At 36.9% G+C, this 144,179-nt stretch overlaps 2 protein-coding genes across 4 annotated transcripts in view; one reads left to right on the top strand and one right to left on the bottom strand.

Moving 5' to 3' along the window:
- The first annotated feature begins 22,504 nt into the window (after window positions 1–22,504).
- ABCD3 (ATP binding cassette subfamily D member 3) lies at window positions 22,505–112,448 on the top strand. Of its 3 annotated transcripts, none has more exons than XM_072644061.1 (23): window positions 22,505–22,757; window positions 48,669–48,705; window positions 61,279–61,377; window positions 65,445–65,533; window positions 72,764–72,833; window positions 83,572–83,669; window positions 84,063–84,186; window positions 86,614–86,670; window positions 88,161–88,303; window positions 90,397–90,466; window positions 91,705–91,774; window positions 91,877–91,974; window positions 92,059–92,150; window positions 94,916–95,007; window positions 95,090–95,162; window positions 95,298–95,361; window positions 97,232–97,309; window positions 97,403–97,468; window positions 97,565–97,654; window positions 98,187–98,306; window positions 106,490–106,594; window positions 108,977–109,033; window positions 110,993–112,448. In XM_072644061.1, the coding sequence occupies exons 1-23, from the start codon at window positions 22,621–22,623 to the stop codon at window positions 111,068–111,070; spliced, it is 2,007 nt and encodes a 668-aa protein (XP_072500162.1). In that variant the 5' UTR covers window positions 22,505–22,620; the 3' UTR covers window positions 111,071–112,448. The 3 variants fall into 3 exon arrangements, with proteins under 3 accessions (XP_072500162.1, XP_072500165.1, XP_072500164.1); XM_072644063.1 differs by lacking the exon at window positions 22,505–22,757 and adding an exon at window positions 37,381–37,424; XM_072644064.1 differs by lacking the exon at window positions 48,669–48,705 and having other exon boundaries at window positions 22,559–22,757.
- Window positions 112,449–131,840: 19,392 nt separating this feature from the next.
- The window catches only part of F3 (coagulation factor III, tissue factor), a 15,176-nt gene continuing 2,837 nt past the window's right edge, over window positions 131,841–144,179 (bottom strand). The window contains exons 3-6 of the mRNA XM_072644065.1: window positions 139,103–139,293; window positions 136,661–136,839; window positions 135,404–135,563; window positions 131,841–133,003 (exon numbers count right to left, since the gene is read on the bottom strand). Coding sequence (XP_072500166.1) covers window positions 132,870–133,003; window positions 135,404–135,563; window positions 136,661–136,839; window positions 139,103–139,293 — 664 coding nt within the window. The 3' untranslated portion in view covers window positions 131,841–132,869. The remainder of the gene's footprint in view (window positions 133,004–135,403; window positions 135,564–136,660; window positions 136,840–139,102; window positions 139,294–144,179) is intronic.

Raw genomic sequence — 144,179 nt, forward strand, 5'->3', positions numbered from 1 at the left:
TGATATAGTCTGCTCTCAATAAGATTATTCTAATTAGAGGAGATGCCACATTTAGGAAGATTTAGCTGCAGGATGGATGAAAAGGACTGGCAGGAGGGTTCGGCAGAAGGACAGAGACTAGATAAATAAAACTAAAAGCTGGTTTTGAAAAGACTAATAAAATTGATAAATCCTTAGGCAATCTGACTAAAAAGAAGAGAGCAAAAAATCAAATCAAGAAAATAGGAAATGGGCAAGGTAAAATGACAGTAAAACTCGAGGAAATAAAAAGAATGATCAGAATATATTATGCACAGTTATATGCTAACAAAACTATGTACACAAAAGAACTAGAGGAACATCTTCAAAACTATAAAATACCCAAACTACCAGAAGACCAGATGGAAATCTCAAATAACTCAATCTCCAAAAAGGAAATAGATCCATCTGTAAAGGAACTATCAGACCTGATGAATTCATAAGAGAATTCCATCAGACTTTTAAAGAACAGTTAATACCCATACTTAACAAATTATTCTCAAAAAGTGAGAAGGAAAGTACTCTATCAGAATCCTTTTATGGACAAATATAGCCCTAATACCTATCCTAGGGAAGGATAGAACATGAAAAGAAAACTATAACATTATTAATTAATGCAGGCTCAAAAATTTTAAACGAAATCCTATCAAACAGAGAGACTACAGAGATTTACTCAAGAAATCATTTTGATCAAGTGGGATTCATACCAGGGAAGCAAAGATAGTTCAACAGTAGGAAAACAATTAACATAATTAATCATATTAAAAACCAAAACATCCAAAACCAGATGATCATCTCAATAGATGCATATCAGCCTCCCAAAGCACACTAAAATTTTACATAGATTCAATTGCAAAGTGCTTCTTAAAAAAATCAAGAAAAACCTAAATAGCTAGAGGAATATTCAGTGCTTGTGGATAGGCTGTGCTAATATAATAAAATGACAATATACCAAAATTAACTTATATTTTTAATGTCAAACCAATCAAATTACCAAATTTATAGAGCTCAATAAGATAATAACAAAATTCATTTGGAAAAACAAAAGATCTAGAATTTCAAGGGAAATGATGAAAAGAAGTAAGGACAAAAGAGAAACAGCACTTCCAGACCTCACTATATTATAAAGCAGCAGTCATCAAAACTCTCTGGTATTGGTTAAGGAATAGAGAGATAGGTCAGTAGAACAGATCAGACAAGGGAGATTCAGAAAACAACAGAACTCAATAAATCAGCGTTTGATAAAGTAGAAAACTTAAGTTACCCAAGGAAAGACTCTCTGTTTGAGAAATGATCCCAACATCAATAACAAATCTGTTTATATCTATAAAAATATGATCAATTTCACTTTTTTTATGATGTCATTCAATCTCCACCGAGTATAGTGCCCAAAGATTCTTTTCTCAAAGAAAGTATTCATAATATAGAGATGTGGAGCTTCTTTGAAGACTGAGTCTTGGGCTTTCTCATTCCTTATTCCTGATCCACAGTTTTCATCATAATTCCCATCATCCTTATTGATTCCCATTTTAATGTTAATGTCACTGAGAATAAAAGTAAATGATTATTTAATATGCAGAGTCTTTATTGAATTTATTGCAGAATTTCATCATCTCTTCATTCTTTGTAACTGACGCTAGCAGATAAGCTCTAAATATCTTTATGGTGTTCTTTTTTTTTTTTTTTTTAAACAAATACTTATCAGAAGTACAGCAATATAAAATGACGAAATGTTCCATGAAATCTTGCTTCTTATCGTCTTTGAATGTATGATAAAATCCACCCCACCAGTTCCTTTCTTATCCTTTCCATGAATTAGGCTATGCTGGTTCATGCTTACGAGACATCTTTGCATTTAGCTCTGATCTCCTTTATCCTTCTGGTTTTGTTTATAGTTGGGATGTCAAGATTGATGTGTCAATTTTTCTAGTACCATATGTTCACTCTGTGATAACTGGACAAATAACTGACATTTAGAGTACTGACAGACAAGTGAAGATTTATAGGCTATTTAAACATGATACAATTCCTAGCATCCTCCACTCCATTTCCTACAACTCTGTGATTATAACTGCAGAAGCTTAAGTGGACCATATAGGATTGAAGGCCATTTTGTAGTTTTCTTTCTTTTATAAGTTGCCATGACCAAATAATTTATCAACAAATAGCCAATCTGCTGGTGATGATGAGCCTTTCCATTAGGCTTGTCCTCAACATTGTAGATCTAAGTGTGTTTCCAAGAACCAGTATAAATTCTTTCTAGTATGGCAGAGAGTAAACTAGGTAGCACAAGTGGATAGAGCACTGGACCTGGAATCAGGAAGATGTGAGTTCGAATTTGACTTCAGATACTTATTAGCTGTGTGACTCTGGGCAAGTCACTTAATCCTGTTTGCCTCAGTTTCCTCATCTGTAAAATGAGAAGGAAATGGCAAACCACTCTAGTATCTTTGCCAAGAAAACCACAAATGAGGTCATGTAGAGTTGGACATGACTAGAAGGATTCAACAACAGTATGGCAAAATCTGCCAAAGCTTATATTTCACTAATATAGCATTTGAGAAACAAGGTCACCTCTGTGCCATAATGAAAGATCAGAGTAAGACTTGGTGGTGGTTTAAAGAAAGCTTTATGAGACATCCAACTAAGCAAAATTATCCTGAGAGTATTTAAGGATGAAAATGGTAAAATAATAAGTCGAAGAAAAAATGAAAAATATCTGCAAAGACTTTTATAACAAACTGACTTCACTGCACTTGGATTCTAATATTACAGTTCAGGATGTACTTATAGAAGAGGCATACTAGAGTTGGGGGGTTAATTATAAGGGTTGGAAAGGCAATCAGGCTCACCTGCCCCTTCTCTAAAATTCAGCATCAAATATTCTCTAAGTGGCTAAGTATGTGGTAAAGGTTACCTACTAAATTGCTACCTAGTGTTTCACCACTAAAAGGTGAAAGCAAAAGCCAACGTGCCACTCATGGATACAACAGCAGGCTTTATTGGGACATGTAAACTATAACCAGCCAGATTTCATGTGAGTAGCAAGAATGAGGAATGAGAAAGCTGCCAAAGGCTCCTTCAGGTCTTTCAGATGGTGCACATGTTCTTCATATGCTGCAGGGAACTTGGTCCTCTACTAGCCTTTTTCCATAATCACATGATGGATACACATGTAGGGATCTCAGCATGAACATTTGGTAATAATGCAACCTGAGACTGGATTTCTCTTCTTTTCATATAGAATTAGCTATACTTAACATCACTTACCAGTATGATCCCTCTTTTTAAGCATTATTGAAGATATGAGAGCAGTAAGCTAAGCCTTGTAGATGACCTTTTCTGCATTAATGATTGAACACAGATTGGTAAAATTCCTCAGTAAATTTATCTTAGATATTGTCCAAATTAATTTTCTACATATCTGTAAGAGCAAGAAAAGTGGGATTTTTGTTGTTTTCTTTTTGGAGTTCAGTTTCCCAGGCTCATTGAAAATATGTGAAGGCTCAATTTCCTTCGAACCCCGGTAGTTCACAGCTGTAACTGAGTTACATGGATTGTGATGCCGTCCAACTCTAAGCCTATTAGTTGAAAACTATATATACTGGGAGGTGGGTATTTTGCTTTGGGGTTTCACTTATGAGAAAGACCTTTTGATTTCCTGATGGGATTCTGAGTAGCTGTTTGTTAAGGGCCATTGATTACTCAGAGGTTTGTACTCTTCCATCTGGTGATTTATGTAGGTGGTTGTGTGTAAGGTGAATTTTAGTGTAAGGTGGATTTTAGGGTGTGTAAAGTGAATTTTTGTTATTATTTCTCAGAGTTCAACTTCCTAGGATCCATAGCCATAATAATCTCCAGTTCCCAGGTAGATATGAATTCCCACAGTTATGGTTCAAAACATCTCCACCACACTTCCATAGAGGTACATAGTGGTAAATAATATAGATATTCACTGAGGCTGCACAGTGAAATACAGAGATGAGGTGATGTAAACTTGTAAGGCTATTACTGGCAATATGCCCTCTTTGTCTGTTGGCCTACAAAACAAGTGGTCAGTAGAGAGTGAATTGGGAACTCAGGGTTGAATGCACAAATGCTATGTGTGCCTCAACTGGTCCCCCCTGAGTTTTGAGGGGATTTAGGGGAAGCACAGGTTGTGCCTGGCTCGACAGAACCCATCGAGATATAGGCATGGTTGCCACCCCTTCTCACCAGCCCTTGAGAAAGGTGATAAGGGAATGCTGTAGGAGTCTGTGCTCTCATTATCGGCAATCTGTTCTGAGGAAACTAGACTAGAATAAAGTGAGATAATTAACCCCTTCTTAGTGTCTTTCCTGTCTGACCAAATCAAGAGTGAACCTGTGCTAGCAGCCCTCAAGTATGCTATGTTTATCTGTCTTACACTGGTTGTATTACTTTATTCAGACAGTAAGAACTCTGCTGAATCTTTGTGTTAATTTCTCTGCTTGTATTTTCTCTGTTTTTATTTTCTCCACGTTCAGGGTGTTGACCTTTCCCCTGAACTAGTGAATGACTTATATGTGTTTAATTAAAAAAGGATCATTAACCCCTTTAAAGCATGCTGTCCTTTAAGAAAGCAGATCAAAAAACCTGTGCTAGCAGGTCATCCTGGGTGTGCTAGGGTACTTGCTACTACAATATCTCCCTTCCTTTCTACTTTAAAAATATTTAGTAGCATCCCATTGCCTACTAAAGAGAGTCCTAACTCCTTAGCCTAACACTTCAAGCCTTCTATAATCAACCTCCAGACTTCTTTTCCAGACATCTTACTTTCTACTCTTCCCTCTCCACCATCTCTCCTCTTTCCCAACTATGCCTTTACAGAGAGAACTAAACTCTTCAGCTGATGAGAGCCAATTGTTAAATTTTCAGTATAAGTATTAACATCTTGGAAAAGGATTAATGCTACATACATATCAAGGCTCAATTTATTGTTCTATTGGTTTTTTAGACTTAGGAAAGTGATGGAGAAGATATCAATAACAGAATAAATTTAAAGGTGTGTTCCGCATTGCATGCCTGGTATTAAACATTTGCTGGTGATAACACACAGTACGGTACAATGGATATTAGAGAGTGTCAACTGGATGGAACCAATCTCTAACCTGCTGGTGCATTGAGCCTAACAGAACAGGCTAGAGACAGGACAATCAGGAATCAGATAGAAGTTTAATTTCAAAGTGACTGAAATGACTTAAAAGCAAAGAGGTAGATTAGACACATGTGCCTAGCCCCCAACCCCTACTGGGGGAGGGTGGGGATCCAAGACTGTGTAGGGAGATCTCAATAATTATACCAATGGAAACACAGGGAGCTGTAGCCCTGACAATGAGGGGTAACAGCAACAGTGCGAGGTTTGATTCATGGCAGGGCTTCATGACCAGAACACAGACACAGCAGGTGCTTGTGTCAGAGCTCAGAGAACACCTGGTGCTGGTCAAAGCAATACAATAATAATATGAAACCATTCTGGGATTTTGCAATGACTGAGATCATCCAGAGAGTGAGCTCAAAGAACTGTCATTATACCAAGCTTGCTTTCTAGACCTTAGCTCTAGAAAATAGAGTGTCTTCTGATATTTTTATAGAGAGTTACAAAACAAATACCACGTGAGATCTGAAGGGTAAGATCATTACCAATCAGAGGGTTGAAAGAAGGTTTCACACACACACACACACACACACACACACACACACACACACACACACAATTGCAAAGCTCCTGAACTGATCCCAAACTTCCCATGAAAGCAAAGACCTATATTTTCAATACTAACATTCTACTACTGTTGATAAATGGCAATGAGACATTCAAAGGATCTACATCTCATGGGGTAGCATTTAGCACAGTACCTGGCACACAAGAGGTGCTTAATAAATGTTTATTGATTACCTCCAGAGTGGCATTTCAGTTAGGCTTTATAAAATAGTTAGGAGTTCAACACTGGATAGGGGTTGTAGAAGGAAATAAGGCCTTCTCGATAAAGAGATCAGAGTGAACAAAGCCAGGAAAGTATAATAGTCCAATGTAGGTTGCAAGGGTGTGCTGGATCCAGGTTGAACAAAGAACTGAATGTTAAATGATCAGTATGAGCATTGATAACTCAGTTTTCAACAAATGCCACAAAATCAGAACATGACATCTTATTTTGCCAATTATCTAGACTTCAGAAAGTGATAGAGACAATGTTAACGCAGATGAAATCTAAAGGTGTGTCATGTATAGATTTTTTTTTTGAGAATGGTCATTAAACATTTACCAGCACATCACTGGTTTTGGGAGGGCAGAGAACAGTACAGTTTAGAACATTATTTGATTTTATCTTACTGACAACCCTATGAAGAAGGTATTACAGGTTTTATTATTCCCAGCTTTGAGAAGAGTAGAGTGAGATACAGAGAGTTACTTGCTCAAAATCACCTAACTACCAAATGGCAGAGCCAGGATTTGAACCCAGATTTTCTGACTCTTTCCACTGTACCACAGTATCCTCCACATCTTTGCATCTACCTGTGTAATTAGCACAGTGCTTTACATGTGTTGTTGTTCAGGTATGTCTGACTCTTTATGACCCAATTTGGGGCTTTCATGGCAGAGATACTGGAATGGTTTGCCATTTCCTTCTCCAGCTCATTTGACAGATGAAGAAACTGAGGCAAACAGGGTTAAGTGAATTGACGAGGGTCACACAACGAGTAAGTATTTGAGGTCAAATTTTAATTCAGGTCTTCCTAAGTCTCGTCCCTGTGCTCCCAAAATACAGCCATTAAGTGGTGCTTGGGCAGGGATCTATTGTGGTCCAATATATGAGCTCCAGAGTGAAATGGGTTTAAGGTTTGGTCCTTGAAAAAAGAGGAAGGAAGGAAGGAAGGAAGGAAGGAAGGAAGGAAGGAAGGAAGGAAGGAAGGAAGGAAGGAAGGAAGGAAAGAAGGAAGGAATCTAGCCAGTAAACCCCAAGTTAACTGAGTAGCTTTGGCCATCAAAATTTACCTTCCCTTGGAAAGGAGAAAGGGAGAAGACAGCTGAGTTGCCCAACTGGCTCACAGGCTGTGTTTGTTCTTTTTTTTTTGAAGAGGACTTTGACATCAGAGAAATGATGAAATGAATGTCAATAGTAACTGTTTTTCTTTTGACTAGCAATCCTGAGGGTGCTTCCCTCCCTGCTTTATTTATCTATCTATCTGTTTATCTATCTAATTATTTTTAAGTTCAAGGGGCCATCCCTTGACTCTCTTCTATTCGCTGAATGGGCATGTCCTCACCCAAAGTGAGAATCTGAAAAGGCCTTAGCATAAAAGGGTCAGAGTCTCCCATGGCATCCTGCACCAATTCCAGTCATTCTGATGAATATCAGGCCACTGGACCCAGAGGGCTCTGGAGGAAAAAATGAGGTTAGTGACCTTGCACTGCCCTCCCTCGCTCAAATGAAAGTCACCTGCAAGTCATGTCATCATTTTCCTGATGTCAAGGTCCTCCTTGAAAACGAAGGACAAACATAATAACCACCCTGCACTCCATCCACGGAGCCACCTAGCTGCCCCTACCTGCTTTACGTGCAGTAGACATTTAAATGTTTGTTGAATGTATAGTGTATGGCAAGGACCATCTCTGTTTGTCCTGACCTATGTCTTGCCACAGGACTCTGATGACTCTAGAGGAGAGAGTGAGGTTGATGACTTTGCACAGCTCTTTCTTACTTAAGTCCAAGTCACTTACAAGTCAAGACATCACCCTCCTGAAGGCCTTCTTCAAAAACAAAGGACAAAAACAACAATTTGTACTAGCATCTGATTATACATTGTTTTACATTGTTTTTTAATTACATAGCATATGTATAAGTTTTATTACCCCAACAAAACTATCAGTTCTTTAGAGGGCAGGGACTTACATTGGTTTGGCATCACCTACAGGGCCTGTTTGACCTAATTCTTGTTACATAGCTGTCTAATTGGAGTCCTATAAATGTCCTGACTGTGAAGAGCTTATAATATCAACATGGTTTTTCTTTCTTTTAAAAAATGTATTGAAACATTTTATTTTCTCTCAACAGGCCCTTTCCAACAAATCTTCAAACAATCCCACGATATATTCCCTGAGAAACTGCTGGTTGCTTATTTTTATTATTGGGAATAATAATAATTTATTGTTGATAGATATGAGGGATATGCCCTTTAGCCTTGATAATATGTAACTCATCAGACTAGACTAGAGCAGAGGTTTGTTGACTTCACATACTGACTTTATTTACGTTGCCATAACCAAGATTGTCAATTAAGTAAAAGTCATCCCAAAGGCATTAAAAGATGAAAAGGAAGGAAAAATATAAACAGAAGAGAAGATTGAAAAGATTTTCCATCACCATTTTAACAAACCTTTCTGCATCAATAACAGTGAAACCATCACACTTGGACCCTAAACATTGCAGTCCTGCATGTGTTTAGGGAGAAAACTGAAAGGGCACTAAAGAGAAGCAAGATGTGAAAGGCAGCCATATTGTACCAATTATATAGAGAATATCTGTACTAAAAGCAACACCACTGTGAAGATATTCAATATTCAATGTAGCTGAAAAAAAGGAGATAATAAAATCAAGAAAAAATCATGGAATTTGTTAATGAGAGAATATCAATAACTATTGACCAGTAAATCCACTCTCCTTTTTGTACATAATATTTGTGAGAATCATGAATTCAGGGCATCCTCATTGTAGTCATTGGTAGGGATCAAGCCAACTTCTGCAAATGATATTCAACAATGTAGCACATCTTTGCCATTTTACAATTTAACTTAAAGATGCAAAGAATAAAAGACCTTGTTTTTTTTTTTTATTGATGAATTATTGTGGTGGTAGAGTCAAGATGGTGGAGTCTGAGAAAACATTTTTGCCCAGCTCACCCAGCACTCTTTCTACAACAACCTGCAAAACACCAAAAAAAAAAAAAAATAGAATTCTCATTGGGAAATACAAGAAAAGTCACAATTGGCAATTTTTCCAGTTCTGGGTAGCTTAGGTAGAAGACAAAGAGGTACGCTCAGCGTAACAGCAAGGACCCCAGCATACACAGGAGGGCCTGCTGTACAAGTTCTTAGATCTGCTTTTCTAAAAGGAAAGCAACTTTTGAGGGGTCAACAATCTACTTTAATCAAGCACATATATCATTCATTTAGTCAGAAGAAAAAGTCAGTACCCTGACCTTCAGAGAAAATGTAGAGAAATAAAAATCAACAGACAGGGCTTCCAACTGTCTGACTATAAGCAATACATACATAGTTACCAGAGAAAGAAGCACCAACATCAGGGTTTTCAAAGCCAGGGGGGCTCCTTAGGGGCCACCCAGAGTCTCATCTGGCCAAATAAACACTTCCAGGGAGTAAGCCTCAAAACAAAACCTTACCTCAGGGTATTTACACACTTTGGAGTAGGAGAGCAGGACCCTCTGACCCAATGCCTCAATAGAAATTAACAAAAGGTGTGGGCCTCTCCCAAGCTGCCTTAATGGGGCCTGCCCATTAAGGGATGGGGAAGATCTTTAACTCTCATTAGCATTACACTCAGGGAGACAGAGAGAGCCCCCATAGGAGCTGATCAGATACACTCACAGTGGCAACTGTAGTGAGGAGCTTACCAGCACCCAGGGATGGAAAGCCTGAGACAGAGAATGAGGGCAGAAAGTACTGGGGTAAAAGTGATCCTAAGGGATCTCTCAACTAACTCTGGGTGTAGGAATGGGTGCTATTTGGCAGCTCTATCACCTATCCCAGTTCTGAGTCATAGATCTAGGGCACAGAGGAGAGGGTGAAAGCAACTATGGGTCCTAATTACATACTGAACAAGGAACAACTTCCTCAAATGCAGTTATATACCTATGAACCTAAGAGGAGAGCAGTGACTCAGTTCTAGCCTTTAGCCCACAAGTAATCCTGGAGGAAAATGACCAGGGCCTGCAGGAATCCTAGACCAAAGGGCAGTCAGCATGTCATTAGCTCTGAGCCTATAGAACCTCCCACTGGGCTAAAAGTGATGGAGTCCAACAACAGCCTAATGAAACCCAATCACACACAAGCCTATTAACAGACCCAAACCTAGGTCAAGAACTTCCAGAGCTCAGAACAAGAGGGCAATGAACTGACCTATCCCCTCATCACACCACTTTGGGAGCACTGAAAACTGGCAGGCTCCCAGACTGAGCTGTGAAAGCAGCAGAATATAATAGGACAGAAGCTCAGGCCAGCCATTCCCTACCCCCAGTAGTGAACAGACACTAGCATTATCATAAAGTCCAAAGTCAAGAAGAAGGCTGGAAGACTGAGCAAACAAAAGGAAGTGAAACATAAAGAGCCACTACGATAACAGGGAAGCTCAAGATAGAAATGCAGAAGACAATGACTTGAAAACGTGTATAAACAGACTCTTAAAGTAAAGTACAGATTAGACACAAGTCCAACAAGAATTCATAGAAAAGTTAAAGAATATTTTTCAAGAGTAAAAAAAAAAGATTTTAAAAACCAAATGAAAACAGTAAAGGAAAAATGGGAAAATAAATGAGTTATAAAAAAAGAATATTAAAAGAGAATCAATATCTTGATGAAAAGGTGTACAAAACTTCACTGAAGAAAATAACTTTGAAAATTGGAATTGGCCAAATGGAAGCTAATGAAATAGAAAAAAATGTAAAATATCTCATAAGAAAAACAACTGACTTGGAAAATAAATCAGAGAAATAATTTGACATTTATTAGACTACTTGAAAGCCATGAACAAAAAAAGAACCTAGATAACATATGTAAAGAAATCATAAAAACTGTCCATATATCTTAGAACCATAGGACAAAGTAGAAATAGAAAGTATCTACTGCTCATCTCCTGAAATGAACCCCAAAACATAGACACTATGGAATATTACAGCCAAAATTCAGAGTTCCCAGGTCCAGGAAAAAAATACTAGAAGCAGTCAAAAAGAAAGAATTCACCTACTGTGGAGCCACAGTCAGGATCACATAACTTAAAAACAGACACAAATATAAAGAAATGGAGAGCTTAGAATATGATATTCTAGAAGACAAAGGATCTCAGATTATAATCAAGAATCATCCAGCCAGGAAAACTAAAAAATCCTACAGGGAGAAAAAATAGATCTTTCATGAAATAAAGGACTTTTGAGCATTTCTGATGAAAAGACAAGAGATGAGTAGAAACATGAATGAGAAATAATAATAATGATAAGGGAATAAAAAGGGTTGCCTAAGATCACAAAGCCAGTAAGTCAATAAACATGAGGTCAGGTTTAAACTCACCAAAATGAGTCTTCCTGTGTCAAAGTTCAGTACTCTTATCCACTGTGCCATCTATCTGACTCCCCACAAGTAAACATCAAATAAGGAGAGGGCAAGGAGGAGGACAGCTGGCACTTGAACTTCAGTCTGATCTGAACTTGTCAAAAGAACACACACACAAAGTGGGGTACATAAATACAGTTCATTCAACAGGAAAACAGGAGGGAAAACGGAGAAAGAGGGAGAAGAAATTAAAAGGAGGGTAAACTAAGGAAGGGCAGTTAGTTGGCACAGTGGGATAGAACTTGGAGTCAGGAAGACCTGAGTTCAAATCTAGCCTCAGATACTTACTAGCTTTGTGACCTTGGGGAAGCCACTTAACCCTGTTTACCTCTGTTTTTTCATCTGTAAAAATGAACTGGAAAAGGAAATGGCAAATCACTTTAGTAACTCTGCCAAGAAAACCCCAAAAGGGGTCATGAAAAGTCATACATCACTGAAAATGACTAATGATGATCACAACAAAAAATAAGGAAGGAATTTGTTGTTATTCAATCATGTCTGAGTCTTTGTAGAGTTTTCTTGGCAGAGATACAGGAGTCCTTTGCCATTTCCTTCTCCAGCTCATTTTACAGAGGAACTGAAGAAAACAGTGTTAAATGACTTGCCCAAGGTCATACAGCTAATAAGTGTCTGAGGATGGATTTGAACTCATGAAGATGAGTTTTCTTGATTTCAAACTAATGCTCTATCCATTGTGCCACTAAGGAAAGAATTGGTCTTTAGAAAAGAAAACTGTAGGAATGCACAAAAAATATTTATAGCTCTTTTTGAGGTGACAAAGAATGGAAATCAGAGGAGGTATCCATCCATTGGGAAATGGAAGAACAAACTACGATATATAAATATGATGGTATACAATTTTGGTGAATTCTGATCAGTATCCAACACCCAGAGGACTAATGATGAAATATGCTACCTGTTCTCACAGAGATGGGAAGGACTCAATGTAGAATGAGATAAATTTTTTTTAGACATGGCCAGTGTGGAAATTTGCTTTGATTGTTTATATATGTGTATAATGGGTTTGTTTTTCCTGTATTCTAAAGTAGGTAAGAAGGTAAGAAGGTGGATCTTGACTGATTAAAACACACATTATATACACACACACAGGTGTGCATGTATGTACACATGCATATATGTGATCATACATATATACACATGTATTCATATCTATACATGCACTTAGATGTGTGGATGTATGTATCTACCTCACCTTTTGATTAGTAGAATTATGTCTTTATTCATCTTTGATTGTATGAATTAATGTAATCAATAATTAGTGTAACCATTAATTACAAAGAACGGTTCAAGAGAGAATGTTCAATTTGTTTGCTAAAGAAGTCTCTTAGTTACCATGTTTTACATCAAGGTGGGCACGGATGGGGTAAGGGGAGGCTTTTATTATATTCTGGACTCTTGGTTATACAGAAAGACAGACTGTACTTATTTCTATTCTCCATTTCTGTTCTATTTGGTGACTCAAAACTTAAAATTAACTTTGTAACTTTGTATCCTAGCTTACTATTGACTGTGACTTTTGTTTTTGTTTTTTGTTCTCCATAAAATATAAAAAGATAGTAGCTGTGAAAAAAATTTTAATAAGCAGGGGAAATTTCTACCCTGATTTGGATCTTTATCTAAGCAATACTACTTGGAGATAATTACTGAGTTGTCTCTGACAGACATTAGCTGAGTAAGGGAAGAGTACTGAATTTTTCTTCCATACCGTGTTGTCTCTTTGGACATCAGAGAATCACAGAATTTAGAACTCTGAAGTCACTAAGTCAAAAACCCTCATTTCATATATGAAGAAATTGAGATTTAGGGACATCAAAGGCCACAAAGGTAGTACATATTTAGGGTTAGTGCTTTCCACCCAGCAGGCACTTGATAAATTTATGTTAAATAGAATTAAACCCAGGTCTTCTGGGTTCTTTCCATCATACCTTGCTGCCTCTGGAATTTTTGGGTTACTTTTTAATCAGCAACTTTGCATAGTTGAATTTTAAACCAATCCTTCAAACCTATAATCCTCAATTAAGCTTGAAAGAAAAAAAAAACAACCTAAAGCTAAAGGACTGAGGAAAAGATGCCAATTCTGAACTAACCCTTAAGGGATCACTGATTAAGCATGAACAGAAGAAAGGATATGAAGAAACCCAATGAAAAATTCAATTTTATTTCTTGAGACTTGTTTTTTCTAAAAGTTAAGATCTTAACAAGCAAAGCAGTAATGGTTCTCGAATATTTTATGGGGGGGTGGGGAAGGGAGAAATTCTCTCTGTGTAGAGTTTCAGTAGTGGGTATTGTACATTGCTGAGAACACATTGTAGTCCCTTCCAAAAAGGAAAACTGTGAGTCTGCCAAAAATCCTTCTCTGAGCTTCAGATTTGTTTCAAGTTACAGAACCTTCTTTCATACTTTCACAGTAACAATTTCGTATATAAAATACTAAGAATAACCAGTGGAAAACAAAGTACAGTAATAAGATGCTAGGAGGAATAATGTTAGACTCAAATAATGTAAGCCTCGGGAACAATGAGGCAGGCCCAGAATGTCTCAAAATATCTTCCTCTATGGGGGTGGGGAAATGGAATAAAGTCGTTCCAGTTATACATTTAAAGAAAAATGATAGTTAACTTATTAAAATTATTTAGCTATATTATCTCTTTATACCTATCTATTTATTGTTTCCTTCATCAGAATATAAATTTCTTGAGAGTAAAGATGGTTTCATTCTTTGTATATGTACATGTATCTCCAGTGCCTGGTTCAGCACCCAGCTGAGTCACTGAATATATATTGGTTGGTTGCTGTAAATATAAATTATAAAACTGTGTTTATATTATTTTTCATATTAAGAAATAAAATTACTTTTAAAAACAAACAAACAAAAAAAGAAATAGCTGTCATGTGGTCCAGAAGTACATACCATAGTACCTGTTCCAAAGTCCTTTTTCTTTCAGGTAAAGATTGATTTCTATAAAGATTCTACAAGGAATGCAGTCATTCCTTCAGGTAAGTGACTTTCTCAGCTTGGTACTTTTTCTGAACTTAAATGTTCAGAAGTACCACATTAAATGTGGGTAGCCAGATGTGATGGAAAAGAAAACACTTGACTGGCTTGCTTTGAAGATTTGCCTGGAAACTATTTTTATACTCAGGTTTCCTTTAATCCTCAGTTCTAATGACTTTGTTTAATTCAGCTTAACCTGTCACTTCCTGTCCCAAGTGTTAGACTCATTTTGGTTCTTGATTCTGAACCAGACCTCACTTAAGATGACTATTTTATATGACTTGGACCAATCTATGATCACTACTAGTTAACAAGATCATCATATAATTTTTTCTAGTATTAACTCTCTAAACTGGCCTGGTATGGCCATCAAAACAGCTGTCTTTTACAGAGAACTTGAAAGTTTGCTAAGTACTTTATTATTGTTGTCCAGTCATGTTGGACTCTGTGATCCCATTTTGGGATTTCCTTGGCAAAGATCCTGGAGTGGTTTGCCAGTTTCTTCTCTAGCTTGTTTTACAGATGAGGAACCAAGGCAAATAGGATCAAGTGACTTGCCCAGGGTCACACAGCTGAGGACAGATTTGAACTCATGAAGTTGAGTCTTCCTGATTCCAAGCCCAGTGTGCTATTCACTTTGCCACCCAGTTGCCAAGCACTTTATACACACGTGATATAGTAGATGAGGCATTGGACTTTGAGCCAGGAAGGTCTAGGCTTGCATTATATCTCATATGCTTACTAGTGGTGTGACCCTGAGCAAATACATCACTTAATCTCTGTGAGCTTCATAGGACCTTAAGGTGAAAGGGACCTCAAAAAACCATCTCATCCAACTCCCTCATTTTACAGATGAATTATCTGAGGGTCCAGAAAGGTTATGCCCAAGGTCAAACATTGTAAGTGTAAGCTAGACTTCAACTCAGATCCTAAGTTCAGTGTCCTTTCAGCTGTAGCATAATGCCTCTTTGAACTTCCTCATCTATACTACAGGAATAATAATAGTACCTCTCTCACATAGAGTGATTTCAAAGACCAAATGAAATAACCATAAAGTGCTTTGCAAACCTTGATCTCCAGTCATCCAATTACTGTGGATTTTGTGGGAAAGAATGTAATATGGCAGGTCTCTGTGCAATTAGGGTTATATTATCTACTAATAGGAGCATTTGGAAAACCTTATTCATAGCGTGGAATCTTCCTCCATGACCTTAGCAAACATTGTAAGGTAAACTGTGTTTTATACCTTGTTTGTTGTTAATACTCACTGGCTTATTGAATCAAGTGATCTCTGTAGTTTCACTTGTCAAAGGATATTATATAATTTTAAAATAAATTTGAGTGGGAAGTACTTTGAGAAGAGTCTTCAAAGCTGCATTTTGGTAAACTGATGAAACATTAAAAATACATATATTATATATATGTTTTTAATGTATGTTTAGATATTTGATATATATTTTTAAACAGGCACCTACTGTTACAAAGAAGTTAATTGATGATACATTTGTTAAAAGCTAACTTAGATCTACCGTGCCTTAGATGTACTCCCAAATCAAATATGTCAACATTTAATGTTGCTAAAACATCACTCTGTTAGAGTCAGTGAAGTATAATGGCAAGTGTGGCAGACTTAGAATCAAGAGACTGGGTTCGATTTCCTGGTCATCTCTACAATATGCTTCCTCCATCTCTGTAATCATCCCCATCCCCATCCCACATGATTCTTGTATTCCAGCCCTGGAACCGTACTGGTCTCTGAAGAGGGAGGGGAGATTTTTGCTTCATCTTATCCAGAGGCAGGCCTCCCTACTACTTACCATATAACCCACTTGAGCTTCCTTTCATGTGCTATGTTCCCTCATTAGAAGGTAATCTCCTTGAGGTAGGGGACTATCTTGTTTCTTTTTATTTATATCGACATCCTTCATCACAGGGCCTGACATAATGAGCACTGAAATGTTCTGTCTTTGTTCATTGGTGTCTATCATCCATCCATCATCTATCTACTTATCTATCTATCTATCTATCTATCTATCTATCTATCTATCTATCTATCTATCTATCATCTGTGTCTATCTAATATATATTAGCTCTGTGTCTATAGGAAAGTCACTTAAACTCAGTTAAGTACCACAGTTTCTGCATCTTTAAAATTGGTAAAACCTGAAATCTGAAATGTTTTCCTCCCATGGCTGTTATAAGGATCAGATGAAATAATGTAAGTAAAGTGCTATAATCAGTGGCATCAAATTCAAATAGAAAGAGGGGACAATGATCCATACTTAAGGATACATGCAGTTGCATATTGATTTAGTTTTAAGATGTAATCTTATTTGATTACATTTTTATTTATTTTATTAAATATTTCCCAATTATATTTTAATATGGTTCAGGTGGCAGTATAGAGTTTTTGGAGGGGGGTGGTAATTTATACCTTGGTGCTATATAAACATCAGTGTTTTGCTCTTTTTGGTTTTGGCTAGGACCTTTGATTTCACTGGCATGAGAAATCTATTTTGGAAAGTTCTATTAGACAACAATAATTTTATTTTTTGTTCAGACCTATGATTTCATTGGTAAATGAATCTCCCACTGGGGAAACTATCTCTACCAAACATGACTACCAACTACTCTGCAATTTATAGTCTTAGAGAGCTGTCTCCTGTACTAGGGAGTTAAGTAACTAGCCTAAGGTCATACAGCTAACATATCAGAAGGATTCAAATCCAGGTATCCATGACTCAGAGGCTACCTCTGCCACATTACCATTAAAATTATTACTACTGTTGTTACGACAAGAATAATACTACATTATTTGTAATCTTATATTATCTAGGCTGATACATCACTATTCACATTTTGGGGATTTTTTTCACTTCTAAAGAGCGTGTCTGCTCTAGTCTTGTGGTAGAACATCCTTAATGCAAAGTATGGGAGCTGCCTTGAGAACAGAGACTAAGGGGGGGTGCTATTACATCAACTTTTTCCCAGTTTGAGCTTCAACTCAGAAGCCTGGGAAACTCTTTCACCTGAGAGATAAGAATTGTTTGGTAGCTCTAATTGCGGGAAAGTTTTTCTTTCTATTGTGTCAGAAAATGTGGGAGCCTAGTGGTGGGGAAGTACCATTTCTCAGCTTCTCTGCATTAGCAGGTCATGACAAGGAACACTACAGAGTGGTAGGGTAGCCAATCTCCCTGGCACTAACATTTGGAGGTCACTGAGCAAGGCATGAGAGAGCCTGGGGGATTGGGGAGGTGGTGGGTAGTGTCAGTGGCTGATGATTATACTTCTTAGAACAATCACTGGCATTGTGTATGTAGGAAGCAGGGCTGGTCCATTAGTGCTGTTGATTCTTCTGAGGCTGCTGTTGTGGTTCTGCTAACAAAAATTTGAGAAAATATGACTAGGTACTACTTAGGAACTGGGGCTTGCCCATGGGTTAATCTGTTGTGTGAATAATTGTGTGGTTCTCTATGTATTTTATCCATAAGTTGGAACTAGAAGGGAAGATTTTTTTTCTATGTGTCTATCTGAGAAACTGGAGGTGTCTGGGGAGCCCCCACATGTTTTGTCTGTCAATGGATTGAGGAAGTAGACTGAGGAGAAAGATATAGGTAGCTAGGTGATATAATGGAAAGAGCGTTGGACTTCGAGTGAGAAAGATATGAGTTCAAATATTATCTCAGGCACTTACAATTGGTGAGATCCTGGGCAAGTCAGTTAAATTCTATCAGTCTCAGTTTCCTCAAGTGTAAAATGGGAATGATAAAAATAACACCTATCTCATAGGGTTATTTGTGAGGATCAATTGAGAAAATATATGTAAAGAACTTTGCAAACTTTAAAGCAATGAATAAGCATGAATTGTTATTAAGACTGAATCAGTTGTCATCATCCCAGGAATGGTGTTAGACTGATCACAGGCTAGGTTTAGTGGTATGCACCTGAAGAAACCTATGGGTCAGGCAAAATAGCAGTGCAGCAGAGTTACATGGCATATTGGGCTGGAATTTTTCTCTCTACAATTTCCATTCATTGATCCTATTCTGCCCTTTGAATTACATAGAATAAGTCTACTTTCTCTTTGGCATATAACAGCTTCCCAGTTTTTAAAAGACAGCTGTTACATTCCCCTCAAGTTTTTCCTTCTTTATACTAAATACATACCCTTCCCTGAAAGATGCCTCATGTATTAAGTGACATCTCTGGTATAGTACAAAGAATACTATATGTTGAGTCAGAAGACTTGGGTTTGAATGGTGGTTTTTCCACTTACAGCCTGCTGCATATTGGGTAAGTCACTTGACCTCCTGAGGTCAGTGTTTTTCACTTCTAAAATGATAGCACTGGACCACATGATCTCTAAGGTCCCTTTCAGCTCTAAATCTATGAGCCAATGGCATGCTTTCAAGATCCTTTCTCATTTCTATCACAGTCCTCTGGACACTATTAATTTGTCAATGAGTTTCTTATATGATTATCAGACTAGGTACCATAGTTAAGGCATGATTTTACTAATGAAAAGTATAGTTGAATTATTACCTCCCTTGATCTGGACACTTTTTAATTAATAAGCCTCAGATTGTATTAGCTTTTTTAGCATCATGCTGACTCATACTATGCTTGTGTTAAACTAAAAGTTCTAGTTTTTCTACATGAATTACTGTCAAAAGAGATCTCTATCATACTCTATTGATGTAATTAGTTCTTTGAAACTAAATTCAGGACTTTGTATTTATTCCTTTGAAATTTCATCTTATTCAGTTCAGCCCATTAGTCTAACTTATGAAGATACAATTGTATCCTTTTCACTAATTTAACATTATCTATTTTGTATCATATACAGAATTGATTAGAAATCTTTCTAAATCTTCACCTGAGTCATTTATAAAAATAATGACTAGGTCATAGACAAAGTCCTATGGCATGATAAACATTCTTTCTGGACAGTTGTTACCAATGAATGAACTACGAATCTACCCAAATAAGTACTATTATCTAGCCCATGTTATTTAAAAAATAAATTGTTTTGCCAATCAATCAAAAAACAAGCATTTATTAACACAAAGGTGAAATTGTCCCTACCTTCAACGGGGGAGATAATACATAAAGATGAAGGCATGTAGAGAATATATACAAAGTAGTGATATTAGAGAGATGCACTCAATTGAAGACAATTTCAAATGCCGGAGAAATGTTATCCTTGGCTTCCTTCAAAACAGAGTTCAGGGATCGCCATTTCTTGGAGGCCTTGCCATATTTCCTCTCCCCCATCCCCTCAACTCTAGTTGTTTATGCTCAACATGTCCTAGAATTACTTGGTAATTTTGCATTTATTTATTTATATGTTGTATCCTACAAATAGAATGTAATCTTCTGGAGGTCGGGAACTGTTTTACTTTTTTGTCTTCATATCTCCAGGACCTAGCCCAGTGCTCTGTGTGTGTATGTGTGTGTGTGTATGTGTATGTAGGTGTACATATGTCTATATATACATATAGTGAGTATATGTTACATACATAAACAAATACATAACACACACACGTATATTTGTATATAGTGGGTTCTTAACAAGAATTTGTTAAATTGAAGAAAGCTAAGGAGTCCAAAAGGCAGAGGGGAGGATGGAAGATATTACAGGCAGGCAGGGCAGCCCCAAATGACTTGGGAGACAGTAAGTAGGTCAGTTTGACCTAAGGGCTACATCTTCCTCCTTTCAGTTCATCTCCAAAACCCCTTGATCTCATTGCTCACACACTCTTCCTTTCCTCTAGGCTCTGTTAATGGAGTAGATCTTGCCTCTCCACCTGTACCTTGGAACCCATCTCCTCTTGTCTTCCTTAGCAGACTGTGTCCTTAAAACATGCCTGCTCCCAATGTTTAAACTATCTTCTAGTTGCTTCACTAGACCCTACCATCACTTCAAAACACTGCATGCCATCTCTCCTCCCTTTCTCAGACTTCTTGTTGTTTCCATTTCCTCCTTAAGTCTTTGCAGCCTGGCTTCGGACTTCACTGCTCAGCTGAAACCTCTCTTATGAACTGCCAAAGCAAATGGCCTCTTCTCAGTCCTTAACGTTCTTTTTGCCTCATTGGATACTGTTGACCACTCGATGGTCTCTGGACACTTTTGCCTCTCTGGGTTTCTTGATATGATTCGCTCCTAATTCTTTTACCTGTCTGCTCCTTCTCAGTCTTCTTTGCTGCCTTATCAATTGAACCACACCCCTGACCTGTGGGTGTTCCCCAAAGCTCTATCCTGGGTCCTCCTTTCTTCCCTCTCCATACTTTCTCTCTTGGTGACCTCATCTGTTCCCATGGATGTAAACAATCATTTCTATGCATATGACTCCTAGGACTATATATCCAGCCCCCTCTCTCTCTCTCCTGAGTTCTTGAGACAATAGGGAGCCATTGAAACTTCTTGGGCAAAGGAGTAAGAAAGTCAGACTTATGCCCTAGGAAGTTTATTTTAGTGATTATGTGAAGAAATGGCTAGAGAGAAGCAAGAGTGGAAGAGAGACTAATTAAGAGGGTATTACATGGTTCCTCCTTACCCTTCCCATATTCCCTCCTCAGTAGTAAGACAATGAATAACAAGGGTCTTTAGTATGACAAACTTCTTTACTAGAAGCATGAAGATATATATGGACATAAACATCACAGGCAGGCAGTTACAGGCAGGGGCAACTGACAATGCAGTCCAATTATGGTGAGCAGCTTACTGTAGATATATATCTCTACCTTGTCACCTGAAATCACTCCATTCTATAGCTCTACCAAGAAGTCTGAGCTCTTCTTAGTTTCACGCTGTAGCAAAAATTCCCTGACAATCAAGGGAAGCAGTATCCAGAAGAGACAGTTTTGGTGCCAGGAAGAACCGAATTCAAGTCCTACCTGTTGTATACATCTTGCCTGTGCAACCCTGAGCAAGTCACTTAAGTCTCAGTGCTTCAGACAACTCTTTAAGATTGTAAGTTTCTGCTCTTCATTGGTAACAGTTACCTTTATCAACATAACCACAAGCTCTGTCCAAAAAGACATTAGCTAGGTACCACTGAAGGACCAGGTCTCCGTGGCTCTTCCACATCTCTATCCCTTAGTGCTCCATAGCTCTGGTTCTTGCTTGGGTCAGCTCTTTTGCCATTCGGACTCACTCACCCACTCTCAATCCCCTGAAACTCTGGCGGTATATCTGTTTAGAACTGCTTTATCCTTTGCCTCGATGACCACTCCTCCAGGTCTGCCTACTCTAACCCTTCTCGTTCCATCTTGCTTCTGGCTGCTAGGGATCAGGGCCAAGCATATCACCCATCCTGCATTTAGCAAGACTGGAGAGGTGGGATAAAGCAAGGGTGACCTTTGTTCTACATTCTTGGGCATCCAAGCTGTCATGCTCCCTGAGTGTGCAGTCCTTTCTTAACTGGATGAGGTGTTCTTAAGCTTGCGGTCCACTATCTTCCTTTTCCCCACCCCGTTCCCCTAGGTTAAAAACTACAGCCTCCCTCGGAAACTGCTGGGACAAAGAAGGCACTATTCCATCTGCGAAGCCTTGGTCGCTTCTTGGAGGAGGGCAAGGAAAACAACAAGGTGCTGGGGCTACCTTTGCCCCATCTCCTCCGCACGCAAATCTGTAGTGGGGTTCACAGGAGACCACAAGGCAGACCCGTGTCCTCTTAGCCTCTTTCTCGCGGTGTGTGGGGTGGTACCTGGGCTGGTACAGGTGTGGAGAGGTCAGAGTGAATAGGTAAGGCACACTCAGCCTGTGCGTGCTCTTCCAGTTCTTAATGACGCCTGGGGAGTAGGAAGGGAATGTCGGGATGGTGGGGAGACAGAGTGGGAGGACGTTCGGGGAGGAGAGGTTCAAGTTCAGCCCGCTATAGCAGGCAAACAAGCGAGAGAGGTGGGCGCAAGGAGGGCGAGGCGAGGGCTTCCCAGGAAGCGAGCGCAGAGGAGGCGTGGCCAATGCGGCCGCGGGGCGGGGCACCAAGTGAGGCTAGGGCTTCCCAGCAGCTACGAGCCGGACGGGGGCGTGGCTAAGACTGGCGCGAGGCCGCGCGCGAGGCAAGGCGAGGGGCGGGCTCGCGTGGGCCCACCCCTCCGCCCTCCTCCCCCTTTCCCTCAGGTCTACCCAGGCTTCCCAGCCTTCCCCGCGCTTCCTCGGCTCGGGCAGTCGCAGCAGCGGGCGCGCGTCCCCGTCCCTGTCCCCGGCTCGTTCCGTGCTATGGCGGCCTACAGCAAGTACCTGACGGCGCGGAACTCCTCGCTGGCCGGGGCCGCCTTCCTAGTGCTCTGTCTGCTCCATAAGCGGCGCCGCGCCGCGGCCGCCGCCGCCTTCCGTGCTGGAGGCCCGCAGCACGGGTAAGCGGGACCCGCCGCCCCCTCCTCCTCGGGAGTCTGCCTCGCGCCCCCCCGCGCCTCCAGTCCCGGCTTTGGGGTCCTGCCAGGGCCAGCCTGCACTCGCTCGACGGGTCCCGCTCCCCGCGGGCCTCTGGGATTTGGGGGGTGGGTAGGGCTGCCCTCCCTTGACGTCCCCTCTCCCGTGCTCCTCCCCCTCCGCGCTCGCGGCCCTTTCCTCGCCCCAACTTTCCAGGGCGTCTTCGGCCTCCTCTCCCTGTACCCCGTGTGTGGGTGCAGGACCTGGCGCGGTTGGGGGCCCCGCCTGGGAGCCCCGCAGCCTGTGTCCGGGGCTGCCCCCGAGCTCAGGACAGTCAGGGGTCCGCCCCAAACCGTCCAGGAGGAGGGCGAGTCTGAGAACTCCCTTTGGAGCCCCTTGGCAGAGTCTGGTGGGAGAGCGATTGGTGCCCTTGGTCCGTGACTCGTTGTCGAGAGCGGCCGAATCTCGGGCCAGAGCCCGCGACGGAGCGGGCCGGGCCCTCCGCGGGTGCTTTCCGACTTCCCTGGCCTCAGCCGGTGAAGGGCGTGCAATCTCTTCCGCCGGCCAGGTGCAGGATCCAGGTCTCCTGCGCTCGGCTTCCCAGGCTTTCCTCCGGCAGATTTCACTTCTATTTTTAGGGTTCGGGAAACTGGAGGAGAGGGGTTCGGGAGTCGGCTTTGGTCCTCCAGAAGACGTTAGGCTTCTGTATATTCTTAGATAACCGGGTTTTTGGTGAAGTTACAGCCCAAAAGGCCCTGTGCCTTCCTCGGCATGTTGTGGGTTGGTTTGGTTTTTTAGTTACCATTTTATTTCATGAGAGCTGCCACCACTAAAATCTGGAGTATGAAGAAATTAAGTTTTATTCAATTGGAAGAAGTACAGCTAAAACTAGAGACCATGATAACAGCTGTTCAGTTCTATGCTATTAACGGTAGTTTCCCATAGGAAATAATTCAGAATTGCCCAAAAGACTTAGTGTGGTGAGAATTTTCACATTAAAAGGAGCATATTTGCGAGGGCAAAAACCTGACAACTGTTTTGTTAGGCACCGTAAGTAAAGCATACGTAAAGCAATTCACCGTTTTAAACTTAGTTGATTCTATTCCTCACCTAGAAATTTACCAATTAAAAAAAATTCTCAAATAAAAATATAATGTGACTTTGTATTAATATTCTCTCAGAGAGTAGTGCTTAAATAATAAGAATAAATGCGTTAATGTTTAGAGAGTAGATAACAGAATGAGATAGACCTTGATGAAAATTTTAGATATTTGATTGGAAGAACACTGGCATGTCATCATTTTTGTTAAAATCACACAAAATGACAATCCTTTCATTAGAAATTATGCAAAGCGTTTTGAAATTAAATTGGATTCTGGTGAATATATTTGAATAAGAAATCATTGCTTCATCATCTGTTGAATGGAAATAAAGAAGAGATTTGTAGGTCATTGATAAAATTGGGATTTAAAATAAAGAGAAACATGAAGCAAATGACTTTTAATCCTCAAAATATTTATAAGCTTGATAAAGATTTTAAAATGTTATTTTGGTGGAGGAGGTGAAATGGTCAAAACAGTTTTATAGGAATGGGACAGATCCTATGATTTCATTTGTAGAAATAACATTTGAATGAGGAAACTCCCTCTACCAAAGAAGGTCTTCACCTTCTCTGCAATTTAGAATCTTAGAGGGTTTCCTAGAGCACTGAGAGGTTAGAATCAGAAGGAGGACCTTAACTGGTGTTGTCTTGGTCTGCTCTCTCTGCCATGCCAGGATGCCTTTGTAAAGCTTTATAGGTCTACTGTGTTCCAAATTGTCTTAATTATCTTTCTGTAACCTGCTAAGACAAATGAACCTTTTGTATTACAGCCTGTGAAAATTGCCTGTTTAATAGGTGGAGTACTTATATTTAACTGTCCTTATGAATCTCTTTGATAATGGTTAATTAGATATATGTAAAGGTTAATCAAAACAGAAGTCCAATGGTCAAGCCTTTCCTTATTCTAGGCACTCAAACATGTTGGACACCAGAAGCCTCTGAAGTTGAGTTCTTGCAAAGTAAAGTGAAAACAGTTCTTTTGTTTAAGTTTAATCTTCCAGTCAGACCATTAGAAAATGAGCTGACTGGAAGTTGGCACCCACATAGAGCCTTTTCTATTGACCTGTAAGCCCTTCAAGGTACCTTGTCTTATCTAAAATTGTGTTTCCTTTAGTACCCACTTAGCACAATACTCCTATACACTAAGTGCTTAAGTACTTTATTGTTTTAGTTACTGTGGAGCATTTAACCCATAACTAGTTGATAAGAGAGCTACAGAAAATATGTAAATTATATGGTATCTCCTGCCTTTTGGACATTTTCACCTGGGTGATCTATGTAGTGCAGGGAACATACCTAAAACTGAACTCATTATCTCTTCCCTCCAGGCCCTTCCCTCTCTTCTAACTATTACTCTTCAAGATTACACCATCCTCTCAGTCACTGAGTCTCCCACACTAGGCATCATCCTTAACTCCTTACTCTCTTACATCCCCCTTCCCCAATATATAATCTCTTGCCAAGGTCTTTCAATTTTATCTTCATAACATCTCTTGTATGTGCACCCTTCTTTTTTTCTGAAACAGCCATCCCGCTACCCTTGCTAAAGTATAAGCTATCCTCATGTCTTAGCACATAACATTTAATTATGTCAATAAAACAAACATACAAAAAGTTTACAAATGTAAAGTAACTTATGATTAGGTAACAGTAAACAGTATAGATAATAAATGGTATAGAATTCAAGAGAGATCCATATAAGTGGTCAAGGAAGGCTTCATTAAGGAGGTGAGACTTGATTGGTGCCTTGAAGAAGGGGCAAGATTTTAGATATGTTTTTATATGGAAGAAATAAAATATTAAGGGTCATTCATTTGAGTTCATATTATGTTTATGAATTTTGATGAGAGGAAGAAGCTTTCTGTTCTATTCCTTAGACACTTGGAAAGATTATACAAAACCTATCAAGGTGATAGGCAGATTCATGTACCTCATTTAGGTTCTTTGAACCTAATTTGTAGGGAAAAACATTGATAAAGTATGAACAAGTAATCTGTCAGCTGTGAATGGTCATTATTAATTATATGGCAAAATTTTAATAGGATGGATTTATTAGATGCAGGAATATGAAATCCTAAAATACTTGGGTTTCTCCTCTATCTACCCTTATTCCTTCTCCAGCACCTCCATCCCCCAAATCCTTAATAAAAATGGTAAAATGTTTTAGAACATCTCAGAATAGCTAAACAGAAGTCAAGCCATGTGACCTGCCTTCCATGTTACCTTTTTCTTTTGGTTCTTGTACCTTTCTTACTACATACTTCTGTCTTCAGCCTGTGTAGATTACCCAAAGCTCAGTACTTGGCACTCTTTGTATTTTCCATCTTAGAACTCATTTGTAGAGCTTTAATGTTTTAGAGCTAGAAACTACTATAGAAATAATTTAGTCCTGTCTCCTTGTTTTACATATCAGGAAATGAAATCTAAGACTTTCCTGGCTTCAACTGCATCTTGTGAAGAACCTCTAGTCCTTTCATCTCCTACTCATTAGAATGCCCTCATTTGAGTAAGCTGTCAAGATCATCTTAAATTCATGACAACATGGCATAATGGAAAGAGCACAGACTCAGGAATCACAAGACCCAAGCTTTGCTCAGGCTTTGTCAAGTTGGAGAGTGAACCATAGGCAAATCATTTCACTTCTCTGGACTGCAGTTTCACTGTCTTTTAAAACGAAAGGATTGAACAAAGCAGTTCAGTTCTAAGTCTTGAGTGTAACTCTACAAGCATGTCATCTTTTCCTTGGAAATCAATGTACAGATTCCCTACAGCAGTTGAACTACTTTTTTCTCAGTAATCTTTGACTTTGCTCACTTTTCCCAAGTCTAACGTGTACATTTTGTCAGCTCTTACATTTTGATATTTCTCATTCATCTTTTCTTCACTGTCTTCACTATCATCACCCTCTTCTAAAGCCTGGGTAATTCATTGCTGGATTACTTTAGTAGTTTTCTAACTTGTCTTCCTACTGCCAGACTTTTTTTCCTCCTGTCTTCAGGCACATGTTTTTTCAGGGCTTACTATTTGCCAGGTATTGTGGTAAATGTCCTGGGGCAATTATCTGCCTTCGGGGGCTTATGGTAGAGTTGGAGATTTCACTTCATACCCAGCAAATTAGCAAAGATAGGATTGGTCAGTGATGGAAGAGGCAGGACTAAAGAAAGACAGGTATACTTCTACACTATTGGTAGAGTTGTGAATTAGTCTAACCAATTCTGGAAAGCAGTTTGAAATACATTCTAAAAGGTGACTGAAATACTTGACCCAAAGATCCCCCTACTAGACATATGTCCCAAAGACTGGTCAAAGATGAAGAGAAAGATCCCATATTAACCAAAATAAATGATTTTTGTTTTAGCAAATAATGAGAAATAAAGTAAATGCTCCTCAGAGTGGCTGAATAAATTGTAGTACATCAACATAGTGGAATGTCACGGTGCTGTAAAATGATAAATCGCAGAAATGCAGAATCAGAGTTGGAAGGGATCTCAGAGGCATATAGTTCAACCCATATATGAAAGGAATCCCCACTGTTACATAACTGACAATTGGTCATCCAATCTCTGCCAAAACACCTCTGAAGAGGGGAGAATGTAAATATGAAGAATTCAGAGAAGTAGATGATGGTGTAAATGAACTGATCTAGCCTGCAGTGAGCTGAACCAAGGAAAACAATATATGCAGTGACTACAACAATGTAAATGGAAAGAACAAAATAATTGAGACTGAATCTAATTTTAATGTAATTATGCTTTGTAATTAAAATTTTTTTTATAACCTAAATATGTTATAATGATGAAGCATGGTTCCAGAGAATAGGTGAGAAAATATACTTCCCTCCCTTCTTTGCAGAGTTGAAGGACTGTGGGTATGGAGCATCTCGTCTGCTTTCATATTCACTTCATGTGTTGGTTAGTTTTGCCAAACTTTTTTTTTTTTGTCTTTTTTATTCTTTTGTTACAAAGGATAGCTTGCTGGGGAGGGGACATTCAAAAATGAAGTTGATACAATAAAAGTAAGATCAATAAATATTAAGTAGTTTAAAAATATAGTTGGGGAGACAAGACAGACATGAAAAAGTGAAATGAAGTAAAGAGAGATTAATGCTATATGGAGAGTGCTCCATATATGTGTATCTTAAATCCTCATTGCATTCTTGTGAAGTAAGTGACCTCAGCAGTTTATAGAGATCCACAGTACTTAGAACTGGAAAGGATTTTAAGTTGTTTAAAGTATTAAAATTTTTTCCTGTCTTAACAAGCATCATAAACAACAACAACAACCCCAAAACAAAAAAGGACATTTCCGTTTAACAAAGTAGAATAGAAAAGGAGGTTCACACATGAGATGTAAAGTCTGTACTGTATACAACTTATTTCTCCTTTGGAAAGGACTTTAGAGAATATCTAATCCAACAATGAGAAAACTGAGGCCTAGGGATTACCTAGGGCTACACTGTAAATGACTAATGTTAAAGACAGAATATGAATCCAGATCCCTTCTTATTCCAGATCCATCCACTGCCTTTTCCATTATAGGCCATTGCCTTTAATAAGTCCTTTCTTCATAACCATATTATGAAGATTAATAAACTCATTTGACAGGTGAGGAGCCTGAAGCTAAGAGATGCTAAATAATTTCAGTCATTATTCCCAACTCTTAGGAATACAAAAGGAAAAATGAAATATTCTGTGCCCTGTAGGAGTTGGGAGGGGTAGGCATTGTGTCACCTATACAAGGTATTTAATCTTGGAAAAGAAGGTTGGAGCCAGGTCTCAAGGGGTTTTAAATTGGGATACAAAAGAAGTTACATATTTGACCCTGGAGGCAAAAGGGAGTCAGTGAAGTTTATGGAGCAGGGGAGCAATATAGTCTGTTTTATGCTTTAGGGTATCAAATTTTGATCATTGCATCTGATATTTTTGACTGCTTCATAGGCTTAGAGTTGGGAAGGACCTTAAAGGCTATCTAATTATTAGATGAATTATTATCTAATTATTAACCCAATTTTCATTTTTGTCACAAGGCAGGTTTTAGTCTGAATGGGGAATGGAGGTATTTAAAGTTATTGTGGTATAAAGACAAAAATCATTAATAAAATATTTTTTGAAATACCATTGATTAGTTTTTACATCACTTTCATTTCTAGATATAGTAGAAAGAACCCTGGCTCGGAAGGAAAGATGTGGGTTCAGGTTCTACCTCTGACATTACTTCTATTGTTTTATGGAGGAGGCAGCTAGGTAACTCTGTAGATAGAGCAGCGGCAGCATGGTTGAATGGACAAGTTACTAAATCTCTTTGGACCTCAGTTTCCTTACATTCCTTAAGTGAAAAGATTGGACCTAGATAGTCTCTTAGGTCCCTTTCAGCTCTAGAGTGGTGAACCAGTGACATAGCTGAATCTTGACACACTGATAGTTCATCCTTTTTTCCATCAGGTGCTTTGTTTGCTTTCTGTCCCAGGAACATCATGCCCTTTGCAAGATAAGCTGATTATTGGAAATCTCAGATTGATCTAACTTTGGTACTCAACACCTCTCTAGCACCCTCAGTTGTTTCTCCTCTCTGATTGGCGGGCAGGAGAACAGAGCAGTAAACTCCCAAACTCTTTTTTATAGAGAGCTCAGAACTTTGGTTTTGATTCCATGAACATCATGTATTTCTCTGTCCTGGGTACTTTCCACTTCCTTACTACCTGTGCCCTTCAACATTCCTTGCATTCTGGATTGTCAAAAAGAGAAGATGTAGAGAGGCAGATTTTTGGATAAATGCAAAAATAAATTTTCTAACAACTATAACTGTTAGCTTTGGTTGTTAATCTTAAAAGTGTTAAATCTTAAAGTTAATCTTAAAGGATATGGTAGGCTCCCTTTTACTTGAGGTCTTAAAGTGATGACTTCTTGTTTTTGTAGAATGAATGGAAAGATGCTTATTCAGGTAGGAATTGAACTAGTTAGCTTCTGAGATCCCTTCCAGCTCAATCTGAGTAATTGAGAGTTTAAAAGTATTTCAGTAATTTAAGGACCTATAATTGTGTAACTGAGGCATTTGCCTCTAGTAAATACCTGAGCTGAGTTTTTTATAACAAGTCCTTGGACTCACTTTATGAACTTTCTACTATATGTTGTTGAATAAATGAAGAGACTGAAGCTGAAAGGCCCATTGCTAGAAAGTAGTAGAGTTGGGAGGAGAGCTCAGGACTTTTGACTCCCAGAATTCTCTTCCCATGACCTCACATTAAGACCCCAAACTTGGTCAGAGATTATATTTCTAGTGTTAGAAATAATCTAGGCAGCATAGCAATGAACAAAGATAACATTAGATGTGTCAAAAATATGAAATATACATCTAAGAACCTTGGAGAAAAGAGAAAGGAATAGAATGACTTGACTTAATATTAGGGGTTTAGGGAATGAGATTCCTTTATATGTAGAGAAAGGAAAGGAGCAGAGTGAAAGTATTGAAGTCTTGCCAGGCATGTGTTTGCTGAGACACAGCCCATTCTAGGTCCTAGAAGAAGTAAATAGGGAACAAACAGGCTCTTCTGCCTCCAGCATTTCTAAGAGATAGGTTTCTGGTAGCTACTTGTCATCAGGTGAGAATCCAATGTATCCATGTTTCTGACAGGAAATACAACCCCCATTTTGCAGATAATAAATGACTGCAGTATTGATACTCACTGCTTTCAGTTAACTTATGTGCTATATGACATGCCCTTAATAATACTTACAGCACTAATCACAGTTTTGCTTTCTTTTAGTAAAATCAATTTTGGGTAATGAATTTGATAAATTCATTTTGATAAACCCAAATCAAGTTGTTTCTACCTATGATTTTTATAATATTCTAGGGTATGCATAGGGACAGGAACTGGATCTGAGAGGTTAAATTACTTGTTATACAGTTAGCTCAGTAGAGATTTAATAGTATTAATTTACTCTTTTCACAAATATTTGAGTAACTCATATATGTGTGCTGAATGTTTTGGTGTTACAACCCTCAGCTTTTTTCACTCTAGAGCTTACAGCTAGAACATCCATGGCAGTACATTTGTATTACACTTTATTTGGGAGACATGAGATACATAAATGTATTATTAAATTTTAGAAATTTTCTTCACAACAACCCTGTGAGATGAGAATTACAAATATTTTATAGATGAGAAAACAGGTACAGAAAGGTTAAATTACTTGTCTGTAGTCACATAGCTTGAAAGTGTCTAAATTGGGCCTTCTGGCTTCAGGCATACCATTTTCTCTCTTCCACTGCTGCTCAGATGTATTCCTAAATTGCAAATCTAGAAGAGGGAGATAAGATATGTATGCAGATAACTATGATACTTTGATAAGCTTAATAAGAGAGATACAAGTAAAGTGCTGTTTTAGTTAAAAATGAAGAGATCCCTTCTGACTTAAGGAAATATTTCGTGGAGCAAGTGACATTTGAACTGAATTTTGAAAGAGGATTAATGGATTGAACTAGAGTAGATTATTATGTAGACAGGAGAGAAGCTCTCTGTAAGAAAGCTGGAATTTATCTCTCCCTCAGATTTCTTCTACCACTTTGAACCTCTTTTTCATACTTAGCACATTTTTATTTGTAATTAATTCAACAAGTTTAAATTTTGTTTCAGGTAAAAGGTTGGAGGTTATAATTTTCCAGTCTAAACTCTTTCTCTTCTTCAATTCTGGGCCCAATTCATTGTCCATCTGCAGTGTCTAAGATGTATGCATTAATTGAACAGTTCTGTAATCTGAAAAATAGGCATTTTTTATCTAATTGGTTTTTCCAGTGAGGTTAGTTTTAAGCCATAATCTTTTCAGTGACTTTTTAAAAAGTATTTCAGGGCTTGATGAAATCAGCGCAATGTCATCTTCTCTGTTTTTCATTCAAAACCCAGCATAACCTTGCCCCCACCTACCCTTCCATTCTTCTTACTCCTCAGCAAGCACTCTTTGATCCAGTGACTCTGGCCCTTGGCTATTCCATGAACAAGACATTCCATCTCTCAGCTGTGGGCATTTTTTCTGTCTGTATCCCAGGCCTGGAATGCTTCCCTCCTCCTCTCCAACTTTTGACCTCCCTCGTTTACTTTAAGTACCAGCCAAAATCCCATCTTCTACTGGAAGCCTTCCTTAATCCCTCTTAATTCCAGTGCTTTCTCTCTTTTAATTATTTACTATTTATTTTACATATAGCTTGCTTTGTATATATTTCTTTTCATGTTATCTTCCTCCATTAGATTGTAAGTTCCTTGAGGGCAGGGACTATCTTTTGCCTTTTATCTTATTTGCCCCAGTGCTTAGCATAGTGCCTGGCACATACTAGATACTTAACAAATGTTTCTTGATTGATGGTCAAATGGGGTGTAGGTGGAGGATTAAGGTCAGGGAACAATTAAGGGAAACAAACAAGGTTGAAAACCTGGGTGACTAAAAGGCTGGAGGTGCCTTTATCAGAAATAGGGAAGGCTGGATGAGAAATGGGTTTAAGATGAAGAAAACAAGATTGTTTTTGGTCATGTTGAAATTTACATGTCCATGGAACAGGTGGATATGTACAGAAATCACTTAGTGATTTAGGATTTGAGTTCAAAAGAGTGATTCTTACTGGGTTTGGGAGTCATCAGTAGAGAACAGTAATAGTTGAACTCATGGGAACTGATGAATTCACCAAAAAGGAGAGAGTGTGGAGAGAAAAAGACACTTTGGGGAAGAATGATTTGTGTGACGATCCAGTAAAGGCATTTGAAAAGGAGCAGTTATTCAGGTTGGAGGGGCAATACCAGAATCACAGAAGCTAAGAGAGCAGAGAATATCCAGGAGAATAGTTATTAGAGTCAAAAAGGGGCAGAGAGGTCAAGTAGAATGAGAACTAAGAGAAGGCCAATGGACTTAGCAGTTGAAGAGATCATTGGTAACCTTACACTATTTCATTTGTGTGATTTGGTCAGAAGCCAGATTGTGTAGCTTAGGAGAGTGACTAGGAGGTTAGGAAATTGAAGTTTGGTTATAAAAAGTAGAGAGAGAATGATAACTTTGAAGAAATGTCTCTTTCCTATTTTTTTCTTTAACAGATCCAACATCAGAGATCTATATGACAAGAAAAGGTGGATATCTTGTGGTGAGAGTGAAGTATAACTGATATACTTCATTGGTATTCATACATGGTTAAGAAAAATAGAGGAAGGACTCAGGTACATTGATTTGAGCATCTCTGGAGGATTTATGAAAAGGCAGGGACAAGTCACACAAGATGAGAAGTCACAGATGAATGATGATCTGCCTCATTGTAGGGAGTACTAGCATCAGTGAGATCATTATTCACTGAAGTGCCATGTTATTTGACTAGGTTAGTTTGGAGCTGTAATTACATGAAATGCCTTCCCTTCTACTTCATTGGTGAATTTTCACCATTGCTTTAATTTGGCAGCTTTACTACACATAGATTGCTATACTCTAAAATCAGTCACTATTCATTTTCTATTGCTAACCCAGACAGATTCATTTTTTTTGGATGTTCAGTGCTTGCCATATCTATCCCTTTCCAACTCTCTTCTTACTAAAGAAAGTATAAGGCTCCTTGTTGTATGTTGTTATATACCTTCGAACTATTTCCTTAATCCTGAATCATATTTCCCAACATATTTCTGGCTATCCTCCCTGGGACCTCATTTTATATTTAAGAACCTAAGTACCAAGGGGCATGCGTACAAACTGTATTAAAAACATTTTTAGCACAGTGACTGACACATAGTGTGTGCTTAATAAATGTTTATTGAATTGTTAGTGACCTCTGTTTTTTCCTTTGTTCTATTGACAGCCTGTATTAAAATTTTTATAGTGATCATTTATGAATGGGGCCACAAGAATAACTATTTAGCATTTGTACTGCCGTATATTTTGGTCATGAATGAATAAATAAAGCATTTACTGTGTGTAAAGCATTAAGGTAAGTGTTGGGGATTCACACAGAAAAGTAAGATAGTCCCTCTTAAAGAGCTACATTCTAATGAGAAAGACAGCACACATCAAAGTTTTCAATAGCAAGTCAGTTGAAAAAGATCCATGGTCCTTGGGCTTCAGTGTCAAAACAGATGTGAATGTCTCTTCTTTAATGTCATTATTGTCATTATCTAAATATTGTTCTTAAATTAAATATTATTAATATGAATATTACTAATATTATTCCTGAGCCTCTTGGGTTCAGTATCATAGGTTGTTTCAATAAGGGTCTGAGAGGAGTTGGTGGTTGAGGTGGTAGTGGTGGTTTGACTTGTCTGGCACATTCTTCCTTTTTTCTCTCTTTTAGGGTACCTTGCTGCTTCATCTAACCAGGGGTGGGAAGTCACATGTGGCCTTTTGACTGAGTCCAAGTTTTACAGAACAAATCCTTTTATTAAGGGGATTTGTTTTGTGAAGTTTGAATTTAGTCAAAGGGCAGCACTTGAGGACTTAGAGGGTCACATGTGGTCTCCAGGCCATAGCTTCCCCTCCTCTGAGTAAGGCTGACTTATTTGTGGCAGTTGATTGCCATCTATGTGTGTGTGTGTGTGTGTGTGTGTGTGTGTGTGTGTGTGTGTGTGTGTGTGTGTGTGTGTGTGTGTGTGTGTGTGTGTGTGTGTGTGTGTCTGTGAAGGATTCAATTCTAATTTTATTTTTCATTTTTAACAGTTCATATCACATAGAACAATTCCAGCTGATACTTCTTTTTAGAGCATTTATCATATAGACCACAGAAGAATTTTTTTTTTTAAACATTAACCAACTGAGACACTAATAATATTTATGTATGCTAATTTCACAAGCTCTTGACCTAATTGTCTCCACAGTATTACTAAGAATTAAAGGACGCTAACTTATTGTTGTTGGTCTAAAGTCCTAAGCCTAATAGCTTAATTTTAGACTTAACCTCAGATGTTCCCCTACCAACAATCTATAATTTAATAGATCTGGTATTAAGCTTACAAACCTTTTGACTATAGAAAATTGCCACTAAGAGTAGGGACATTCCAGGGAACCAATATCTCCCCAACTTCATGTCAGTTCCAGGTATGAGTAGATTGTCAACTTGCATTCAGTGAGGCTTAAAGTCTGCCAGGTGTCAGTGGGGAAATTGAGTCCAGAGAATCCTACCTCAGCCCAGGCTGAACAGCCACTCTCCCACCCTTCCCATGGGATCACCTTTTGCAATTCATACCAGCATCTCACAGGCTTACTGGCATCATGGATTGGAGGCTCAGACCACCTTTCTTGCTATCCATACCTGGAGTTAGACTCAGAGGAACAGTCACTTAATAGTTCCATAGCATCTTAAAATAGCAAGTTCCAATAACCAGGTTTCAAATATGACTATAATGTCACTTTAGCTAAAGAACATCTTTTGAGGCAAGTCTTAAGTGACTTACATGCCTTTCTATACATGTTCTCTAGTCCTGATTAAATAGCAATCAAAATCAAATTTACCATTAAAACCTTAACTTTTTCATCAATGCCAAATTTTACCCAAGGTTACCTTCCTCTAGGAAACTTAGACTAAAATTCTTTCCCCAAAACTAAAGATGTCTCAGTAATTAACTCAGTCAATTGTTTTAATACTAATTGCTTTTACATCACTTGGTAACACGTCCAATTTTTCTCCCCATCACTCCCCTCCCCCTGCTTCCTAATACCTTGCATTCTGATTACTCCTTCTATGTACCCTCCCTTCTATCACACCCTACCCTTCCCTTACCCCCATCTCTCTTTTCTTGTAGGGCAAGATAAATTTCTATACCCCATTCCCTGTATTTCTTATTTCCCGGTTATATGCAATAAAAATTCTCAACATTTGTTACTAATACTTTGAATTCCAACTTTTCTCCCTCCCTCCCTCCCTACCCATCAAGAGAAGGCAAGCAATTCAATACAGACTAAATATGTGTTGTTTTACAAAAGACTTCCATAATAATCATGTTGCATAATACTAACTATATTGTCCTCTATCCTACTCTATCCCCCCTTATTTTTTTTATTCTGTCATTTGATCTTATCCCTTCCCAAAAGTGTTTATTTCTAGTTACTCCCTTCTCCCATTTGCCCTCCCTTCTATCATTCCCCTCACCCCACTTGTTGCCTCCTCCCTTACTTTCCTGTGGTATAAGATAGATTTTCCTATCAAATTTAGTGAGCATGTTATTTCCTCCTTCAGCCATATGTGGAGAGAGTAGCTTCACTTTTCCCCTCTCCCCTTCTCCCTTTTCTCCTCCATTGAACAAGATTTTTCTTATCTCTTATGAGTTATAGTCTGCCCCCTTCCATTTCTCCCTTTCTCCTCCCAGTATTTTCCTCCCTCACCCCTTAATTTTTATTTTATTGTGTTTTATTTTTTGTGTGGATATCTCTTCTGATTCAACACAACCTGTACTCTCTGTCTATATATGTGTATGTGTGTGTGTGTATATGTACAATCCCTCCACTGGGATATACTGAGGAAAGATTCAATAGTTATAAATATTTTCTCTCCATGTAGGAATGTAAACAATTCAGCTTTAGAAAGTTTTTTATGATTTCTCTTTCCTATTCACCTTTTCATGCTTCTCTTGATTCTTGTCAAGTTTTGTGTACAGTTCTTGTCTTTTTCTCAATATGAATGCTTCATAGTCCTCTATGTCATTGAATGACCATTTATTTCCCTGAAGTAGTATACTCAGTTTTGCTGGGTAGGTGATTCTTGGTTTTAATCCCAGTTCCTTTGACTTCTGGAATATCCTATTCCAAGCCCTTCAGTCCCTTAATGTAGAAGCTGCTAGACCTTGTATTATCTTGATTGTATTTCCACAGTATTCAAATTGTTTCTTTCTAGCTGCTTGCAGTATTTTCTCCTTGACCTGGGAACTCTGAAATTTGGCCACAATATTCCTAGGAGTTTCTCTCTTCAGGTCTCTTTCAGGAAGTGATTAGTTGATTCTTTCAATATTTATTTTGCCCTCTGGTTCTAGAATATCAGGACAGTTTTCCTTGATAATTTCATGTGAGATAATGTTTAGGCTCTGTTTTTGATGTTGGCTTTCAGGTAGTCCCATAATTTTTAAATTGTTTCTCCTGGATCTATTTTCCAGGTCAGTTGTTTTTCCAATGAGATGTTTCACATTATCTTCTATTTTTTCAAACTTTTGGTTTTGTTTTTTAACTTCTTGGTTTATCTCATAATCATTCATTTCCCTGAACTCAATTCTGTCTTTCAGCGAATTACTTTTTTCAGTGAACTTTTGAAACTTCTCCTCCATTTGGCTAATTCTGCTTTTTAAAACTTCCTTCTCTTCATTTGCTTTTTGGACCTCTTTTTCCAATTGAGTTAGCCTCTTTTTAAAGGTGTTATTTTCCTCAGCATTTTTTTGGTTCTCCTTTAGTAAGCGGCTAACTTGTTTTTCAGGCTCTTCTGTTGCCTGAGCCCAGCTTAAGATCCCTTTGGAGGCCCTGGAGGCAGGGGCCTTGACTTCCTCTGACAGTATGCTTTGTTCTTCTTTATCTGGAAGGATGGGAGGAGACACCTGTTCCCCAAGAAGGTAACCTTCTATGGTCTTATTCTTTTTCCCTTTTTGTGAGCATTTTCCCAGCCGGTTACTTTACTTCTAAGTTTCCTCTCCACAACCATCTCACCTCCAGTGTCACCAGGCCAGCACTGGGGGCTGAGATTCAGAAGAGCTGTTCCAATCCCCCAGGGGCTTTAGGCAGGGGCAGGGCCTCTATTCGGTGTGAGATTAAGATCAGCTGCTCAGATAGAGGCAGGGCTGCCATACAGGGCTCAGTTCGGTCAGGGGCTTTATAGTGAGGCCTTCAACTATGGATGTGGGCTGCTGCCTGCTGCCTGCCTTGGGAGCAGGTGTGCTTCTGCCTCCACTGCTACCATCTGAGGAGACCTGAGTTATGGGGACACCCTGTTATCTTCTCGGCCAACCAAAATAGCCCTCTCACTTACCTTTAGCGCTTGTGGGTTGAGGGATCTGCGCTGCTGCTGGAGATTCTGTCCCTGAAGCCTGCTCAGTCCTGTTCCTCCCAGTGCTGCTCAGCCAAGGCTGGGCTGGGCTATGCAACAGACCTTTCCCCATCGGTCTTTGAGGTCTGGGCTAGAAATCTCCTCCACTCCGTTGTTCTATGGCTTCTGCTGCTCCAGAATTTGTTGAGAGTCCTTCTTTACAGGTATTTTATGGGCTACCTGTGCCTCTATCCCTTAGCCACATCTGTCCACATCCCAGTTGCCACTTTAATTCATCTTTATGACTCCCAGTTTCCAGATACCAGTTTGGAACTTAAGAGAAGTTAATAAAATGCCTATTTGTTATAAGTTGCATCATTCTGAGTCTTTAATATTGCTCTGAAAATTATTTACATCTTTATATATTTTCATCTTCTTCTGCTTAATTTTCTAACTCATTGTTTAGCCTCATAAATAACTTGAATGTGTATGACCTAGTAACTAAAAATGTTATAGCTCTGAAAGTTTATATTATCAGAAAGTTTCGTATACTTGAAATATTTTTGGTTGGAATTTGCTATGATATTCTGTCAATTTTGCCTTTTTCCTTTGGTCATTCTACCAATCTTGAGGAGAAAATCATGATACTTCTCTTTCCTTTTGAAACAGTAACTGCTCTTGGCAGAATAAACTTTTGTCCATGCCAAGGCAGACAAAGGATTAAATTAAAGGATCAGGTGGTTGCTTACCACTGACTACAGGAAAGTCATGCCTTTTACTTCTCTCAGTTGTTACTAGAGTTTTATGTTTGGTAAATATTCAGCATAAATACTTGTTGATTGAATGAAGAGCTTATCAGGGCTTCTTCACTTGTGACCAACTAACTTCTAATTGACTACAAACTGAGTTATCCTTAGTTAAAGCACGAGTTAACATAGAATGTTGTACTAAATTAAATTCAGAGAGGATTGCAGTATTATAGATTAGAGCAGCAAGGTTCTTAGACTTCATTTACTCTAACCTCTCCTCATTTTACAGATGACAAAACTGAGTCTCAGAGAAAGGCTGCCCCCTTTTCTGGGTTTCACTAGTAGTGGCAGATCTGGGATTTGAACCCAGGTACTCTGATTGTATATCCATACATCTTTCTGTTGCATCTTGTTAAAAGAAACTTATGTGGATGGGATAATGTCAGGAATGAGTTTTTTATTAGCACAAAAAATTTAAGGTTAGGTTGGAGTTCCTAATACACAAAGTATTTTCCATCTCAAAGTATTAGAAAGATATTGAAAGGTAAGAAATTTATTTCGTTTAAATAGTTAACTGTGAAAAGGATGAATAGTTTGAGAGAGAAAAGTTTTGAACAAATTATGAATACAAGTTAGGTTTCTTTGAAGATTATCATGCAGTTTGAGTTTTAAATTGCAAAGAGTCTATAGGGAAGCCAGACAAAAGTATGTATGTCTAAGGAATTGTGGCATCTGATGGAGATGATATTGTTGATAAAAACAAAGCATTACAATTCTGATGGTTCATCGTATTCTATGAATATTGGTCAAGATGTAAATAGTAATAGCTTGAAGGGTCGTGGGAAGACAGTCCTATAATGTGCTGTTGATAGAAGTGCAGTGGTCTCAGCATTTCTGATTTCATTTTGGAATTATGCAAGAAGAGTGACTAAGCTGTTCATACTTTTTGACTTCGCAATCAGTCAGTAACAATTTATTAAACTTCTGTTATTCAGACTCAACTATCCCATTAGTAGGCATATAAACCTAAGGGAGTAAAAACATGGAATCAAAATTCTCATAATACTAATAGCTAACATTTACGTAGCGATTTAAGTTTTGCAGATTGCTTTACATATCTCATTTAATCCTCTTGACAACTCATTGATGTAGGTCTGTCACCCTTTTAGTTCAGGTTTCACTTAGATCAGATAAGACACTTGTAAGTCAATGAATAGTTAAATAGTTTACTTTGCCCTAACACAGCAAGGATATGCAACAAAGATAAAGTGGCACTTAATATCTATAGACAAAGACTCCCAGAAGGGCAAGGTATTTAGTGGTCTTCAGGCTTTTTTATTGCCCTTAAATGACCAGAAGGAGGGAGTCAAGGGGATAATCAGGTCCCAGGGATAGCTTTACTTTTAGTCCAGAAAAACAAGGAACCCTAGTTCTATCGCAAGGTGCTATTCTCATTTTGTACCTAAGGAGAGAGAATGGTTAAGTGGCTTGCCCAGGGTCTATGTGCGTAGCACTAATAACTGGGTTGTTAATGTCCACAACAGCATTCAAACTCATTTTTTCTTGCTGCCTTCAACATATATCAAAATAATTGTAGTAGCTCTGTGATAGGAAAGGACTGTTGACTAAGTAGGGTGCCTATCAGTTGAGGAATTGCTGAAAAAACTGGGATATGAATGAATATATTACTGAGAGAATTTAGGGAAATGTGGAAAGATTTTTATGAGCTGTTGCAGAGGAAAATAAGCAGAACTGATAAGGTATGTACAAGGATTATAACAGTGTAAAGACATCACCAAAAAGAGATTGAATTTCTGAGTAATGGGAAAGGAAAAGAAAAGAAAACAGTGAAGCTCTGGAGAAGAAGAGATAATAAAATATATCTCCTTTCTCACAGTAAAGATGTAGGACTCTGTAAGATAGAGTGATACATTGTCAGACAAAATTTCTGTTTCATATATAGTGTCCTTAGTTTCTTCTGTTTATCCCAAAGGAGAGTTTTTAGTGTTGGGGATAGGTTGGAGTGGTGGTGGTGATGGTGGTGGTGGTGGTCCAAGGTTACTATGAAACAAAGGTAAGGGTATCAATAAAATGTATTTTTAAAAAACTACCAAGTATTAAAGTGTGCAGTGGGAAACAGCATCTTTGAAACCTAGAACAGTGGCGTAGTACAGTAGAAAGAGCACTGGAATGGACACCAATAACTATGTCTCTTTAGAAGCATGTTGGTGTAAGTTCTGGCTCTAGAACTTATTAATTGGGTGATTTTCTTCTTTGAGCCAGTTTCCTTATCCCATAAATTGTGTATAATGCTCCTGGGTTATTTTCAGGAAAGTGCTTTGTAAACTGTAAAAGGCGCTGTGTAAATATGAGTTGTTATGACCAAAAATCACATGTGATTGGAGTGTTACTTTTTTTCTTTGACATGGAAATCATTCAAAGCGGCAGTTGTGTTAATTATGTGTCAATTCTGAGGTATTTGAAAAAGTCTAATTTAAAAGCCACAAATTATGGTTCAGTGATTGCTTTCTTCATTATTTATATTGCTGTGGGTCACACATCTCCGTTTCGTGAAAACTTTTTTAGACTAGAAAACATATCGCTGAGTTAATTACCCATCTTATTCATTAAATTTGACTCTAAATTACTTTTGACCTTTTCCTAAAACCAAATTCACCTCCACAGGATGACAATTTGTAAAGTACTTGACTACCATAAGTGGTGTAACTGACTATTAAGTTATTTTTGAATATATAATTTAAGGATTCACAGTCTGTCCTGAACACAAATTCTTGAATGGTAGATACTTTAGTGTCTTAGACTAGATTGTGGCACTTAATGGTTTATAAACTCTCAATTCAGCAAGCATTTATTATGTGCCTACTATGTGCCAGGCATTGTAGTAAGTGCTTGGAGTACACAAACAGAGTCCCTGCTTGACCTCAAGAATGCTTTCCTGGGAGGTAGAGATCAACAAGTTGTACCCAGACAAATATATACAAATAGACATTTTCTTGAGTCTCACAGCACTAACAATTGAAGAGAGCTGTGGAATTAGGGAAACTTTTGTAGGAGGCCTCGAAACTTTGAAATGAACCTTGAAAGAAGCTAGGGGTTCCATGGAAAGTGAAGGAGAGCATTCCAGGAATTAGGGATTTACACAAAGTTTTAAGTTTAGTTTATGCAAAGGCTCAGAAGTGGGATTACAGTACCCTAGTTTTATTCATAATTAAAACAATGAGGTGGGGTTTTTTTTGTTTTTAACTTTTCAACGGTGTTTAAAACCTGGAAAATGTGCCCTTATACAAGCCATCCTTGTAATAGAAAAAATAATACACTAATAATACACCACAAATCTGTTGTAATGTGGCCCCATTGAGACTGCTATATTGCAAGGCATTATAGGTGACGTTTATTGTAATCAGATTTATTTTGAAAGAATTTAATGAAAATTTTGGAGGTCAGGATAGAGTCCCATTGTATAAACTGATTCTGATGGGGCAGATGATATAGGTTTTCCATTATCCCACTCTTTTACTTAGTAACCTCATTTCCAAAGTCTACATTCACTGGGAAGAAATAGGGACTTGTACTTGTAGATCCCGACATGTTGATTTTTGCTACTCGACATGCCTGCTGCCTTTGTGGAAAATTACCTTGATTTAACTGAGGGTTGGTATGCAGGGTTAGTGAATATTTTTGCTTTTATGTTAAGTTATTTAAAGGTGCTATTGTAGGAAGCTACAATAGATTTGGTCTAAGGAAATCTATTATCCTAAGTTTTCAGGGTTATTTTCTCAGGGTCCCATGACTTCTGATATAGGCATGTAGGAGAGAGTAGTGAAAACTATACAGAATAGTCATTGTTGCCCAGTCTATTGTTTTCTGTGCCTAAGGTCTTGGGTTGTTAAACAGTCCAGTATACAATTCAGTTTACTTAAAATCTAGAATTTGTTTTTAGATTAGGCTGTTTTTTACTTAGTTTCTGTTATTAAAATTATAACAAAATAATCCCATTTAATGCTGCACTGAATTAATTATCCTTAAATAACATTTAGTGACTTTAGCAGATGATTTTTCTTCTACCACTGCCATAATTCTTCGTGTTACGATTATCATTTAGGACAGTGCCTGGTACATAGTAAGTGCTTAATAAATGTTTGTTGATTGATTGTTGGCAGAAGCAGGAATTTTTATATTTTATCCTAGGGACACCTGAAGCTTCTTCAGGGGAATGATATGATCAGATCTGTGCTTAAAGAACATCTATTTTGGCAGCTGTGTGAAGGATGGGTTAAAGAGGTGGAAAACGTTCACAGTGGAGTGACCCCTGAAGAGATCATTGTGGGGGTCTAGGAGTGAGAAAATAAGAGTCTAATCTAGGTAGTTATGATATGAATAGATAGAAAAGGATGAATATGAAAGATGTTTTGGAGGTAGAATCAACAAGGCATGGCAACTTACTGGATGTGTGGTTGGAGTTTTGATTGTGCTCAGTTTATGAACCTGAGTGACTGAAAGAATGCAAGTGCCCTTGACAGAAAAAAGGAAGTTAGGATAAGGTTGTTCTTGTTTAGACATTTCAGTTGTGTCCCATTCTCTGTGACCCCTTTAGGAGTTTGCTTGGCAGAGATACTGGAGTGATTTCTCTAGCTCATTTTACAGATGAGGAAACAGAGTCAAACAAGGTTAATGACTTGCCCAAGGTCATGCAACTAGTAAGTGTCTGAAGCCAGATTTTAACTCAGGAAGATGAGTTCCTGACCCCAGGTCTGTCACTTTTTCCAGTGTGCCACCCCCCCACCCCCGGAAAAGGAGGGCTAAGTTTTGGTAGAAAGGCAGTGAGTTCTGTTTTGGACATACTGAGTTTAACATGCCTGTGAGACATATAGATGACATTGCCCAACAAACAATTGGAGATGTGGAACTGGAACTAAGGAGAAAAATGAGGGCTGGAAATACAGATTCAGTGACTCTGCATTGGGTACTACATAAAGCTCTGGTAGGAAAGGGGGAAAAAGAGAAGTGTAAGACATCTCTGTTCTCAAAGCTTATTTTTAAAAATTCTTTCATCAGTTTGGCAGAGCATTAATTTACCTTTTATCTCAATTAGAAACTGTTCACCCTACATTGGCAAAAAAGTGGGTGCAGTTGTCATTGTGACCTCAAGCCCACTAAATGTTTGAATTTGTTTGGCCTATGGTTATAATGCCAGATGTTAGCTTTCATCTCCCTAATCTTTGTAAATCAATGAACCTGAGTAACACTAGGAGTGAACAAATGACTCATAATTTTATGATAGAGCCCAATGTTCAATTCCTATCTTAAACTGTGTTATGAAACTATGGTCATTTGAAGATGCACAACTGGAAGCCAGAGTTAAGGAGAAGTTGAGAATGAAACAGATTCATGGAAGACAGACAGGGATCAGGGGAGGTGTGGAATGCAGTGGCTAAAGAAATGGGCAAAAGGTTATAGCTAAAATGAACGTTGGGGCCGCTAGTCAGGAAGCCAAGATGGAGTAGTAGGTCAGTTAGGCAGTTAGAAACCAACACTCTGAAAAAGAAATGTTTGACAGGGTAGTGGACAGACTATATGAAAAGCTCCTTGATCTTGGAGTGGCTTCTATTGAATTCAGTTCCTGTCTCTGACTAGATAGGCCTGCTGAGCACCACTTTCCTTAATTACTAAATGAAGATAATAGTAATGATGTCCTAACCCTGAAAGGGTTGTTGTGATGCCAGTGCTTAGGTTAGTAAAGGCACTGAGGCATAGTGTAACTAGATTTATTTGTAGTCAGCAGTTTGGGTGCCTTTGACACTTGACTGTATGACCACCTGCAAATGACTTAAGCTTTCTAATGCAGTTTTCTTCATAAATTGTGATTTACACACACACACACACACACACACACACACACACACACACTCTCTCTCTCAAACTAGAATTGTCTTCCTCATAGAGTGCTTCAGTCCATCAAATGAGATAAAGTTTTAAAAAAAAGTGCTTTGTAAACCTTTAGGTGTTTCATGGAAGTTACTTTTGTAATCCTTAAACTATTAGTGTAATGTAGTGCCTTTGCAGTTTGGGGGAGTGTGGGATAAGGATATTTTGATAGTTCTTTATACCCTTCCATCCTTTATCTTTGCAATTAATGTAATAGAATTTCAGGCTTCACATTAAAGGGAGGGAGTGGTAATGTTTTACCTTGAGATGGAAAGTGATTAGATTCCCTAAATGAAGATTGAGGAAATATGTCCCATCTCTATTAGCCTAAATTCTCTGACATTTTAGACCAGCCAGTAATGAGGAGCTCCTGGTGAGCCCATTGAGCTTCGGGAGAAGAGATCTTTAGTGTAGAACAGTGGTTTTCAAACTTTTTTTTTTTTTAACTTTACAGCAAATGTTGGGCCCTCCTGATAAACCTTTTCATAAAGCATTCTACACAAATAATTTTCTTAGGTCACATTTTATTCAAATAGGGTTAAGAATTTATTATATAATGATGTAATTTATTACATCATTGTATAATATTACATATTACACAAGCAGCTCTTAAATATCAACATGTTAAGTTACTTACAAAGTATAATTTTTATGTTCATAAAAATATTAAATATTAATGTAATGGGTTAACTTGCTTTTTTGGGGCACAGTTTCCTGAAATATCATTAATATTGTTAACAGTAATTCTTTTTCAGTCAGAAGTTATAAAGATAATATAATGTATCAGCAGAAAAAACTTATTTTGCACAAAGTAGATATTACAAATAGTAAAAAATTTGTATAGTTTTGTCTAATAAACAAGATAAATCTTTGTCCACTTATAGCCAAAATATAATGAGATTTGAGGGCTGCATATTATCTATCACAGGACAAGTCTATTAACCATTCCTATTCACATGAAGTAAGACCAAATGAATCATATTTGTCTATGGCAACTGGGTTGTGTATGCATTCATATTAGATATTTCTAGATCTTTAAAATGAAATGAGAATTATTTTTGTATCTTATCAAGTGATTAATAAGACCTCTACTTCCATTTTGCCTGTCAGGTACAAATTGTTAAAATCAGAAAAATAAATTACCATATTGTAAATTTGTTCTCTATAGCTCAATTTTTTTTTCATTTCAGGATCACAGTATGAATTTTGAGGACCTTGCATTGATTTATTTATAATATCTGGTATTTTAAAAATATTTATCAAACACATTTTAGGAGGATTTTTTTTTAACAAAATGAGTTTGCTTCATCTTTATATCTTTATTGTTAAGAAAAATAGCAATTTCTTCTTTTACTTCAATGCTCTCTGAAGTATTTTGACCTGAGAAAGTCATTGTATTTCACAATAAGATAGAAGTGCCCTGTATTTGCTCCCATATTGTCATGCAGTTTTCCAAAAAACTTTCCTTTATGTGGACTCTTCATTAATAAAGTTGATTGTACTTGTGACAACTGGAAAAATTGTATCTCTTCACTTTTATTTCTAAGTATAAGTGATTGTGAAACATGTCATATGTTCAGATTTTATTTTAACTAGTGTTTATTGATCTGTTTCATACTGATTTTGTTTGAGTTCTTAGTGCAAAGTCCAGTCCAGTTCTGCCACATCAGTTAAAAAAAAAACACCCTATCACTTTTTTTTAAAGATTTCTTTTGCTACGTCATTGTCAGCAATAAATTTGCATGGTAACATACTGTCATTCATTTAGCCATTATATGTATGGAAGCAAAGGATCAGTTTTATATCTCTTGTGTCATCACACCTTTTTAGTACAAAATATGAAGATTTTAGTTTCTCATTTAATTTGTAGCACGTCTTCAGACTTTATGGGTAATAACTGCTTCCCACCATGATATCAGCTACCAGGTATTGTTTCTACCTCATCACTTACTAGCTGCAGGTAGCTTCAATATTTCCCCTATTCTACTAAAAGAGTTTATTTAGCAATTCTGTAAGTAACTTTAAACAAAGTAGGCAGTTCCTTTGATATCACAAGCATGATTTTTAAAGTTTATTTTTGCTTATTTAAAAGTATCTTACTTTCTCTGGAAGAAAAATCTCTTGGCCTACCAGTAGCACATAACACTTTCAAGAAGTCATTTCAACTAATTAGGTTTTATGATTCACAAATAAAACATGTAGTGGTTTTTCTCTTTAAGTGCATAAATCTTCCTCTTCTACAAAATACTAGGGACAAAAAATTGGAGACAATAGGTATTATGGTACTTTTAATTTATAGACAGTTTTGAAATTTGGAGTTTATATACTTCGTGTTCAAATGCAGCAGGCAATATGAAGATACAGTTCATTTTTGTTATGAACCTGCTACACCAACTAATGGTGATGGTTGCCTGATCATACCCCAGTTGAGATTTCACACCAACTGAAGCAGATTTGAACTTGCTTATGTATGACATATTATTGGCACAGAACCACATTAATCTTGCTTTTGCTGGCGATGATTTACTATTTACATTGTAAAAAGTGGATATGGTTAAAGAGAAATTTCATGAAAAAAGGTAATATTAGAACCTTATCTCCTCCTATCCTTATTTTGTCAGCATAATCAGAAGTAATCTTTGCTACAAAACCATTGTGTTTTTTAGTAATCAAGGAGTATGGTAGCTTCTGCTTTCTGGTTCATCCATCAGCCAATGTTGTGACCAAATTGTGTGAAGAGAGCCTTGAAAACTCAGATTTATCTTTTTAGTCAAAATATACTCCACTCAACTTAGGTATCTGTATAAGGCAGAGAAATATCAACTTCACTTACAATGTGTTCTGGCTTTCTCAGTCCTTCATTTCTGCAGTTGCTGTTGGTATTTGCTATCATGGCTATTGTGAAAAGACAGAGATAAGGATACCATCTACTTGATGGGAGCATCGGTTTAGAGCCCTTTCCTGGGAACTGGAAATATAAATTTAGATAAGACAGTTCTTGGTGTCAAAGAATTAACGGTTTAATAGGAAGATGAGACAGCATCATAACTATAACGTTGTAAGCGTATTTTTTTGTGAAGTCTGAAAGGAAACACCAACCAGGAAGATAGGGGAAGGCTTCTTAGACAAGCTGGATTTTGAATTGGGCGTTAAAGTAAGGGTAGTCACTCCCTGAGTGAATTGGGGTAGGGAGGGCATCATTCTAGGCAAAGGAAACCTGTAGGTAGTGGCAGGGAAGCAAAAGAATACAGTATATGTTCATGTGTTCAAACTGAAAATTTGTGGGGAAAGAGGGGAAACTCATATTCAGCATATTAGTTTATTATTTGATATCTTTGGAGATAAGTAAAATAACATTTAAGATTTATAAAAATTCAGGTAAATATTAATGATGAACAAAATTTACAACAAGAAAATGAAATAAGTATGCATAGTCATGCAAAACAAATACATATATGTCTCATTTTCTGCTCTAAATCATGTCTGTAATGGATATATGTATATGTGTGTGCACATATGTGTGCATGTGTACATATATATTTTAATTGGGATTGGAGGACAGAAAACTATTTCTGTTCGTTTACAAAATTAGAGGTGGGAAGGGCACTACAGATGCAAAAATGGTGCATACACTTTCAGATGAAGTCACTATTATTATTTTTATTTGACAATTTCATATTGTTAAAAGAGACTGCTTATGAATTGGATTCATCTGTAAATGTTTGTAATGTGAAAATATTCCTTGTCATAAAACACAAAAGGGAAAATGTTTCAAAGACATACACATTTGTAGTGAAATATGCAGAATCAGAAGAGTAATTTTTGCTATATAACATTAATATTATAAAAGCAAAACATTTTGAAGGCTTTTCTAAATTGCTGGTTAGGTGGGAGTGGGAGGGTAAGAGCACAGATTTCCATTAAAAAAATAAAAATAGAGATGATTGAGTACTTCAGATATGGAATGTTGCATGCACTTTCAGAGGAGGTCACTGTAATTAGTTTTGCTTAATTGTTTTACTTTGTTATAAGAGACTTTGGGAGTAAAAGTAATCTTTAAATGTTTTAAAAACAAAGCACATCAATAAACTTTTAAAAAACCTAATAAAGTAAATGATTCTCTTTTTTTTTCTCTGCAGTAAGAAAAGTGGAAAACCACCATTACAGAGCAATGAGGTAATTCTTTAATATTTTCTTTGAGGTAACACTTATTAAGAAATTTTGAAATCCAAGCATAAATTGATAGAACTGTAGAGTTGAACCTAGTGTTCACCCAATGCAGTTTCCCTTCTAGCATAGGATTCTTGCAGAGAGCATCCCTGACAAATGACCATCTAGCCTTTGCTTAATTGTTTCTTGGAGTTGTGAGACAGACGCATATTACATTCTTGGATACCTCAAATCATTAGCTTATCCCTAGGTTGAGTTTAAGTCTGCCTCTCTGAATTGTACTTCCTAGTATCAGTTCTGCCCTCTAGTACACAGCTGAATTGTACTCCTTTTCCAGATGGCAGTCATTTAAATACTTGACAACTGAATTCAAAACTTCTTGTCATTTGCAAATTTGAGAAGTATGGCATCTGTGTTTAACAGAACAATAGCAAGGACTCTGCTGGAGATTTCCCTCCAGATTGATTTCAGTCCATTTAATTACCAGTCTTTCAATTGAGCTGTTCTGAATTCCCTAACTCAGTTTGTAATCCAGTTACTATCTTTCCATGGAATCTTTGTCAAATGACTTGTTCTTGAAGAACCTACACTAATTCTTAATACTCACTGATTCCATTTCCAGATGCTCACTAACCATCTTTTTAACGTTACCTCTTGTGCCTTTTACCAGAAATTGACATTGCTCTCATTGGCATGTAGTTTGAACGATTTATTTTATTACCAATTTTGGATATAGTGTCATTTTTAAATCTTTAACACCTCTTACATCTCATTCTGTTTGGAAGCTCACTGATACCACCCAATTCTATCACATTTGTAATTCTTCAGTTTTCTCACATGTAGTTTTTCAAAATCCAGTGACTTGAGCTCATTGAGGGCAGGCAAGTCCTCTCTTACTGTCTCTTTACTTATGTTGAGTTTTATTTTCTTGTTAGCCAATTTTATTCTCTCTTTCCCACCTTTCTTTTTGGCAGAAGGAACATGAGTAATGTAGGAGTTAAGTAGTTTTTTTTCCTTCTCCAGGGCCAGTTATTTCCCATTTATTCCAAGAAAGATTTTTTTTTTCCTTGCTTAATCATCTCCTTTCATCTTGCATTTCTTTAGTTATCTTCTTTTTGTGGGTGGTAGGGAGAAGCAGTTGGGGTTAGGTGACTTGCCCAGGATTACACAGTGAGTGTCTGAGGCTAGATTTGAGCTCAGGTCCTCCTGACTCCAGGACTGGTGCATTGCACCCCACCTAGCTTCCCAGCTCTTCCCCTTCCTTTATTTTTCTTTACCCTTCTTTTTAAGCTTTAGCTTATTTGGGGTTAAGCCTTTCTAATATTCTCACAGGATTATTCCAGTCTTTAATAACACTCCATCTCCAGATATCTATCCTTGCATCCATCTTCTGTCTTCCGTGGCTTTTTTAATTCTTAGTAGTTTCCATGGGAAACCATAAAATTTTTTTAAAATGAGAATCTTATTTTTCTCATTAAAATTATCATGTTGAAAACCTCCAGTCTTTGAAAGAATTTATCCCTTGTAGAATTGTAGGCTGTGATATAGTCCTTATCCTTGCTCTGCACTTTTGGAAATATGTTCTCCTAAAGTCTAGGGTACAAATCAGACTGGCTTCATTAAGTATGTTATATAAGCAGTTATGTCTGTTGAGTATAAAATGACATGATAATTTAGGTTCCTGTGACTCTAAGAAAAGAACTGGTTGTCATAGTAAAAAAGTCAACTTGGAGCTGTTTAGTAATTGATCAGTTTCTTCCTTCCAGCAGAACATCTCCAATGCATTTATGCCGTCTGTCTCCATGCTAGATGTTTATGACCTGTATACATAATTGAAGGAAGTGCTGAATTTCAGTTAAAGATTAGTAAAAATTAAGATGTATTTTTTTCCCCATAAAGTCTGTGGAACACGCCTCCCTCCACTAGATCTATCAGTGGCCCTCAAAAGGTAGAGTTTGCTATATTCCTGTAATTCCACTAAATTTCAGTGACACCTATGAAGTCTTAGTTATCTTTGTCCTTTAAAGTGTGTTAATGAAATGATTTATTAGCATAATTTAATGCTTCTGTGGATCTGTCATTACAGCTAGGTGGGTTTTCCTTCTATTGATAGAGATTATCATCCATCTATATCTCTCATCCTGTACAAGTCATTTCCAGGTTCTCCAATAAATTCTGATGTTGAGTACTTTCTTCTAGGTCTCATAACATGAAAACCACCCTTCACTCTTGCTATATGACTGACTCTCCTCCTTTTCTGATTTTCTCTGGTAATAGTCTTTGCACAACTTCTGCATAGTTGTTTTTTGTTTCTCTCTATTAACCTTTGAGTGACCCACATGTAATTCTTTGGAGACTGGTGTATCATTAATCAATTCCATATAACATTGCCAAAATTGGTGTAAAAAGATGAAATTTATTTCAGGAAAAGCTTGAGGATATTAAAAGCACTGAAGTTTCCTAAAGTCAGTCAATAAACATTTTAAATACCTTTAAAACACTTTAAATACTTACTATTGCCAGGTACTGTGCTAAGTTTTAAGGATACAGAGAAAAGTGAAGATAGTCCCTGTTCCCAAGGAGCTTACAGTTCAGTAGGGGAGACGACATTTAAGTAGCTATGTGTAAGCAAGATGAATGGGAGATAGTCAACAGAGGGAGGGAACCAGCATTATAAAGGAAAAAGTTTCCTCTATAAGATGAGATTTTAGGTGGGACTTGAAGGAAGCCAGGAGACAGAGATAAGGAAGAAAAATATTCCAGGCAGGGAGAACAACCAATGAAAATGCCTGGACTTGGAAGAAGGTCTTGTTTGAGGAATAGTAAGGAGGCCACTGCCACTGGATCACAGTATATGGTTGTGTGTGTGTGTGTTGTGTGTGTTGTGTGTGTTAAGTAAAGACTAGGTAGGGGAGGGAGAGTAGATTATGAATGGCTCAGAATGCCCATCAGAGGATTTTATATTTGATCCTAGCTAGAGGTAAGAGAGTCGTTGGAGTTGATTGAGTAGAGTGACATGATCAGACTTATACTATAGAAAAATCACTTTAACAGCTGTATAGATGATGGATTGTAGTGAGGAGAGACTTGTGGTAGGCAGTATAATTAGCAAGCTATTTCAGTAGTCCAGGTTGAGGTGATAAGGGCCTTCGCTAGGGTGGTGGCAGTGTCAGCAGAGATATAGGAACATATATATGAGAGATGTTACAAATGTAAAATTGATAGGACTTTGCAACAGATTGAATATGGGGGATGAAAGAGTGTGGAGTAGAGGATCACACCTAGGTTGTGAGCCTGGGTGACTAGGAGGGTGGTGGTGTCCTTGACAATAATGTGACTGTAATGAGAAGTTTGAGGGGGGGCGGTGTTGAAGAAAGATAATGAGTTGAGTTTAAGGATAATTTAGATTTGTAGTAGGTCACTGGAGATGTGAGAGTGGAGGTCAACAAAGAGATTAGGGCTGAATAAGTAGACCTGAGAATAATCATCATAGAGATGATAATTGAATCCTTGAATGCTGATGAGGTCATCACTTGAAGTCTGGATAGGGAAGAGAAGAGGCTGTAGAACTAAACCCTGGGACACTAACACTTAATGGGTGTGACCTGCACAAAGATCCAGTAAAAGGGACTGAGGACTGAGCATATAGGTAAGAAGAGGAGCAGAATAGAGTAATGTCAACCTAGAGAAGAGGGAATATTAAAGAGAAGAGGATGATGAACTGTCCAAGACTGCAGAGATGAAAGATGAGGATTGAGAAAAAGGTCATTAGCATTAAGCAATTAAGAGATCATTGGCAACTTCCGAAGACAGCAGTTTTGTTTGAATGATGAAGTCAGAAGCCAAACTGAAGAGAGTTAAGAAAACGAGAAGAAAGGAAAATGAAGGCATTGATTGTAGTAGGTCCTCTCAAAGAGTTCAGTCACTAAAGGGATGAGAGATATGGGATGATAGGTAGTCAGGATGGATGGGTCAAGTGAAGGTTTTTTGAGGATGAGAATGACATGGACATTTTTACAGACAGTAGAGGAGCAGTCAGTAGACAGGGAGAGATTGAAGATAAGTGAGAGAGGATGATAGAGGAAGCAGTCTACTTGAGAAGTTGGGTTGTTATGGAATCAGTCATTTGTGCCTATAGAAAGATTTGTCTTGGCATGGAGAAGGGCTAAGATGGAGATGGTGGCAGAATGCCTTTGGGTGATGTGAGATTAGGAGAAAGGGAGAAGAGGGAGTTCTTGATTCATAACAAGCCTTCTCTGATTTCTTTGAAACTATCCCTTTTATCATTTCTTATGGCACATTCATGTGCCATAATGGGTATAGCCATTCCCCAATTAATAGGCGCCCTATTAGTTTCCAATTCTTGCCACTACAAACAGATCCTGTAAATATTTTTGTTCTTATGTCTCCTTTTCCTCTTTCTTTGATTTCTTTGTGAGGATAGGCCTAGATTTTCTTCTTTCCTTCACCTCACTATCAAAATTTTCTTTCTCTTCCCGATTAAATCAGGTGTTATTAGAACAGCTTCACATTTATGTAGGAAGGACAGAAATACATGGCTCTTCCAGCAGATATTTACTTTTCAAGAAAAGGGGTTTTGAATTTTATGAAAAAATGAATTTTTTTATTGCTGGAATGTTTGGGATTTTTTTTTAACCTTCTGGTGCTTCCTGCCTCCTTCAGAAGACCCCTCTCTCCCCACTCAAAGTAGTCTGCCAGTAGTGAAATAAGTGGAGTTATAAGTGTTCATTATCATGCAGTCATTTATCATATTTAGCACTATTTTCCCACCTTTGCAAATGACTACCCTGGATTCAGTAAAAGCAGAATGATTGCTAATTGCTAAAAAAGAGTGATTACTTCTTTGTTCTTAGTGGCAAAGGAAAGCTATACCAGAATAAAAGATTTTATGCCCTGAATATAAATAGTCCATTTCTGTTTGTACATGGTTGTTTTGCTGAGTCCTAGGGAATAAAATTTTGTTCCTTCAGTGTTTTCCTTCAGCAAAGCTCTATGAAATGGTTCTGGAGCCCTGGAATGTTACCTCATTTTACTTTCATTACATTTCTGAATTTGATCATATTCTGTTGCCATTTCTTAAGTTTAAACAACTGAGATTTCTTCATTTATTCTAGTTCTTGACCCTATTTTTAATCTTTAGATAGTTTAGTTTGGGGTACTTCTTGGCAATTTAGTTTTCAAACTGGTTATCACTTCCTAGTCTTCACTCTTTGAACTGGTTTTTTTTTGTACATTTTTCACCTTGTAAGTCTTTCAAATGGTACTTCATGACAAGAGTTTGCTCTCTTTCCTGGAATTTTTTTCTTTAAATTATGGGAGGATTATTCAAATGCAAGTTCTGCCTTGCTCTCCAGTTTGTATTTACTTGGGTCTAACAGTAATATATAAAACATAAGGGAAAAGTTTTCTAGGTAAAGGTCTGATAGTGTTCTTTTATTGATCTTACTATTCTGTAACATCAGTTTTCCCTTCCCCAGTTTCCCAACACTTTATTCTGCATCTCTGGGAAACAGAATTGTAAAGTTTTGGGAAGGCCAAAAGTTTACACTTTTGTCAACAACATTCCAAATATATGTTGACTGTGTTGTTGAGTAGATTGGATCTGATATTTTGTTACCCACACTACTTCATTTCTACTATATGAAGTATAGCATCACAGAAACTTAGACTTGAAAAAGGAGTTAGAGGGAAATGCTATTCTGCTGCTTACTTGTCCTTCAGGCATGTGCTTTAAGATTACTTTTGTCTTATTGTACAATTTTGTAAATTTTGTAAATATTGCAGTTTGCAACAAAGAAAAATGATCAAAATGCTATCTGATAGCTAGATTTTGTTCTTAGAGGTAGTTAGATACATTTAGCTTTTTCCTCCCCCAATTTTGAATCATTCAGTTATTATGTCTGATTCTGTGCCAGGTGCTAGAGATTCGAAGATAAAAATGAAATATTCCCTGTCCTAATGAACTTATATTTTATCAAAATTGAAATTAGCTATATAGCTCTTTTAAGTCCCTAATGCCTTTTTCACTTCATTTTTTTCTTTCAATGACAAGTCCAACCAATTTTTTGAGGATAAATACTATAAGCATTTTTTTCTTTGCATCCTCTCCCTTTTCTCTTCCTCTTTTCTTGTCTCTAAGGTCAAAACTTACAGTTTAATACTTAGTAAATATCCCTCCAGTGGTACAATTTACATGATTATAAACCATGCACATCACTTCATCTTGTATAACACTTGGTTATGCCCTTCCAAAAATCCTCAGTGGAGGGTTCATTCAGTGTGTCAGGAGACCATCCCCTAGGTCTTTTCACTTCCATTATGTGTGAGAGTAATGTAGCAGTTAAGTGTCAGTTATCCCTCTTTGTTACAGAACTGGTCTACTTTTTTTTTCTGGTTATATATCTCCTGTGGATGATCTTTTGTACTTTTTGTTGCATTGCCTCCAAATAATCATTACTTAATTATGGTAGGATGTTTATGCCTGCTTTAATTTCTCCATTGTTTTTCGGGTCAGCTTTGATTTTGATTTTTCAGAGATTGTGGTGTTACAGGGTTCTGTCAACTCATTTTTCCTTTGATTTTTTCTTGTTTGAAGCAATACTTAAGATATTTGGCTATTTTCCTCCAGAGGTTATACAAATGATTTTATATTTTAAACAAGTGTTGCCTTTTACTTGCCATGTTGTTATGCTTGACAAGAGGTCCAAGTATTTGCTGGCCAAGTTACTGGGCAGTTGTGGCAATTCACATTGACAGATCTTCCATAGGAAATGGTTTTAGTGTATGTTGGTGTCAGTTCTTATGTGATTTCATTTTTTGGAGTCAGTGACTTCTCCACTTTATCCTTCTCATTGGTGTTGATTTTCATCTTTAACAAGTCAGAGGTCTGACTGAATACTGCAATTTGAAAATGACTCCTGTATCAATATATTGTCATTTTCAGTCTTTTAAGCTATTGGAAATTTAATTTTTGTTGTGTTATTTTGTTGCTTGCTATGTCTGTCACCTTCTAAGTATTCTTGTGAAGGTATTGATAATGTAGATGTGAGACTTTTCTTAATCCTATACCATATTTTCCAACTTATTTTTTTGCTTTCTTCCATACCCTCTTTTATTGCTTGTAATTAAGTTCAGAATAACAGTCCTCTATTTTTCTTTTGCTTTTTGAAAGATAAACTTATCAACAAGGCAAATCAGAAACTTTTCAATTGTCCTGTTTTCTAGCAGACAGAGAGACCACCACTGTTTTATTGCTGTCTCCATCACTACTTTGATTACCCAATTTTTGTAACCTTTGTGATTTATGCCAGGAATTCCTAATCCTGTTTTTTGTGCTAGCCTACCACATTGCCTCAGTTTCTCGTTTCCAATGTCTTCCATCTACATTCCTCCACTCAGGTTAGTTGGTTTCCACCCAGATCTTTTTGGTATACAGTGTTGCCTAAAGTTACCTAATTGGTTATATTTGAATTATGTATTTCCCTACAGTAGCTTCATACAGTCACGAGTTGTATCCTGTCAAGTTTCAATGATAAGTAAATAGGATTTTGTATGTGAATTGAGCTCCCCAGCTTTATTAGAGCTCTTAAGATCACATACCAGATTTGAATTTCTGTTGCCTTTTTCCTATTGGATATCCCTACTTTAAAGAACTTCTAGCAGTTCATATTCAACTTGTTTAAAACTAAACTATTTTTTCCATTTAACCTTGTTTCTTTTTTTGATATCTTCCTCTCTCTTCCTGTGTACCAGCACTTTCCTAGTGACGCATACTTGAAATGACTGAGACATCTTTGACTTCTGTCTTATCTTATATATCAAATCTAATTATATGTAATATCTTTTGCATTTGTATCAGAAGTTTCATCATTGACTGGTGACTGTTAAAGTTGTTCTTTTAAAAGTTCTTAATTCAGAAAATAATGTAGGATAAACATATTCAAGAGTTGAAAACAAAATTCTGTGTAAAGTTCAGGGGAAGAAAGTTTATTACTCATTAGAAGAATCAGGAAAAGCGTTTTCATATTTGTATTGGGCCTTGAAGGATGAGTGGGGATTTAATAAGTAGACAGAGAGGAAGAGAAAATATTTCAGTTAATAGGGAATAGCATGAGCAAAGATACAAAGATGGGACAGTTCAGGGCATATTTGGAGGGTAAAGTATTTCAGTTTGGCTGAATGTGGACTGCCTGGGCAGGGTGGAGCTGATAATAGGTAACACTGGGAAGTTTGGGTTATGGAGATACCAGGTATGGAGGGCATTGAGTGCCAGACAGAGAGAGGATTTTACCTCACTTGTAATATAATGGGATGCCACTTAAAGATTCTTGGGTAGAAAAGTGATATGATATACCTAAGAAAGATAAGACTAGTAGTCATATGAAGGTTAGTTGGGAGTAGGATGCATTGAGGAGGCAGGCTATAATATTAGAAGGCTATTGGAGTTGTGAAGGTGAGTAAGAATGATAGGTGGGAGAGAGATTGTAGAGACAAAATGGATAGGACTTTGTAACCAAATGACAAGGGGGCAAGAGGGAAAGAGTCAACTATAACCCTAAGGTTTCAGACCCAGGAGATTAAGTGTCTGGTGGTGCCATTGATAGAAACAAGGAAAAGCAGATTTAGGTGAAAAGATAATAAATTCGGTTTTGGTTGTACTCATTTTGAGGTGCATAATAGGATATCTGGGTTTCTTGTCCTATAGGTACTTTTAAAATGTAGGCCTTGAAAATTAGGGCTGGAGAAAGTCACCTACAAAGAGATGATATTTCAAGCAATAGCGTGAATGCAATTTCCAAGAGAGAGTATAGAGCAGAAAAGAGGGGCAAAAGCAGAACTTGGGATAACTGTCTGCCTCAAGGGATTAGGAAAAGATGAGGACAGTGAATAAATATTTAAAACATAAATATACAGTCTTAAATTAATAAAAAGGTGAGCTTAACTACAAAGAAAAGGAAATTTTTAGAGGCCAAATTGTTCTTTCCATTTACATTGTTGTCTGCATTGTGAACATTATTTTCCTGACCCTGCTTACTTTACTTTTTATCAGTTTGAGTCTCTCCATCCTTCTCTATATACATCATGATCACCACGTCTTACAGTACAGTAAGTTCCATTACATTCATGTACCATTTTTATCTCTTCTCCCAATTAATGAATCAATCTACTTTTTAAAAAAGGTTTTTGATCCTGCAAATGCTGCTCTAAATATTTTTATGTATATGGAATCTTTTTATCAGCTACTTTCTTGGAATGTATGATCAGCAGTGGAATCTCAGGGGCAAAGGATATAAATAGTTTAGTCATTTTGTTTGTATAATTTCAAATTGTTTGCCAGAAGAGGGCCTCGGACGGATCCCTGTGGGATAATTGTGAGATATTTTGAAATAGTAGCACAGTTGTGACAGCTATCAAATTGTGATACCTTTGCAATTTATTATGTGAGATGAAATGCTGAATTTGGGGAACAGCAAATAGATCAGTTTAACTTGAAAGTAGTACCTGTGAAAGGGAGTAAGTAATATGTAGTGAGCTTAGACTGGAGAGGTGGTTTTACCCAGATTGAGAAATGCTTTGAATGTCAAGAACAGGAGATTTGTGTTTTATCTTTCAAACAGTAGGGAAGCACTGGAACTTCCCTACTGCAGGGCAGTGCTATGGTCACATTGGTGCCATAGAACATTTATTTTGGCAGCTCTGTAAAGGATGTATTAGAGAGAGGAGACAGCAGAAGCAGGATAAGTACCAGACTTTGGCATGAAACAAAGGGAGGCATGAATAGGAATTGAACTAGAATAGTCAATAAGTAAAGAAACATAAATGAATGCAAGATTTCCAGAGGTAGAATCACTAAGACTTAGCTGCCTAGATCTTGAGTTTCCAGCCAATAAAGACTCATGTGCTCTTGAACCTTTTCTGCTTCTAATATTTTTATGATTGGCTTTTCAGAGTTTGTTCTATCGTCATTAGTGCTAGACACATGAAGATAAAGTAGTTACTCTGGGGGAGCAGTTGTGTTTTGCCCTCTTTACTATGCAGTAGCTCTTAAGTTTAGTTTTCCTACAGGATTATATGGAGCTTAACATCTCCTTGATTTCCAATTCTTTGCCAGCACAAAAAGAGCTGCTATAAATTTTTTTTTTTACATAGAGGTCTTTTTCCTTTTTCTTCGATCCCTGGGATACAGAGCTAGACTAGTGGTATTACTGAGTCAGAGGGTATGCACAGTTTTTTAGCTCTTTAAATAAAGTTCCAAATTGTTTTCCAGAATGGTTGGAGCAGTTCACTACTCTACCAGCAGTTCATTAGGGTACCTATTTTTCCTTCATCTCCTCCAGCATCTGTCATTTCTGATAGGTGGTACTTAAGAGTTGTTTTCATTTGCATTTTTCTAATGAATATCGACTTAGTAAAATTTTAGCTCATCATTTGGGGAATGGCTGAACAAGTTGTGGCATTTGTGGCATATGATTGTGATGGAATATGATTGTGATGGAATATTGTGCTGTGGGAAATGATGAAGGAAATGGATTCAGAAAAACATGACAAGACCTATGTGAATTGATGCAGAATGAAATGAGAAGACATTTGTGCATAGTAATAACAGTGTTGTAAAATTGTGAGCAACTATGAAAGAATTGTTTACTCTGATCAATGCTGTGATCTAAGACAATTCCAAAGGACTCATGATGAAAAAATGCTATTCTCCAAGAAGAGAAGCAATGAGCTCTGAGTGCAAATGAAAGTATAATTTTTTCACTTTATTTTTCTTGATTCTTAAAACAATATGGCTAAAATGGAAATATTTTTTGCATGATTTTACATGTATAATTGATATATTTCTTGTCTTTTCAATGAGTTGGGGAGGAATTGGGAGGGAGGCAGAGAATTTGGAACTCAAAAAGAAAAAAATGCTATAAATAAATGATAAATTGGAATGTTTTTTAGAAACATATAAGTTCCATGTTTCACAGCTATAGTATTTACCTGTGCTTCATTCTGAACTTCCTTCTGTTCTCTTCTGTGCGCTAAAATAAATGTTTTAGTAGTCCTTTTTTCTTTTGGCATCCCTTGTTCTTTGCCCACTACTCCAAGCCTCCCCCCAATTAAAAACTAAGAGGAAGGAAGGAAGAAAAAAAGGAACTCTTTTGAGAAGTATAGTGAAGCAAAATCAATCCACACAGTGGCCATGTCCAGAAATGAATGTCTCATTCTGCACTTTGTGTCCTCTTTGTTAGGAGGTAAGTAACATGCTTTTAATCAGACGTCTTCTGGAGATATACACACATATGTGATTGGTCATTACGTTGATTGTTTTTCTTCACAGTGTAGCTATACTTGTATGAATTGTTCTTCTGGTTCTGCTTACTTCATTTTACATCAGTTTATAGTTGTGGGATTCTTTGAGATTATCTCTTTCATCAAAAATATTCCATTACATATACCACAATTAGTTCAACCATACTCAGTTGCCTAAGAGGCTTTCTGAGAGTTGAGTGGCAGGTAAACACCAAAGGTGAATGAACAGTCCTGAAAAGGGCTTGGTAAGTCAGAGTTGCTTGTTTTCCTTGAACATGTGCCTCCAAGAAACTGTAGCATGAGGAGCCACACTGTGATAAAACTGTTTTGGCAGATGAGCTAAACCAGATTGGGGGTAAATGACAGGTCTGCAACCCATTGGTGATTTAGGGGGACGTCTTCCCCAAACATATGAAGACTTTTCTTCATGGAATGAGCACATGAGAACAGTTTTTTCCAGTAGCCATGAAGACAGCTGAAGTAGCCTCTGTGGAGTGCTTAAAGCTTGGTTAGATTTCAAAGATAGAATGGTCATCTACAGCATCCCTGGCGATCGCCAGTCTTGACTTTTGTCTTGCCACTAGACTTTGATGACTGGAAGAGAGAGTGAGGTTGCCGACTTTGTGCAATTCTGCCTTCCTTAAATACAATTCATGAACAAATCAAGACATCACTCGTGATGTCATTGGTCCTTTTTGGAAATGAAGAATAAATCACACTGTAGCTGAATATACTCTGAATGTTAATCTTACTTGTAAAATTGATAAATATTTGAAAATAGGTGAAGTTTTCATTCTGAATCCCAGCACACAATAGAAAAAAATGGAAAGAGTGGTTCAGGAATTTCACTGTTCTTTCTGACAATCAGTCATTCAATCAATTCATGATAACTGGGGAGAGGTTCCCCAGAAGAAGGTCTTTCTTTTCTGTTTCTGTACGTTCCCCTAAAACCTTTTTGGAATTTCTGCCATTTTTGTTACAAGTGCTCCAGTAACAATTTCCAAGTAAATCAGTCCTTCAAAACATCATAAACTTGTATTATTTTCCTTTATTAAAAATTTCCTTCATTTCTTTGTGTCTGTTGAGTTGCTTTTGTCATATTGCAGTGTTTAAGAGAAACTTGGATTCTTACATAAATCTTGTAAATAAAATGTTAACTTGGACACAGGTGGCACATTTTTAGTTTTATGATTAATTTATGCTATAACCTTATCTAGAAAACTTAGCTTCTGTTTCCTTCTGTTTGATTCTTATTTGTAGAAAGAAGGAAAGAAAGAGCGGGCTGTGGTGGACAAGGTATTCTTTTCAAGAATTCAAAAGATTCTGAAAATTATGATTCCTAGAACATTCTGTAAAGAGGTAAGTGTTATTTTTGAAAAATAGATGTTGTAAAGTAAATTTTGATGAGTATCATAAAAAGAGTGCCACCTGTGGAGTCAGAAAACCTAGGTTTGAATTTGGTTTCAGCTGCTTGCCTTCTGAGTGATCGTGGGCAAGTCCCTTAACATCTTTTAGCTTCACTTTAATTTGTGAAATGGGCATAATTCTTGCGTTATCATTGTGCAAGGTTGCTATGAAGAAAAGTGCCTTGTCAGACTTTAAGCATTATATTAACGTGACATGTTATGCCATCTTTTTGGATTGCAAGTCAGATTGTCTCCTATGTGGACATACTAAAGAAACGGGCATTTCTTTGATTTAGCAAGCTTGTACAAATGTTGTCCCCTTCTTCAGTATGCCATCAGTGACTCTTAGCATAAACAGACTATAAACAGAGCTGAATAAAGTAAAGTAGACAAAGGTATTGTAGCAAATCTTGCGAAGAGCCACCAGAAACCTGAGGGGCAAAGGAAGTAAAAGCACACTGATAGGGTTAGAGTACTGGCCCTGGATTCAGGAGAAATTGAGTTCAAATCTTGTCTCAGAGCTGACTTGCTTTGTGACTCTGGGCAAGTCACTTAACCCCAATTACCTCCAAAAAACAAAACAAAACAAAAGCACACTGTGGAAACTACCAGTTCTTTGTGTACAGCAGGACTGAATCAGGTCACGCAAGTAACTGACCACACACGGCAAAACTGTCCCTTGCAGTTCCTGGTATTTGAACCAATAGAGTTATTTTAGGAGGGGAACTGGTAGTGACAAAAAAAAGTAGATTCAATAGTTTTTCTGCCCTGTTATTAATTTTAAAAACATCATTATCACCAGAAACACAAAGAATTGTTTATATTATTATCACTCTAACCAGAACATTTACTTGCATCTGGACCTGTAGGAAGGAAAGGGGGAAAGGAATGAATATAGCATCTACTCTGTACTAGGCACTATATGCCAAGCATATTACAACTATTAGCTCATTGGATTCTCACAACAATGGGAAAGTAGGAGCTATTATTATCCCCATTTTACAATTGAAAAAACTGAGGCAAACAGGTGAAATGACTTGCTCAGGGTCATACAGCTAGTCATTGCCTGAGACTGGATTTGAACTTAGGTCTTTCTGACTCTAGACCTAGCATTCTGTGTACTGTACTGCCTAACTGCAACTACAATACATATAAATATTGATAGACTAATAAGTCTTTAGAACTTGAAAGGGACTACAGAGGTAGTTCAGTCCTGACATTTTTATTTTTCAGATGAAGAAACTGAGTCCCAGAGAAATTAAATGATTTGTTCAAGATACACAGCAAGGTAGTAACATAGTCAGCCTAGAAGCCTTCATGTCACCTAAGTCCTGGCTCGTCATCACTAGAATTAAACATAATTTCTCCTCTGTAGGAATTTATGGTTCAAAAGGAGCAAATAATATTTCGAACATGCATTTAATAATGCAATACAAGTCCTGTTTGTCCTGGATGGTTTATTTAGAGCAGCAGTTCTTAACCTTTTCTGTGTCATGGACCCCTTTAGCAGTTGGGTGAAGTGTATGAACCCCTTCTCAAATTGATATTTTTAATATTAAATATTTTTAACATAATTTTTTGAAATATCAGATTACAAAAGAAACTAATTATATCAGAATACATTTAGAAAATATAAAAAAAGTTCACAGACTCAAGATTGAGATCTAGAAGGATTTTGCTGTGTTTGCTTATATTAGGGGATTTACTCACCCCCTTTATTAACAAGGTGTTGGATGTTGGCAGTGCTTACTGATGTCTTCAGTCTTTAACATATGCCCCTACAAAGGTATTTGAAGAAGGACACAGCTCTTTAAATCTATAGATAGATATACCTAAACTAACTATTTTTTTCTTTTCTATTAAAAGGACCATCCCCTGACTACTTTTTAAAGAGACCTATTCACTGAATGGGCATTACCTCACTTTAAGTGAGTACCTGAAAAGACCTTAACCTAAAAGGCCAAGGTCTCCTATTGCATCCTGGGTCATCTCCAGGCATCCTGATGAATATCTGGTCACTGGATTCAAGTGGCTGTGGAGGAGAAGTGAGGTTGGTGACCTTGCACAGCCCTCCCTCACTCAAAACAAAGTCAAGTGCAAGTCATGTCATCATTTCTCTGATGTCATGGTCTTCTTTGAAAACGAAGGATGAACACAATAACAGCAATAGTATAGTTCAGTTTTATGTTCCTTATTAAGTGGCAGCAGATACATATAGTTTATATATCAGTGAATGAAGATGAATTGGTAAGGAATTGTTCACTTCTGAGATAATATGCTCCTTTGTCGAGGAAACTTTCTCAGCCCACTGCAGGAGGGATCAAGGGAAATGAGCTTGCTTAATTGAAATATTACTAATGTTGGAATGATGTTAATACTACATGATACTGGAAAGACCACTGATGGAGCTGACCATATATAATGATGACTTCATATAAGATAACTTCTTTTTTGAGCAGTCCAGACCTTGGGGGAGCATATATCCAATAATTAGCTTATATTTGATTTTTCTTAGAGTTTGAGGGGATTGAAAAGTAGTGCTGTGACCATCTATTACATTTACTTACTACAATTTTATTATTGATTATCCACTTGATGGATATCTACTTTGTTTCCAGTTCTTTTCTACTATAAAAAGTACTGTAAAACTTACCCATTTTCATGGCTTTATCTCTTACCTCTCTGTTAATGTTTTTCAAATGTATTCTTTCCGCTGACAGTAATTGGTGAAGAATTCTAATTCTGGCATTATCTGTTATTATAATAAACCTTTCATGGTCTCATAACAACTACTCACATTTAAATAGTGCCTTAAGGTTTTCAGAGACTTTTCCTCACCTTGTATTACCCCTCCCACAAATCCTACAAAGTGTATGTTGTATTTATTATAACCATTTGGTAGATTAGGGATCTGTTACTCAAAGAAACTGTCCAATTTGCCCATGACCAAATGGTCTATATGGTGCTCATTCTTGTCTCCATTGCTTTTCTTCAGTGATGTTCCCTCCTGGTGCCTTACTGATGCTTCTCACCTAATTTAGATCGTGCCTATCCTTTAAGATCCTTTTGTTGTTCAGTCATTTCATTCATGATTGTGTCCAACTCTTTGTGACTTCCTTTGAGGTTTTCTTGGCAAAGGTACTGGAGGGGGTTTGCCATTTCCTTCTCCAGCTAATTTTATAGATGAGGAAACTGAAGCAATTAGGGTTAAGTGACTTACCCAAGGTTCACACAGTTAGGGGCTGACATCTATGCTGGAGGTGACTGCACCACCTATCTGGCCCTTTAAGATCCTTTTCAAGTTTTACCTTTTATAGGAAGTTAAAAAAAAAAAAAAAACAAACAACCAACCTATTCTTGCCCACATTGATTGGTCTCTTCCTTCTCTATATTCTTAAGAGCACTTAGAGTTTATGCTATATACTTTTACAATTGAAGAAGCTAAGGCCCAGAAAAGGAAATTTAATTTGCCCAAAGCCATATGACTGGTTAATAACCAGCATTGGGACTTAGAAACCAGATGCCTTGACTTCCGATATTAGCAGTCTTTCTGTTATACTATGGTATTGTTTTTCTCTTGTTGTTCCCCACTTGAGGTAAATTATTCAAGTATAGTAACTGCAGTTCTAATGATATCTGTTAATAGTGCTGGATGAATTTTGATATGCTCACTACTTTTGTTGAATATTATATTGGGAGTTTGGGTGGGGGAGATAAAAGGCAGTTATTCATTGATCGAAAAAATAAAATTTAACATAAAAAGATATTTTACTTGCAAAATTATTATCATTGTTCCCTTATTAAAGCACTACCATTAGCAGACGTTATATAAATTTCATCTTGGAAAAAAATGTCAGCCATAAGGTAAGCTGAGATAGGTAGATGTTTGGGTTTCTATAGTAATGGTACTTGTTGCCAGTTGTAGTATTGGTAATGTATTCTTTAAAACAAAACTCAGGAGTATTTAACTGCTTAGGGTTTTTAAGAGTTGTTTAATTTATTGTATGTGTTTTCTTCTAGACAGGTTACTTGATACTTATTGCTGTTATGCTGGTATCTCGCACATATTGTGATGTTTGGATGATTCAAAATGGGACACTCATTGAAAGGTATTTTTCCATTCACTTCTATTATGTCAAAACTACTTTGCCACCAATTCAAATTTATTGTATTATCAAGAAAGAATCTAAATTACTAGTAATTTAACTCTAAAATTGTATTTAAATCATCAACCTGAATATTTATAGTTTATTAGGCAATTACAAATAAAACATTAAAAAATTTTTCCATATATTCCATCAGAAAGCAAATAATCATTAGAGGTTATCCCTAGAAAAAAGTAAACTGTTAAACATCTTGCCCTAACACTTAATATATTTTCTTTATTCCTTTTCTGCATATTGAAGTGTATTGGATTTGAAACTTTGAGACCATTTTGAATTAAAGTTTTAGCTTAGAAATTAAAGATTGAAGTGTCCTGAAAAGTTTTTGTATTTATTTTCTTTTAAGTATTTTTTTTCTTCTTCTGTGGTCTGCTTTTAGACTTTTCTAGCTTTAAATGTCCAAAAGTTTTTGAGGTTGTTTAATTTTTTATGTTCTTTTTACTAATCAAAATATTTACAACAGTCATATTTACTGAAATATGAGATTGGAAGCTGTACCAAAAGTTTTGAGATGAAAAATATTTCTTCTCCTCCCAGTTACTTTGTATGTATCTTGGGAAATTTGGTGAGGAGACAGGGATGCCAAAGTTATTCATTTTATTACTTTCCCTCTGAGGATAGAGGAAATCAGTGTTGCTTTTTTTAAAAAATGGTATAATTATTCATATTACTTTTACTCAAAGTAGACTATTAGTGCATTTTGCTGAAACTAACTCCAAGCAGTCCTTGCTTTGTGACATGTTGTAGTTTTCTGCCCCACTTATTGTTGTCTAGCATTATGTATCACTTAATCTTTGCATTTGCTTCCTCATTAGTTTTTTTAGTAGGGATCCATACTGTTTGTCTTGGGACATAACAGGAATGGGGAGAAAGAAGTGACTGTCTGCAGTTATTGAAACAAATTTTTAAAAACATCCAGGAACCACAGGGTACATATTAATGCAGTTAGCCCATACATACAATTTTCACCAAGACTGTAATTACCACTTCTCTAACCATCCCAGCATCTGCTATTTCCTTTATCCTCCCTGAGGCTGATGTTTTGTGGTTTCCTCTCCAAACCTGCCCATGATTTTGAGGGAGGGGGAGAAAAGAGAAAATCAGAGAAGAGACCATAAACAAAAGGAGGAACAGTTCATGGTGGCCCATAGACTGAATCCTGCAGGGTAGTGCAATATAGCAATTACTGGGGTCACAGGACTTGGGCTCTCATTTCTCTTTGTTTGCCCATGTCACTTGACATCCTGGCACCTCAATTTTCTCATTTGTAAAATAGAGGGATTGGACTAAGTGGCCTCTGAGGCTCCTATATTCTCTAGTTCCATGATCTCATGAACAAAACCTTTAGTGAGATCTTCAGAGATCTCCACGTGGGTGTGATTTGTGTACTGGATTTGGTGTCCAAGGATCTGACCTCCCAAGCTCAGATTTCACACCTGCTTTGCTTAGACAAGTCACATCAGCCCTCCTGTTTCTTCCTGTGTAAAATGAGGTAGGTGATGTGTGACATCTCTTCCAACTTTAAGTCGGTGGTCCTGTCATCCCAACTTTGAGTGCCCCTGTAAGGTCAGTGGAATGATTCTAAATGCTTCTTTAAAATGATAGAAAACCTTATGGAGAAAAGTACAAGGCATCACTTATTTTAACTTTTAACATAAGCTGTCCATAGCTACCTCAGAAAAACCTTTCCAAGTTTTATGAAGGCTAGCAAATTGATATAATGGGAAAAGTTCTGACTTCAGAGTTAAGAGGGCCTGGGTTCAAATGTCATGTTTATGTTTATTACCTCTATGGCCTTGGGAAGAAATGTGCTTTTATTAAGAGGCTACTCTGTGCCACGCATTAGGCTAAGCTGTCTACAGTGTGACCTCATTTGATCCTCACATGAACTCTGTGAGGTAGGTGCTATGGTTATCACCATTTACAGTTGAGGAAACTGAGGCAGACAGAGAGGTTGAGTGACTTGTCCGGTGTCACACAGTAGATGTCTGAGCCTGGATTTAACTCAAGGCATCCTGACTCTAGTCCCTATTCTGTGTCCCCTGCACCACCAGATAGATGCCTTGAACAAGTCACCTAATCTCGCTGGACTTTTTCAGTTCTTCAGCTATAAAATGAAGGGATCTTTGGTCCCTTCCAGCTCTAGAGCTGTAATCCTATAATATAAAATTATTAATTTTATTATTAAATATTTATTAAGAAAATGTTAATATTTAATACATTAGCATTGTATTAAATATTAATATAAAATTATTATACTTCACATTTTAGTTTTAGGTAGATCAGTTTTATGATATGTAGAGTTATGTTTTGCATGATTTTTAGGGTCCCTTTTATGATTATTAAATCCAGGACATTTATGCTCATTTTATTGTTCTTTCGAATAACAATCCACTTTTACCATGTGGTTTTCAATAATGTGTTGCAGAAGCTACAGAGGGGAACTGCCACATACATAGCTGAATTATAATGCTTTTATGCAGAATTATCTTTGTTTATATTTTCATAACAGTTCATATTTATAGTAGTGTGCTAAATAAATTTGAAGGATGTGATAAAAATTGCAGAAAAGTTAAACGTTTATTATCAGTTCTTTATTTACTGGGACTGTGGAATATTATCTTCATAATTTCTATCATTTTCTACTTCCTGTAAGCATTTTGCATCTTGTTCTTTCTAGTGCAGTGGTATCTCAGTTAAAGAATCATCATATAGGAATGAAGCTCTTTCATACCCTTGTTTACATACACTTTATATGTTTCAGGAAGCAGTGTTGATCATATTGTTGCTCCATGGCATTGTGAAATAGCATAATATTAATTAAAAGAGCGTTGCACCTGAAATCTGATTCCAAGTCTTAGCTCTACCGCTTAATAGTTATGTGACCTGGGATAAATCCTTTAATTTCTGTAGGTCTCCATTTCTTTGCGTTATTGAGGCAGCGTAGTACAGTGTAAGAAGTGCTTCATTTAGAGTCAGAGGACCTGAATTCATATTCTGTCTCTACTATGTAATCCACATGACCCCAGACAAGTCGTATTCCCTTTACTGTGCCTCAGTTATCTCATAGAAGGAAAGGGTCAGACTAGATCACTTATAGGGAAACTTTTGGTTCTACATCTGTGATATATGGTCTATAAAATGGGGAATGTGACCTAGGAGACAGTGTTGGATCTCAACAGAGTTGAGAAGACCTTTATTTGGATCCTGCCTCTGACACTTAGTAGGGTCTGACCCTTTACAGCTTCATTTCACTTTTGTGAGCTTCAGTTTTCCTTTTCTGTAAAATGGGGATGGTAATAGGATCTGCCTTACAAAATGTGTTCATGTAAAGTGTTTTGCAAATCTTAAATAGCTATATAAATAATAGGAGTTATTTATGCATAAGAAAGTTCATAAAGCACTTTATAAATATATATAGTTATATATAGTAATACATATCTTCTAATTTGTGGGTGTGTGTGTTTGTTCAAAGCTTGCATTTTGACACACACAGTTCAAGATAAATAAAGTCTTATTGTGCTTCCTCATCTTCTACTTTGCCTTATTTTCCTTCTTTTTCCTCTCCTTCTGCCCCTACTTCCTTACTTTGGGCGCGTGTACCTCCATCTTACCAAAATTCAAAATTTAGAATAACAGTTTATGATTTTATACTTGTTGATTGATTTACATTTTTTGTGTAAATCAAGCGGAAATTTGAATTTAAACCTTTATTTCCATTTGTGTTGAGGATATTTTTTCAGTTTTCCAAGGAATTGTAGACATCAGGAAGTAGAAAGAATTTATAAAAATTTCCTTTTTTGACTGAGTGCTGGTGATCAGGGAGGCCCTTGAAATTTTGGTATCCATAAGCCTAGGTTTTAAGATAAATCTGATAAGTCTTCAAAGGTAAAATGAGGTGAAGGGAGGAGAAATGATTAAACAAACTTTTGTTAGTTATTTTTCCTAACCACTTGGCTACCTGGCTTTATGGAGAGGATGAGTTGGAAATTGGCCTAGAACTGTGATTATTGGGTATATTGGAGATAATTTTTCAGATGAAGAAAGAACCAATTAAGTCATTGGGCAAAGGTCTCATAACTTGTTATTAATAGATCTTGTGCTAGAGGGTGAGGATGTACCTAGAGGAAAAGTGTATATCTTTCAGGATATTGTGTTTCAACCGACACAGGTCAAAAATCCTTCTTGCATCTTTGATGTGTTGCACATAGATAGAGGTGTTACTCTACAAGGTTACACTTACACTCAGCTATAAAACCAAGAGTGATAGGTTAGTACTTGCCAGCTTTATGTTGGTACCTTAGATTTTCATCTTACAGATTAGTTTTTTCCTCCTGCTTTGTTGTGTACAGTCATACTCATTCCTTTAGATATTTATATACTGAATCATACTCATATTGCTTAAAGTAAATTATATTTTATTTTCTTACCTTTCATTTCATTACCCTCTTATATTTTCTGTCTTTTCTTGCTATTTGTTAAATATATAGTTTGCTTTCTTCTAAAATAATTAATATAATTCTTCAGATCTAACACTAGCTTTATTTGCTTTAGACTTCTTTCTCTTTAGCATGTAATTATACAGTTTTAGAGCTAGAATAACCTTAAAAGAAAATTAATCCAGCCCCTTCATTTTTACAAATAAGGAATCAAAGGCATTGAAAGTTATTTAAATTATTTGGCAGAGGTTACATAGCTTATTACTAATAGATATAGTACGAGAACCCACGTTTCTTCTGATTCTCAGTTAACCTCTTCCACCTGTATGCTAGAGACTAGGGCTTCTGTTTGTATATGTCTTGGGAGACTGTTGGAGTTGGCAAGATTCTTAGGAGGTGATAGTTACTTATATTTGTTATTAAGTTTTTATTTCAGGGTCTTCTAGTTTCAATTCCTTCCTTTTTTGTGACAGTGAATCTGTAAAAATATGATATATGTGAAGTAAGTTCTTAATTTGAACCACAATACCAGGTACTGCTCTGCCAGTTCTACAAGTTACTGATTAAGGAAGGAGATGGGCTATCAGTTACTGGCTTGCAGATGCACTAGGTCAGACTTAGAGATCATTAGAGAGTTACTGATTTTTAGGACCCCTGTTATAGATATTAGATGTCAGAACTTTTCTTACCTTTTCATATGAGTTTTTAAAAAGGATTTAGTGACACTTTTCAAATATTCTGTGAATTCTTTAGTCATTTTGAATTGTTTTTTAAACCATAGGTATCGTGGCTACTGGATTTTGGTTTCGTTAAACGTTACAAGTTTTAAAAAACTTGAGAACTTAGACCATCGAACAGTAAATTATTTGTGGAAAAATATAGAAAGCTAATAACTAAGATTATCTGCTATTTTAAATAGCGATTCAAATACTTTTAGTGATTTTTTTTTTTGCCTCTCTTAAAGAAGATTAAATTGCTGTGGACATAAATGCTGAAAAGAATACCCTAAAAGGAACTTGACATGGTTCTTGATATGCCTTGTTTCATTTTCAGGTTTCTTTGTCAACACCTTGCTTTTTTGCATTATGGGTAAATCTAGTAGCTTAGGAAGGATCCTTTTCAAAGTACAGAAAAAAATCCTGAGCTCTCTACTACTTTCAAAATTTCCAGGCATTTAAGTTGCAGTTTTTTAATGGGACAGTTTTACAAATAAATAAACTGGGAAACTTTTTTTTAAGTTAATTTTTGGTAGTATAATTTGTTTTTACATCAGCTGTATTTTACATCCCTCCCCCTTCCAAAGAGCAATTTTTATAATAAAAAATAAAAAAGAAGGAAAACAAGTTAAACAGCAAGTAATGAAAGTTTGGCATTATATGAAGTGAAACTAATATTTATTAGAACATCTGCAGGATTTTTTAAAAAAATTAAAGCAATTATTTTTTCTTTTTCAGTGGAATTATAAGCAGAAATAAGATATTATTCAAGAAACACTTTGTAAAGTTTATAGCTGCCACTCCAATGGTAAACCATTGCTTTAAAAAAAAGCATGTATTTATTATATTTTATAATAATGTTTTTCACAGCTTGAGCATCACTAAGGCACTTTTGCTTCACATAAATTCCAGCCAGAATTGTTAAGCTTTTTGTTGTCTTCAGTGTTTCATGTTCTTCATGTTTTATTAATGTAAATAACGTTGTGTTCTTATTTATTTTATTGTCTTTCATCACAGTCAGTGTATTTATATTTTTGCACTTTACTATTTAAGCAGCTATTTTAAAACTTAGTCTTTAATTTTAGCCTTAGTTCCAAAGATTTAGCTTCTGTTATAATTTCTAGATGATAAACATCTTTAAACTAAGGATTCCTATTAATCTTCTTGGTGCTATCATTTTTTCTAGTTACTTTATTTTCACAAAAGCTTTGATAGTTTTAATGGCTTTCAATTCCAAAGGAAGCCATTAAATACCATTCTTCTTTGAAATACAGATTAACTTAGAAGATATAAACTATACTTTATTCTTAGCTAATAATGTTCTTAGATACCACACTGATTGAGTTCTTTAATTCTAAAATTCTACTAAGAAGTGCCTTTTTTCCAGTTAAATGAAAATCCATGTTAAAAAATATCTCCATAGAAAAAGTTCCATCACTTAGTAACCTATTCCCATACTTAACAAGTTGATGTAGCTTTTTCTCTCTATATCCTTCTTAAAATAGCTTACTTATTTCCTTCCGTACATTCTCCAGTAGAGGTTGGAAATAACTGGTTGTCATTCTTATTATATAGGGAGCTAGGTAGCACATTGGATAGAATTTTGAACTTGGAGTCAGGAAGGACCTGAGTTTCCTTATCTGTAAAATGGAGATGATAGCACCTACTTTACAGGGTTGTTGTGAAGATCCAATGAGATGATATTTCTAAAGCTTTGCAAACCTTAAAGCACTACGTAAATGCTAACGATTTTTATTGTCGTTATAGTTGTTTCCCCCAGGTAAGAGCCCCTTAGTGAGGAGCTGCCTCAACTGTTTGAATAAAATGTGAACATCAAAAATTGGGACCAGGTTTTTCGTTTTGTTTTGTTTTTTTTAAAGAAAATGTTTTTATGTCTTTTTACTTATGGATTCTTTGGATAATTAAAAATTCTCCAAAGCAAATTAAACATTGTACAGAGACTGCTTACTATGATGATTTGCTTCATTTGCAACTAACACTCTGCATGTGGTGGTTTGCAGTGGTATCATTGGTCGCAGCAGAAAAGATTTCAAGCGGTATTTGTTCAACTTCATCGCTGCCATGCCTCTCGTAAGTGTACTTCTTTAAAAAAAAATCAGGTTTGTGTATATATTTTTAAAATGATTTATTATAAATAGAACTTTTAAAACCTATTCAGTCATATAGCCCAAATTTTCATCTCAAAAAGAATTACAATCATCTGTTGTATTAACCAGGAAACCTGTAGTCCAGGAAAGTACAGTTAATGCTTCAGTTTCATTTTATTATACATTAAGGATAGCACCTTAAAACTGGTACTTTTTATTTAGTGTAGCCAACTGTGTGATATAAAACCTACAGTTCTCAAAAGTTGATCAGTTTTTATATAAGACTCAATTGGAATTTACATTCTAATTTTATTTAACTACTTGAATAAAATATAAATGGAATTTTTGGGGTATTAGAATTGCCAAATATTTTTTCCTAGCTCCTTTAGTTTTTATTTAGTGACTTTTTGCACTGTGGGGATTTTAACATTCAACTGAGAGTAAAAGAGGAGATTGCCTATAAAATATTCATTTTAAAGTAGAGTTTTAAGTTGTTGAAACCTGGATTTAGTAAAAATTGGTGGGAGTTGAAAAGTAAATGCGAAAAGAACAGTCTTTTGAACCATTATTTTAAAAGTTGAAGTAAGTAGAGACCAAGGATGGAGAACCTGCAGCCCTCAAGACTACTTGTGGCCCTCTAGATCTTTGGGTGTGGCTTTTTGACTGAGTCCAAGTTTTACAGAAAATTCTTTTATTAAGGGGTTTTGTTCTGTGAAGTTTGGAGTCGGTCAAAGGGTTGCTCTTCTGCATGTGGCCTTGAGGCTGCAGGTTCCCCCTCTGATAATGACATTAATCTCAGAGTGAAGGCTTAACCAGAAGACTACCTTTATTTGAGAGGTTGTAAAGTTAGAAAACAGAATTTTCTTGAGGAGATCCAGAAAACATATACAGGTATTCCCTAATACCATAAACAACCTGATATATGGAATTTTACGTTAGAGTAAGTGATGAAATAGGAATGAAATTGGTGTATGTGAACTTACGTTAAACTTCAGTGAAATATTGAGCTTTTCCTAGGGAAATTCAACTTAAAGTATATGAAGTATACTTAAAGTATATTAAATTTTCCTCCTGGGTTAGGATGTAGATGGATATGCTAGAAATATTATATAGAATTCTGCTATTGTCTTTTTTGGTTACTGGGAAAACTTTTCAACATCCTACTGTGGTTCACATTGTATTCCTATGGCAACATTATAGCTAGCCACTCTGGCAAGAGAAATGTGGGGACACGAGACATATTTTGCTATGTCTCTGCTGTCTACTTTTCTTTCCTCTTTGTCTGTATCCTCTCTCTGAATCCCATCTCATAATGAAAATAAGTAGGAAAATAGAAATGGATATGCTGAATTATATTTTGCTCCCCATCTTCATGTGTTAACGTTGTACCCATAATTCACTGTGCAGCTTAAATGCTGCCTATGACATTTTCTTTTTTCCCCTGACCAGAATTTTTTTTTGAATGTCATTTTTATGAGTTTTATATTCTATTTTGTCTTATAGTTACTTGCATTTCCTGTGTATTCTTTATACCATATCATAAATTCCTTTAAGTCTAGGACTTAATTATTTATCTTTGTGTTTCCCTTAGTATTTGGCATGGTACTTAATAAATGTTGAATACAAATCTGAGGAGTATGGTCATCTTTTGATGATAGGAACACTAGTACATTGTTGGTGGAGCTATGGATCACAAATATTTTGAAAATAAAGTGACTAAAATGTTTGTAGACTTTGATTCAGAGGCTTTCTTCCTAGGCATGTACCACAAGAATGTCATTGACAAGAAGAATGCCCCCATATACACTAAAATAATTATAAGTAGCCTTTTTTTTGGTGGTGATAGCAAAGTAGATGTCTGTAGATTAGGAAACAGCAAAGCAAATTGTGGTATACAAATGTAATGCAGTATGCCTGTGATATAGAAAAAGACAAATATGAGTAAAGAGAAACATTGAAAGACCTACATGAATTGATGCATAATGAAGTAAGCAAAAGCAAGCAAACAATATATACCATGACTGCAGCAATGTAAAATAGAATAACAACCACAGGACAGTTGAAAATGAATGTTGCAAATTACATAGAATAAGCATGACCCTAAAGAAGAGATATGAGAAGATAAGATACATCTTCCTCTGGAGAGGTGCAAGCTCTATGGATATGAATCATAGAAGATATTTTCAGAATTTTTCCATGTATTGATCAGTTTTGCTGATTTTTTTTTTCTCATCTTTTGTGGGGTGGCTTGGCCAGGGAAGAAACACAGATTCTTGTGAAGTAAAAAGCAAAAGATATCAATAAAATTTTATATAAAAAAATTCATGTCCTCTGGTTATACTGCCAGCTCCCCAGTCTAATCATAGTACTCCATGAACCTCTTAGACATTTACTTTTTTCAGTGACTTAAGTACCTAGCAGTGTTTCTTTTTAACTTAACCCCTGCCTTTTATCTTTGGTGATGTGAGCCACCCTATATTGATAGTAATAATTCTCTGATTTTACAGGTCCTTGAACTCACTTCCTGTGATCTGATTTTCCACTCACATTAAATCCACTCACTGGTGTGAGATACCTCATAATTACTTGAAATTATTCCTATTCACTGCCCTCTGTCCAATACTTTTTTTTTAAAATTCCAAGTGAAGAACTTCATATTCATTTCTGTTAAATTTCATCGTCAGCTTTAGTCTTCCACTGTTCATCAGGATAATTTTAGAACTCAGTTTTGTCATCCAGTGTGTTAGCTTTCTTTCTGAGTGTGTCATTAACAAATTTGATAAACCTGTTACCTATGGCTTTACCTCCCAGAATTTTTCATGAGAAATGCACTGTGTAAACCTTAAAGTGCTATATAAATATGAGTTCGTGCTATTATTTCCTTATAAAACTCCTGCTCTGATCCTCTGTGTGACATGGAGGTAATCCTGGGTTCTCCAGGGGGACACACGAACTGGAAGTTGCCACAAACCAGAGAAGACTTCACAAATGGACTATATGACAAACTTTTTTGTGCCAATGGCAGGAAATTACAGTGATGCTTATCACCAGAGGGTTGACCCTCTGGTCATGAATATTTTGGGTAAGCCTCAAAGTGGACAAAAAGGCAAAATTGACATTCATTCTATCTGATCCCTTTCTCTTTCCACAGTGATGGTGGAGAGAGGCAGGTAAAAGGAGGTAGAACTACATAATTCTTGGACTATGATCATTAATTTACCTGTTAGTGTTCCTGATGTGTAGTCTTTGTCTGATGACCATTGAGTTGGTTCATTACTGGAAGAACTTAACCAGAACCCTGGAAAGGAGGGGAAAAAAAGAAGAAATTTTAGGTATATGGAAAGGCTACATAGAAGTCCTCAGAGAGTCTAGTGAAGGAATTGGACTTATTTTCATTGTGTGCCCAAAGACATCAGTGTCCTTCATTTCATAGATCCCTTGGTCATCTTGCCTCACCGTACTCAAAATAAGCATAAACAAAAAGATTATGGTAAACATACATTTGTATGTGAATTACATAGGACAAAATAATAGTTAAATTTATTGAGTTATGCAATAAACTTTTCACTTTATCTCAAAACTTCTCATATGTAATGTATCCTTTTGCTATGGTCATTTTTAAATGATTTTTCATTGGGTTCACAAGATTTTGATACATTGTTTAATTCATCTTGAAGCTACACTTAGTTAAAACTCACTTTTCAAGTTGAGTCTTGATTATAGCCCAAAGGTTTTTTTTTCCCTTAAAAAATGTTTTTTAATTTAAAAGAAATTTAAATCTGCAGACATTTCATAAAATGGGGTTAAAATTCTTAGGCCATTGTAGCATGTATTTATCTCCATCTCCTGGATATTTTTCTTGATGTAGCTTTGTGAAAGGTTATGTTATAGTATTCCACCTCCATTTCAGAATTTTTATAATTTTGGAACAATTATGTTTCTTGGTATATAGCATATTTATCAGATTTCATCATTCCCTCAATGGGGCCAAGACTTCTAGAGCCAGTGGAAGTTTAAAAAAAAAGAACTGAAATATTCTTTGGAAGGATGTTTTATAGTCTAATGACTTAACAGCTCACTTGTATTCTTCTGTTAGCAGTTTGGTATTGATAAAAAAGTGAGTTTAATCAGTACCTTGTTTCAGTCTTCAACAATCCAGTCTTTGCATAGTCTTGCCTGGTTTTTTTGCTGTTTTTTTTTTGTCTTAACTTTTTGTTTTTTTCCTAAATTAATTTGTTTTCAGTTTTCTACACTCACTCCCATACGTCTTAGATTTTCTTCCCCTCCTTTGTCCCTCCCTCCCCGAGATGGCATGAAATCTTATATGGGTTCTACACATGCATTCTTATTAAACACATTTCCACAATAGTCATGTTGCATAGAAGAATTAAAATGAATGGAAGAAACCATGAGAAAAAAACAAACCAAAAAAAACTACATAAGAGAAAATGTTCTGTTTCATTCTGCATTCCAGTTCCATAGTTCTTTCTCTGGATATGGTGACATTTTGCCTTGAGAGTCCTTTGGGAATGTTGTAGGTCCTTGCATTGCTGTGAATATTATTTTTCTTCATAGCAGGAACTAGCTACTATTTTGTTTTTTTTTTTAATTGATGGTGTTTTTATTTTCTTTGCTTGTTTTACAGTAAGCAGTTAATAGCTTGCAACAGTAGCTTGTCAGTTCTTGATAAATACTTTTGTACTTTGATACAACTGGTGCTATTTCTTTGTAGTCTTGAATGAAAAGTTCCCACCCTGTGACCCTGTGTTTGATTGGTGGATATTCACCTCATCTTGCCCAGTCTTAGGCCTGCTGTATTGCTTCCTAGCAATGTCCATGTGATAGTTCTCTCCTCGTGTGTGTGTGTATTTATCTAGCATCTTCTCTTCCTCTTAACAGCTCTTGCTCTGACAACAGTACTCAAGTCAGTACTACCAATCCTGAAAATAACATCAGTCAGTTGCCCTATTATTTTCAGTCTGTAACACTCCTCCCTGGTCAGCATTCCCTTATATGTATTCTTTTTTTCTGTTACAACATAAGCTTTTGGAGTGTATTTCCAGGGCATGACACAGTGCTAACCTATATTAAACCTTAATTAATAATATTCATTTATTTAACTGACAGAGAAGTAACTAAAGGTGGAAAAGCCATCCTGATCTAGTTTTCATCTGGTCAAAATAAGACATTGTGAGTCAACTTCATGTCAAAAGCACATGTTCATGACCATTGCTGTCATATGATATAACCATATGAAAATAATTTTTCATGTCAAGTAATTTGCTCACATTAATGCAGCTTATGCATTAATATTGAATGCAGAGAATTAAGAAGAAAAATTGAATTTGACAAGATTTTATATACTGCCAACTTACACCCTTTTTTAATATTTAGTGACTTGAATACATTTTGAAGGCAATTTGACTATCAACAGGCAGTTCTCTGAATGGATTGTCAACTTATTAGAACAAAGTTAAAAATCAATAGCAAATTAATAGAAAGGATGAATCAAGATGAAATGGTGATACTGTGATTAGAGCATCTCTAACTGGTTTTTAAAATAAGCCAGATAGGAGGTTTGTAACCATGGAGAAACAGACTATTTCAATTGTGAAATCACATGTATTAAGCAAATTCCCTCTCTTTTCTCTCTAATTTATAAGAGACAGGTGGGAGTAAAGAGGACAGGATGGAGAAAAATACATCTGGATCAACTGACCCATAAAATTGAAGTTCCAGAATTGAAAGAATTAGAAAACAGAATAGAACAGTATCTTGTTTACAAGAAATACTGTTGAAATACAATGATTCATAAAGTAGTTTAAGTGAAGTACTGGAGCAAAATCTAGGCAGTGAGGTGACCTGGTGGATAGAGTAGAGTCCAGGGTCGGGAAGACCTGAATCCCTCTGCAGACTAGCCTATAGTCTACAGCTTTAGTGGAGCTCCAAAAAGCAGCAGCAGCAATCGTTTCATACAAGATTATGCTGAAAAAAAAGTTTTAAAAAGAAGGTAAGCTGGCAAATTACATTTTACTAAAGGCACCACAGTTAATATTTTTCATGGCTGCCACATTCTTGGGTCCACAGCCTTTTTACGTGAGTATTTCTGTGAAGTTTTTCTTTTATGTCTTCTGCAGACTAGCCTATAGTCTTGCTGCTTTAAGCAGTTTGTCCAATCTGACACTTGTTAGCTTTTTGAAAGTCTGAGCCCTTTCCACCATTGTACTAGCTATGTCAGAGAAGATAGGAAGTAAAATATGTCATTGATTTCACAAGAAGTCTTGTGCAGTATTACTCCAGTATTATAAAAGCAGCATTAGATTCTTCTGTTCATTGGATTGGCCCCTATTGAGGGGATTGATAGAAACATAATGGTAAAAATAATTGCAAACAGAATGGAGTAGGGAAAATGCACATTCATGATGTCCAAATTTCACCTGTAAGTATAATTATTGAAAAAATGTTGAGTAGAACAAAAGGGGGAAAAAACTCTCTGGAAGACTCATAATACTGTTGAGACCTATCATTCAACAAATTCTTGACCTGCATAACTGAAGTATTGTCCAGTCTGCATCTCCATCTTGTCTTCAGTGGTTTTATGTGAGACTGTCAGATGTTTTGCTGAAATCAAGTAAAATAGAGTGTAAAGAGTGCTGAATGTGAAGTTCAAAAACCTGTTTTCAAATCTTGACTCTGGCATTTAATAACTTTATGACCTTGGACAAATTATTTATCTTCTCTTAAACTCATTTTATTTATGTGGAAAATAGGAATAAGAATACTTATATTATTCACCACATGTAATTTTTGAGGTAATTAAAGTAATGTGTAAAGTGTTTTGTAAACTTTAAAATGATATTAAGGCAAGCTGTTACATACTTTGTCCCTTTCAGTATCAAGTAGCAGCAGTAACTCTCAAAAAGGAAATGAAATTAGACTTCTGTAACTTGTTGAACTGCTAACCCCTTCCCCACCTTTTAGTAATACTTTCTTCACTTTCTAAATGCTCTCCAATTGTTCTTTTAATAATCTGTGCTGAATTTTACCAGGAATTTACATCAGTTTCACTGTTTTTTGAAATTCAGGTTAACATTTGCCTTTTTCTAGTTTTAAGGCACCTCTCCATTCACCATGATTTCTCAAAGTTCACTGGCATTAGTTAAGCAGTGTGTTCAAGTTCTTTTTGGATATATTTTGTTCATGTCCAGTGTCTTGAGCTAATTTATATCTAGTAGGGTTCTCGTTTCCATCTCACTTACCTTGAGTTGTTGTCCCCTCTCTCCCCCCTCCCACTTTTTTAAAAAAATCTTTTCTAGGTCATCCTTTGGGAGAGAAATCTGAGGCCAAATGGGACCTAATCTAAAGGCTCTTTCTCAGAAGCTTTTCTCTTTGACATGTAGCATTTATTATGATTGACTAGTTTCTTCTTTCTTTAAACTTTCTCTTCTTCCTTGATGATCTCCTGCTTTTCTTCAAGTTTATTTCTTTTTAGTTTTCTTCACTTTTCCCATTACCTCCCCTGGTCATTCCCTAATGTTCATTTTCTGTCTCTTTATGCTCTTCCCTTGTTAATCTTGTCTGGTTTTATGGCTTCAACTCTCCAGTCATACTGACTGACTTGATACTCCTCAAACTTGGTATTCAACCTTCTGCCACAGTTAGGTTTTCCTCAGTGGCTTGCATGCATGAGAATGCCTTTTTTCCTTACCTCCTCTTTCCCCACCCCTTATGTCTTTAAATTGATTCTACACATAGCTGCCACAGTTTTCCTGACTTCCAGATTTACAAAACTAAAATTCTCAGAAATATCTCCAATTACCCCCATTTGCCCATAAAATAAGGACTAAGCATTTAGCTGGATATTCAAGGCTTTCCACATTTTGGTTTCAGTTAATTCTTTCCATTTTACTATAGTACCTTTCATGTACTTTAGAACTGAAATCTTAAATGTTGCGGGGCATGTGTGAACCCCTCTGTGCCTTCCCTAACTTAGTTATTCAGCAAATATTTACTAAGCACTGGGAGGTAATTGTTTTGAGAGTTTAGGATATAATGGAGCTTAAATTCTAATGGGGAGATAACATGGTTATGTGTGTGATGAGATACAGAGTAGTTATAAAGTAACTTTAGGGGGGAAGGAGTGAGCTGCTGGAGAATCCTTGAAAAGACTCTTCCAGACACTGACATTTGAGCTGAATGTTTAAGGAACTCAGGTATTCTAAGCCAAGGTGAAGTGGGAGAGCATTCCAGGAATAGGAATATTAATGCAAAAGTGTACGGAGAACTGCAAGTAGACCAGTGAACTGCAAGTAGACCAGTAAGGCTACGTTGTAGAATGTGTATGAAGATTTTTATATTAAGTAGTTTGTGCCAATTTGTGAAGAGCTTTAATGCCAAACAGTTTATATTTGGTCCTATAAGTAAAAGTGAGCCACTGCAATTTATTAAGTTAGGAGAGAGAGCAGAGAGTCACATGGTCAGGCCAGCACTTTAGGAAAATCACTTTTGAAGGTTTTTGGAGTGTGGGTCTATTTCAGTAGTGTAGGGGAAAGATGAGAAACTGAACTAGAGATTGTGGCACTAGAAAAGACAATATCAGGTAACTGATTGAATGTGTTGAGTAAGTGAGATGAACAGATACAATTACACACTTGGGGTTGACTAGAATGGTGGTGGTGCCCTTGAATTGCACTAGGGAAATTCAGAAAGGGGCATGTTTCAGGGGCGTTTAGATGATGAGTTCTGTTTTGGACACACTGAGTTTCAGGTGCCTTTGGACCATTTTTTTAAAGTGTACATTAAGTAATTGGTAATGCAGGCTTGGAGCTTAGGACAGAGTCTAGAGCCAAATATAAAGATCTGGAACCATCTGCATAGGAATAATACTAGAACCCGCAGAAGGTGAAGGGATGAACAAATGAAAGAGTATGGAGGGAATATAGAAGGCCCAAGACAGTGCTTTGTTAACATTCACATAGTGAGGGTGATGTAGATGAAGATCCAGCAAAGGACTGAGAAGTGGTCAGATCAGTAAGATGTTTTTTGGGGGAAATCCCATAAAATTTCATTGAATACTGTGTGTGTGTGTGTGTGTACGTGTACACACGACATAATTGTTGAATTAGCAACAGGATCTTTGTTAAATAACTGGACATATCTGTGTTAGAAAGCTTTTGTGTAATTGATTTAATATTCTTGTCCACAAAACGGTATTAGTAGGAGTTCAGCCTTGTTATATTAAACAAAATGATATTTATGGTAGCTATTAGAGGGAGATTCCACTTATATTCTATACGTTGAGTGATGTTACTACATTTACCATCATGAAGGTGGAATCTTTTGGAACAATGATTCTTTTTTTAACTTTTGCTGAACAGCTTTATTTCAATAATTTAAATGATTCTTAAACTTTTTTGTTCCACAGTGCCAAAGACCATATCGATCATTTATCCCTAACCCACTCCCACATGCCCTTCTATTTTTAAAAAAAACAAAAATACTTCACCAGAATTAATAGAAAGAATGATGTTTCATTAAAAGCAGAACAAGTGAGCAATGTTATAAGTATTAATTTTTACCGGAAAAAGTACTAAGTTTGTAATTATGTAGGAAACACAGTATGATATATTTTAAAGTGTAGAGAATAGTGTTGTTTATTCCCTTACCCATAAATAAGTCCTGCACATAATAAAGCCTTAATAAGTATTTTTGTTGAATTAGATTTAATAGGACACTGGCCTGAGAGTTAGGAGACCCAGGTTGGAAGTTACATAATTAGGAGGTTGGGTTGAATTTTTCAGTCCCTTTTAACTCTAAAATTTTATGATTTCTTAGAGTGATGCCATATTAATGTGAAATGGAAATAAATTCATAGACTAACAGTCCAGATACTTTATTGGTTTCTTAAAGATTCTAAATGAACCAAGGGAAAACTTCTAGCACATTATGTTGGTATCTAGGAAGATTTTATAGAAGAACATGGATAAGGGACTCTAGGTGGAAATGTATAGAGAGCTACCTACACTGATAAGATCACAAACCCTTCAAGTCATGATATAGGAAATTATCTCAGAGAATCCTCAGTGAACAGTTGACAGATTTGTGTATTTATTTTACTAGTAAAAGAGGGCAATAGGAGACAAAATTCTAACTGGAAAGAGGGGACTAGATATCTGTGATATTTGATAATTGGCAGTATATAATAAAGTTCTAAACAAAATCTAACATTTTCACAACTCGATTAGTGTGCTTTATATTTTGGATTTAATGACATGTAACACAAATTTGTGCAAGGCAGCATGGCATAATGGATAGCAGACTGACATCAGAGTGAGAAAGACCTAGATTCATGTTTTACTTCTTGATACGTAATGCTTATGTGACTATAAGCAAGTCATTTAACATTTAAGAACTCCAGACAACTTTCAAAATATTTAAATTACTGAATAGTTTACCTGTCTGCATTAGTGGAGGGAATTTACTTACTGGAAATCCCCTAAACTAATAAAATCTTAGATCTAGACCAACAAAACAAAACACATATTTTTATACATTTTAAATTTTAAAGGTTTGAAAACAGATTTATATTGATTTGAATTGTGTCTCAGTCTGCTGTCCAGTTATAAAAGTTTAAGATTTGGAGACAGAGTAAAGAATAGGAATCTAGTTATGTTTAATAATCAGAAATGAAACAAAACTAATGACATGTATTTTTGTTTTAGATCTCTCTGGTAAATAACTTTTTGAAGTTTGGGTTAAATGAACTTAAACTGTGCTTCCGAGTAAGGCTCACTAAATACCTCTATGAGGAATATCTCCAGTAAGTGATAACCTCTTTTTCTTTATTTTAAGCTACTATGCAATTAAACAGTTATGTCTTTCATATCAATTGAGACTTTTTTTTTGGTTTTTGGGTTTTTTTCCCCCCAAAAATGTTCTCAGAAGCAGCATTATGTAGAATACTACATTGCATTAGTATTGCACCGAGACAAGAGACTCCAGTGCTAAATCCAACCTGCTACTATCCAGCTGTGTGATCTTGGTCAAGTTAGTTCACCTTTTGTGGCCTCAGTTTTCCTTATCTATAAAATGAATGGATTGGATGAGATAATCATCCAGAATATTGTTTTTCTTTGGTTATATTTGACTTTGGGAAAATAAAGTGTTTTTGCTTTTTCATTTTTGTTAAGTCTTTGTCTTCCTGTTGTTTTAGAGCTTTCACGTATTACAAAATGGGAAATCTGGATAACAGAATAGCTAATCCTGACCAGCTGCTAACACAGGATGTGGAAAAGTTTTGTAACAGTGTAGTTGATCTCTACTCAAACCTTAGTAAGGTAAGTTTCTGAAACAAATTTTAAACTTTGTAATTTCTGTTGTTGAGCTATGTACTACTTAGACAATTTAATGGTCTACAGCAGCAAATTTGTATTTAAATATTTTAATGTGACATTTGTAGTAAGATGAAATCACTGTATAAGGAGTTTTAAGTTAAAATTTGAACTAGTATTTAAAGCTTTTATTTTGATTTTTAAAAGCACCATTTTCAAGGAAGGTTTTTTTGGTACAAATACCTAAGGTTTTTTTTTCATCTTTACAGAGTTTTACCTTACAGTTTAATTCATAACTTAAATTTTTGGAAGCAGTTTTCAAAACTGTTAAAAGTTGAAATTTAAATTCTTGGAATTATATGCTATCTAAAAGATTATGTATTAGTTATATTCACTTCTGTTTGCCAGCTTTCTTGGTTTCATTCCTGTAGCTACAACTCAAGTTTAGGGCTTGATTGCCTCATAGTTACATTAATGCAGTAGTTTTTTTAATTGGATCCACTTTCTCATTAGTCTAATTATCTATCTTCCATTCAACGGTAAAAATTACATTTGTTAAAACATTGTTTAACTATCAGGTGATAAGTAATAACCATGCAATTCTCTTAATTATACAATAATAGCTAATTTTACATCAAATAAGATGGGCTTCAAAACCCTCCGCTACTTAATCCCATCTAAGTGACCTGTCCTCACTTATCTTCCATCAAGTCCTAGTCTGTCACCTCTCTGACTAATTTAAAAACTGGTCTGTCATTATCTATGCTCTGCTTTTCTCTCCAAATCTATCTTTAAACTATATTCTCCTTGTAAGGAATATATCTCTTTGCCAAACTCTGCTCAGGATTTATCTCCCCTAAAATCTTCTTTGACCAACTTCAAACTTTAGTATTAGAAACATTCTATTAATTCACCCTTACCTCCTCTGACCACATATATTCTGGTACAGTTCATGTATATATGTAATATGTATTATTGCCAGTTTTTACGTTCTTGCGTATTCTTTAAGTGTTTGTCACCATTTGTATTATTGCTGGTAGTAACTTTTAGCACATGTACTTTTTTGGGGGATGGTAATTAGGAAAAAACAGAATAAGTAATTTCTCTTCTGCTACCTCCCTTCAGATACTTAAAGTTGGCTAATCATGTCCATATATAATTTCTTCTCAAATTAAAAATCTACAGGTTTTTCATTGTAGTTTTCAAAGGCATATCACATGGTTTTGAGACATTTCACCATCTCAGCTGCTAATTTCTGTATACCATATAGCTTATTTACACTCCTTTCTAATTTGTCTCACCAAAGTTGAATGTAGCAGGACTCTTCCTTCTCTCTTTCTGGGCATTGTGCCTCTCTTAATGTATTTCAGATTTTCCATTAATTTTTTTGCTTGACATTTCACTTTTGACTTGTATTGAGCTTGTAGTCCAAAAAAATCCCCAAATCTTGTACTTGTGAAGTTGATTTTTTGAACCCAAGTGTAAGATTCTACATTATCCTATCATTTTAGATTCAGCCCAGTGCCCTGTTTTAAGAGTTTGAATCCCACCCAATAATATATATTTGGTATCCTTACCAATTTTTCATGAACTGCTAATTTAATAAGTATACCACCTATGCCTGTACAGCTTAGAGTCAAACATAAGTCACTGGGACACTCTATGAAAGACTGCCTTTCACGTTGACCATATGTCCATCATCTAGTCATTCAGCTGCTTCTGAATCCACCTAACTAGTCTTTTGTCTAGCTCACATCTCTTCAACTTGTCCTTACGAGAGACTTCATCAGATACTACCAGTACTGCACTAAAATGTAGGAAAACTATCTATAGTTCCTTGATCTGTCAATCTAGTAACTGTCCAAAAAAAGAGATGAATCCCTTCTGGCATAACCTGTTTTTGCTTAAGCCACACTGGCTCTTTGGTATCACTTTTATGGATACTAGCTAACTGTCATTTTAATACTAAAACCTAGACCTTAGTAATATGTCCTAGGATTTTTTCCAGTAAAATTGAGGCAAATAACTTGCTTCAAAGTGGCAAGAATCAGGCCTGGAATTCATGACTACGGATTCCTAGACTAAATCTATTTCTGTCATGCTACATTTGGGTCTTATTAAACTACCAAATTGTTGTTCCTCGCAATAAAAATATCTTAATAAATATACTTTTTCCCCTCTGTTAGTGGATGTTAACCCTTTGTTCAGTCTTTAATACAGCTTGTTTTATCTTCTCTTATTACATTGTAATTTAAGGACAAGTACTATACATTATACCACAGTAATTCCTTCTCTTATTGTAGTTTTATACATATTAGATTGTTATACATGTTTAGAGTTTCACATTGAATGCTAAATAAAGCTAAATATTTTCTTAATTATTCAGCTACCCATCCAGATAATATGGGTTCTAATGATATTTTTATTTTACAGCCATTTTTAGATATAGTTTTGTATATCTTCAAGTTAACAAGTGCAATTGGAGCTCAGGTAAGTTTGAGTTGTAACCTAATATATTACTTATTGTATTTTAGTATAGATTCTTTAGTGGTCTGAATAAATGAGTGTGCATTTCTGAGTATGTAGATTGCACTCAGGGATTTATAATGTGGTAGGGGTAAAATCCTAATAATATAACTAAGTGGCCCTGTAGTTAAAGAAATTCTCTGACTTAACTTTTAATGCCATAAAACCATGAGTCAAATACAAGGTTAAATTTTATAAGTTAGTAAGAACCAGGAACACATATGTACAACAGCAGTTGTCTTTTCAGAGTAATTTCTGAATACAGTTTTTTGGGATGATTCTATTGCTTATGAGGATTTCAAATGCTGAATTTTTAATACTACATGTTGAATATTTCTAGATGGTTTTCAGAGTCTTTCAAAACATTATAAACATTTAGCTTGCCATTTACCCAGGAGTGCAACTTACTTTGTATATCCTGGCCTCATTGTTCTTTATACTGTTTGATAGAATCAACTTTTGAACATTGAAGAATTCAGCATTAAAGCTGAGCTTTAGTTAGCTCTCTATATAGTGGTATTGGGTTACAATAGACTTTATAATGTCATGTTTGTATGCTTGTCATCCAAGGAAATACTGGGAATGAAACCTTGAATTTCATTTAGGTTTTGCTTTTATTTCTAACTCCTTACTTTCCTTAGAGATCATATTTAGTTTCTCTTCATTGTAAAAAATTTTTAGTAGCCATTTAAAATTCTTATTGATATTTAAAATTTTTACATCACCTACATTTCCCACAGTAACGAGCCCTTAGAATAAAAAATGGAAAAAGGAAGAAAAAAAGTTCAGCAAAAATAACCATTATACTCAAAAAATCTGAAATTATATGTATTCTTCCACATCTGTGATCCCCCACTGTACAAAGAAGTGAGAGGGAAATAATTTCTATGGAGTCATTGTTTATTATAATTTCACAGTTTTCTGTTTTGATTAGTTTGTTATTGTTTTCATTTACAAACATTGTTTGTTGTTGTTAGTCATTGTGTTATATGTTGTTTTTCTGGTTCTGCTTATTTCGTATCCATTTTTCTTACTTTCTATTTTCCTCATAGTCATTGTTTCTTGCAGTGCAGTAATATTTTATTATGTTCAAATAGCACAATTTGTGTAACCATTCCCTAATCAATGGGCAACTTAAAAATTGTTACTGGAAACCATGCATACATAAAAACTTAATGTTTATATGATTTTAAGGTAAAAAATATAAATTTGAAAAATACTTAATTTTTTTGTATATGGATTATATATTAAGCTTTTAGCATAAGCATGAATAACTCAGGATTTAGTTTTAAGCAAAAATTAGCCATTTTTTGTTATTATTTTTTCTGTCAATCACAATAACTAGTTTTATTTAAAGTCATTGTAGGTGGTAATTTCATATTTGAGCAGTAGTTTTCTTTTAGTGAAAATATCACGATTTCTTTTATGTTTACATTTTTCCTCGGTAACTACAGGGACCAGCTAGTATGATGGCCTATTTGGTTGTCTCAGGCTTTTTCCTGACCCGTCTCAGGAGACCCATTGGTAAGATGACAATGACTGAACAAAAATATGAAGGAGAGTATAGATATGTCAATTCTCGCCTCATCACAAACAGGTAAATAGAATTTGATTAAAGATATGCTATAAATGCGTATTTACAAATGTAGTTGGAAAAGAACAAGACCAAATATGACTGGTAAACTGCTTATTAAGAATAAAAAAAATTTATTTAGCCTGTTACTGAGATTTTAGAGAATCTTCCAAATATTCTAGTACTATTTAATGTGTAGCACCCCTGATAGTGACTTCCATAGCTTATGTACAGTTGATTTTCATTTCTTAAGTCTTATCAAATTAACAAGCATATATTAATTGCTTACTGTGTGCCAGGAACTATGCTGTAAACACTGGGGATAGAAATATAAACATAAATACAAATAGCCTTCAGTGCACTTAAATTATTGTAGAGGAAGACAGCACATAAAAGGGAGCTGAAAAGGGTCTGGAGAATGGGAAGAAGAGGTGCCCAGATGGGCGCATAGTGACAGAGTCTAGGAGAGAAATGGAGAGTGGCTGCCCTTGGACCTTCCTCAGGATGGAGCTTCAGGGAAGAACCAGCCAATGGGGTGGGAGGGATCTTCCAAGGTGAGGAGGCAGTTAAGGCATAGTGGCAAAGTCTTTTGCCAAGAAAATTGGTGAATTGTTTTCTCATATCTTTTCTTTGGAGCCAAGCTTGGTCATCGTAATTTTGAAGTGTTCAATTTCAGTTATCTTATTTTTGGTGTTCTTTATATTCTTAAAATTATATATTAAGTTTACTGATAGCATGATAGTAATACGGCGTTAAGGATATACAGATAACAAATTACAATAAAATCATAACACTTCAAGGAAAAAGTTTCATGATTTTTCTTTCGTCTGATGATTTATTTTTATTTTCAGAATAAAATATCATTTGTGAGATAAATCAAAATTTTTCATAATTTACCCTCTTCTCCCCTCCCAATTTATTTTGACTCTGAATGAGGCATGAGAAAACTACATGAGCATGTCAATCTGCTACAAGTTTTGACAAATTTTATGAATCTTAGAGATTCTAAATCTCATGACATTCTTTCCTTCTGTTCTTCATGATTTTAAAAAGCTTCTTTGGAAATGAAAGATTAATTCAATTTAGGAAATATTTATTAAAAATAATTTTTTTTGTAAAACAAAAAGAGGTTGGCCAGGTAGGTGATTTGCAAAGTGATTGGTTTTAGTTATACTAAGTTTGTCACATTTTGAAGAATAAATACTTTTTCAGCATAGGGAATGAGTATCATATAGACATGTTTACTTATCTAGGGTTGGAGCTGCATTGGGGACATAGGTTGCCTTGCATGCCAGGGGAATTAGAAAGGAGAGAAACATACTTTTTAAAGGACTACTTCTTAAAATTTGTCTTTTGTTCTGACATGGACAAAATTAATTTTGGTAAGAAAAAGCTCTCCTAATAGCAGTGATTTAACAGAACTTTTTTAATATAGAAAACAATGTATATGGGCTAAATTTGAGGGAAATATTTTTCTTGGTGTTATTTATATGGTGCCCGAACTGAATGTCCTAGTACAGAAACTAGGGATATTTCTCTTAGAAACTTAATTCAATATTTAAGTAGTACAATTTTCTAATCTTAATTAGACTTGGATATAAATTTATTGCTACTGTTATCACTCTTCTTTGAAAAGTAAAGAATCTGCTTTAATAATTCAAAGTATGTTATTATTGTCCCTGAAATAATAGAAGGGGGAAAAACAGATTGTGGTGCATTTTAGTGGTGATATTTCATTTGTGACTATTTTGAAATAAAGTTAGGCTAGCCACAATGAACAGAAACCTGCTTTCATAAACCAGGAATTAAGACTTGCCATAATGTTGTACAGATTGTGGGTAGATGGGTTATTTTTACGAACAAATAAAAAGGGCAAAGATATTTTTCTCAAAGGTTGATAATGAATTAAGCTGTCAGTAGTATGATAGTCACATACTATGTAGACTCTTTTTAGGCACAAGAGATACATTTGAACTCACCCATACTGTGCTTTGTCTCAGATTGAGAATTATTATATTATTATTATATTATATTATTATATATTGTCTCAGATTGAGAATTATGTTATTATATTACATTATTATTATTATATTAATGTTCCTTTTTTTCTTTAATAGTGAAGAAATTGCCTTTTATAATGGGAATAAAAAAGAAAAACAAACAATTCATTCAGTCTTCCGTAAACTGGTAAGAAAAAAAGAAACTATGATTGACTTATTAAAGAAGAATTTTATTACTTTGGAATTAATGTATGTTATGACATACATTGATAGTTCAGTAATCTGCAATCAATCAGTGTGACTAATCCTTTCAGCAATGTAAATTGGAGTCCATTCATACCGTCTCATCCTATAAAATTCTTGTCTATATCCTCTCAGAAATTATCCAGTGGTTAGGAATTGGAAATCCACCCGAAATGTTAGGGGTCTTCCTCTAGGTATGTTGACATTGTCTGAATACAAGTGGAGCAGACAGCCTCTTCATCAGTTATCACTTATTCTCTACACATGACTGGTGTCCCTTTTGCATGTCTACATTTTTATGATATATTTTATGCCATTTTTCTCACAGAGTCCTTCATTGATATATTTACAGCCTAGTCTAGTCCATTCTGTATTTCTCCTTCATTCTTTTGGTGACCTTCAACTTCAGTACTTAAAAGATTGTGGCATTCCTTGACTCAAAACCACACAGCATCATAGAAAGAATATTGTGAAAACTTTGGGCTTTTGTTTCAGGGAAGTAGTTTAGAATAATTGAAAGCATTGTGTTTTTAATCCCCTGGGCATTTCAGTCCACGCTTTGGTTTAATACTTGGCTTAGCTCATTTTTCCAATCACTGTATCTGTCCAAAATACAGGTACTCACACAGACACTGACATAGACATATAGTAATCAATAACTTCAGGCATTGAATTGGTGAATGGTTAAATCAATTCATAAGTTCTACCAACAGAATATTAGTATATCTTATAGACTATAGTCTTTCCTAACAACATTGATTATTCCCATCTTTTGTCATCTTTGCTAATTTCCTGAGTGTGAAGTGAGCATTCTTGTTGTTTTGATTTGCATTTCTTATTATTAGTGATTTGGAACACTCTTTCATATCCTTAATAGTTCTTCTAATTCATCTTTTGAGGATTGTTTGATTATTTTCCTTGATTAATCCTTTGGGAAATGACTTTCAGTCTTAAATATTTGTTAGTTCTTTATGTATCTTGGATATCAGATCTTTGTCAGAGATAATTGATAAAAAGTTTTTCCTCCAGTTTCCAGTTTCCTACCTTATAGTTGAATTGGTTTCATTCATCTCTTTTCATTCATGTCTTCCTTCATACCTGTTCATGGTTTTTTAATTTCATGTCATTTTTAAGACATGGGAATTATTAATAAATGTATGTTTTACTTTTATATTTGGCCAGGTGGAACACTTACATAATTTCATCTTATTTCGATTCTCCATGGGATTTGTTGATAGCATTATTGCCAAATGTAAGTATTTGTAAGTAAATTTTTTCTGATAGGATGAGATTTTAAAAAAAAGACATGAAGTATTTATTTTTGAACACTTTAAGTATAAATGTTATGTTACAGATCTTGCCACTGTGGTTGGTTACCTGGTTGTTAGTCGTCCTTTCCTGGACTTAGCACATCCTCGACATCTTAAGAGCACTCATTCAGAACTTTTGGAGGTAAACAGTTTGTGAAGTAAGCCAACATAATATCCTGTCTAATTAGACAATGAAGGTGAAAATAAACTTTTGTTTCTGCTTAAGGATTACTACCAAAGTGGAAGAATGCTTCTGAGAATGTCTCAAGCTCTGGGCAGAATAGTCTTGGCCGGTCGTGAAATGACCAGATTAGCTGGGTAAGGGCTTGGTAATGGACAACAGCAAAAGTCTTTTTTACTTATATATTGTTATTGATGATACCTAGTTAACTTATTCAGCAGATATTTGTTGATTGCTGGTACACGGGGGCTTCTAAAGCTCTTTATAAGATATCATATGTCTCTAATGGAGTGTATAACACATTTATAGAATTAACTAGATAAGAGAGAGTGTGATAAGTGCTGTACAAATCATTAGAATAAATTGACAGGGAAATTATAAGGGGAAAGAGATGACTTCTAGCTCAGGAGAATCAAGGTGTAGGCTACAAGGTGGAAATGAGGTTTGGTCTTCAGCCTGTGAGGATACTTGGGATCTCTGTAGGTGAAGAAGGGGAGGAATAGGCACTGCTTGCAGTGCCTCAAGCTTGCAGTGCAGCCTCAAGAATGGCCCAGAAGCAGAAAAAGGCAGATCTTCCATGTGCACAATGAAATACTTAAACATTCATTGTCCTGGGGCAGATTTTCCTCTACTGATTTCTCTTGCTAGGCCATTTTCTCTATTGTAACTGTTGTTTCACTATTGTAACACTATAGGTGGTGAATGTTGCTAGGTTGTAACAGTTTTTCTCTTCGATTGCAAGGAAAACAACCATAAGTCTTTCAGTCAGCAAATATTTATTAGGTACCTATTCCGTATCAGGGCCAGTGCTGAGTGCTGGGGATACAAGGAAAGTTTAAACATCTCCTGCCTTCAAGGAGCTCACAGTTTAATGAGGGAGACAAGAAAAGGCTCAACTGTGTTTTGGGGAAAGAGGGAGTGTTCTAATTTCAGCTCTGCCATTTTGTAGTCAGGTTACCTTAGCATGGTCAGTTGTCCTTTCAGCTATGAGTCCTCATAAGTAAAATACAAATGAAAATCTCTGCTCTGCCTACCTAAGAAAACTATTGTACCAAATGTGATACTATGTGAAAGAACTTTGAAAACTCGAAAGCATAAATTATGAATACAAATATACAAACTTCTTGAAAAGAGTAGGGTACATTTACTTCCCCAATCTCCTCTCATGCACTCATTTGTCAACCTCTTATGCTCTAGTTGTTACCTCTAATACTATACTAAATGTTCTCACAGAGGTCACCTAATAACCAAATCTGACTAAAACCAAATCCTACTAAATTTGTTTAACCTGCTAGTTTACTTGTGGTCTTGAAGCTTCAAATGAGATAATATGTGTGAAACACTTAACACTAACTACTTCTCTCCCACACCCACTTTTCCTCCTTTTCTCAAGGGCAGGAGTTATGTCTTGTTTAAATTTTGGGTTTCTGACAGCACCCAGCCCAGTGGTCAGGCAGCCAGCCAGCATTCATTAAGCACATACTTTCTTCAGGTACTACTGGGTAGTGGGAATACAAGTACAAGCAGAGACACAAACCCTGCCCTCTAGGCGCTTTCATTTTAAAGGAATTAAGCTGAAAGGGGCCAGGAGTTAAGGGGTCCAGTGTGATAAAGATGTCTGGAGGAGCGCAGCCAGTCAGAAGTGAAGGAATGGCCAGAATGGGCACCCTCTGTAGATGGAGGTTCTAGGGAGGCAGAGGGTGCTGAAAGAATAGGTTTCTGGGAATTCATGGAGAAGGCCAGAGAATGGCAGTGGGGTGAGAAATGAAGAGCTACTACTCTTCTATATAATCACTTAATAATTATTGTTTTATTTTGTTATGACTATATTTATAAAACTTATCTTTAGAATATTTCACTCTGTTAACCCTCCTCTCATGCACTCATTTCTCAACCTCTTGTGCTCTAGTTGTCATCTCTCATACTGTACTAAATGTTCTCTCACAGAGGTCACCAATGTCTTAATAACCAGATCTGATGTTCTACTAAATTCTGTTTAACTCAGTAGACCACAGACTGTGTAGTTCAGTGGAAAGGAGACAGAATTTAGAATCAGGAGACCTAGAGTTGAATCCTGGCCCTTTATCACTTTCTACCTCTGTGTGTCACCTTAGGCATTTCACTTCTCCCTGGGCTTCACTTTCCTCATCTTTAATATTGGATTTACAGTTGAATTAGATGGCCTTCGGGGTCCCTTTCAACTCTAAATCTGTTAGTTTGGTAACTTTTCCTTTCTTTGATACCTTCTGCTCCCTTGGATTCCTTTACAACTGTATTGCCTGATTCTCCTCCTCCCTTAGGAATAAATCTTTTTCTCTATCATTTGCTGTCTCCAAAGGCAGTACTATTTGTATTAGTCAACCATGTAGCATTGATTATGTGGCAGGACACACACATATACGAAATTGGGAGTAGTTTGACAAAGAATACACTAATGATTAACATATTAACACTAAGATTGACCTCCAAGAGGTGGAGATGAGGAAGGACTGAAGCAACCATTATTTAGGACAGTGGGGCCCCAGGCAGTAGTTCCTGGGGTAGAGAAAAGTTAAGGTCCTAGGAGCCTAATTTCTGATTCTGGTGGCAAGGCATGTGGGGAGAACATGGTGAGAGAATGAAGTGAATCATAGGATCATATAGAGCTTAAAGAAACCTCACACACCATTTTAGAGATGAGTAAATTGAGGTTCAGTTGCCAAAGGTCACGTAGGTAGCAAAACCTCAGGTACTCTGTCTCCAGAATCATGGCTTTTCATATAAGTGTACTGATTTAATACTCATTAGGGTTTTGGGGTTTTTTTGCTCCAATTCGTAAACAAATTATTTTTGTGAAATTGTACAAAGTTTTATGGAACTATACAAATCCCAAAATATGATGTTTCTTTAATTTTTAAAAAAGTTTCACAGCTCGGATTACAGAATTAATGCAAGTACTGAAGGACTTGAATAATGGCAAATATGAGCGCACAATGGTGTCTCAACAAGAGAAAGGTAAATAAAAATTAATTCATTTATATAATTTCATGGTCTCAAAGATCCATCATTAACCTTTGATACCTTCTTGTCATTTAAGGTGCTGAAGGAGCTCACCTCATTCCCTTGATTCCTGGTGGAGGAGAAATCATCAATTTAGATAATGTTATCAAGTATGTACAAAATATTAAACATTACAGAGCTTTAATCAGCACTCTTGCATCATTAACTTTATAATGGCCTCCTTTCTTATGTGCATTAATGCGTTTAATACAAAGTTTTCCTTTGTGTGTGAATTTTCTTTGTAGATTTGATCATGTTCCTTTAGCAACACCAAATGGAGACATCTTAATTCGTGATCTTAACTTTGAAGTAAGTTTTTATATTATTATATATAAAACAAAACCACTTTAAAAATATGAACTAGAAAATTAATATGAAAATTTTTTATTTGGTTCCATCTCTGATGCCTGATGAGGTCCTGGGCAAGTCTTTGAGTTTATTGAAATATCATAGTTTTAAGATACTATTTTATTAAGTTTCTATCAGGCAACTAGTTCTAAACTTTTTATTTTAAATATCTTTCTTTGTTATAACTCTAAAGCAGACCTGTACAACTTGGAAGTAGGTAGGGGCCAAAATTAAAATAGAATAAACTTCTTTGGGCCACAGATTGGTTTTTAGCAGCTCATTTTCCAAATAAAGGTTTAATGATTAAGCTATTTGGAAATAAACCATATTTTTAAAAAGGGAAATTTCAGTTAATAGCAATTCTACTCATTGTTTAAAATTCTTATCATGGAGTTGCTCCTCTCAGACTAGAGATAGACTGACAGTGGTTGGTTGCCACAGGTCACGTGACAAATGAGAGAATGCACAGTGGCAACCTACCCGCCAAGTTACATGATGGGCACAGTAGTGACTAGTGGAAGGTGGGGTTAAGTAGGGCAGGGATAAAGCACTGATTACATCTTTACTTTCTTTTATATCCTCTACATTTTTCATGGGTTGCCCAAAATTCTTTGGCCTATAGGCCAAATGTTGTGCAAGCCTACTCTAAAGATTGAGATGGTGGCACAGCTGCACTATAAATAATTTATCACAGAAGTCATGATATCCCATGCCAACTTCATTTTAATAGTGGATTTTGTTTTCTATCAGCTAAATGGGAAGAATACAAATTCTTTGTTGTTTCTAAATTTATTGTGTTTATTTGCAGGATTATAATAGGCTAGTAGGACAGGCTATTTTAAGGGTTATTTTTTGCATTATTTATGTGAGCATTTATATGTTTAGTTATGGAGACAGTCTGTATCATTATTACATAGATTTTGTAGAAACATTAAATATAGTTTGAAATCTTGTACCAAAGGTGTACATTGTTTATGTAAAAGAACGTTCTTTTTGAAGTCAGAGAACCTGGGCTCAAGTTCCAACTCTACTTCCATGTAGAGTATCTAGATGGCCTTAGATAATAAGCCACTTTCTTTCTCTGAGCTACTTTACTTTCCTAATCTCTAAAATGCAGTAGATGTCCTATAAACCCTCTTCCAGTTCTAATTTTGTTGTTTCAGTTGGGGAAATATTGAAGATTGTTATCTGACCCTGATTGTGAGTCGTATTTTTCCTCAGGAAATCCAAGGAGAAAGTAGAGTACTTTTCTTGCTTGCTAAGGGCTGCTCAAAGAGACAGCTAAAAGTTCAGGCACTTGGGAAGGGATCTAAATAGAGAAGTCTAGCCACAGGAGCATAGCTCATGGAAGCCTTCAGCATGGGACCCACAGCAAGCTAGAGAATCCTAAAGTTTGCTGAGGAGAAGGATGATGGGAGCCTGGACTAGAATCTATTATCTAGAATTGGACAGAGAAAAGAGGAGAGAAGCGATGTAGTGGAATCAGATTTCACAAGGTTGTTTTGAGGAGCGGATGAAAGAATGTATGTAAAATTCTTTGTAAACCTTAAAGTTCGTATATGGGTGGTATCTGTTGTTATTAAGGGAGATCACTAGCATTGAGCACATACTCTTCAATACCCTCTTCTTTGTAAAGAGGAGAACAGGAGGTAAAGAAAGGGAAAAGTATGTGAGGTTAAGGTGAAAGAAAATCTGTAATTAGCCATCATAATTGAATATGAGTGGGATAAACTTATCCTCTTCACTCAGTAGTTGCTTAAAATTCAACAGTAAACATTATTGAATGATGGCAATGTGGCATGTATTGACATCCCCCTAATTTGTATTTTAGGTTCGATCTGGAGCAAATGTTTTGATTTGTGGTCCAAATGGATGTGGAAAAAGTTCACTTTTTCGTGTTCTTGGTGAAGTAAGTTCAATTTAAGTTCAAAATGTATCATTTTACCTTGTATTGCCAAACTACTAAAAAAGTTTGAAATCTTTTTTCTCCTTCCTTTTTTAGCTGTGGCCTCTCTTTGGTGGACGTCTCACTAAACCTGAAAGAGGAAAGTTGTTTTATGTTCCCCAGGTAAGATCCTGTTAGAGTTATTTCGTAATCTATTGTTTGAAGATTTTTTGAAAATAACTGTCTCATTTCTGTCTCATTTTTTTTGTCATAAATCAGAGGCCTTATATGACACTTGGAACACTTCGAGACCAGGTGATTTATCCAGATGGGAAAGAGGACCAGAAAAAGAAGGGGATATCTGATCAGGTAAGAGTGTGTTTATATCCTAGTCCTACTTAAAACATTATGCTGTGGATTCTTTGTCTCATTTGGTGAAACTTGAGTATCCCTGAAGTTAGAGTACTCAGTAAGGCAAAAATTTGAGTACATGAAAGTTTCTGCTTTATTCTTTTCATTTTTGGCATCAAGTAGTTCATTCCAGTTTGTCATTTCTGTCTTTCAAAAAGCTTCTTATCTAAAAAAGTGACTATTTCATGCCTTAATATTTCCACCTTAACTCTGAAGTTGGTTATCTAAAAATGTTATTGCCCCTTGTTTTCTTATTACCTTTATTCGTCATTTAACTCTACATAGTAGTATTATATTCTTCCGTAAGCTGCTTAACATATTTTTGTTGTGATAAGTAAGTATTAGATAAATTGAAAGTACTTTAAAAAAAAAAACCCAACTTACGAATATCTTTGGCAATAGAAGAGTGCTTCTATTCTGTTCTCTAAAAGGTGAAAGATGAAGTAGGCCTTTGGATAACAAATTTAATCTATAATAATTTTATTCAAAGGTGCTGAAGGAACACTTAGATAATGTCCAATTGGGTCACATCTTGGAACGGGAAGGAGGCTGGGACAGTGTTCAGGACTGGATGGATGTACTCAGTGGTGGAGAAAAACAAAGAATGGCGGTATGTCCATCTTCTAGAAAATATTGAATGAATACTTAGCTGTTCACAGAAAGTCATTGTTGTATTGACAACTATTTTTCTGATCAAGAATGTAAGTTTTGTTTTAATAATTTTTTAGAAAATTGTTATATTAAACAAAAATTGTTCAATATATGTAAGTGTATAAGGTGTTTGATGCCTGTTGATGAATAGTGTATACTTCACATGTTTGAAATGATAATTCCAAAACATAATCAGACAAAAAGAGAAACAGTAGCCCTTGAGGCTGGCTCCTTGTAGGATCACTTTCTAAAAATGTTACCCAGAGGTGTTTGGGTATAGGCTAGGTATATACAATTATGGTGATATAACAGCCAGAATAAAAATCACCTCTTTTTTCTGATTCTGTACTCTCCTTGGATTTGATGATTTGTTTTCTGACCCTTTTCCTATTCTTTTAAACTACATTTTTTTTTCCTGAGTCCTATTTTTTCTGGATCTAATATAGTACTCTATAATGACATAAAAATTTTCAGAGCCTAGCAGTATTATGTCTTAATGGACAAAGGATGGGCTTTGCAGTAAGGAAGACTTGAGTTCAAATCCTCTCATTGACACAACTTAGCTTCTCCATGCCCCAGGGAATTCTCTAATCAAAGATAAAGGTACAGATCTTTATATTTGGAAGGAGTTTCCACACACCAATGAAATCAGAGATCTGAAACAAAGCCTAACCCTCCCCCTAGCCCAACACAGAAGTATTTGAATTTTTTATGCATATAATCAAAACTAAAAGAATCTGATACAATTGGTGCAGAATTTGTTTTTTTTTAATATATAAAGTCCCAATATATACTGATGGTAAGTCACTTAAGCTTGACTTTTACCAAATGTGACTACATTATGATTAATAGTTTGACGAATCTGTTAAGATGAAGACAGATTTCACATTAGTATCAGACTCCATTTATATACCAGAATTTGATCAACTTCAAAGCAGTTTTCATTAGAATTAACTAGTTTAGAGTAGAGAGAGCAATAGTTGGAAGGATATAGAAAGAAAACAGTAAATTACTCAGCATGCATTTCTGAAGTTACTACTCTGTGCCGAGCAAGATCAGGAAGTGCATCATGGAAGAGGCTCTAAGAGCCTGCATTGTGTGTGTTTGTGAGGAACAGAGCTGCTGGTGGATTGATAGTACCAAAAAGAGTAAGGTAGAGGCAGGTTGGGGCTCTAAATGGCAAACAGAAGGAGAAGGGAGAAGAGAATAAATATTTCTAAAACGTCTTCTGTGCTAAGCACTTTATAAATATTCTCTTTTGATCTTTATAGCAAGTCTGTAAGTTGTAGGGGCTGTTATTATACCCATTTTACAGATGAGGAAACTGAGGTAGACTGCTCAAGTGACTTGTCCAGATTCACAAAGCTATAAGTATCTGAGGGCAGATTTAAACTTAGGTGTTCCTAATTCCTGGCCCAGGTCTCTATCCACTGTGCCACCTACCTGCTTCAGAACAGTAAATGTTATTTATATTGCATTTTACAAACATCTTAGGTTACCATCTCACAGCCCTGGGAGGTAGATAAAATTGTCCCCATTTTACAGATGAAGAAACCTGACCCAGGTTCACATAGTATCTGAAGGCACATTTGAGTCCAGGTATTCCTGACTCCAAGTGCAACAACTATCCACCGTGTCAAATCCTAGAGGTGTTAAGGTCCTATTGGAGCTTATTGAGGTGAATTAAATGTTCAGCCTGTGCTTTAGGACTATGTCTTTTTCAGTTTTCTGGACTATAGATTTGAGAGGAAAGAGACTTTGAAGCAGAGGACCCAGTTAGAAAGCTATTCAATAATCCAAGCAAGACCTGATGAGGGCCTGAATGAGGGGAGTGGCTTGTGTGAGCAGAGAGAAGGGAATGGATCAGAGATAGGTTATGGAGGTAAAATTTGACAAGTGAATAGGTATATGAGATGAAGGAGAGTAGGGAGTCAAAGATAACTGAGGTTGTAAAATCTGGGTAATTGGAAAAAAGGATACTATCCTCTTTTTTATCACCATCATCCATCTATTATTTACCATGCCTACCTGCAACTCTGTTCTCCTTTTCTGTATATCCCAGTTTCCTGATCTTATGTGCTGAGTTCCTTTGCCCTTTCCCCAAAAGAAAATAATCTTTTCAAGTCATAATCTGAACCTGTGTGCCTATCTAATAAAACATGAGCAAATTGTTCTTGATTTCTGATTAACAGGATAGATCATATAGATGAGAAAACAGGCAAGTATCAGCAACTAAAAATGGTAACTTGTTTGAGGGATATCTGATATCTTTAGAATTATTAGATTTAGCAAAAAGAAGTCTGAAAATTTTGTTTTAAAGGTGACTTCATGAGGGGGGGAGGAGCCAAGATGGTGTAGTAGAAAGACACACATATGCTAGCTCCAAACCCACAGCCCATAAAATATCTGTAAAGAAGAACTCCCAACAAATTCTGGAGCAGCAGAAGCCACAGAACAATGGAGTGGAGGAGATTTCTGTTCCAGAGAGCCCTGAAAACCTGGCTCGAAAGGTCCGTCACCCACTGGACCCAGAGCAGAGCCCAGCCCTGCCTCGGCCGTGTGACACCGAGAGGAGCAGATCCCAGCAGGCTTCAGGGACAGAATCTCCAGCAGCCTCGCAGGTCCCTCCACCCACAGGTGACAAGGGTTGGTGAGGGTCTCTTTGGCTGGTCGAGAGGGTGGGTGTCCCCATAACTCATTCCCCCTCGGGAGGCAGCAGCGGGGGCAGCAATGGACAGGGGCTCCCAGAGTAGGCAGGAGCTCAGATCCATTGTTGAAGGTCTCAGCATAAACCCCCTGAGGGAACTGAGCCCTGTGTGGTGGCCCTGCCCCCACCTGAGCACCTGAACTTAATCTCACACTGAATAGCAGCCTTGCCCCTGCAGAAAGCCCTGAGGCTGGGAAGCAGCATTTGAATCTCAGACCCCAATTGCTGGCTGGGCAGATCTGGAGGCATGGTGGGTGTGGAAAGAAAACTCAGAAGTCAAGTCACTGGCTGGGAAAATGCCCAGAAAAGGGAAAAAAAATAAGACTATAGAAGGTTACTCTCTTGGTGAACAGATAATTCCTCCCTTCATTTCTGATGAGGAAGAACAATGCTTACCATCAGGGAAAGACACAGAAGTCAAGGCTTCTGTATCCCACACATCCAAAATAAATATACCATGGGCTCAGGCCATGGAAGAGCTCAAAAAGGATTTTGAAAGTCAAGCAAGAGAAGTGGAGGAAAAACTGGGAAGAGAAATGAGAGAGATGAAAGAAAAGCATGAAAAGCAGATCAACACCTTGCTAAAGGAGACCCCAAAAAAATGCTGAAGAAAATAACACCTTGAAAAATAGGCTAACTTAATTGGCAAAAGAGGTTCAAAAAGCCAATGAGGAGAAGAATGCTTTCAAAAGCAGAATTAATCAAATGGAAAAGGAGGTTCAAAAGCTCACTGAAGAAAATAGTTCTTTCAAAATTAGAATGGAACAGATGGAGGCTAATGCCTTTATGAGAAACCAAGAAATCACAAAACAAAACCAAAAGAATGAAAAAATGAAAGATAATGTGAAATATCTCATTGGAAAAACAAATGACCTGGAAAATAGATCCAGGAGAGACAATTTAAAAATTATGGGACTACCTGAAAGCCATGATCAAAAAAAGAGCCTAGACATCATCTTTCATGAAATTATCAAGGAAAACTGCCCTGAGATTCTAGAACCAGAGGGCAAAATAAGTATTCAAGGAATCCACTGATCACCTCCTGAAAGAGATCCAAAAAGAGAAACTCCTAGGAACATTGTGGCCAAATTCCAGAGTTCCCTGCTCAAGGAGAAAATATTGCAAGCAGCTAGAAAGAAACAATTCAAGTATTATGGAAATACAATCAGGATAACACAAGATCTAGCAGCTTCTACATTAAGGGATCAAAGGGCATGGAATAGGATATTCCAGAAGTCAAAGGAACTAGGACTAAAACCAAGAATCACCTACCCAGCAAAACTGAGTATAGTACTTCAGGGGAAAAAATGGTCTTTCAATGAAATAGAGGACTTTCAAGCATTCTTGATGAAAAGACCAGAGCTGAAAAGAAAATTTGACTTTCAAACACAAGAATGAAGAGAAGCATGAAAAGGTAAACAGCTAAGAGAAGTCATAAGGGACTTACTAAAGTTGAACTGTTTACATTCCTGCATGGAAAGACAATATTTGTAACTCTTGAAACTTTTCAGTATCTGGGTAGTGGATGGGATTACACACACGCACACACACACACACACACACACACAGAGCACAGAGTGAATTGAATAGGATGGGATCATATCTTAAAAAAATGAAATTAAGTGGTGAGAGAGAAATATATTGGGAGGAGAAAGGGAGAAATGGAATGGGGCAAATTATCTCTCATAAAAGAGGCAACGAAAAGACTTTAGTGGAGGGAAAAAGAGGGGAGGTGAGAGAAAAACATGAAGTTTACTCTCATCACATTCCACTAAAGGAAGGAATAAAATGCACACTCATTTTGGTATGAAAACCTATCTTACAATACAGGAAGTGGGGGAGAAAGGGATAAGTAGGGTGGGGGGGATGATGGGAGGAGGGAGCAATTTGAAGTCAACACTCTTGGGGAGGGACAGGATCAAAAGAGAGAATAGAAGCAATAGGGGACAGGATAGGATGGAGGGAAATATAGTTAGTCTTACAAAACACGACTATTATGGAAGTCATTTGCAAAACTACACAGATATGGCCTATATTGAATTGCTTGCCTTCCAAAGGGAATGGATGGGGAGGGAGGGATGAAGAGAAGTTGGAACTCAAAGTTTTAGGAACAGCTGTCGAGTTCTGTTCTTGCTCCTAGGAAATAAGAAATACAGGTAAAGGGGTATAGAAAGTTATCTGGCCTTACAGGACAGAAGAGAAGATGGGGACAAGGGAAGGGAGGGATGATAGAAGAGAGGGCATATTGGTGATAGGGGCAATTAGAATGCTTGGTGTTTTGGGGTGGGGAGAGGGGACAAATGGGGAGAAAATTTGTAACCCAAAATTTTGTGAAAATGAATGTTAAAAGTTAAATAAATTAATTTAAAAAAAATAAAGGTGACTTCATGTATATAAAAGCAAATTAAAATTGGTGTGAATGATGGTGCAAAGCTAGATGGTGCAATGGATAGAATGCCAAGCCTGGAGTTAGTTCAGACCTGGCCTCAGACACTTATTATATGTGTAACTCTGGGCAAGTCACTTAACCCTGTTTACCTCAGTTTCGTCATCTGTAAAATGGAGCTGGAGAAGAAAATGGCAAACCACCCCATTAGCTTTGCCAAGAAATCCCCAAATGGGGTTATGAAGAGTCAGACACAACTGAAAAATGACTGAATAACAACATGAATAATTGTAAAGAAAATGAAATGCAGAAAATCTAGGATGTGAAAGTTATGATTTAAATAGAAACCAAGAGCTCGTGTGGTAACATAAGGTAAATTGAGAATATATTTTATATTTGGGCGGAGGTGTATAGTATTTTTTTCCTTTAGAATCTTCTTTAGAGGTCAATTTGAGAATAGGAAGACCCAGTCTTGCAGAACAACCAATAAAAGCTGTCTCTGTGGCATCTTTTGAAATGTCTAAAATGTAGCTAGCTATGTCACATGAACAACAAGATAGAGCTAGACGTTTTCCTTCACTACCCACTAACTCTCAAAAACTTCAAAAGAAGAATTGTGTTCCAAAGTTAAAACAATTACAACTGAATCCACAAGTCAAGAAAGAAATTGGGGTATCACACAAGTAACAACCTAATCGTGTAGATCCCTAATCTCTATCATTCATTCAGCACCCTTCTTTCCTTTTCCCACTGGCCTCCTTCTCTTAGAGAGCAGAAACCAACTCATACACTTCTGTTTTGGGACCTACTCAGGTATTTTTCTCCTGCAGCAGTATCTTCTGGCCCACTACCCTCATTTCCTGCCCTTCACCTGGCGTTGTTGCAAAAAGCAACAGACCTCAACTCTGCCCAGCCAAGTTTGGAGAGAGGAAAGGACTAAGAAGGGAATACAGACCATGATTTTCTTGGAGTGGCACCTAGGTTAAGAAACCCAGTGGTGGCAGAAACACTTCCACAATACCTAGTCCACCCTCCTCCAAGCCTGAAAAAGAGTGGAATATATTCAGCTAGAAAACTAAAGAATAGAAGGAACTGGAACAGTGGCCCATTGTATGGGGTTGCAGTGACCCTGGTGGAGAGGAGACTGCCTCCCAACTAGAGCCAGGTATTTCCTCCCAGAAGTTGCTTTAGAGCAGGAACCAACGCCATTGGAAAGGGAACTCTGGACAGTAGGAAGGGGCTGAGATATCTTTAAGGTTTGTCCCCAAAGGTAAACTCACCTTCAAAGTGGAAAGAGTCAGAAAGTATTCAGCAGGGCAATATAAAGGAGGAAAACACAGTAAAAAAAAAAAAAAGTCCACCAGTGATCTTAAAAAAGTATGTGAAACTACAAAAGGAAAGCATATTCAGGTGTTCAGTAGACACATCAAAACCTTTAGAGCAGAAGTTAAGATAAAACAAATGGAAGAACTAATCGTTAGAATAGAAAACCTTGAATCCATAGTAGAGTCTCTTCAAAGAAACAAAAGACAGCAACAGATTGGAAATACAAATCCAGAAATATACCATAGTGAAGGAAATGTCCACTGGACCACTGGTAATGCCAAGTTGAAGCTTGAGGGAGATAGTAGTTTCAGTCAGTCATCAAGTTTTTATTAAGTGCATACTTTATGGCAGGTTGTGTGTTAGAAATCAGACCCTGCTCTCAAGGAGGTCACAATTCAGTGGGAGACACAGCATAGAAACAACTCTGTACAGACAGATATATCCAGGGTAAATTGGAGATACTAAAAAGAGGCGAATTATTAACATTAAGGGGAATTGAGAAAGGCTTCTTGAAAAGAATGGGATTCTAGGTAGAGCTTGAAGGAAGTCAGGATGGAGATGAAGGATGAGCATTCTAAGCATAGAGGACAGCCAGTGAAAATGCGCAGATTTAGTAAACAGTGTCTTGTGTGAAAAATGGCAAGAAGGCCAGTGTTACTGGGCATTATCTCCAGAAAGATGATAGTAAGATGCTTTGTAAACCTTAAAGCATTTTAAGGTAAAGCACATTAAGGTAAATATGGGCTGTTATAACAAAGTTTTTCTTTATATTGAGCCAACATATATCTACCTATAACTTCTACTCATTGTCCCCAGTTCTGTTTGTGCTCAGCAGCAGTGGGCATCCCTCTTCTCCATGAGAAGTGTTTAATAGAAAGCCTGCAGTTACTCTTTCCGTTTACCACCTCAGTCCTGAAACCTTCACAGATGTTATAGATAGAAGAGAACTTGGAGACTATCTAATCCAACCCATACCAGAAACAAAGTGTTGGGTCAACAAACCATGGTCAACAGTCATCAAACTTCTTTGGGAAAGCTCTGATTTTTAGCAAGTTTTTCCTTATATCAAAGCTAAAAATATCTCTTTGCAGACTTCCTTCCACACATTGAAGTAGTAGTGGCTACATAGCATTGTGAAGTTTGTAAAATGTTTTACATATATGATCTCATTTAAATTTCATAACAGAACTATGAAATATATGTACTTAAGATATTGTTATCCCCATTTTACAGATGAGGAAACTAAGGATTAAAGTCTTTAAAACATGTTCAAAGCAGATTAAACATATCCACTGTAGTAGTGTAATCATTATTCATGTATCAGACTATCTTCATGATAAATGCAAAGGTAAAAACTTTCACTGATGTCATCATAAATTTTACATCATTTAAGCCCCAATTGAGACTTTAATGTAGTTTTATAAGCACTCTGTATATAAATATTTGAAAAAAATGTGCATTTGTCCCTTTACATAGGGCTCCTCAGTTGCTCAGGGTAAGTAATAAAATGCTACTTTTTAAAAATATTCACATTTGATTCCTCAGCTTCTTGTCTTAATTCCTGGAAACAACAGTTTTTGTATAGCTTACAAGTGTGTATTACTATTGTTTCTTTTAAAGAGTAATTACATTTGAATAACTTAGACTAAGTGTACTTTGTACTGTTGTATTTTAGATGACTATTTTGACTTTATTCTTATAATATTCTTGTTTCCTTTTTCAGATGGCAAGATTATTTTACCATAAACCACAGTTTGCCATTTTAGATGAATGTACTAGCGCTGTTAGTGTTGATGTAGAAGACTACATTTACAGTCATTGCCGGAAGGTAAGGGTCAGAGTGTTTTATTTTTAATTTTGCGTCCCAAATTCTCTCCCTCCCTCTTGCCTCTCTTATCCCTTGAGAAGGCAAGAAATATATTAATTTTACACATAAAATCATGCAAAACATTTCCATATTGACCATGTTGCAAAAAAAAGAAGTAAACACAAAGAAAGTGAAAAGGTAATACATCCATGTGCATTCAGTGTTCATTCTCTGGAGGTAGATAGAATTTTTCATTATGGATCCTTTGGAAATGTCTTGGATCATTGTCTTGAACAGAGTAGCAAAGTCTTTCATAGTTGAATATTGTTATGATATTGTTATGTATACAATGTTCTGATTTGCGTCGGTTCATATAAGACATCCCAGGTTTTTCTAAAACCATCCTGCTCTTCATTCCTTACAGCACAGTAGTATTCTGTCACATTCATATACCATAACTTGTTTAACCATTCCCCAATTGATAGACATTCCTTTAGTTTCCAATTCGTTGCCACCACAAAAAGAACTTTGATATAAATACTTTTGTTCAAATACTTCCTTTTTTGTTTTCTTTGATCTCTTTGGGATACAGACCTAGTTAGTGGTGTTACTGGGTAAAAGATTATGCACAGTTTTAAAGCCCTTTGGTTATAGTTCCAAATGATTCTCCAGAACGGTTGGATAAGTTCATAGCTCTACCAATAGTGCATTAGAGTTCATATTGTTCCATATCGCATCCAGCATTTGTCGTTGTCTTTTACTATCATGTTAGCTAATCTGATAGATGTGGGGTGATATCTCAGAGTTTTAATTTGCATTTTTCTGATCAGTAGTAATTTAGAGCATTTTTTTCATGTGATAATTGAAAGCTTTGATTTCTTCTTCTGAAAACTGCCTGTTTATATCCTTTGACCATTTATCAACTGGTAAATGGCCCTTATTTTGGCTCAGTTCCCTCTATGTTTGAGAAGAGAGGACTTTATCAGAGAAATTTGCTATGAAACTTTTTCCCTCGTAGCTTGCTTTTCTTCTAATTTTGGCTTCAATAGTATGTTTGTGCAAATGCTTAATTTCATGTAATCAAAATTATCCATTTTACTTCCTGTGATCCTCTGTATCTCTTGTTTGGTCATAAACTCTTCCCTTATGCGTAGATCTGGTAGATAAAATTTTCCATGCTCCCCTAACATACTTGTGATATTACTTTTCATGTCTAAATCATTTATCCATTTTGTCCTTATCTTGGTATACATTGTGTGTTGTTGGTCTATGTCTAGTTTCTGTCAAACTGCCTTCTAATTTTCCCAGCAATTTTTGTCAAATAGTGACTTCTTGCCTGAAAAACTTGGGTTTGTCACACACTAGATTATCTATGGTCATTTACTTCTGTGTACATAATCTATTCCAGTGATCCTCCTCCCTATTTCTCAGTCAGTACAAGTTTGTTTTCATGATTACTACTTTGTAATACATTTTTTGAAATCTGGTACTGCTAGGGTCTCCTCCCATCACATTTTTTTTTATCACTTCCCTTGATATTCTTGACCTCGTGTTCTTCCAGATAAATTGTGTGATTATTTTTTCTGGCTTTATATAGCAGTAATAGTTTTCACACTCATTTGTATATTATTACACTGAACTGAGAAATCTAATCAGATATATCTTCAAACCTAATGATAAGGCTTGATCAGCAACAGAAATCTTCTTTAATGAAATAATAGCTTTCAAAATATCTAAGCAAAATAACTGTATTTGACATTTACTTTTCAGTGAAAATAATTTACTGACTCTTCTGAAATGTGATTGAAAAGACTTAGTGCACTTTAGTACGTTAAAACCTGACATTTTAGCACTTCTTATTTGACTTTAGATTTTATCTGTGCCACTTGAAGTTTTAGCAGCAGTCAGAGAAGTATAGTGGGCTGAGAAGAGCATGGGATTGTCTGTACATCTGAAGGCTTAGGTTCAAGCCCTGATTCTAGCCCTTAGTGTCTCTGTGACTTGGAATACAACACTTAATTCCCTCGTACTGTTTTCTCATTTGTTAAATGGGAGTAATAATATTGGAATCACTTAATCACAAGATTCTTCTGAGGAAAGAATTTTATAAATTATAAAGAGCTCCATCATTATGAACAGTGGTAGTTATTGCTATGGCTGTGTTGTGATTACAACCGTGGAGCTGGAAAGATCTAGAAATTGTCTAATCCAACTTCATTTTATAGGCAAAAATCTAAGGCCCAGAGAAATTATCTGACTTAATCTCCATATCGCACATCTAGTAGCAGAACTGTCATTAGAATTCAGGGCTTAACGTACAAAATTCAGACCCCTGTGCTGATGCTAGTTTATTAATGAAGTTGTATCATTTATAAATACATAAATTGTTTTTCTTGATTTTAGGTTGGTATCACCCTTTTTACTGTGTCTCATAGAAAATCCCTTTGGAAACATCATGAGGTTCGTATTTTTTTGTTTTTAGTTCACTTTGAATTTTTATTTTATTGTATTTTGAGTTACTTCACCTTTCTCATTCTTTTAAAATATTCTACAAAATTTTTAGAAAATGATCATTTTATTAATATTTATTAAAGACTGTGAATTTTATTTGTGATCTTATGCTACCCCCAAAAATATGTACAATCCCAAATTACTTTCTTGTGGGAACTTAAGAATTCATACTATGTGTAAGTCACTGTGCAAGGAGGTCAGATTGTTGGAGGCATAGAACTCCACAGTGCACAAGGGGAAAGTTCATTTTGTGGAGCTATAAGTGGATTTTAAGGCATTTCTAATTTAATAGTGGTTATAACCCCTACAGGAATGTGGCTCAATATAGCCCTTCTTATTATCTATCTTTGAGAAAAGGGATTGATGATTAAATAGGAATTTGGGAAATGTTTTGTTTTCGTATTTATGAAAAGATGTTGATTGTTGTCTCCTGCTTTTCTTCATTGTACTATAAAAAGTTCCTGAGTAGATTTATTAAAGTGTGCGCTTTACTGTATAAAGTTCTGTAGTATTATAGTGGGGTCAGCATGTCATGTTCCCTTTGTGTCTGTGCTACAATGAAGTCGTTGGTATGTTAGACTGTAGCAGCTAGAGCATCAGTGGTCCCTTGCCAGAAATGTACCTGAAACTCTACAAAGTAAATTAATTTGAATTCACTTACATTTTAAGATTAATTTATGTTACAGTTACTTTTAGCATAACAGGGAGCTATGGCAAAATGAAACAAGTCTTCAGCACCTGGTATGAGCAAGGTCTATTGCATTAACTATGAAAGACAAAAAGAACTTATTATTTACCTAGGGAGATCAGATGCATAGGTGTGAAAAGTTAATTAAAAATTACTTCAGAAATATTAGAAATCATTGCTGAATGTTCCTAGTTTAGAACCTTAAAGAGAAAAAACCGCAGAGTGTTCTTATTGAAGTTATTGGCATTGGAATGCAGGTAATTTTGCCTAATTAAACCAAAGATTAGCTTTCAAAAATAGTTTCTAATACATATATGGAATTTTGTAAAACCTATTTTTTTTGAACAGAGATACCTGTTCAAATCAAAGTTTCTGTAAAATGTATCTAAACCTTTGTGTATATCTATAGCTTATAAATATTCTGAGCAATTAAAATTTTTTTTTAAATTTTTCTTGGTTTAGTAAAAGCATAGGTAAGTCACAGATAGGACTGGCATGAGTTTCACACCCTGACCCTCAATAAATAGTGAAATAACTGAAAGGCAAGGCAGGAGAGCATCCAGTAGTCTGAAAAAAAATTCCAACCAAAACATGGGCTTGTGAAAAATAAAAAAAAAATAGATAGGACTGTTACTCTAACAAGTTCTGTTAATTACCAGTCATTTTTATTTCCACCTTGAAGAATTTCTTACATTCCTTCAAGAAACACTGTTAACCTGCCTAAGAGAAGTGCATTCCTCCAGCCCTTTTAGTTTCTCATCTAGTAATCTATCATTTTGTATTTTCATAGGTGTTGTAAAGTATTACCAGAAATAAAATCACAACAGATATCTCCTTGCCCTCCGTACTTCTTTTACTGGCTTTGTAGCCCCTCTTTTGGCCAAACATTCAAGATAGAAGTGTGCTCTCTGCCTTCTTTGTGGTACCTTTCCACTGTTGTTGAGAACCATCCCTTTGCTTTCTTGGAGGTTCATCTTATACGGTGAGGTTTTAATAAGCAGACAAAATCTTTTTTTAACTATCTTCAGGATAAAGCAGCAGTTGAGTTCACTTTAAAAAGTTTTTATGTCTTTCCAGCACATTCTGTCTTTCTCAGTGTAGACTTGACTTGCAGAATCATCTGCACTAGAAAATAGGCAAAAATTTTAATGTAATAAGTAAAAGCTTGCTGATACAAGGGAGCCTTATCCTCATTAATACATTTTCCTTCTTTCCTACAGTATTACCTGCATATGGATGGGAGAGGCAATTATGAGTTCAAGCAGATAACTGAAGACACTATTGAGTTTGGCTCTTAAAATTTGAAGAATTATAGCTGCTTCCTTGAAAGAAGTTCAGAGTACCCATGGAAATACAAAGTACAGTGTAAAATAAAGTTGTTAAGCTTGTTTAAAAACAGTTAACTATAGGTATAGAATAATCCAAAACAAGCAGTTAAAAACATTAATATTATGTAGGATATTGCTAATTGTGTATATGTTGGTTTAATTATTAATATGTACTAAGAATGTCCTTATTCTTGTGGTTAAAAACCTGCCTGAATTAAATTGGGCTTAAATCAGTGTAACCTGATTCATCCTGGGATGTAAACCATTTGAAGTCAGCTAATTTGACTTTTGTGGACCTTCTTTTTCCTTCAGTGAAGAGCCCTGTTTAAAATTGGGGTTATCACCTGTCCTGTTCTAACAAGACAGTCCTGGGTTTTCTTTGCCTATCCCAAGGTACTGGGGAACACACAAAAAAAAATCATAGTGTATTATAAAAATCTTTCACATCATCACATAATAGCAGTTAGTTGCACAGTGACAGATTTCTTTAGCTGCCACATTTACACTCATTCCTCATGTCTCAGAGTGCTTTTGACTCCATGAAAGCCTCTCTGACCTCTCCTTTTCTAAATAACAAATGTGCCCCCTCCCTTTACATGTTGGGATGGTTTGGAGTTCTTTTTGGAGTTGTAGTGACAACATCCACTTTGTTTGCTTACAAGGGTGGTTATTACCTGCCTTACCTTCTCAGTGTTTGGAAAAGTCTTTAGAAATCAAGCTCCACTGTTCAAAAGATTTTTTTTTTATTTTTTTTTTTAAAGAGTTGGACAAATTTGTGTATCCTAGTAGACCATTCCTTAGAAATGGTGGTTCTGTTAGCCTCTAAGGTACAGGAATGCCCTGGGTGAGAGTATTGCACCAATATGCAGTGTGGTCTCCTCTTACCATGATTTCATGTTTAAAAAAAGTAAAATGGTCTCTTTATCAAAATAATGTACACATGGGAGAAATTAGTTGCATCCTAGAATTCCTGTGTGAATTCTGAATTCCCTTTTTATTATATTTGGATCATTATGTTTAATTACTCTGTCCTGATGTAGAAGTTGATTGCCCCTTAGATACATTTCTGCAAACCACCCTTAAATTACATGTATTTACTTACACAATGAGAACTTCAACTAGCATAATCGGTATAATTAGTATAATCATTTTTATCCAGACTGGGCAGAAAGGCGCTTTTTGTATTCTTGTCCCTGCATAATTCTGCAGATCACTGGCTACTAAAGTGAAACTTGATGTACTCATTCCATGAGACATAACAATGTTTTTACCACTTCTCTTAGAAAAAATTATCTACTTCTCATTTACTTTCTGTTCAAATTAAAAAAAATCAGATCTTATAAGATTACTTTTGTTTGTCCTTTTCACTTTTGATTTGTAATGTGTATTAAAAACTATGTGGTTTATACAGTACCCGGAGAATAATATAAGTGATCATATGCTCCCTAAAAGGCTTATTGAAAACTGGTGGGTTTTTGTTTACTGTATTTCAAGTACTCATCCTGTATCCCTGAATCTAAAGTCATATTTCTTAAAGATACTCTTGGTATTGAGGAATTCCTACACATGAACTTTTACTTTTACATATTCATATATCCTTGAAGTGGCCTTAGGAAATCTCTCTATTGCTGCCATTGGATTCCTGTTACCAAAGAAATAGCTGATTTCTTTTTTCCTCTCCATTGGATTCTTTATTAGCTCCTCTAGGGTACACTTAACTATACTATATGCTTTGAGAAATGCTCAAAAGTGTAAGAAAAAGTTCAGGCTCCCTGGGAATTTAGTTCATTTAGTATTTAGCATTATTTACATTCAGCATGAATTTATTCCAATTCATTTCATTTATTTAGTGTTTTTCTCTACAGTAATACTGTAGTTTTTATACTGAGCTCCTGTAGTTCTATGAACTAGCAGTAGAGATGAATGACTTTATATCATAATAGAGAAATAGTGCAGCCATTTACACAGTGAAGGTTTGTAGATTTATATACAGTAATTCTGTGACAATTGATTTTCAAAAACTTGACTTCAGGAATAAAACATGTTCATGTGTATTTCAGGGTCCTGATATAACAACATTCCAATTGTGTACTTTGTTCCTGGGGAAGATGCTGAGTTGGCCAAGCATAGAATAGGGTGTTTTGGAGGAATGACCTTTGGGACCTCTCTTCTTTCACTGATAGAGACTGTGACTTTCAGGCCCTCTTGTCCCAGTATAATAAAGTAGCTTCAGAAGGTCCTTGTGCATCTCTAAACGTTAAACTTTCCAAAATTTAACAGCAAGTTGTAAGTATAATGGAAACATTCTATAAATGCAAAGAGAAATTGGATTGCATTCTCTTCTCACAGTTGATATAACTTCTCTGGCTCATCACACAACGTTTACCTTCACACTATTATTTTTCCTTTGGCACACAGTCTGTGTACAGGAATCATGTACAATTGCATGATTTTTCTGTTCACAGCTTTAGTGAATTTGTTTTTAAATGCTACTTTCAGATGTTTCTGTCATGCCAACTGCTGATTAAAATTCTAAAGTATACAAGGACTTTTTAAAATAATGCCTTTTCCACGAAAGGTGGTTCAGTTTTAACTCAATAGAATAGCTACTCTGAGAGGAAACAGGCTATAGAAGAAATAGGCTTGGATTTAAAGTCAAAAGTACCAGGGCTCACATAATCAGCTCTGTCACTACCTGTGAGTCCTTGGGTAAACAAACCACTTAACTTTGGCCTAAATTCTCTCATCTATAAAATGAGGAATTATACATGATGTCCTCTAAGGTCTGTCATCTCTGTATCCCAGAGGAAAGTGGGCCTAGTATAAAGGCAGTTGAGATGGGGAAGTACGGGGCATGGGGAAAGTCTGATGTACTTTAGAGTCTCCTTATGGTGTGGCGAACATGGAAAGTAGATATCTATGTCGTTTTCCTTAAATTACCAGCTGGATCATGGAAAACTCTTGGACCACTAATGTTTAATGTGCTGTCAGTAAAAGGGGTTAAGCTTGTGTTTTTTGGTCCCAGAGAGTAGAGCAAGAAGCCTTCAGTGGAAATCTCAGAGAGGCAGATTTAGGCTTAAATCAATAAAACAACTCTGACGTAGGTGCTGCAGTTACTCCTAGCCCAATACTGTACTCAGTAGGTACTTCAGTGTTTGCTGGTACAAATTCATTTTAAAAGCATTTAAGTACTTAGCATGTGCCAAGCACTGTGGATACAAAAGTAGCCCAATCCTTGCCTTCAGGAAGCTTAGGGCCTAGCTTTCCCACACACCAGCAGATCTGTCAGAAAAGGGCCTTTCAAGCAGTGATAGAACGTATTGAAACAGGTTCCTCCATCTGTTCCAGAGGTGCACTGAAAGGAGGCTAAAGGCTGGTAGAGGCTGAGAGGAGGAGCCTCAGGTAAGCCAGAGTGAATGCAGGTAAATAGACTTGAAGGAGGATGCTCCAGCAGCATCTCAAGCCAGTGCAAGCTGATCAGTGGAGCCAGAAGCCGGATCTCAGCCCTGATCGGTCAGGACAGAAGGGACCAGAGCCAGTAACTGTAGTTTGCAGAGCATTAGACAAGGACCTTGATGTGTACCCAGAGCACTGGGAGCCATGGCAAGAGATAGGGAAAACTCTTCCTGGGTCCCCTAGGGGGCCTCGCAGGAGGCCTCAAGCCAATACAATCTCCCACATCCAAAGGGCCTTTAAGAGATATAACCAACTCCCAATTGGAGATTGTCTAAGGAGACAGAACTTGACCAAGCTCAACACCTGCAGATTGTTCCACCAGGATACTGAGACAGAGGCCAAGAGTTAATGAGGGAGTTGAGGTCTAGTTACAAGCCATCTGGAATGGCAGGGATAGTGGCACAGAGATGAAGGAAGATACTGGATCCAATAGAGCCTACCTACTTACCCAACCTAGAAGTGCCAGCAGATGAAGTCTGATATTGGCACCAAGTTCCAGTCTAAGAATTTGATGCTGGAAGTGAGAAACAAAAATCCCATAGGTTAAGAAATCCTAGAAATAAAGCCAGAAGAATTATTCCATCATAAGGACAGAACCTTAGTGGAAAACAAAATGACCACAAGGACCTTAAGAATAGCTAGAAGAAATGAAGCAAGACTATTTCCCTCAAGGCAGCCTTTTGTTATTGTAGTCACCTCTACCCATGCACAGCCTTTCATTCACAGGTTCTGCTTGCCACAGGAGTCTGTCTGGTTTGTAGCCCAAAAGAAAAAATGACAAAGTGGTATTGCGTTCAATGTCGTTATTTGGGGAAATCAATAACAAATGGCAGAACTGTTGCCAGTCTGCATTGGTGAGGAAGACCCTTATCTGAAGTTTTCTGTACTGATGAAAGCAGAGGGTACTTAATCAATAATCAATCAATAACCAATTATTAAGTCAGTGGCATCAGAGAGCTTATATAATCTCCCTTCATGATCACCAGCTCTTCATTGTACGGTGACTGGGGACAATCCCAGCCCAAAATGTATACCTAACACATGAAGATTGAAACCTGGACCTTTCACTCACCCCCTGCCTGGGACTTGGCAGTAAAATGGCACATGAATGCATCCTCTGGGCTGTATCAGAAACAAACCATGTACATCAATTTAGAGAATTCCATAAGAATTGTGAGGATGAAAAGCTATCTGTTCAAAGACTTTGCAAACCTTAAGGTGCTGTATAAATGTGAGCTGTTATTTTTCCAGCCTCATTTATAGAGGAGGCCCAGGGGCAGACTAGGAATTCAATCTCATTTGTGACTTCTTTTCACTATAACAGAATGAACATCACAGCCCAGAGAGAATACGGATTGCTCATTTTTCTTACCCGTTCTTACTTATCACAACCTTTTATACCTATCTGGAGGTTGGTCCTAAAATAGTTTCTGTATTCTAGGTTCTCCTTTTGAACTCAGTTGCACATCCCTCACACTTCCAAACTGAAGGTGGCGCCACATCCTTAATTATAATTTGGGATTTTTTTTTTTTTGTAAGAAGGGAGCAGGTTGGTTTTGTTTTACGTTTTGTTTTTCCAAAAAACTTGCTTGGCAAGACCTCACTTCTCCAACTGAAAAATAAAAAAAGCTTTTCTTTTTTGAAGACAAGATCACAAAAATAAAACTTAAAATTAAACCTATTTCCTAAGATTCACCAAGGTCAATACTTAGCACTTTAATCTGGAACATACCAAACAATGTAATGATAGGTGGTACAGTGGATCAATAGATTGAAGTCAAAGGGATTTAAATCCCACCTCTGACCCTTACTATGTGACATTAGGCAAGTCACTTAACCTCCTAAGACCTTGTAAAACAGATTAGAACAAATTAATTCTAAGATCCCTTAAAGTTCTAAATCTATAATCCTAGATTATAGGAAAGTTGGTTTTATCTTGTCTGATATTGCTAAAGGGGCATTTTCCTCTTATTTTTGGTGAAAATTATCTTAAAAGAGTTGAGAAGGAGCCCATAGTGGAGTGACAGAGGACTTAGGTGAGGGGATTTATAGAGGTTTCCTGGGTTCATATTTGTAGCAATTAATCCTTCAGATATAATTTTCTATTTTTAAAATATATTAACTATTGAATTATTTCAGGGAAGCAGCATTTCAGAGTCAGAGGGGATCTCAGAGATCAGTCACCCCATCCAACTTTTATTGGAATAAGAATCCCCTGTATAATATCCCAGAACTGATGTCTCTGACCTGAAAAGAATAATTTACTTTTAAATTGAATTCATTCCATAAGAATTTCATTACTAATAAATATTTTTGTACATTTGTCTTTATTTTAAACATAAATACAAAATGAGAAAAGAAAAAAACATTGCCATTGTACACAGCGACCATAAGAGAGGACTCAATGTAAAACAATAAATTTCTATTTCAAGAAAACCTATATGATAAATACTATCCATTGTTTTCAAAGCTACCCAGCTTTTCTTTGCTTCCTTGTTGATTTTCTTTTGTTCTCTGCTGTTCACTTTTTTTTTCTCTCAATGCCCTCCCAACCCTAAAGAAGGCTACAGTTAAGCATACACATATATCCACATACACATAAGGCCTTAGTATGTTCATTTCCTCCTGTCATCTGTTACTCTGAGTCCTAAGTCCAAGTCTTTCAGTGTTTCTCTAGATCAACCAGCTCATCATTTCCTAAAGCACAACAACATTCCAAGCCAATCACATCCTGTCTGAGAGACTGTCTATGAAGGTCTTTTCCCCAATTTTCTGCGTTCCTTCTATTCTTAGCTACGTAAATTTTATTTATATAAGAAAACTTTAACTTAAAACAATTGAAATTATTCTTTTTATACTTCAACAGTGCTCTTACCTTATAATATAGTTTAAGGTCTGATACTGCTGAATCTACTAACTTTACATCTTTTTCTCTTGGTTTCTTTGAAGTTCTTGACCTTGTATTCTTACAAATGGACTTTATTATTATTTTTTCTAACTTAGTAAAATAATTTTAGTAATTTAATTGGGAAGACACCGAATAAATAGATTAGTTAGGTAAAACTGTCATTTAGAAATTATATTGGTTTTACTTAGCCATAAAAAATAAATATTCAGTTATTTAGATCTGAGTTTATTTGTATAAAAAGTGTTTTATATTTATGTTCATATAGTTCCTGTGTCTGTTTTGACAGGTATACACTTAGGGGTTGTATACTGTCTAGGTGTTTTAAATGTCCTAAAAATGACACTTAGTGTAGTTTCTCTATTTTTCACTTTTGACTAAATCTGTTTTAAGTTCAACTTTGAGATCATGATTATATTCCCTGCTTTTTTTACATACTAAATTCCATTCATGCCCTTTATTTTATTTTTGTGTGTATGTCTCATTTCTATAATGTTTCCTGAAAGCAACATATTGTTAAATTCAAATTTTTAATCTGCTATCCATTGCTGTTTTATGGGCAAATACATCCTATTCACATTCTAAGCTACAATTACTTGTTTTGTATTTTTCACTGTTGCCAATTCCAAGGCTTTTTACTCATGCCTGCCAATGTGAAACTTGAGACTTGATTGATCATGCCCTGCCTGTGCTTTGATACCTCACCTCTTTCTGTATTAGGAGCAGTAGCTGTGAATTCTATATATTTCCTAAACAAACACTGGACTCCTAATGTGATCTGACCAGGGGAATATTTAGCAGAACTAACCCCACTCCCCCACACAGAGACACACTTGCTCCGATCATTACATCTTTTACTGCAACCTAAGCTTGCAATGGTGAGAGTCAGTGGTGATAGACATTGAGGCATATTACCATTCATGGTCACCTTGTGAACAAACCCATTTCTTTCTTCTCTGAAGTGGGTGCCACTTTGTGAGCAATGATATAGGGCCAGGTCTAGCTAGCTAAACCCATTATCTGCTCCTGGAGATTGGAAGGTGGTTTGGTTTGGGAAGTAAGTTGAGAGCATTTACTATTTTAATGTATTTTCCTTATATCTATCCTGTGTTTTGCTTTTAAATAAAAATTTTTTTGTTCTTACAATGTATATAACTTAGAATGTGATTATTAAGAGAAAGGAGACCCATATCCCATGAGCATGTGTGAGGATGGGCTTGTGGACTGACCCATTCCATTGGGATGCACATGTTACAGTCTTGTGTTTAAGGGTATGTGCAACCAGAGGCTCCCAGTTGGTCCCATGGTTGCCAGGGTGGCAGGATGTTTATGTCAGAGAGAATGGCCTTTTGAGCCAAGAAGAGTCTCCCACTCAGGCTTTAATAGGAGGATACAGAGTCTCTGCCTTCTGCTTACCTCTTCTTTTCTGAGTGCATAAACTGGGACTCTACTCACCTTGCCCTTGGACCTCCAGCAAGGAGAGGGGAGGTTATTTCTGTCCTCTTTCCCTCTTCCTCGTGCTCCAACCCCACCTAGCAGCAACAGAGGCCATAAACACAAGACAATAACAATATGTGCTTGCCTAGGTGATCCTGAAATTGGATTTGAAGTCTTACTGTCTATTCTGCTTTCTGTTTCTTTCCCTGACTGTAATATCAAAGAGAGATCTTGAGAGATGACTATTTCTAGCCTTGGTGATTACTTTGTGAGCTCAAGAATTCAGGATGTTTAGGGCCATTAACTCAGATGCTGTTGGTCCAGAGGGAGAAGCTCTCTACAAGCAGAGCCTTCTTGGAACTCTGTGATCACAACCAGGAACATTAATTATTCATACCTGGCTGACCAGAAATTAGAGAACTTGGGTTTCTGATCAGTGAAGACAGGTAAAAATGCAATCTCTATCTGTTCAAAAGTCCCACAAGTTTCTCCATCTTTATCTCCTGGGAGAATATAATCAAAGTGATAGGCTTTGCGTTTTGTTTTAAATATGTGTTTATAGTCCTTGTAGACTCTGGGGATCAGTATCCCACTTCCATTTACACTAGCAGGTTGGGTCTCCAGAGTGCAGCTGGTTATATCCCCCTTGGGTATTAAATGTAACGTAAAAATATTAGAGGGTTTCCATTAATGCTGTTGTCTCAAACCCCAATTCCAATCACCCAGTGCCAGTTAATATAGCTTCATTATCATCAAGCCCGTTGATTACTGCCCTACTATCACTATCACCTCAATAAGTAATTAACACCAATTAACTTTTATAAAGGGATATTAACTGAGAAAATATAGCAAAAACAGAAATATAAATATATCTTCCCAAATTAGGGGTGCTACTGCCTTGGTCCCTGGGTTGGCATTAGCCAGAACTAATCAGGCATTAGGTACATGCTCCCAGGATTGAGTCATTACTGGCCAGTCTCCTACTACATGTTGATGTGCTTATGAGTCTTTTGTATTTTAAACGTTTCTTAAATGTTAGAGGAAATAAATAGCTGTCCTCTCTCTAGGATTTTACTACTTTGTATATACTAAACCATTTTTCTAAAGGGGATTTTGTTAATCCTTTTTGGGGAGAGAAAGACATGAATCAAAGCTAAACTTTTAAGTGATTTTCCCAGAGTTCTACTGGGGTAGAGGCACAATGTACTCAAGAGAATGAGAAGAAATTGATGCTGTCTTGTAGGGATCAATCTTCCTCAGGCCTAAACTTAAGAAGAAAGAAAGGGAAGGGAAGGCAAGTAATGGAGTTGCTATATAGAAAGAGACACTGAGATCTAATTGGATGATAAAGAATTCTGGTGAGTGAAGAGCTAACTGAGATTACTTGCCCTGCCCAGAGATGGCCAGAGCCTGAGGGGGAAAACCAGGTTTAAATTTCAGAAAATGGAAGGAGCATAAAAGGAAAGGATCGATCCTATTAATAATGGAGCAGAGATCTCAGAGGGCAGAGTGAAGGAGAAAGGCAGAGAACAGCAGGGATTTGGGAGAGGTAGAGCTGAGGTGGAAAGGGATGGGGTTATGAAAGGAGGTAGCAGGAGAAAGGGATTTCCACTTAGGTAGGAGGCAATTCCAAATGATGAGAATCAGAGAAGCAAGAGGCTGAGATTCAGTCAAAACAGTCAGAATAAGAACAAAGTTGGCAAAGGCTCACAGAATAAATCTGCCCCAAGGTACTAATTAGATTGTTAGTATGACGTTGATTTAGTCATCCCACTTCACAAATACTTTTCACTTGATTTAGCAGTGTTATGTGGGGATGGGGAAGAAGACCAAGGGTTGTGACCCTCAGGAGGTTCTGGAGGTGATAGGAGGCACTCCTTGAATCCCCCTTCTCAAAGGGTTCCTACTCACTCAGAGAGATGAAGGAGGAGAAACCAAAGATTAGGCAGCTAAGGAAGATTCTAGAAATGGGAAGAAGGCTTTGTAGGGCTTCCTCTTCTACATGATTTATAGGGTCTACAAATATGCTTTGTATTTCCATATCTAGCATGGACCTCAGTGTACAACAGGTTCTTAATGAGTATTTGTTGAACTAAACAACTTTTGATATGAGTTTCTGATAGGAAACTACTTCTCTGCTTACATTTCTCTAGTTAAATTTCTTAGTTCCAATGTTCCTACGTAGCTTATGGTGGTCATAGAATCTAGTAGTTGGAGCAAGAGTCAGACTGTCAACGGGCAAACTTCATTTCTTTAATATTTCAACCTGAGCTGCTGCTACGTTTGTTCCTGAGTCATCCATTGCTGTGATGCGTATGTAGGGGGAGCTGTTAACTGTTTAGATCTCTTTTTTTGGTAGAAGACAGAAGGTAACCTGCTCAAAGAAAGATTCATTTGGTTGCCATTTGAGGGGATACACATTCAAAATACTCCATCTGCCTCTGGACATCATGTTGCTATGACAGAGAACAAAAAGATCCTTTGCGTAGTCCTTGGGAAGAGGAGAAGGAGCCAATAGGCACTGTAGTTCTGATATGACTAATTCAGATATTTTCTTGCTTATGCCTTTTCCTTTTACCATGTACTCACCTCTTTTACAGACTGTTCTAAAGACTTGGAAATTACTTTGTGATAAATCACAGGTGGTGTAGTACTGGGTTGTCAGGGTTCAGAATTAAACATGGGAAAAATGAGTGCTATTCATTAACTCCCTATATGATCTAATAGAGTTGCTGCCCCTGTAATCCTCTAACTTTTGTAGCTGGAGTCACTTAACCCCATTTTAGAGGTTTAGCCCTGCTCCAGACTCTGAGAACAGATCTGATCCTAGTCATAGGGGATTTAAAGAGACTTAGAACAGTGGCTTGGGGGATCAATACTAAAACAGCCTTTTCATTGCTTCTGCCATGACCTATTACCCTGTTTCTAGTGATGGAACATTTACTTCAATCAGTCATTCAATCAATAAACATTGTTAACTGTTCTTTACATCCTTGGTGCCCAGCACAGTGCCTGACTACAATTGCTTAAGAAGTGTACTATCTTTTCATCTGTCCTTCCATCCATCCATCCATCCATCCATCTATTCATCTATCCATCCATCCACCCATCTATCTGTCTATCTCTACCAATCTGTTGATCTATTAATCTATCTATCTCTTATAACAACAAGCATTTATCAAGTGACTACTATGTAGCAGGCACTATACTGGGCACTGAAGATACAAAGTAAAAAAATAAAAGCATCTCTACTCTCAAGGATCTTATATTGTAGCAGAGGGAGACAATAGGGCATAGAAAACATGTATAGACAGAATAAAAGCCAGGCAATAAGGGAAGGAAGGCACTAGCCGTTGACAGGAAGACAGGAAAATGGTGTTTGAGTCTTGAAGAAAGAGTGGGATTCTGTGAGGTGGAGGTGATGAGGGAGTACCTTACAGAAATGGGGTGGGGGTAGACAAATAGGAAATGAAATGATGTGTGTGGAACAGAAAGAAGGCTGGTTTTGCTATATCATAGTGAATGGAAAGGGGTGCAATGAATAATGAGTCTGGAAAGATAGGTTGGGGGGGAATGATCACAATGTAAATGGCCTTAGAAATCAAGCAGAGTAGTTTACAATTTGACCTAGAGGCAATAGAGAGTTACTGGAGTTCACTGACATTGTCAGATCTATCTTTTAGGAAAATCACTTTGGCTTGAATGAGAGAATGGATTAAAATGGGGAGAAATTTGAGAAAGAGACCAATGGGAAAGCAACTACAGTAATCTATGTGAAAGATGATAAGGACCTGATTTAAAGTGGTGGTGATGTGAGTAGAGAGAAGAAATATGTTGCAAAAATAGAAAACTACAAGATTTGGTAACTGATTGGACTTGTAGAGTGAGGGAATTTGGAGTCAAGGATGACATTAAGGTGGAAGAATAGTTGACAAAAATGAGAAAGTTTGGGAGAAGAGTTGGTTTAGGGGAGTTTATGTCAAGTTTGAGATTTCTCTGGGACATCCAGATTGAGATGTCCAGGAGCTCAGGTAAGAGACTGAGGCTGGATATATAGATTTGTAAATCCATGGGAACTGATGAGATCTATGGTCTTGTGCCCCACCCTTTGTCTTAAATCCCAGTTCTAGTAGCTAGGTCTCTTGTAAGTGCTAGAAGGAATGTTGAAAACTGTCTGAAGTTAGGTCACACAGCTGTTGTGTTGTTGTGTCAGAGCCCATTCTGACTCACAGGGTGGCATTCTTTCTACTATACCATGTTTCCCTTTTTATGTTGCCTTGGTTCTCTTTACTGTCCTGTACAGGGAATAGAATTCTGCCCTGAATCACAGTCCCTGCTACCTGCTACCGAGTAGCTAAATGCATGAAGCTAATTGCAACCCACTTAGGTCCTCTAACTCCATAGGTCTGTATGATTTACAGGTCTCAGATTCCACCACTCACCCATGCATTCCCCTACCACCTTCTTTGTTCTGTCATCTAAAGCTGGCTTATAATATTAACTGTGGCAAGAAGCAATAATTTTAAGGAAAAAAAAATATTTGCTAGCGGTGGTACTTTCAGGGCTCTTTTGGTTTCCTTGTTGTGGCAACTAATTTACATTGGGTTAAGCTTCTGCATAAAATTATTATTGTTGGATCAACATAATTTTTATTATTCAATTCCCTTTTAGAAAATTTAAATTTTTAGTTTAAATAGATCAGGATTAAGTTGTTTCAATTGTACACCATTTCCTATTCTCATTATTAGCTTTTCTTGTTTTGTTTTTTTAAAACTAATTTTGAACTTAGCTCTGACAAATCTGTGGTCTGACTGTTCACAGACAACCGACTCAGGCATAATAACTTCTACATCAATAACAAGTTTTTTCTTGTTCATTAAAACAGAATCTTGTTCATCTTTCAAATCATCATTTGATTCAAGATGTACTGAGACTTCTGAGGAATCAAGTTTTTGCCCTCTCTTATTCATTCTTCCCAAAACATGCATCCTATGTAGTTCTTCCATCTGTACCTTTTCCTATCTTTGCATTAAAGTCATCAAGTATCAGAGTGTATGTTAATTTAATTTGGAGGGTCTTATAAATTCCTCTATCACTTCAATTTTCAGAAACTGATGTTGGTGTATAAGGTACAATTATTTTCACGTTAGATTTTTTCCAATACTTATCATTAGTACTGCAAAGTATGATGATTCACAAAATGTGTTTTTTGGTTGCCTTTTGGTGTATAAAATCCACTCCACCAATTTTTTTTCTTTGCCTTTCCCAGGAGCACTTGTGAACCATCTTTCCCTCTAATTACAACTTCCTTCCTTCTTTGGTTTTGCTTTTAGCAAGGATATCAAAACTGATGTGGTTCAGCTCCTTTAGAAATATGGTCACTTAGCTGTTGGACAAGAAACTCACATGCAAAGTACCAATTGTCAAATAAAAGTTATTGATAGCCTTAAAACTCTATGATTCTTGACATCCCATTGCCCCCTTTCAAACTACTCTACCACCATGACCGCAGAAGGCAAAGGGGACTATATGGACCCTGAAAGTCATTTTTTCCCTTTGTTTTATGAATTGCGATGACAAAAAACATTTATTGCCAGCCAGCCAACCTACAGGTAATGTGTTTCTGCGTAACTAGTTAAATTGGTTCTCATAAAACATTCTCCTTTCTCTTATAATTAATAATGATGAGAAACATCATGGAATGTGGATAGAGAATTGTCTTCAGAGTTAGGAAGACCTGGGGTCAAGTTTCAACTTTAATATATAAGGGACATGTGCCCTGAGCAAGTTACTGTACCCTGGAGTGCCACTAGGCAATATTCTAAGTTATAGACCAGATGCTACTAGTAGAGGAAATTGCTTCACTGAGAATTCTCTATAACAATAACCTCACAGATTTAGTTTAAAAAAAAAACCCCAACAATAGCACAATGACAACAAACACACTCTTGGAAGAATACAAAGAGTAATGAGACAAATGGTGGGCCTCAACCAATCATAACATATTACCAATGATAAGAAGTGGCATGGAGATTTATTGGGATGAGAAGTGAGCTGGTCCCCTTGTCTGCTAAGGTGCCCCCAGAATTCTATACATATATACACATACATATGCATATATATGTATACATACACTTTTTTCTATATATAATATATATGTACATGTATATACATACATATATACTATATACATATATATATCAAAGCATGAAATAAAATCATTCCTACCCACAAGGAACTTACATTTTATCAGAGGAAACAACATATACACATATTTACATGATAAATAGAAAGTAAGTGGAAAAACTAAACAAGTCGAAAAGGAACTGGATTTGGAGTCAGAAGATGTGGCCTTGAAACCTGGTTCTGCTGCTTCCACTGGCTGACCTTGAGCAAGTCCCAGAACTAGGCTTCAGCTTCCTTATCTATAATAGGAGAATTAGACTATATAATCTGGACTTAATTCTGAGTCCTATGCACTTACTTTGTGCCAACCACTGTGCTGTGTGCAAAAAGTACAAGTAGGAAAAACCAAATAGTCAGTCCCTGCTTAAGGAGCTCTCATCCTCATTGGAGAAGACAAGTTATAAGAAGAACCAGTTTAGCTGCAGGGTGGATGGGGAAACCTGGAAGTCTTAAGGGTGCCATAGTGGGGCAAGGCCCAAGGGTTATTAGGGATTAGCTGACAATATCAAGGGTCTGTATGGCATTGAAGCTGGGTGGATGATAAAACCTAGAGGACCTTAGGACACAGGGACCACCTGATGGTGGTCCTCATCAGAAGGAATAGAGGTGATAATTCCTATCTCATCTAAGTCATGTGTAAAGTCAAGAAGGAACTGAGTAAAGGAACTGGGCTTGTCTAGCCCAGAGAAGAAAAGGTTCAGGGGGCACATGATGGCTGTGTTAAAAGTTTCTGAAGATTGATTCTGTGGAAAAGGAAGCTGACTGGTTCTGTATAGAAGGTTACTGAGCTTTGAGGGAAACTAGGGAGCTGGAGAGGAGAAGAGAAGGGAGTATATTCCAATCATTAGGGACAGTCTATATTCCAAGGCACTAGAGACAGGAAGTTGAAACTTTGCTTTCTTTACCTCTAACATGTCTTAATTTAGCTAGGGTTCAGTTCACAAGGCTCTTCAGTCCATAAATTCATCTACTTCTAATGCTCTGATTAAACTGCTTGTCTTTGCTGGTATCAAACCCGGGGATATTTCCTATCAAATTCTTCCTGAAGAATTCCTGCGGGTCTTAGCCCTGGCCCAGTGGAAATACTGTGAACATGGACATCTTCAGGATCTGTTGCATTTCTCTCATGCTGTGGTTCAATTGCTGCCTCTATCTCCTCCCTTTTATCTTGAGTACATATCCTTAGAATCCTATGTCACAGTTTTACCAGATTCCACTAAATTATACAAGGTTTAATAACATAGTTTCCACCCTATTGTATTGGTGGTCAAAGGGTCCTAGAGAACCTTGAGAATCTATAACTAGAAGAAGGAAGAGGAGGAGGAGAGCAGAGGGATCCGAAATAGTGACAGAACATTGAGGAAGGGGTTGGTGGTGGGGAAGTGTGGTGTTTTTTTCCTGTTGGTCATTGTAAGGGACCCAGGTCTGGGACAGCCTGCACCAGTGACTGCATTATAGAAATACCACAACCAGATAATCTCTTAAGAAAACTTTTTATACTCCCTTATGTAATTCAATAAGCTCTTTGTCTCAAGTAGCCTCATCTCATGTGAGCAGTGATCCCAGATAAGCGCATAATTACATTCCTCTCAGGACATGCCTGTGGGCACCAAGCTCCATTGTCAAAAAGGGAGTCTGCCAGACTGGAAATATAATCCTCTCCTCCTTCACTGCATTAGAAAGGGTCCTGAGTTTGGAGCCACAGAGCCTGTGTTCCCCGTGTAACCTTGGGCAAGTCACTTAACCTCTAGGGGGCTTCAGTTACCTTACCTCTAAAAAACAGGGTTGGACAAGATCTTGTTCAGTTCTAGATCCATGATCCTAAGAATTAGATCAGACCCACGTACAAGACTTTGCCCTGACCAGAAGTACTTGTAATATCCCCATGACAAAAGATTGGAAGGGTAGGAAGTCATCAAATGGCTGTCAGGGAGATTATAAATGAGTGGGCCAGGTGCGTGCAGATTCTAGGATCATATATTTGGAACTAGAGGAACGCTTCTATAGTATCTAGCATAAATCCTACTTTTTATATGTAAAGACCTACAAGCCCAGGGGTAAGGGGTCCCCTCTCTCATGAAAGGGTCCCAGATTAGTACTTAGGCTATCCAGGCTCAGTGCAGAAAGGATCTAACCGCATAGAGGTGTTGATTGGCCCTTTGTGCACTCTGGTTCATTTATACCCTATCTGAAATATATTCAGAAGACTCAGAGAGAATTTCTTATTTTTTAATTTGGGAATTATTTTTGTATAGGGTCTCTGAAAAATGGATTAATAGAGTCCCCTCTAGAAAGGTACTCAAGGTACACAGTAGATTGGGAAAAGGACAGCTATTTATTTCTTCCATTACAAAAGAAGAGCTTAAGAAACTGAAGACTTAGAAGCATTCACTGATAAATACTTTTAAAAAACATGATATGGTAACTTATAACTCTTCTTACACTCACCTGGCAGGTTGATACTTAAAACATTCAACAAGAAATGCTTTTGTGGGACTGCTTAACAGTTTATAGTTTCATCTCAGCTCTGCACTGCCTGAGAAATACACTTAAGCCTCATGTTTTCTAGGGCATGGCTCATCTTCCTGCTGAGAAACATTATGATAGTTTCAGGAAGCTAGGTGGTGCCATGTATAGAGTCACAAGGACCTGAGTTCAAATGTGGCCTCAGACCCTTATTAAGTGTGACCTTGGGCAAGTCACTTAATCTCTATTTGCCTCAGTTCCTCATATGTAAAATGGGGACACACTAGAGAAGGAAATGACAGTATCTTTGGTAAAAAAAACCCATGGACAAATCCATGGAGTCAAGAAGAGTCAGACACAAAGGGAAGTAATATGCCTAAATTCATGTAGTTAATGAGGATCAGAGTTAAAAGTTGTATCCATCTCCTAACTTTAAATTCAACTTTCTTTCCACCATACCAACAATTATATTTGGTCCTGCAAATAGACATCCATTTCAATGCATTGGACAGGACAGAAAAAATTACTTTCTGTATCTTCTTCCAAGGCTGTCACTCACAGGTTCAATTACTCCTTTGTTGGGGGCAGCTAGATGGTACAGTGGATAGAGTCCTGGACCTGGAGTCAAGAGGACCTGAATTCAATTCTGACCTCAAAGCCTTATTAACTGTGTGACCCTGGGCAAGTCACTTAAACTTCTTTGCCTCAGTCTTCTCATCTGTAAGATGAGCTGGAGGAGAAAATGGCAAACTGCTGGGGATGGAAGCTCAATTCCAGGTGGACAGTCTCGGGCGGGTAAAGGTGGGAACTTCTAAATCTTAGAGTTCTCACGAGACCCCCCAGGAAACGACTGGGAATCGAGGTGAACCGAGCTATCTCATGTATTTCCGCCTCTTCCCGTGAGAAACGTGATGGGAGAGATGCAAACTATGCTGCTGGAGAGTTTAAGTAGGATCAGGAAAGCCTGAAAGCTCTCTTGGGCGGAGGGGCGCGGAGCGGACAGGACAACAAGGCTCCACTTTTCCTCTCTCCTCTCTCCCCTCCCCCTCTCCCCTCTCTCCCCTCCCCCTCTCTCCCCGCTTATACTTCTACTTCCAATCTCTTATTGTAAGATCTTGCCTCCTTGGGAGATTCTTCGCTCCCTCCTAAGGAAGAATTCCCCTGCACTTGTAACTAGACCCTGAAATAAAGCTCAACCCTTGTTCGACTCTGGAACGTCCTTTCTCTCATACGAGCATCTGGTTTGGCCAACCGAAGACCTCCGATAGAGGTAAGGGAAGACTCAGGTAGCCCTCAGGCCTCTAGGCCTGGCAGCAAACCACTCTATCATCTTTGCCAAGAAAACCCTAAATGGAATCATAATGACTCAACAACAAGAAAACCTCCTTTGTTCCTGTTGACTGACTGAATGCTAACACATCCTACTGAAGGGCTCTGTCCCATTTTTATCTCTACCAAGGCTTTGTTACCCTTTCTTCATCTCTGAGGTCTAGGGTTCTCTAGCACTAGATCAAAATAGTCTTTATCAACTTCTCACAAATGCAATTGTCTACACCTGTCACATTTTAAGATTGGTTTTATTGCATTAATAAAGTTATATGACAAAAAATAAAGAATGATTTGATTAGACAGGCTTTTACATGGACAGAGAATATGCCCATAATAGCATCTGTTGTGCCAGATGTTTTATTTAATAGGATTTACTGTAACTTGACTAATCAAAATGCTGTTCCCTGTTCCAGGGATGTGGAAATACATTTGTCACATAAAAAAGCATTGTAATAGTTGTTTTATTTTTTTAAAGATTCTACCTAAAGATATAAAATAAAATTAATTCCATTATACATATTTGAGTCAATAGGGACAGATTGGACCTGTGATTTCATTGGTATGAGGAACTCTGGTGAGGAAATTCCTTCTGCCAGAGCAACTTAGTGAGTGCCTTCTCTGCACCTTAAAGTCTTAGAGAGAGTTGTCTAGAGATCTGAGGTTAAAATTACTCTCCCAAGGCCAGCATATATCAGGGGAAGAACTTGAACCCAGATCTTCTCGGCTTCAAGTTCCAGGATATCATCAGGCTGCTTCTATTTGAGTCAAACAGCTTGAGAAAATTTTGTAATACAACTCTAAAATCCTACAGAAGATTCTTAAAAGTGTAAATTGAAAGGACAATGGAAAAGACAGAAGGTGAATAAAGAGCAGTCTGTGGTCCATGATAACAGGAGGGGGATTGAAGGACATCATTGAGGCTTGTAGGACCAGAAAGGGGGGGAGGACTGATCACAGAAAGGATGAAGGGCAACAGATGGGCAACCAGAATGATGTCATGATACCCCAAGATACAGAAAGTATAGGGACCTTAATGTATTATGGGGACATGCTTCATGCAAGATTTAGGGAAAAACTATGAATGGACAAGAGTCCCGTGAAGGAGTGAAAACCTAGGGTTCATGATCTGTGCTGGTGGAAGAAACATTCTGATGAAATCATAGGTCACTCAGAAAATTAAAATATCTATAGCGATGATGGGGCCCAATCTGATTTTAATTCAAAAAGGGCTAATCTGCCATCATCAATTCAGCACAGCATAGGCAAGTAATCTAAAGGCTTTAAAGAGGGAATGGAGTAAAAGGCAAACTCTGGCTCCAGACTCAGAGGACCTGGGGTCAGGTCTTACCTCTGATACCTACTACCTGGGTGACCTTGGATAAATCAGTATATTTTCTTGGGCCTTAGTTTCCCCATCTGTAAAATGAGAAGGTTGGACTAGATGGCCTTTGGGGGAGGGGAGGATATCAATCTAGTTCTTGGTCTGTGATCTTAGAAATGAGCATCAAGAGAATTTGATCCAATTGCTAACATGGCCCTTGGCTCACTGGATACCTTAAATATACTGTTTCTCAGTTTCTCCCACTTTGGGGAAAAAATGTGTATCAGATTTATATTTTATGGAATGGGTAAAGTAAGAATATGTGTAGTGTATCAGAATATCTTAGTCTTTCTTTGTTGTTGTTCAGTTGTGCCCAACTCTTCATGACTCCATTTGGGGTTTGTTTGTTTTTTGGCAAAGATACTGGAGTCGTTTGCCATTTCCTTCTCCAGTTCATTTTACAGAAATTGAGGCAAACAGGGTTAAGTGACTTCCCCAGAGTCACACATCTAGGAAGTGTCTGAAGCTAGATTTGAAGCCAGGTCTTCCTGACTCCAGGCCAGGCACTCTATCCACTGTACCACCTAGCTGCCCATCTTAGAGGTACCATGTTGCTCTAGTATCTTATGTGACTTTTTCCACCCTACTTTCCTTTAATGCCAAAGTGAGTTCATTGAGGACAGGTTCTAAGGCTCTAAATCTATGATCCTGTAGAGGGACAGGAGTGTGCCACAGAGGTGTCAAATGCTGGACATAGGAACCAGATTTAAATGGAATTGGGAAATATTTAATAAAATATCAAAATACAAGTAAACATGGATAATTAGTTAAACAAGTAAACCCATTCCAAGTCAATATGTGACATCCTCTTCCCCCCTAAAGGGATCCTTATATACAGTTTAGTGACCCCCATTTCTATCTGAGTTTGAAACCACCAGTGTAATGGACACATGACCAAACTTGGAATGAGCTAAAGCTAGGTTCAAGCCCTACCACCAATAAATGTTGGTTGTGTGGCACTGACAATGCCTTGGAACTTTTCAGTACCCCCAAACAATTCTCTAAGGTCTAGAACTGTTGCCAATCTGCATTGGTAAGAGAAGATCCCTTACCTGGAGTTCTCTGTACTGATGAAATCAGAGGGTACTTAATCAATAATCATTTATTAAATGTCTACTAGCCCCATGCTAGACGCTAATGTTTGTCAGATGGCATTGAATAAATGAGGGCAGGGCCTAGGATAGATTTAGTGCTAAAAGATGGTAAAAGCAATCTGGTACAACCCTCACTTTACAAATGAGGAAACTGAGGTCCAAAGTGAGGTGGGAAAGGGAATAAGTATTTATATAACACTTACTATATGCCAGCTGTTTTATAAATATCTGATTTTTATCCTTGTAACCACCCAGGGAGACAGGTGCTGTGAAAGTGCTCATTTTATAACTGAGGAAAGGATGCAAACAGAGACTGAGTGATTTGCCCAGGATTACACAACTAATAAATGTCTGAGACCGGTTTTGAGCTCTGGTCTTCCTGACTGCAGGCCCTGTGCCAAGGAGCCACCAGCTGCCTCTGGTGACCTCTGTCTTTAAGCATCCTCTTTTTCAAGATTGATCATAAATAATTGAAAAGCAAAATAATTTTTTACTTTCTTCCCATTCACCTTTATTTATATAAAAGCATATTAAATAAATAACTGCAATATATACACACATATATATATATATATATATATAATAGACATAAATAGAAAATCCCCAAACATAAAACCTTTCCGTAAACACAGACAACACATATAACAGACACTGACCCCGAGGGCCTAAAGTACCTCATATCACAACTGAGACAGTTCATTTATATAGTAGTCTTATTACAAAAATAGAATATCTATCAAGTGTTTAAACAACATTACTTAGGTCTGTTAAAGTGCTAAACTTTATGGTATATTAGAATGGTGCCCAACACTCAGGCTACTGGTTTTAAAGTGTCTGTAACAAACATATTCATGTCAGTCTGGTCCATGTGCAGCATTTGTAGTAGTCAACAGTGGTGCTGATACTTCCCTTAGGCAAGTGGAGACTTCTCCTTTCCTGTACTTAGAGTGACAGAGACAGGAAAAGGAAGAACGTGACCAGCACAGACACCACCAAGTCTTATTGTAAAAATGCAGCTCTGAAAAGCTCTGCCTTTCCAAATTTTCAGGATGCAGAAATCAAGATTGACATGTGGTAGAAACAATTCTGCCCATGACACAGGCTGCCTTCTTGCATGGTTTCGAGTGAGCCTCTCACTGACTCTTCCAAATTCCACCCAAGGCTTCAAAAGGCCTGGCCACCAGATTTCAACTTGCAAGAAGATTAGCAAGTCGAAAAATTTGACAAGTTCAGGAGTGATAATGTTAAAAAAAAAAAATAAAGTAAAATTTGAGACGCTGACTATACCATTCATTGATTTCCAAAGAGAGTTAGGGAGATACCTAAACAGGAATGATGAGTGCAGTAAGAAACAGAGAAACAGGATCACTTTCCCCCTTTGAACTCAAAGGCTCCCTTCCCAAGCTCTACCATAGCAATTCTCAGCGCTGTGTTGTCTTCTGAGTACTATCAGCTTTCCTATCACAGTAAGATGCAGCTTCTGCAGTAGTCAGTGGTAGTAATGGTGCCTCCTGTTCACGCAGTGTTAAGTGGTGAGTTTTCCTTGTTGTCCCGTTTAGCTCTTGCTTTTGAACATTTGTATAATGTCACCGAGAGGACAATGATAAGGATGATGACAAAAACTACAGCTCCAACTATGAAAAGCAATTCTGAAAGGAAAAGAATATTATTACTTGCTCAGTATCACAGTCAGCTTAAAGAAGACCTTAAAAAAAAATCTGAATTTAAACACCAAATAAAATAGAAAAAAATTTCCGTATTTTATATATACATACATACATATATAAAAATGCATATATATACACACATACATATATAGTGTATATATACATTGTTGTTGTGTTCATCTTTCTTTTTCAAAGAAGACCATGCCATCAGAGAAATAATGACATGACTTGCACTTGACTTTGTTTTGAGTAAGGGAGGACTGTGCAGGTCACCAGCCTCACTTCTCCTCCAGAGCCATCTGAATCCAGTGACTAGATATTCATCAGGATGACTGGAGTCGGTCCAGGATGCAATGGGAGACCTTGGCCTTTTAGGCTATGGCCTTTTTAGGTACTCACTTAAAGTGAAGTAATGCCTATTCAGTGAATGTGTGTATGTATACATACATATTCAGAACAAAAAAAGATTATATATAAAACCATGGATCTCTACTATGTATAGCTTACTTAAAAATACATACACACATGTATGTATATATACCATATGTATATGTTATATGTGTATACACACATATAATAAATTCAAATTATAACTTTCAAGTCTTGCTTGCCTGATTCCTTCTAGCCTGCCTTATGTTCTCTTCTGTATGTTAAAAAAAAGATACTTTAAATTCTTTCTTTCCTTTTTTCTTCCCTATTTCCATCTCCCCTTCCTCCCACCTACCAGCCTTTTTTCCCCAAATTGGAAAAAAAAAAGATACAAAATGAAAGTTAGAATAGGCTTTCCCTGACACTCTCCACTCATGGCTGCAGCTGAGGACAGAGTTCAAAATTACTCCATTTTCCACATGCCCAACTCAAACTTTACCCCTCTCATTTCAAAATACTTGATTTATGATGAGGTCTGACCTCATTGGAAAAAGACTAGGATAAATTGCAGTGCGTACAGTGACAAAAAGTCTTGAATGGGCCCTTGTGATTCATTGTAAAGCATTTTGTATCTAGAATAATAATACTGCAGGGAGGAAGAGGAACAACGTTACTCAGTGCAAACAAGGTCCAGTGCTACAAGAGACCTTAGAGAGTCCAACCCCCTCATTTTACAAATGAGGACTGAAGCCAAGTGACTATCCCAAGGTCACAAAGTTAGTGAGCGGCTGAGTCAGGATATAAATCCAGGTCCTTGGACTCCACATTTCAGCACAATACACCCTAAGTCTTTGGACTTCATCCCTCTGTCATAAGCAGCTAGTAACTGTGGAAAGGGTGGTCTAAGAATCCCTTGTAAAGGTTTGCTGAAATTGAAAAGGGAAATAAATCACTGGATCCCTTTGTTTCCCTTATAGTTCTTAAAGTGGGCCTATCCAAGTCTCATCTCTGCCATGAAACCTTCCCTCCTGGTTCTCCTCTTCTGAACCCTCCCCCTCCAAGTTTCCTGAATATGTTGAATTTACTCTCTCCTTTATTCTGCATTTTGCAAACATTTGCCTTATGTCTCATTTCCTCAGCTAAGCTACAAACCTTCCACTGCAGGGGCAGGACCTGCCATATACATCTTCACCTTCTTCTGGTGCTAATTAGTTTTTAAGCAAGGCTGTAGCTGTAGAGGGTTGCAGTTTCTTATGCCTAGTTCTAAATTTAACTGGAGATAATACTCAGAGAATGCTCTGGTACCACTCCAAATATATGCAAAGAAACCTAGCCTAATGTTAATTCATCAATCAACAAGCATGTATTAAGTGACTGCTATGTGTCAGATGCTGGGGATACAGATACAATAACGTGGGGGTCTTAAACTGGGGTCTATGTATAAAATAAAATTAAATTAAAATGAATTAAAATATTATGAATTTAATAAATTTTTATAACCTTATTCAATAAATTTATTAACTTTGTAATCCTACAGATTTTATTTTATTCAAAGTCAGCTAGGTAGCTCAATGGATAGAGGGTTAGGCCTGAAGCCAGGAAGACCCGAGTACAAGTTCAGCCCCAGACACTTACTAGCTGTGTGACCCTGGACAAGTAATTTAACCTGTCTGCTTCGGTTTCCTCATCTGTAAAGTGGGGGATCAGAATAGCACCTAATTCACAGAGCTGTTGTGAAGATCAAATAAGATAATATATTGTAAAGTGCTTAGCACTGAGAGTGGCACATAGTCAGTGTTTAATATAGAATTGTTCCCTTCCCCTGCTTCAGCAGACTGCTTGGATGGGTACTTGACATAATAAAAGGTTGAGGACACCAGCAGTAAAAATCTCATAAGGAGTTTCACTGGGGCCACAGAGGTAAAACTGACCTACAGAAATCATCCCTCTCTAAGTAGCTAAACAAAGGCTCCTCCTACACCAGACCTGGCTCCAATCTTAGAGTATACTCACCTTTAAACACAACTCTGTCTTGGCTGGTACAATGGATTGCACTTTCTGGACTCTTCTGTTTTGCTCTCCGAGATGGAATGACTGCCTGAACATTGAAGCAATAACTTTCTCCTTTGTCCACTTCAACCGAAAATTCATTTGTATCTGTATTTGCTGATTTCTGTTAAAAGAGATAGATCCTATCAATTTAGGGCCAAAAAATCATGCAGTCTAACTGCCTTCATCTTACAGAGTAGGAAACAGAGGTTCAGAGATAGTCTTTAGCTCAAGGTCACACAAGGAGAAAGTAGATGAGCCAAATTTCTTAGTTAATTTAATGGAATTTTTTATTGCAGACAGACTAGCATAAAATGATGATTAGAATTTGATCTTTTGTTCCAGATCTTAATTTTCTTCCTTTACCAAGGCTAGCGTGGGATGAACACCTATATTTTATTTGATACACCTGGTTCAGGTGTGTGCCAGGCAGGAGAGACTGACTCATCTCTAGGCATTCCTGGACTTTCATGGTTAACAAAAGATTAAAGTACTAAAGGGTGGAGATTACCCATTCCAGGCAAAGGTAGGTACCAAAGGGATTCTATTCCACTGAGGTACTTGAAACTCCATTCTGAACCCCAAAAGGCTTTTCCAATAGAAAAACTTATTCTGGGATTTTTAATATGAACAAGAATATTTCAGAGGTTGAATAAAATGGAAAGGATCAATCCATCAATCCTTAGCGTGGGCAGGCAGGGAATTCAGATTTTAGACCTTTGGACAAAGGAACTTTTTGACATGATCTAGTTCTAGTCTAATCCTGTAATTTTACAGATGGAGAAACCAAAGCTGAGAGAGTTTAAAGTATCTTGCTCATGGTAATATAGCTAACAAGGGGTAGAACTGGTAATAGAACTCAGTTCTCCCAACTTTATCCATTACTACATACCATGGTGTTTCTGAGCCAATTCCCATTTTTCCCCCCTCAAAGGAAATAAGTGGAAAATCTAGGCAGCTAGATGGCATGGTGGTTAGAGTGCCGGACCTAGGGTTGGGAAGACAAGTTTAAATCCTGTCTGAAAAGTCTAACTAACCTATGTTTCCTCATCTGTAAAATACAGAAAATAATAGCACCCACCTCCTATGTTTGTGAAGTTAAAATGATATAATGCTTGTAAAGCATTTGCAAGCCTTAAAATACTAATATTTATTATTAATCTGCAATTTAGAAAGTCATAAAGGGCTCCAAAGTGAAGGCGGGAAGGGGAAGAAACTCACCTTTCCAGTACTTGAAGCTCTCCAGTAATAGAGTGTATAAGTTAGATCCTGGTGAAAAATCTGACGGAGGGTTTGGAAGGTCCCGTTATGTCTAAATGATGTAATAGAATCTTGAACTTTCACTTTCAGCTTTGTATCATTTTGTTCAAAACTTTGAACTCTTGGCTGCCCAAGGTTTGCTGAGATAAAGAAGACAAGGATGATGGGAACCAGGGAATAGCAGTCAAAGTAAAAACCTGATCAGCTATCGTTTGACTTTTAATTGTCCCTCCTCCCTGCAAAATACAACCCTGGTGGTAAGGTAGGCAGGTCATTGGGGTAGGTACATCACCAAAACCCTACCTTATTCCACAGTATTAAGGTCTTTAGTGAGGGCAGATCAGGAACAATAGGAAAGGGAATCCACAGGGAATGGATTTGACATGGCTAAATCCTACACATGCTTTATGTTTTTATGCCAGCAGAGCCAATAGGCACTTATGGGACCAATTTTCACTATTGTACCTCTGGAGACAATTCTATTCAGTTTTGGACAATTGTTAACTCTGTTCATACACAGCACTGTATTCTGATCCAGAAAACTATGGTAGGCACAAGATTTGAGTATGAACATATAATAATTCATTTCCTAAAATTCCCATAAATCCTTTTATTTATCTCTTCCTATCTTGGCCATTTCTTTTTACTCTCTTTGGTTCTGTACCACACTTTATCATGATCTAGATGGTTCTCATCTATACCATACAAAACAATCACAGAATTTGGGAGTCAAGGGATTTCAGTGACCACCTAGTCCAACCCACACTTGAAAAGAATCTCCATTATAATAACATTCCCAACTAGTGTTTTACTTCAATCTGTAGCCTTCCCTTGAAGTGTTCTAGGAAGAGGAATCCATGAAGCGCACTCCACTTTGGGATAGACTGGAAAGTTAGCAAATATTTCCTGACATTAAATCTAAATTTGCTAAGCATCCATCTCTTATTACACTTGTTATTCTTGTTCCTGCCACTTGGGGTCCTATCTTTCTTCCATGTCCCTACTTTGTGTAGGTCACAACTGACTGAAGGAGAGCAGGGTGGGCCACAGGAGGACTGGTGCAAGGAATTGAGGATGCCAAGTCTATGGATCAGAAGGCTCAGTGGGGATAGGAGAGCTGTCTTTAAGGATTCCAGGCTCTGTCATGGGGAAGAGGGCCAAGTCTTGTTCTGCTTGGTTCCAAGGGTCAAGAGGGAAAACAAAGAACAATGAGTGGGAGTTGCAAATTTGGACTTGACCAAAGAAGGAAAAAAAGTCCTTAAAATCAGACCTATCCACTACCTTTGGGAGATAGTGGGCTCCACCATCCCATCACAGGAAATCTTTGAGCAAAGGCTAAGTGAGCTCACAAACTTGTGAGGTACAGTGAATTCTTTTTCAGATGTGATTTGGACTACACAGTTTCTAAGATCCCTTCCAAATCTAAGATTCTGTGACTCTGTCTTAATCTTTATAATTCCTTTTACTGAATAAATGTTTGTTCAGGATGAAAAAGCTAAGGCTGTGCTTTTTTATTTTAATATCACACTTCCAATTGAGTAGATAGATAGTTAACACAATAGATAGATACTTAACATAATAAGTAATAGATAGATACTTAACACAATAAGTAATAGGTAAGTTAAAAAAAACTAGAGGGAAGTTGCATATAATAGATCTAGTTTCATTTTTCCTTTAAATATTTCATTATTCTTTTTTAAAATTCAATTTTATTTTTCCAAGTTTTTTTTAAATTCCTCAACTAAAACCTCTTATAACTCTTCATCATGGTATAGAAGTGGCCCTGTACTTTGAAGGCAGTCATGCCAGTGGAGCCCTGGCAAACCACATCAAGCTGGAAATCCCCTGAGAGCAATCCACTGGATAAACTGTTTACGCCTGTTGTTCAAAGACTTAATGGGACAGTGGGGGTGCTGACGGTAGGAGGGAGATAGTACCTATGACTTTACAAGGGAACTTTCCCTCCACCAATGCAGATCAGTGACCTGTTGATAATTTACAGACTTAGAGAATTGTCTGGGGATAGGGTAGGGAAGGCACTGAGAGGTTAAGCTACTTGCCCAGGGTCCCAGACTTAGTATAGGACTATACTTAGAAGGTCCTCCTGATTCCAAAGGTAACCTTGTATCTGCTAGACCATGCTGCCTCTTCCAAGGACCAGCCAAGCTAAATTTGGAAAGGCTGATCATCAGAGGGCTGGAAAGAGCATGAATTTTTTCTGTCACAGTAACTCATGACAGGTGCATCCAGAGTCATTGAAGGGTCAAAATTTCCACTAGGAGTACAAGTTTCTAGCAATACTAACCCAAGAGAAACCTTATTTATGGTGGTGTGCATTGGAGCACCAAAATCTTTAACTAACAGATGTAAAAACAAATTTCAGCCCCACTTTCCCTTACTTACTGTCTAAGTAAGGTGTGAAGGAAGGTGTGTTAGCATGCAGAGATTCTTCTGGATCCCCATCTGACTTGTCTGGTTTTTCAGAAAGGATTCGAGCAATATACATTTCCTTTAAATTTTTCATCTCATCTGTGAGATCGCATTCTGTTTTTTTTATTTGAAAACATTTCTTTTTCCAGTCTCCCCATCTGGTACTAAAAGAAGAAAGAAAAAAGGAAAAAAAAATGGTGATAAGAGGGTGAACATTGCTTCCAAAAGGATATATATGTGTGAGCTGCTGTGTTGTGAAATTGGGCTGCTAACAGCTACACAGGAAAAACCACAATTTTCTACAATAATTATCCAATTGTATTACCTCTACAATCCCATCTATTTCAGTCAAAATTGGGACTAGGGGCAGACTATCTATGGCACAACAAAGAAAACTTTAAATATTCCATTTTACAAATGCGCATACTATAGTTTTAATTACACGACATTCCGCTCGCTATGCCCTCTTATAGGTCTAGATCTTTGCTAATTTGAGCTACATGTGATAACACAGAGCATAAAACCAATTCTGAACCCATGAAGGGGAGGTGGCACTGGGGCATATAATCAATAAATGCAGAATGTTTAGGGGAATGGGAGAGATCCTAGAAATTTTCTATGGCTGTCCTAATTTTATAGAAGTGGAAACTTCTGAGAAGAGAGGTAAGCGATAAGCAGAGGTCATCTAGTCCACCCTGCTAATAAATAGTAAGGGCAGAATTTGAATCCAGATATTTTGACTCAGGTGAAATGCCTTCTCTTGGCTCTGTTGACAATCAAGGCTTCTTAGGCATTCATTCATGACCCTCAAGCTCCCAAACTAGTTGGCATTGTTATTAGTTTATTTAATTCTATTCTTCAGAAATGGGATAGTCTCATCTAACATTACAACTCATTAGAAAAAATACAGCCCATGTCTCATTCTTTCCTTTACGTATACTGGGTGAGGGTGTTCTCCTGTTGAAAAATGTTTACCAATAAGAATATAAATGATATATTACTAACAAAGCCTAAGATCCTAAAAGGCTACTAGACAATTTATTAATTTTAAGTTGCATGAATGGTGAGGTGAGATAGGTAGTTCCTATCAAAATAGAAAATCTTACAGTCTTTATATGTGGTCAGTAACAATTTGGATGTTCACAGCTGTGAACTTGAAGGGGGTTTTTTGTTTTGTTTTTTATTCAGAGGTCCAATCACATGCTGAATAACTATTAAAATGCTAGTGTGTTTTCAGAAAACAACAACATCACCAGCCAGCTAGTTTTAGTTTCTTAAATCTAGGTATGAAGACAATAGATAACACATTGTCTGAGAGCTGAGTCAAACAGGATGGGGAGCTAATTTAGTCAGTTTCATTTTCAACTTTCCCAAAATACTCAGATTGGTTTAGAAATATCTCTCTATTCCTTACATCTTTTTTTTATGGGAACATAGATTTAGAGATAAAGGAGACATCAGAGATCATTGAGTAAAACTCTCATTTTAAAAAGGAGAAAACTGAGGTAGAAAAAGTAAATGACATACCCAAGGTCACAAAGCTAATAAGTTCCAAGTCAGAATTCAAACCTGGATCCTCAGACTCCAAATTTGCCATTCTTTTTACTGCAGGACATGCCCTCCCCTTAACTGCTTATGTTGAAATTCACTGGGACTTTTTCAACCAAACCAGAATGGGAAAAATGTACTAAATGCATTTGGAAAATAATTTGCTATCTCATATGAAAGCTGTGATGATAGATAATTCCTTTTTACAGTACTCTGGCTATAACTAAAATATGGATGAGACAAAGGGGATTCAAAATGTCCATAGAGTGAACATCTAATATTCCAAGATAACTTGTATTAAAATTAATTAACAGAACCCACAAATGCCAGTTTAGAGAAGGGAATATATGGAATCCTTTCAGGATAAAGGGGCAAGAACAGGGGTATTTTATTTTATTTTAATTTTTTTAATGTTTATTTATTTTTAGTTTTCAACATTTATTTCCACAGAATTTTGAGTTCCAAATTTTCTCCCCATTTCTCCCCTCCACCACCCCAAAACGCTGAGGATTCTGATTACCCCTTCCCCCAATCTACCCTCCCTTCTAACATCACTCCCTTCCCTTATCTCCATCTTCTCTCTTGTCTTGTAGGGCAAGATAAATTTCTATACCCCATTACCTGTATTTCTTACTTCCCAGTTGTACACAAAAACAATTCTCAATATTTGTTCCTAAAGCTTTGAGTTCCAACTTCTCTTCCTTCCTCCCTCCCCACCCATCCCCACTGAGAAGGGCAGCAATTCAACATAGGCTATATATGTGTAGTTTTGCAAATGACTTCCATAATAGTCATGTTGTGTAAGACTAAACTATATTTTCCTCCATCCTATCTGAGCAGGGATATTTTAGAATGAGAGAAGAGACTGAGTGTATTTTCATATTGAGAAATTATTGCTCATAGCAAGTATATCTGATAAAAACACAATTCCACATTTGATGTCTTAGAGTGAAAACTATCACCAGCATCATTTTTTTTTTCCTCTTGGAATCCTCACTGAGATCAGAGGGAAGACAGATGAGAAATGCAGAGAAAAGTAACCTGGCTCCACCACTTCTGCCCACCCTGAACATAGGAGCTGGGAATTCTCATCTAAAAGAGGGCTAAGCCAGCAGTGAAACCAAGGCACAGCCTGAACACAGTCATTTAGCACATTTGGAGATGGACAGCTATCCCAAGCTCCTTCCAACTCTATAATTAGCCACATTATTTTCAAGAGTCTCTAGGTTTCAATTAGGAGAAAGACATTTGAATGAGTGGAAATTCCGAACAGGATACTAATTTACAACCAACTTTTCATTTGCAAATCATGTGGAACTCAGAATGCCTTTCCCCTTAGAAACAATGCTCTAGTTTGCTAGGCTAGCTCATTAAAGTCCATTCAACTCATAAGGAACCTGAAGAAGAGGCTTAATACCTTTCTGGAAACTACCACATTTGATAGTGTTTCTGTGGGGAAAAAAATCTGTCCTTAATTGTTATTTGGACACAAAACCACAGAATCTGAAGATTGGGAGGGACTTCAGTGGTCATCTAATTCAATCCGTACACTAAAGGAATCCTTTAACATACTGAATAAATAGTCCGATTGCAATAAGAACGGGGCAGTGAGGTACAGTGGGAGGACTACCAATTCTGGAGTCAAAGGATTTGGGTTCATTTAAATTCCCCCTTTGACACTAGTTATGTAACCCTGGGTAACTATTTAATCCTTCTGGGCATCTAAAAAATGAGGGGGTCAGACTAGTTGACTTCTGAGACCTCTTCTAGCTTTCGAGTTACAATTCTACAATTCCTGTCTTCTGCTTAAAGGTAAACAAATGTGCTCCTGTAACTCTAAGCTGCTGGCAGGGCTTTCAATGGTCTCAGGAACAGGGATGGAGATTAGGAATCTAGGGGTTTAGAAAGGCAGGAGAAAACTAGGCACAGGGATGGAGATTAGGAATCTGGGAGCTAAGGTTTCTATTAGAAAGTCCAGAGAAATTACGGCAGGCTGGCAACTTAGAAAGGAAGAGGAAGGTACTGTAGCAGTAGTAAGACCTCCCTCCTCCCTTTCCCCACCCAATTCTCTATCCCACCACAGTAGACCCTGGCACAAAAACCAGGTGCAAAGCAGGGGAGAGTCAGGGTCCCAGAGAAGAAGAATGGGGTTTTCTATGGGAACTGGGGATGAGGGAGGAGTTTGAAACATAGAAGAGAAATCTGTAGAAGCAACATATAAGGAAGATAGGAAAAAGTAAGGCATTTATAAACTTAAGTCTATCTACATTTTTAAAGGTATTTTTATTATTTTAGTTATATACCATAGTAGCAGGCAAAGGTTTGATTTTTATAAGTTAAAAATTCACCTTTGTATTTCTCTCTGCAAATGAATTCTGCTAAGGAACTTTTAAAGTATATTTTTGAAGGAGATAAATGACCCCTTCTTCCATCATAGTGTTTATGCCATTAATTTTTATAGTAAAGCATTTCCTTATGAAGAGTTAGCACAAAGGCAGATTTCAGCTCAGGGTTAGTGAGATTTTCACAGATTGTGAATTACTGAAAGCCAGTCCAGTGGATTTCCTCTCAGCTGGCATTGTTTTGAATAACAAAATTGATTGCTGTCCCAAACACAGACTCCATCCTGGCAAGTTTTAGGCTCTTTTTCCTATGTCCCTCTTTTTAAAGAATATAGAAGATGACATGAAAACATTTAAAACTCTACCTTTCCCCCTACCATTCCCCTTGTGAAACATTGGTGAACAAAAAAAAATATGTTGCCACTATTCTGACATTGGTGTGGTCAAGGAGAACTGTGTCTCTATTGCTTTCAAAAGTCTTAGCATAAACTAAAAATGGCACCTTTAATTTTAACTGGTGACACTTTTCTGCCTTTGTAAAATTACTGGAAAGAAAGTATCATTCTTCCCATAATTCCTTTGGAACATTTTAGAAGGAAAGTGAGGGGGAAAAACAAAGAAAAGAAAATACTAGTCATATTGCTAGCAGTATGGCTGAGCTTATTTTAAATGGAGTAGAGAGGAATGTCTCTGAACACTCTAGATTTCCATATACAAAGTTTCGTGACTGCTTGGGCAAGCTATCAATCACAATCATAGCCCTGCACTAGCCTCTCCAATTCTACTAGTCTGTTTCTGCCGGGCATATTTAGTCATTTAGCTGGCACATTCAAAAGACATGCCCCACAATACATGTTCTGGATTTGCAGAGTATAAACACTTATGAATCAAACACTGCCCCAGGTGATTTAAACATTCTAAATACTGACCCCCTCCCTTCCTTATGGCTTATAACTTGCCCCAAAGTCTAGACTATTATCCAAAGATGGGAAATTCATGCATATCAGGTAGACTAGTTGTCATTGCTCTCGTAAGACGAATACTGAATCAGTGCCCCCATCACCTACTGGCAAAGATTTTCCTTTACACAACTCTCCATCTAATCTATGAAATTGGTGATCATCCCCAAAACAAGAATTATTCAATTACTATTAAAATCA

This window comes from Notamacropus eugenii, chromosome 2 (assembly GCF_028372415.1).
Source record: "Notamacropus eugenii isolate mMacEug1 chromosome 2, mMacEug1.pri_v2, whole genome shotgun sequence".
NCBI lineage: Eukaryota > Metazoa > Chordata > Mammalia > Diprotodontia > Macropodidae > Notamacropus > Notamacropus eugenii.

Bases quoted from the DNA above. Each gene is read 5' to 3' on its own strand.
- ABCD3 (XM_072644061.1), top strand. From the start codon at position 22,621: ATGGCGGCCTACAGCAAGTACCTGACGGCGCGGAACTCCTCGCTGGCC. The intron at 61,378-65,444 runs GTAAGTGTTATT...GTTTTCTTCTAG, and splicing joins CTAGAACATTCTGTAAAGAG to ACAGGTTACTTGATACTTAT. The intron at 84,187-86,613 runs GTAAGTTTCTGA...TTTATTTTACAG, and splicing joins TCTACTCAAACCTTAGTAAG to CCATTTTTAGATATAGTTTT.